Source organism: Melospiza georgiana, chromosome 1 (genome assembly GCF_028018845.1).
Source record: "Melospiza georgiana isolate bMelGeo1 chromosome 1, bMelGeo1.pri, whole genome shotgun sequence".
NCBI lineage: Eukaryota > Metazoa > Chordata > Aves > Passeriformes > Passerellidae > Melospiza > Melospiza georgiana.
Window position 1 is genome coordinate 137,041,978 of NC_080430.1, and position 121,896 is coordinate 137,163,873.

General features: G+C 39.2%; 6 protein-coding genes across 7 annotated transcripts; 3 read left to right on the top strand and 3 right to left on the bottom strand.

The window, feature by feature from the left end:
* Positions 1-24,606: 24,606 nt before the first annotated feature.
* LOC131087753 (carbonic anhydrase 13-like) lies at positions 24,607-44,074 on the bottom strand. Of its 2 annotated transcripts, XM_058031614.1 has the most exons (8): positions 43,985-44,074; positions 36,502-36,699; positions 34,760-34,795; positions 32,355-32,473; positions 28,996-29,091; positions 27,800-27,862; positions 26,801-26,956; positions 24,607-24,720 (listed from the first exon to the last, which is right to left on the bottom strand). In XM_058031614.1, the coding sequence occupies exons 1-8, from the start codon at positions 44,013-44,015 to the stop codon at positions 24,607-24,609; spliced, it is 813 nt and encodes a 270-aa protein (XP_057887597.1). In that variant the 5' UTR covers positions 44,016-44,074. The 2 variants fall into 2 exon arrangements, with proteins under 2 accessions (XP_057887597.1, XP_057887606.1); XM_058031623.1 differs by lacking the exon at positions 34,760-34,795.
* An 855-nt stretch (positions 44,075-44,929) lies between these two features.
* RBIS (ribosomal biogenesis factor) lies at positions 44,930-50,586 on the top strand. The gene is made up of 3 exons (XM_058040981.1): positions 44,930-45,078; positions 48,458-48,574; positions 50,422-50,586. Exons 1-3 carry the CDS (start codon positions 44,959-44,961, stop codon positions 50,488-50,490), a joined length of 306 nt encoding a protein of 101 aa, XP_057896964.1. The 5' UTR covers positions 44,930-44,958; the 3' UTR covers positions 50,491-50,586.
* Positions 50,547-65,028, bottom strand: E2F5 (E2F transcription factor 5). The gene is made up of 9 exons (XM_058040969.1): positions 64,903-65,028; positions 58,861-58,970; positions 58,052-58,215; positions 56,798-56,839; positions 54,923-54,987; positions 53,740-54,007; positions 52,818-53,018; positions 52,340-52,384; positions 50,547-51,278 (listed from the first exon to the last, which is right to left on the bottom strand). Exons 1-9 carry the CDS (start codon positions 65,026-65,028, stop codon positions 51,169-51,171), a joined length of 1,131 nt encoding a protein of 376 aa, XP_057896952.1. The 3' UTR covers positions 50,547-51,168.
* Positions 65,029-68,347: 3,319 nt separating this feature from the next.
* On the bottom strand, positions 68,348-87,223 carry LRRCC1 (leucine rich repeat and coiled-coil centrosomal protein 1). The gene is made up of 19 exons (XM_058040958.1): positions 87,079-87,223; positions 86,792-86,997; positions 86,374-86,439; positions 85,452-85,619; positions 83,415-83,584; positions 83,105-83,314; positions 82,089-82,288; positions 81,222-81,393; positions 80,747-80,895; positions 79,503-79,707; positions 77,059-77,198; positions 75,583-75,784; positions 74,296-74,481; positions 72,956-73,130; positions 72,110-72,273; positions 71,057-71,265; positions 70,740-70,877; positions 69,266-69,401; positions 68,348-68,658 (listed from the first exon to the last, which is right to left on the bottom strand). Exons 1-19 carry the CDS (start codon positions 87,153-87,155, stop codon positions 68,527-68,529), a joined length of 3,105 nt encoding a protein of 1,034 aa, XP_057896941.1. The 5' UTR covers positions 87,156-87,223; the 3' UTR covers positions 68,348-68,526.
* Positions 87,224-89,617: 2,394 nt separating this feature from the next.
* On the top strand, positions 89,618-95,834 carry SLC7A13 (solute carrier family 7 member 13). The gene is made up of 4 exons (XM_058040319.1): positions 89,618-90,341; positions 92,775-92,906; positions 94,482-94,846; positions 95,589-95,834. The coding sequence occupies exons 1-4, from the start codon at positions 89,618-89,620 to the stop codon at positions 95,832-95,834; spliced, it is 1,467 nt and encodes a 488-aa protein (XP_057896302.1).
* A 4,456-nt stretch (positions 95,835-100,290) lies between these two features.
* LOC131084703 (ATPase family AAA domain-containing protein 2-like) lies at positions 100,291-120,770 on the top strand. Its single transcript, XM_058026403.1, has 16 exons — positions 100,291-100,351; positions 104,066-104,164; positions 105,231-105,309; positions 106,075-106,243; positions 106,459-106,574; positions 108,094-108,268; positions 108,841-108,929; positions 109,241-109,400; positions 110,554-110,644; positions 111,085-111,390; positions 113,098-113,239; positions 114,601-114,784; positions 117,611-117,746; positions 117,982-118,100; positions 120,335-120,463; positions 120,666-120,770. Exons 1-16 carry the CDS (start codon positions 100,291-100,293, stop codon positions 120,768-120,770), a joined length of 2,160 nt encoding a protein of 719 aa, XP_057882386.1.
* Positions 120,771-121,896: the final 1,126 nt, after the last annotated feature.

Sequence of the window (121,896 nt, forward strand, 5' to 3'; positions counted from 1 at the left end):
TTGTCCCCATTTGGACCCCTGAGGGACACCACCTGTTTTTTACTGACATCAGGATATTGAATCCTTGACCATTGCCCTCTGGATGGTACCATAGTTCCACCAATTCCTCACTCAGCAAATAGCACACCCACCAAATCCATCTCTCTCCAACTGAGAGTCGGATGCTGTGGGGCACTGTCCCCAAGGCCTTACAGAAGTCCAGACAGGCGACATCCATGGCTCCCCCCTTGTCCCCTGGCGTAGCCAACTCCATCACAGAAGGCCACTATATCTGTCAGGTGAGACTTGCCCTTGGTGAAACCATGCTGGAGGTTGTGATTCACCTCTCTGTCCTCCATGCAGCAAAGCTGCCATGAAGGTCTGTTCCATTATACTCCCAGGTCGTAGGGCTGACAAGACAGTAGTTCCCAGGATCCTCTCCTTTATGCCCCTTAGGAAAATGGGTGTGATGTTTCCATTTTCCAGTCACTTAGGGCTTCATTTGACTGCCATGATTTTTCAAATGTCATGAAGAGTGGCTTGGCAGCTACATCAGCCAATTTCAATATCCCATAGACTACTGTATGTTCAGGTTCTTCAAGTGGTCACAAACCTGATCTCTAACCATGAGAAGGATTTTACTCCTCTAGTTCCTGTCTTGCAGTTTGGATACTTCTACAACTTGCACTATGCTTGTGGAGTTTAATGTGGAACAAAACAAGAGTGTAATAAAATCTTAGAATAGAAATCAGCTAAACTACCACTGTGATGCATAAATATGCTTATTTGCATAGGTACAAATCTGCATTTTACATTTGCAACAAAACTTTAATGCGTTGTTTGTGAAGGTGTGTTTCCAGCAGCTCAGTAACTCAAAGAGAAAAATAGAGTAGTACCAAACAGTTGAAACTGAAATGATGATTTTTTCCCCCCCGTTCCTTTGTTATTAAGAATTCTATTTGAGAAATTGTGAAAGAAGCACTGTATCCCTCACTGGCTCATAGATTTTATTCTTTGTGACTATCACCAATGTGGACAGTAAAATTAAAAGGTATGGCAAATTACAGGCAGAATAGTCAGCCAGTAATATAGACAAATAAGCTTTGAATTAGGTTTCAAGCAGTATTTGATAAAAAAAAGGTTCAACAATAATAAAAAGAACAATAACCTTTCCAGTAACCATATACTTTTTGGTTTTGTACTTCTGTTTTGATAGAAGAGTTAGTACTTTTTATACCAATTGTTTCAGAAGAAATTGTGAATTTTAATGCTTGATCACTGAGAAAAGAAAAAAAAATCCATCTCAAAAGTTCCTTTGCTCCTGTTTTTCACTGATGATGAATCTCTCAGGTGACGAGAAACAAAAAATATTCTTATCCACCAGATGCAATTTACAATGAAAACTGAGTTAAATACTCTGTAGTATTTTGACAAAACATTTCATATCACAAAAATGTTTTGGACAAAAAAATTACCTGATAAAAATTGTTATGCTAGAAGATGTTTTTGAACTGTTTCATTTTAACTATGTTTCAGGTCAAAAGTATTCAGGCTGAAGCTTATTGCTATTCCTTCACTGTGCTCAAGCCAACAGCAGAGGGCACAGCTCCCCACTGAAATTCTCCAAGCGGGAGATAGTGTAACTCTGCCTTATTCTGATTAAAATATATTCTATCAGGAACAACGTTTTGATTAAAACAATGCAGTTTCAATAGTCAGTGACACCTCTGAAAGAAGGCATTTCTCTTGCTATTTATTCAACAGTAAATTCTGTACAAAATAATGAGATTTAGTTAATGCCTAATGCAACTTCCAGAATAAATGCTATCACAAATCACTGAAGTATCATAGAATTATGGATTGGTTTGGAAAGAACTTTAAAGACCATCCAGTTCCAGCCCTTGGAACTGGATGGTCTTTAAAACATGAGCATGGGCAGGGAACCTTCCACTAGACCAGGTTGCTCAGGCCCACATCCAACACTTGATCTTGAACACTACCAGATATTCAAAACCTTTTTGGACAACCTGTTCCAGTGCCTCACCACCCTCACAGTACTTCCTAATACCTGATACAAACCTACCCTCTCTTAGTGAACAGCCACTCCCTTTGTCCTGTCACCACACATCCTTGTAAAAAAGAACTAAAATTTTTGGAACTACAAAAATTGAATACATTTGGTTACCTTAGACAATATCTGCTCCATGCATACAGTACCCCAGATACAGCTCGATTAGATTCTCAAACAATAGCAGTGACATATATATATATATATGTGTGTGTGTGTGTGTGTGTGTGTGTGTGTGTGTGTGTGTGTGTAGTTATGTATGTATGTACATACATACCTGGCAAAACTATGTTCAAACTCATCCGCAGTTCCAGCTGAAGTGTCCAAATCATGAACATGTGTCATTCAAGCAACAATTTTCAGCAAACTTCTGACACACAAATATGATTTTCAACTTCAGGTCCAAAATGGATTCTTTTAAATGTGACAAACAACCAAGAAGGACAAGCCTGCTTGGTGAAAACCCCTAATGTAGGGAAGGTAAAATATACCAACATAACAGTCTGTCTTTCTCTTTTGTAGGTTATATCTATAAATCTGTGAGTCTGTTGCCACTATATATGATGTTTTCATGTTAAGATACAAAGTTAAAAGGAAAATACAAAAACATAAAACTACCCTGTCATTTCTAATATTGTTTAATGTTTTGTCAGTACAATATACGGCAAAATATTTTTTTGTTATAATTTCCTGTCCACCTACAAATCTCTTCTGTTATCTAAACATACATATCAGTTGCAATTTATTATATTCCCTGAATTTGAGGTGCATGATGACAGCAATGAAGTTTTGTTGCTATTTGCTTGAAAATATGGACTAATATTCCTAGTACCCAGTTACAAGAAAAGATAATGAATACTTCAGTATTTGGACACAAGTTTATTCCTTGCTTCAGACTTTGGCTGTTCTTTTAATTGGGACAGGGAGTTACAGGCTGCAGTTCTATTGTCTTTATATATATTCATGTACTATATTTCACAGCTTGAAATATATGCTCAGTTAGCATTAAAAGCCTAAAACTATAGGCCATAGCAGATAAAATTCACCAGTTAAGAAGACACTTTCCCTGACACAGAGGCGCCAGGTTTGATCCTACACACAATAGCCAGCTGTGCACACACAAACTGAGCTGTATTCTGACATTAGCAAAGCCCAGTGCATGCAGCAGGTGTGGGGTAATATGAGACAACAGCTCTTCCATAACCATCAGGGCCCTATCTCACACCTTTATGCTGCAGACCAATGTTTACTATGACTTATTTTATTTTTAAGGTGATCCTTATCTCCTGCACCAGGATGGCCAGAGCTTCCTCAGATCAAGCAGTAACTGGTCTCTAGGAAGCACCCTCCTGTTTCACCCCAGAACTTTCATGACTTTGCAACTTTTCCCCACTGGTTACAATAGCTGTATGGGAAGATTGTCTAATACAATATTTAATTGTGACCAGACCATTGCAAATAACAGTATCTCGATTCTCTGTAAATGTTAAATAAAAAAGGTCACTACAAGAGCTAATGAAATATTTAGCAAGAACGTTTGCAGAGTTTTTTTCACAAATCAATACACTATTGAGATATGTAGTATCTGAAAATTAAAAAATGAAAAAATAATTTCAATGTAAATATGATAATATAATATAATTAATATAATATTTTTCAGAAGAGCTTTCTGGGTTTTTTCCTGACTAGCATCCTTAAAATAAGACTACTTTTCATTCATTTCTATACTATGTTCATTTTTAACTTCATGCTCTCAAATAACATCAGTAGGTGTTCTGCTGTGCATAAAATTAAACACATCTATAATGTTTTGCAGGTTCAGAGCTTTAGATATTAAAATTTTGCACACATTCACCCAGAAAGCCAGGGATCCACTTCTATTTATACTGTGAAGACTTTGCCAAGGCTATCACATTTCATTAATCCCAGTTTCCTGGAAGGGCGCTAACAATTTCCCTGCAGAGTGGGGTAGCCTAAAATGTGTAGACAATAATCAGTGGTTGATGGAATACAGGGTTGTGTTTGAAGAAGTGTATTACCATTCATTATCCTCGGCCTTTCTATGCCCTGTTCTGCTGGGACATTTTTTGTGGTTTCTGTCTCAGCAATTTAGTCCCATAAGTTCTAATGTATTGGAAAAAAACATGACAACATCTGGACTACAAGAACAGTGGAAGAATGCATAAGAGCCACAAAAATAAAGTGCTTTAAAGCATACTATTTTAACTTAAATATTTTTAAAAATTGCTTCCATCCTTATGGCAATTTACAAAAACCTCTTCTTTTGGAAAAAATATTTCAGTGCTCTTTGAGTTCAGGTATTTCCTCCTAGCGTGAAGTTGCTGTAGAAAAAGCCTTGAAATTAGTTTTGTCAGCTAGATAAGGGATCTGAAAGAGGTTGCCCAAATGGAAAGAACTGTGCAACAAGCTTTCAGCCACTCCTTCTAAGCTGCATTTCTTGGGACTTCTTTCTTTAAAGTCAAACCCAATTTCTTTGCCATCTGGAGAAAGTCTTATTGCACAACCACACTGTAATTTCAAGAATTTAAAAAATTGAGAAGTCTATTCAAAAAAACACAGGGCTCTTTTTCTTTGAATCCTGGCTCTTGGACTTTGCATGAGGTCAAGAGATCCTTCATAACATTAAACTTACTCCCTGAATTCATACAGAAGAAAAATGAAAAGGAATTGACAGACAGTTTTTTATTTAAAGTTCTAAAAATCAGCAGAATCAGAATTAATTTTCTTTAATTAAGAAATACTTGTAATTAAATATTTTAACAACAGTGATAGGATCATGGCTAAAAGCTGAAGTGCACTTAAGGATGTAGAAAGAGAAAACAGTAATGGCAGGAATCATAAGCCAGTTGTGTTGGGTTTCAAGAAGCAAAGCAGTTGTTGTGTCAGTCACACACAAGCTGCTGCATTAAACCAGAGTCTAGAATTACTTTATAGCCAGGCTGATGTGACAGTGAAAAGGTCACAGTTCTGAAATCTTGGCTCCTCTTCCCAGAGATCATTTTACCAACTGTCTGCCATCCTCACCTCGTACAGAAAGAATATTTTTCATAGTCATAAAATTGACATTGATTATCTGATCAAGCAAAAGAAACTGTGGTAATATTTCCAAATTATATTCCCATTGCACCTGTATAAAAAGATAATGTTTATATTTCCTTTGGTATTATTCCTAAAACTTCATTCTTTTCTTAGAAAAATCAAAATTACCTTGCCCCACTCTTCTGTATTCTTTGTCACTGAATTTCTTTATATTATATTGTCCATCTATCATGCTGTAATGCACCATCTGTTTCAGACAAACCATAAATACATTTTCAAATCTCTCTGGGTTAGTCCCATCTAACTAGTCACTTTCTTTTCCAGTAGTTCAGCTGATAGTTCTTGACTGCAGGCAGAAGGTCTTTGATAACTACATACAACTCCATATATAAAGTTATAGATAGATACATAACTATAGAACTTTGATAAGTCTATATAATCAGCTCACAGTAACAAACATAGTCTACAGACAACTGATGGCAGACAAGAAACTGAGGGGTCTCTCTCGCCCTGCCATGAGTGTGAACAATTGCAGATGATTTGGTGCTCTAGCTCTCTTAGAAGTGAAGGAACTTTTCTCCTCTATTATTATTAGGAGCAATGATAATTGAAATCAGATCTGGTCAAAAGTCAAAATTTCTGTTCTGCAAGATGCACATTCTGTTTCAAAATAGCTGATATCATTTTAGTAATCTGACTTGGATCAGAGACTAAGCAGTTGAAGCTGTCTTTCAGCTGACATTTGTGGTGTTAATTTTTCTTTGAACATTTTCTATTGTGATGAAACATAATTTCTGAACAACCCAAAAAAAAAGAACAGAAAAATGCAATCCACCTATGACTGAGAGGTACCTGAAAGTTGTCATATCCCTAATCATCACTGCAACAAGTTTTACAGGTTAGAACACAACTTGCACAATGGGGCCTGAAATTCCTGACGTCAGCTGCGGACATCTGCAAAGGCAGATATCAGTTGTTTCCCATTACTGAGAATAGCCTGTAAGAAAAACAGGAAAATGTCAACAGGTTCCAGTTTTGCAACTCAGGATGACAAGGCAAGTTTACATAATCTATGATAAATTTTATTTTATATAGAAATAATTACTCCATACACTCTGTTCAGATGTTTACAAATATGGATAATGCCACAACCACTTAACTACACTGCAGCACTTATCAAGCATAAGATCCCAAAAATGCAATCCTGCTTTTAAGTATGCATGAGGCAGAGTTTAGCCAGGAAAAATACCATATGTGTTAGTAGAACCTAGCTTTAAAACTGCCAGGTATCAATCCCCAAAAGATTGCATTGAAGATACCCAGCAGTATAAAAATGGCATGAGATAAGTTCCAAATCATCTGAAGCTGGTAGGACTTGGTAGGTTTTGGACCTTCTTTCTAATTAAGAGCATTGCTGGTTGTATTACTGTAGTATTCAATAATATATTGACCATTTTCTTGAACACCGATTGTTGTTTACCACCACTAAGAGCTACGGAGATTGACTATATTTTAGTGATTTTTCAAAATCATTATTCTAAAATCTTCTTATAAATTTTTTAAATCACTGGCATGGATTTTAAAAAAGGCTGAGCATCCACTGCTTTCTTTGTAGTCTTCATTTTTATATCATAATTATCCTTTGGGTTATTTAGTGTAAAGCTCTTTCGACAGTATATGAACAGTTAGAATGATTTGTATTTTAATTTGGCATCTAATGCACATCTGTTTTAATATTTGTACTGAATCAAAAAGTAAAGATATTCTGTAAATAAAGATAAGGAAACCACACAGTTTCCTTATTACAACCATATTACAACCTCTTATCATAGTTTCTCATGCCATTCTGGAGTCATGTGAAATCAATAAAGGCTGGTTAGAAAATGCTAATATCTTTACTGTTTGAGCAGACATATAAAAACCATTACTTAAGCTAGAAATTCAGAACAAATTCAAATCAGAAATCTTTTCTTAACAATTTTCATTGGCACCAGTAGTATTTTTTAAAAGAGGACAGCACCTTGCAAGGAGCAAAAAAGGCAAGTTTGAGCTGCAGTTATCAAGGCAACAATGGTAAAAGTAATCTTTAAAAGAAAACCAAAATTTTAATGATATATTTATTTATTTTAATTGTAACAATAATAAGTTACATGGATTATATATCAAGTATCTTTATTATGTATACAACTCCATGGGAAAGTGACATCGATTTAGTACTGGTACAGAATTAGAAGCAGAAAACTTCAATTACTTATTTTTCCTGGGGCCTGAGCACTCAGACATGTTATACTCTATTGTCAGTGGAGACCTTCAGTCTTCTACAGATACTAAAACTAAATATGTTAAAGAAAAGATCTTCTGTGCATCACTTGGAAACCTTCCAGATGCAAAGAGATCATCGGTGTTGGACTTTCATTCCACATGAAATTTAAGGATAAAGACAACCCCTCCAGTTTGTAAAAAGGGGACCTGAAAAGGGGGATACAAGATTTCTTTTTTCATTCTCTTTTTAAAAAATTTATATAGAAAGAATATTTACTTTTCAGGAGTATTTATATAGATTAGGAAATGCTTTCTAATTCTGTTATACTAGTTGGCAACAGCTTTTAAATGTCAGAGAAGATCCAAATTATGTTCTTTAAGACTAGGACATGTTGGCAACTGTTCTTGTGTCAATGGTAAAAGGTAATTTCCCAGTAGGAAACCTCCAGGATATTCACTGGTTTGGGGAGGGGAACATAGGAGGAGACTTTTTAAACATAGTTACTCAATTGTGCCTTTTTTTTTTTTTTTTTAATCTACAGCTGCTGGAGGTTTATACATATGCAAAAGTTACACTGTTAACCCATAAGAAAACACTCTGGACTAAGGGGTTTCTTTCCCTTTGGAGATTCTTATTACCTTGATAGCAACGGAGATTTCTTTCTGCAGATGTGTGATGTTGCAAATGCAAATCCAGGTACATATTTCTAAGCATCATGCACAATTACAGGTGCCTATCACTACAGTGGAGATCAATACACTTTTATGTGCTTGTAGGGAAGGAATTAATGGTAATAACCAATAAGCATTGTCAGTAACATCTGAGTACACCTGGGGCAGCTCATACTCTAAATTCAGAAAACATCAAATACCTATAAATGTTACCTCTGTGAAGAAACAGACCTTTAAACCACTGTCATACTCTCTGGAGTAGAAGATGTATTCACATATATTTCACCTGAATTTGGAAACTGTGTCAAGGAGACTTTCAGATTTACTCTGACTGATGCACTCATATACATACCCAGGATTAAAACCTTCAATGACTTTGTCTTAACTGCGTAAACTGTCAGGGTTTTTTTCTCTAGATACTTAAAAATGATCTCATGTAAAAAATGTGAATAGAGAGAAAACTCCTTGCACAGTATAAAAATCTTTGAAATCTGTAACTTGGCTGTCAGAAAGACTTTATTGATTGATAAAGTTTTTACCATACTTCATGCAAGGCTGACTGGAGGACCCCTTTCTGGTTCATAAATGTTGCAGCAGTTTCATTTCCATTCCAAACTAATGAGCAAGGCTCAGAGCACACAGTGAATGGAAGGAAATATGCCTCAGAGGCAATGAAATAAAAGACAAAGTCAAGTTTTTAAGGTCTGTTCACATATATCATCCATAGGGGGGAAAAAAAGCATTTTCAGATAGCTTTGGTAGTTATTTTATTTTCCAAAAGCAATACCATCCCTGCATGTGCAACGATGACCTTGCAAAAACAAATTGGGCTATGTTGACTGTGCTTATTAAGCTAAATTTAAATAATCTAATCCATATTTAAATAGTGAAATAGGGCTGTAAGGTACAGGTATAAAAGTAAATAACCTCTGGTAAACGTTTTAAAGGTCACTGTACAAGTACATTGAGCTTGATACTACATCATCTGCTTTTCAGAGAGCCTGACCACCCGATGCCCCACTATAACTGTAGCTGGAGCTCCTCAAAGCTACAAGCATGCTGATCACTGCAAGGTGGTTGGGTTTGTTGGTTTGGTCCTCCTGGCTTTTCAAGGAGAGCAAAAAAGAAGGCAACACAGAAGAAATTAATGAAGCAAAGAGGGGGGAAAAGTTATCTAGAAAGGGCTCCAGCAGCTGTTCCAGTACATTAAATGTATCTTCAGATAATGAAGCAAGGTCTGTTTTACAAAAATTTAAAACCATCTCTAAAATAACAGGTTTTGTTTTCCAGTGCTTTAAAGTCCTGCTAATAGTCATCAGCATACAGAAATTATTAATGCTCTTTCTATGTAATATTATCTTTGGCAGCTTTTTAGATTTTATGAACACTCCAACATGAGAAACTAAAGACATGGATTATACATTTTTTATCCAGGATTAGGAACACACAGCGAGAACCATCTCCCTTTTCTCTTGCCAGAGTGATCAAGTTATCTCACTTGATACAGCCAAGATAAGAAAGGGGTGTCCCCTTAGAATTGCTTTCAGTTGCAAAGAGATAGTGCACTTCAGCTGTGTATAAGCAGTGCATGATTAAGTGTTTAATAGTTTGTTTTGAATCAATAGTTTAAAGTATGTTAAAACAATAAAGATATTAAGTTGAAAATATAGCAATTCTGATTTAAAATTAAACGGAATTAGAAACAAAAAGGGATTGAAATCAGAATTTTAAGATTATGTCTATTACAGGGTAATTCCCATGTTCTGTTTCTATATTTTAGAATCTCCTTGTATTTTAAGAAGATTTTATATTTTCTCTTGTGATATTGCTGAAACATTATACAAGTAATCCAGGACTAGTCTATTGCCATTACTAAGAATTGCTAAGCATATTCATAGGTGAGATGGCATTTAAAGAAATTCTTATGCTTTCCAAACTGAAAGTTCATATTCCACAGGAAAAAAAGGGGGAAAAAAAAAAGCTCAAGATACAATAATACAATATACAACACTAGACTAAACATAATTCCTTTAAACTCTATGACATTCATGGACATACCATCAATATTTTGCAGTAAATGGGACTACTGTGGGTAAATATGACACCATGTGTAGCAAAGTGGTTACACTCCTCAAAATACTATTTATGTGATACATTTTTAAAGGCATGCACTGCAAACTGTTAGCAGCAGAGTTAGAAAAATGTCTGTCTTTTGTAAGCTGTGCTTGTCCACATCTCTGTGTACTTACCCCTAAATCGTCTTCAGGATTCCCTGCAGTTCTGCCTACCCAGGGCAAAGCCTGAGTGAGTCCTGACAATGCCAGGGCAATTCATCTGACCACCATAAATCTGCAAGCATTCACAAGCACATTCTCAGTTTCCTCAGACCCTAAGAGTGCAGAGTGGCTTTTCTATTTCTCACTGATTGTAGCATTCCTTTGTAATAGAACCAGCAAAATTGATCCTGTTAATTGGTTTTTAGCTTTATCTCATTCACTGGAAGGCAGACAAGAATTTGAATGCAGCTGAGGCTTTCAACAAGCTGGATAGCTTGGCAATTGTCACTGTTTTCATGGAGGCTGGTTACTGACATACTGAAAAAAAATATCTTTCTCTTCCCTTTCCTTATCAAAGCTGCAATGATGAGGACTGGAAAAAATACACCTTCGTGTTAAGCAGGTGGAGTTGATTGACTCTTATGCTGATACAGCAAATATTTCCACCTTTGCCCATGCTTCCAGATGGATGTTTTACCCAAATGCCCATTTGAACCACAGACCCCTCAAGAAGAGCTGTATTTTAAAACATGGATGCTAGTGAACTTGTGTTGTTTCATTTACTTTTGTAACAAGAAATGTTTACACCTTTCATGTTTGTTTTCCACCTTATTTACAACAATATGGACTTTCTCAGACAGACTCCACAAGAACAACATAAAGCATTAAGAAAGAAATTAGATTTCTAGTCAACCCCCCCACTATGTAATTGGTGTGGTTTTTGTTTGAAATTAAGTACCTGCCTTAAATGATGTCAGCAAACATCATGTGTTAGGGTTTTGCAGCATGTGTTGCTACAGACAGAGCTGCTTCTTTTACATTTGCATGCCTCTGACTATATGGCCATGGTGTAACATTTAGAGGTCTTCACACTTCCCCTATAAACTACAGAGAAATTTCAAATTCCTGTTCCAAACATATTCAAAAGCTGAATTGTTTTAAATAGAAAATAGCACCTCTGCTGCAATAAGCTTCATGCAGTGAGCCATACTCACAGGACCACCTTTTCAGCTAACCAGTGTATGTAGCCAGCAACTGGATCACCAATGCCTTGGCCAGAGACATGCTACCACAATGTAGTAGCACAGGTATAGCAGAACCTGTGAAATGAATGAAATTATGTTATATTTGGTTGACTTGTGTAGCATTGCTGTCCTGTGCCATTAGCTTATTAAGCATGATGAGAGAAGTCAATAATAATTCAATGTTATGCATTTGTAAAATACACAATGGAATCATACTGTGCCCTGTCTTTATGCTATTCCAAAACAGGCACTATTTTATGAATAATTTTTCATATGAAATAGATTTTGAGATATCAGAAATAATTTACACCTGGAAAAAAAGAAAAGGAGAGATCATTTAGTCTTATTCTCCAGGCTTGGAATTAAAGAAAAAAATTGTTAATTGAAAATGCAGAAGAGAGAGCACAAACTGCAGATAAACACATAGCAGCTGAAATGCAATAATTCAGCTTAGCCTTAGACCTCCACCTTGATGAAGGAATATTTCCCTTTTGTCAAAAAAATTGTATTTTCCTAATAATATCAATCTCTGATGCAGAATCATGAACAAAATGGGAGCTCATCTATGAACATGGGAATGAGGAACTCAGTATTCATAAATATTCTCCACTTCTATACTAATTAAAAGGCAGACAAGTAACATTCAGTCAGCTATTCCTGCAATACTCATCCTATTACCTTATTAAGCAAAGCTAGTAAAATACCTCTTTCTGTTTGTAAGAAAACATAATAAAAACAGTTATGAAGATACCCATAATTCTCTGATATTCTCTGATATAATAACTGATATCTTCTTTATGAGCAATCCTGAAACCACAGTGCTTTACTCTGCCTTGCAGCAGCATCATCCCTTTAACTGCCAAGAACCAAAGAATGATCATTTTCACGCCTCTCAGTTCTTCAGAAAAAAAGCTGATGGTGCTTGTGGGAGAAATGAGAACAGGACACAGGTATATAATTTTGCCTGGTTTCAAAGCAATTACCTTCCTAATGATGGCAAAAAAATTAAACTCCACAAAGAGACCACAAGTGGAACGCCATTGACAAATGGGAACAAATTTGTTAGGCAGAACAGCAGCTTTCTATACAGAACCGTTTAATTTATAACCCCTTTAAAAATGTCTCTAATTGGCTATCTCCTGTAATTTCTCAGATTTAGAGTGGACCTGAGCTGCAGAGCTGTGGGTTCAATCATTTGAAAACCTTTGCATGCGTGCACAGGGGTGACAGGAAGTAGGTAGCTGCACCTACTGGTTTGTCTCAAGTTAATTTCCAACATAAAGACTTCACCCTTCATCCTAAAGTGTAACTCCTTCAGAAATGACCTTTAATAAAATACAAGTGCAAACATTAGGTAGAAACAATTTTGAAAATCAAATAGACCTGATTATGACAAAGAAAATGAATAAGTGATTGACAGCCTAGGAAATAGTAAGGAAAAGGAAATGTCCTTAATTTGATCAATAAAAGGCAAGCTAATTTCACAAAATGTCCAGACTTTGACTCACAGAGTAGAATATTTATGAGAATAAATCTCTTATTTATAAGAGATAAAGTCTCTTATCTTTATAGCAAAGAAGGATGATAAAATACAAACGGGATTGCAGTTTAGCTATCACTATATTGACATCTAATGGGACTTACTGGCAATATAAAAGAGTAAAAGAGATGGAAAGGAAGACTACCCAGTGTAGTAATTTGAATGGGAGAGGAGAGGAGAGGAGAGGAGAGGAGAGGAGAGGAGAGGAGAGGAGAGGAGAGGAGAGGAGAGGAGAGGAGAGGAGAGGAGAGGAGAGGAGAGGAGAGGAGAGGAGAGGAGAGGAGAGGAGAGGAGAGGAGAGGAGAGGAGAGGAGAGGAGAGGAGAGGAGAGGAGAGGAGAGGAGAGGAGAGGAGAGGAGAGGAGAGGAGAGGAGAGGAGAGGAGAGGAGAGGAGAGGAGAGGAGAGGAGAGGAGAGGAGCTGGAAAAATACCACCAGGATTCCCAGTATACGACTCCCTGTGTTATAGTATATGCATTTTATCTTCCTTGCAGGCCTTATCGAAGTTTTTCTGCATTAGCAGAAAGCTCAGAAAAAAAGTTGGGTTGTTTTTTTTTTTTTTTGACTGTGTAAGTCATTAAGTCTTTTGTAATGCTCTGAGGTAACCAAGTAAAAACTGCAGCCTGAAATGAGCACTTCCCTTACCACCAATGTATTGCCACCTGATGATCCCCTTTCAGATATCCATTACCTTCACCCCCCATTTTTCTTTGGTGAGCTACTGCTCAAATTTGTCAAATCTGTAAAATCTAGAAGCTGGAATATCTTAGAATCATAGAATGGCCTGGGTTGGAAGGGATCTTAAAGATCATCTATTTCCAAACCCCCTGCCATGGCCAGGTACAATTTCCACTAGACCAGGTTGCTCAGAGCCCCATGCAACATGGCCTTGAACACTTCCCAGGATATCCATTATGTCTCTGATACCCATTGAGTTGGGTGATGTGTAACTTCTGCCTTATTTTCTCATACACATACACACACCAGGGTGGAAATCTAAGACTGAGCTGGGAAAAGTCCCAGACCAGACATAGCAGGGCAGGGGAGTAGCATATATCTGCCAAAACTTGGCCACACAGCCATGGTGACCCAGACCAGGCCCACAACACTGAATTCAGCCACAGCTGAGCCTGCAGGGCCCACCCTGTGGAGACCAGTGCTGACTTTGTCAGCACCAGGTGAGACAGTTTCCTAAGCACCATTTTTGACCCTTTGATCACAAAAGCCTCAGCTATTCACAGAAAACCTGGTGGCACAAGGACGTGCCTTTCTGAGGCCATAGATGTGATGTGTGGTGGTGATTTGGCCTTATTGCCACGAAGGAATCTTATTGCCACTGGAGTCTTTGGCAAACTGCTCATTAGCCTCAGCTGAACAGGATAAAGAAGCGAATGGGGCCAAAAGATTGCAAAAGTCTGGCATGACTAATGCAATTAAATATTAGGTGAATTTGGGACCTTCAGCATCCAGACCAATGCTATAATATGAATCGCTAATGGTTGGAACTGCTGGTATTAGAGGACTTTTCCAATGTAAATGATTCTGTGATTCTAATATGAAAGATCAAGACAAGCACTACCAATACTTTTAGAAGTGGCACCTCAGAGGATATCTTCTCCTGCCCTGCTGTAAGCTTGATCCTTCAGCTGGAGGGTGTTAACCAGGAGACAGCTGAGGCCTGGGGCAATCTGGTCATCTGGGCTGTCCCTTGAAACCAAACTGCTTCCTCAAGATAAGAAGATACTAACCCTTGGCACCCCTGCAATGTGACACCAGGAAATGTTTAGATTTACCCTTTAAAAATGTGTTAGGACAGATTTGGTAGTAGTGGCGCAAAACGCTGTCAGCAACTGACGTGATAGAACCACCCCTGTCTTATCAGGAGGTTCCCCATGAGGAAGAGCAAGGAGGGGACATCCACAGCCCTTTCTGTGCATGTCATCAGGCTTCCCTGCACTCCTCAGGGGAGGCCAGATCTGCACATCCCCTCTGTCCCTCACCAAACTGTGTGCTCTTGCATTGATCTGCACCATTGTGAAGTGTGGTCTAACAGCCTCTCAAGATCCTTTATTCTTAATTATCTTCATGGAATTATCCAGGTTGTTTCTGCTCCATATTTTGGAGTTATGGTCCCATGGATCCATTGTGTCTTCTGTCTGTAAAAATGCACGTATTTAAGAGAAATGCCTGGAAACAGCCACCATCAGCTATTCTGAGTGCTTTTAGCCCTTGAACAAGTCCTGCAGGGTTAACGTTAAGGCAGGATTTCCCAAGGCTGTCAGCCAACAATCTGGTGCTTTGCATTTCTTTTACGTATCCCACAACAAACTTTGTAGCATGAATTCTTTTGTTATTGGGTCAAGAGAGAGAAAGGTTCCAGGGATAGCCTCCAGACAGCTTTAGATAACTATTGCAAAGGAAAGCTCCACCAAGAACTACAGAATTGTTTCCTATTTCACTCACTGTGCCCTGCTTCACCTCCTAGGTTCCCCTAGCATGAACGTTGCTGTCCTATCCTGTGATCTTTTAGTTCTACTTCCAAGCATTTGCTGTAGAATATTTCTTTCCTCAACTGACATTTTAACTCATTTGAGAATATCTGATTGATGAGAGAGAGGTGGAGAACAGATACTTGGCTCAAGCAGTTGCATGACCAGACCTTTATGTACAGGAGATCAAGCTCTAGATATACTTCTGAAATCTCATTTCTGTGGTACTACAGCAAGTTGTGTCAGTTGTGAAAGGAACATAGCTGGAATTCAAATAAATTATTCAACAGTATTATAATTATAAAGGACTATATATTAAGACTTAATTGTATTAAAGGCTGTGACATATATTGTGCTCTTACTCCTGTTCTTCTATGTATCTGCAAACATACAGGGATATAGTTATTCCAGCGAGATGGTTAGACTAATAATAAGACTCAGCAGCTACTCCTGAGCTCTTGTTCTTAAAGGTTATGCCTTAAAAATCTCTAAACACCATGACAGAATTGATCCATAGGGCTGGAGCATCTGTTAATTCAGAGATCTTCTAGGTAGTCAGTACTTCAAGGAAATGAAAAGCTTCTTTTTAAATGGCTAAACAAGGAGTTAAGTATCCAGTTGAAAGTACTGACATAATGTGAATCCTGCAAAACTACAAAGAAAAGTGGTGAAAAGTTAGAAACAGAAATGGACTCCTGCACAAGACTCCCATCCTAGACATGGCTCAGTCCCCTGGAGCAGACCTACCATTAAAATACAGCTTTCTAAAAGCACCTTTCAGTGCTCTCTCTAAAACCAGTATGTGACTTGTCCTGGCATATAGTCAACTCCCTGTAAATATCCAGTTTTCCATGCTGCAAACCTTTGCCCAAAGAGAAAGAAGAAGGGACTCAATTTCTAATCCTTGGTCTCACCCTCATGCTCCTGGCTCAGAGCACAGGAACAGCTGATTCTAGTTTGACTGCATACCTCACAAAGACAGTGGGTAAACAGCATTCACATAAGTGCTGGCTTCTGTGACACAAAAGTCACAAAAATCTGGAATTTCTGATGAAAGTCAACATGAATGACTTCATGCTAGACAACAGTGAATGGGACAAGCATTAACTGCAAAATTTTGCAAATAGGGAAAGGCACAAGAAAACATACAACAGGTTCCAGAAGATGCATTTTGGCACCTGTAATGAAAGTTAGGATGAATGCCAGTGGCTAAATTCAGTAGAGAACTCCAGAAAGCAGACACCAGGCTGCCTCTCTCATTTATGAGACATCTAAATACCCCTGTTGTGCAGGAATGCCATGCACTGCTCACACAGCAGCCAGCTTGTGGAGACCCAAGTGCCCAGACAGACTGGGGACAAGGTGTCACACAGCCACTCCAGGGGGATTTGGAAAGAGGAGAGGTGGTGGTGAAGTCCTGGGTCACACTGCTGTACGTGGCACCCTAAGCACATGTCAGAAATGTTAGTTCCCAGAAATTTTAGTTATTTAGTGCCCATACTAACAGCTGGAGAATGAAGGATTTGGCCATGGTCAAGTGGAAGCTCCCCAGTGTGGTTTTGGCAAATGTCAGCTAGAGCTCTCTGCAAGAGAGCCTGAATTCACTAAACCAAGTGAGATGATGGTTTCTAATAGATTGTACGGAATAAAATGTGCAGAAAATTCAGCTGCACAAACTCAGGACATGTTAAGGCCCTTATTCCAGGACCAGAAATGAGTCCTGACTTGTTTTATTTACCCTGAGAGGCACAGATAATAAGTTCCCTGCAAGGCACAGCAGACATGCTTGATTCCACTCTGAAAAAGCAGGGAGTGTTGGTAGCTAGCACATTAATTCAAGAAGTAGGTGGCTCTTCCCTGCTCAGCCTGAGGCATCCCTGTTGCCTCTGCAAGAGCCTTGATGGGCAGCTTTTGAAACAGCTACACTGTTTATTAACAGGAACTGTTAAAACCTGTCTTTTTGTCAGTCAAGACACTGATGTAACTTGGTAGTACTTACATGGTGAGTGTGATTTCATGCCTTGCTGTGAACTCAAAAAAAGTGTCAGCAAACAAGAATATACAACTAATTATAGTTATTTTTAGCCATCTAGCATCTCTTTTGGTTAGTGCTTTTATTTTTTGCTTAAATAGCTTTTCCACAGCCAAATGAGAAAAGTAACACTTAGTGCCAGTGAGAAGCATTAGCTCATGTGTGTTCCATGCCTACCACAGTGCTAGGGAAAAGTGCCAGGTACTGGAAGTGAAGTACATCTTAGTACTCAAAGATGTGCAGGCTGAAGTTGTCCCAGGCTGGGATGGCTACTGATTCTAAAGGGCTTTAAGCCATAAAAGAAAATTAGTTCACTATAGACATTTAAATAACAGTATGTAAAGCACAACTAAACTGGAATATACACTCTTCCGGAAAACTAAATGGAGCTTTCTCTATTACAATAATAAGTTGTTCAGTCAGTCTTGTTTTCCTCCTGCATGAAATACTGGATGCAAGATGCAAGAGACCTTAGTTGAGTTGTTTTGTGTTTTTTTAAATCTCAACCCAGTTCAGCAGGAACTTAGTGGGAATGCCTCTACAGGCACCTCTGAACACAATGTTGGGATGCAATGCACCAGTCACTAGGGAAACCTAGTGCACAATCATGAGACTTCTGTATTATTTATGCAATATCACTCCTAAGCAGCATGTTTACCCAAGTGCTGTTCAGCTCTGATATCCTGGGTGTTCCCACTTGGCCATGGCTGCACTGCAGGGGCAGATTGCTGGATTACATCCTGATTGCCATGGCCCAGAGGAGGGGCCATGTAGGCTGTGTATACCCTCTGTATGCTGACACAAAGGAGGAAATCCAGAGCAGTATAAATGACAGATATGCAAATAAATTAAACAAAGAAATGCAGCCAAGGACACATTTGGCTTTCTGGGCTGTGGGTGCACATTCCCAGCTCACATCCAGCCTCTCATCCATCAGGACCCCTAAATCATTCTCGGCCAAGCCGCTCTTGATGTGTTCATCCCCAGCCTGTGTTGATACTAAAGATATCAACCTGCCCTGGTACAGGTGCAGCACCTTGCACTTGATCTTACTGAGCCTTGTGAGATTCCTATGGGCCCACTTCTTCAGCTTCTTCAGGTCCCTCTGAGTGGCATCCCATCCTACAGCTGTGTCAACTGCACCACCACTCAGCTTGGTGCCATTCACAAACTTACCGAGGGTGCACTTGATGCCACTGTGTCATTGCTGGAGACACTAAACAGTACTGGTCCCAGTATAGACACTCAGGGACACCACTTGTCACCGATGTCCGTCAGGACATTCAGCCATTGACCAATACCCTCTGCATGATATGTGAGCTATTTTTCATCCACTGAACAGTCCACCCATCCCATCAATCCCTCTCAAATTTAGAGTGAAGGGTGTTATGTGGGACTGTGTCAAAGGTACTACAGAAGTACAGATAGATGACATCCATGGCTCTTCCCTAGTTCACTGATGTAGTCACTTCAACCTAGATGCTGGGCATCTTAAATTGCCTCCCTGTCCTCCCTGTGCCTCAGAGGATCTCTTCCATGATCTTCCTAGAACAAAGGTGAGGCTGACAGGTCAGTAGTTCCCGGGGTGCTCCTTTCTACCCTTTTAAAAAATGGGTGCAGTCTTTCCTTTTTTCCAGACACCAGGGACTTCACCTGACTGATGTGACTTTTGAAATACCGAAAAGCTCTTTTAACACACATTTACATTCACATTTACAGTGTACTTGTGTGAACCAAGGAGCCTGCCTTGAGTCCTTACAGTGGCATTTAAATATCTCATAACTGAGAGAGACAGGTAGAGAAGCCCTTTGTGGAACCTCACGCAGAGAGTGAAGCAACAATGGTGCCATAGCTGAAATGAGCACCACCATTCATCTGACTCAGAAAACTGAAGCAGAATCTGGTTTAAATAACTGATCAGATTTTCCATATGAATCTTCACTGAACCTTTTTAAAAAACCCCACAACTGGTTAATGATGATTACCTACGTTCAGCTGTATTTACTGTATGTATGAATTTGTCCTTGCCCAGAGCTTGCAGCCAGAATTTAAGGCACTGGCATAGTCTGCCCTGCTGCCCATGATTTGCCCAATGGCTTTCCATGGGCTCAGGGATTTCCAGCTAAGCCAGAATGTGCCAGACCTACAGAGCCTGCTTGGTAGTGCTGATGTGGCCGTGCACCATCCAGGCTCCCTGCACACAAATGAGTTATTTTTTTTTTATTTTAATTCTTTGGGAAATTTCTGGCACGTGGCTTTAGGCATGTGTGAGACTATGTAACAGCAATTGCTTATGGGAAACAGGGGAGCATTTAAATGCATAGGTTCACCTAATAATGTTTGGGGTTTTTTTAATCTGAGTATCTTTTGTTATGCAATTTTTTTTTCACAATCTTGTTTCACTTTTAAGAAAGGAAGTAAATCACTATCAACAGCACATCCTTAATACATGAGTTATATTGCATACTCTTCTTTCACAGGCTGAGCCTTCAGGACAGCATGGGTCTCATTCAGGATGTGTGTTAGTGGGCAGGTGACCATTGCCTTATTCACAGTGACATCTATTGGCAAAAGCCATGTGCAAAGGGCTTCTTTTCCTATTAGAAGGCTTTTAGAGTACCTCTTTTATCTTTAGCATTTTTCTTTATCTTCTCCAAATCTCACCACTCAGTTTTTCCCAGTCAGTTCAGAATTTTAGATTACTTACTACAGCTTAGTCTGTTATCATTTTCTCTAACACAATATCCCTGTTCTCAATCAATCATTCATCTGTTTCTGACAGGGGAAGATTTTATATAATCAGCACCATTTGCCAGTTTATTAATGAAAACATAAACCATAAAAAAGTGGAAGCTTCAACAGACCAAAGGGAAAACATAAATCAAGAAAAAATTCTCAGAAAAACACCAAGAATGACTGGGTTAATTTTTTTCCTCAAAATCACCAAAGTGCTGCTAAAAAAGAAGAAATATTAAGGCCACATTTTTGTCTGTTGTTCATATAACTGTAGAAAGGAAAAGAATGGAAGCAGTGTTGACATTTAAACAGCTGATACTTCATTCAAAATATTTACAAACCAGAGACAGAAAAATAATTAAGTCAGATATTCACAAAACATATATTTTTTCTACCTGTTGCATGCAACCTCCATGATTTTCATCTGATGAATGAAACTGTCAGTAGTATCTACAAATTATTCAAATTTATCTACCCAAGTATGTGGGTGAAATTTGATAAAATAGAAACAGACACAGAAATCAACAGTGCAACATATCTCTGTTAACCAGAGGCCGAGAATCTTTGTTTTCACATGACAATCCAGTGTCTCCTGTCAGAGACATTCCCTCTCCTCAAATTCTGCTGCACAGGAGAAGAGACACAGATCACACATGCAAATGTTTCATCACAGTAAAAACTTGGGCTTGGCATAAATGATGGAGAGGTTGATAGAAACAGAAAAAAACCCATGAATTTAGAAACATTTTTGTTTCAGCATTTCAGTATTGTCTCCTGTCTCACAAAAACAGCAGACATACAGAGAAGGTCCCCTGTCACTGAGTCAGCTACTTCACAAATAAGATACACAGAAATAACAGTATCTAAGAGATTAAATCACAGAGCAAATCTCTGTATTTTGCATCTATAACTAGAAAGCAAGATCAGATTGGGTAGGAGAACAAAAAAATGTAACAGGTAACAGCTAGGTCAGAAGCTAGCTGCAGTCCATTTAGTCGCAGAGTGATAAGGGAAATTGTCACCATGGTTTTTTTAGACTAATTAATAGACAGTAAAAGAAAGAAGCTACATCTCTTGAGCAAGATTCCTCTGGTATTCATACTTTCATACTAAGCTTACAACCTAAAGGTGCTCCAAGTTTCTCAATTATTTGCAGCTTTTAACATCTGAAGATTTATCTCATAATCTGTCCCTTGCCTATTTAAAGCTACAAGAATCTAAATCCAGAATTTCCTTTCCATTAAGTTTATAGAAACTGTATAACATATCTATTTCATTGATGTTATTTTATTCATATGCCATATTCCACTTTTTTTTTCTTTTCTGTGATATTTATTATTTGATGACTTGGGTTTTTTTTCCTTCAAATTCATTCTTAGAATTCCTTTAGGTCACATTTCATGTCTGGAAGCAACTGAGAGACAAATCTCTAAACCAGCAGAGAAAACATAGGTACATAGCAAATGGGTGTATGGCATCAAAGAGAGGTCTGGTGTATCTTCAGCCCACTGTACTCCAGAAGGGAAGAGCGCTACTTCTCAGGTTTTTGTTTGACATAAAGAAAATTCCCAGCTGATGTTAAACATGTGCAACATTAAAAACATAATGAGAATGATGGCAAATGCTATTAGCATAGCAGAGCAGACTGCTTCCCTCCTGTGCCAAAACCAGCAGAGCTGACCCCAGGGCTCTGCTGTGGCTTATTTAATTCTGAGAATAAGTTTATGGGTGATCAACCTTCCAGCAGTCCACAATTCTTGACAGCTACTATTTCCAGCAAATACACTCTATGTTTTTTTTTTGGTCACTGAGCATTTCGTTCTTCTTAATATAAAGGCTCCAAGTGTGTCAGAGAGTTAAGAGTTGATCAAAGGGACATGTGGCTGCAGGGGTTTTGGGGGTGCTGACATATTTCAGCCTCAGTTGCTGTAGAGGACAATGTGGAGCTCATACTTGAGATAAGATTCTCTGGGAGCACACTGAGTAGTCTGCTTGAGGTTCGTTGTAGCTTGGGCACACAGGAAATTAGTGTCTGAGGTGCAACCAGGGGCTCAGAGCTGAGACTGTGTCCAAATTCTCACTTTACAGTTGTAGGGGATGGATAACCTGAGAAGCTGTTCCCAAAGGATTTCAGGTAACCTGAGAAGCTGTTCCCAAAGGATTTCAGGTAACTGAGCATTTCTACTCTTTTTCAGATGCCACCACTAACTTTCAGCTAGATCAATCTAACATGAACATGGCATCTCCACAAAAGGGGAATTACTTGAACGATGACTTCCTCTAAGACTTATTAGCATAACTATAAAAATCATCAATAGTTCAAAAATGCACTATCAGAAACTTGAAGAATGCATTACATGTCTTACCACTACCAAAAATATTTTATTTGGAACATAAAGACATACCTAATACTACACTACCCAAAGACAGGCTTCAAATGACGGGTGACAATTTTTTCCAAACCTAAAGCTGCAGCTGTTAATTATAAAAGTATAGACTTCTCTGTAAAACTTTAGGTTCTTCAATAGAAAATACAAGACACATTCATAAAATCCATATTTTATTTTGATAAAACCCTTATAAATATAAAAGAATTAATCAACTCCACTGTTTGCAATATGTAAGAAATATGTAAAACTTCTGTTTACAATATGAAGAAGTAGCCTTATTCCTTTCTCTTCTGAGACCAACAAATCCTTTGTATCCTTCCTGCAATTTGTAAACATTTTTTCCACATTCTGTAGCTACTCACATAACAGGGAAACATATGAGATCCAATCCTAAGTCTAAAAAAGAGAGTGAAAACATACAACACACGTTCACTTTTCTTTTTAGTGCTGCTAAATGCCTTTTTTTTCTTTCAAGTTTGTGTTCTTTTCTTCAGAAAATATTCCAAAGGCATTGGGAGCTATATTCTGGGGAGGAGAAAACAAAGAATTCCACATATCTTCAACTAAGATAAAATACCTATATCTCTATATCTAATTTATTGTTCTAAAACAGCATATAAAGTCAATCCCAATTGTGATTTCCCTCATGTTTGTTCATCTAAGATCAAATGACCCATTGAGGTAAAAGGCAGAGCATATAAAACCTATTTAAAAATTAATTAAAGGAGAGCAGTTATGGAAGATGAATTTATCAGAAGTACTACAGAGATTGGTGTTAGTTGCTGCCAGTAAAACTTCTAGCTGCCTCTTTCAGGTATCACTCACTGGATTTCACTATAGTTCTCACAGTTTGAGAGTAAATCTAATTCTATCCTAAGCTACATCCTATGGCATGTTCATTAATAAAAATATTTGGTGTAAAAAACCCAAATTATATTCAGATAAAAAAGGCCCCTGAGAGAAACACTGGCTCAAGTCAACTTATAGAGACAGAAATTTCAACATATAGCTACTGAGGGCTGAGCTTTTTATTAGATGTTGACTTGATTCCAATTTCTTTGGCTGTCTCTGACTATTCTCTTTGGTCTTGGAATGTAAGTGCAACCACTGAAGTTCACCAATGACAGCAGAACATCAGCCAGCACCTTGACACATTCTATACCTGGGCAGTAATGTGCTGCACAGTGAGATGAGAAGTAAGCAGCATGTGGGTCACACTGCAGCGTGCAATGGTCTGGAACAACAGCTACCCCTGTCTCTTGATTTTAAGGGGCAAAAGTGTGATGCTACATGGATATAGTGTAATAATCCCTTATGTTTCACCAAGTGCAACAAACTGGGTTTAGGCACAAACAGCTCCCTCTATACCCTTCCACCTTGCAGTTTTCAGGTTTCAGGACAATTTCATCTTGTGACATTGTGAAATTCAGGAATACCTAATCTACCTGACATAATCTTGCAATATACAAAATCTTTACTATTTGCTTTAAAAAACTATCAATCATTACATGATTACTGCTATGAAGCAACCAGAAAAACAGGATCATATAAATATCTGACTTACTTAAATGCTGCTAGTCATTACTACTTTTTGTAGGAACGTAAATATGGTATTGCAGAAGTCAGCAATGAAATTACATCATCCTTGAAACTTTTTTCCTTGAGAACTGCAATGTGAGGTTTATACAGAAGCTAAATGTTATATTAGAGACCAGAGGAATAATCCCAGAACATCCCAAATTGTCAATAATACCAAGGATCCTGTTCAGTAATTTGGTGGCAAAATTTGGGCAACTCCTTCACCATTTTTTCAGCAGTGACCTCTGTGTATGCAATGCTGATGGCTCAGTACTTCCAAGACAATGCACTCAAACCCAGTCAGACCTGTTAACATCAATGAACCTGTGACAATTCCAGACATACATGTGTGAGAAATGACTGCATGGAAACCACTGACAAAACAACACCCATTGGTTAAAAACAACTCACAAAAAGAAATTAAACATCACAAAGTATATTAACTATTAAAATGAATTTGGTCTTTGGTTTCAGAGGGAGCCTACTCTGGATTTACTCCTTCAATTCCTTCTGACTTCTCGTCCCCTCAGGGGCTGGGGAGGCCGGAAGTTTCTCAGCAAGCAGCAGGCGACCTCATCCTCAGCAGTGCTCAGGAGGCTGCGGAATTTGGCCAGCTGTAACCAAAAGACACATCAGGTTCAGCAGAAAACCCTCATGCAAATACTCATGAAAAAGCATGTAAATAATAAAGACACTTGTCACTTTTTTCCACCTGAAAGAACAGAACTGTATTTTATTAAGTCATGGGGGAATGGCAATTTCACCATTTCTATCCTTGTAAATGAAAAGGGGGATTACTACTGAGAAAATATCCCAAAATACATGAAACCGTGCATAAGGATTACTTGTTTCCTTTATTCACACTTTGTCTTCCACAACCTGATCTAAACCTGGGGGTGGTTATACCTTTTTAGCTGGATTTCATAGTTTGGAGATTCTGAAATGCTTTTTGCCAAAAGATAAGATTATGTTTCTTTATCATACAAACATTCTGTATATGTTTCCTTCTTCAAAGAGGATATTCACAATTAACCTGGAATTGCAGGTGTGGTGCTACAGAAAGCTTCTGCCACTAGCACTTACTCAAACCAAAAGAGACTCTAAATTCTTTCCTTGTGAAGAACTTATTCATAACTTCCAGGACAAGCACTTACTCATAACTCAGCATATGCTGTTCTCAGCAGAAACCCCATCAGAGCTCCACATCTAAACCTTGGGAAATCTGAGGATGATTTCTGACCTAAGTATAGAATTTTGTTTAATTCCTAATCTTTACAATAATTACTATTTCTATATATCACTTTACTTCCCTCCTAGGTTACCAATGGTAGGACAGTACCAAAACCATTCCATTATAATACAGCATTTAGTCGTAATGGCACATTGCATCATAATGACATTAAGAGCAAAAAATATCAATGCTACCTTGCTTCACCCCATTCTGAAGATAACATTTGTATTCAGGGTCCTCTAAGTTTTTAAATAGCTTAAAATCTATTTTAAATTTCTTTCAACCTAAAAAGTGCAACAAAAAGTCTGTAGTAAACTCTAAAGCCCTAAAGAAATCCAAACTTGAGGAATAAAATTAAATGGTAGAACAATATCAGTCAAGTGCTGACTGAACAATCACAGTGGTGGACATTAGTGGAAACACTTTAGCTGCATGCATGTTTATATTGACAAGAACATAGCAATTTCTACTTTAATACGTAAGATATAGCTAAAGTTTATGAAAAATTACTAATAAAGGATCACTATACTGGACACTTTCCCATACCATGTTCCTGAGGCTGTTACATGGCTGTTTGTATGCAGCATTTCACATTTTAGAATGTATTTATTACAGATTTGCCCAAATAGGAAGCTTTTAACCCGAGAAATGGCTTATCTTTGGAAAGTTGATACCTTAACACAAGTTTCCAATCCTAGATCCAAACAGTTGCCGCAAGCCTTACAAAACCACATTGAGGGGAGTAAGGAAGAGATATAGGTGAGAAAAATACACACATTGAGCAAATAAATTACTTCCAATCAGTTGTAAACAGAAATTTGAGGTTTCCCAACCAGCAACCTATTCAGGGAACTGTCTTAACACTTATAGCAAAGACTGAAGTCACCATTTCTGCTATGTGTTCTCTACTCAGAAATACCTTACACCTAAGAGGATCAGCCCGCTGGGTGTCACTGTTGCCAAGTTAAGATACAGCATGAGGCTTTTACAAGAATTGCAAATAGACCCTTTTTTGTGGAATCACAGCTTTCATAAAACCTCAACTTATCACAACAGTATTCCCCCTACATAAATTCATCAAGTTTTATGTATTTAGAATGGAAGAAGACATTTACTACTTGTCTGCCAGATAAAAATGCCAAAGACGAGGTTTGAGCTGGATATAAAAATAATTAAATCAACTGGAATTCCAGAATTTCTAAGCATCATCTGAACTCTTTTATTAGGTTCCATATGGATTATTTTTGTTTCTCAATTGTTAGTGTATGCAGATTCTTTTAAAAATTAATAATAAATAGCTGTTACAGCAAGAAAGGCAACCAGTCAGAATAAATTTGATAGAAAAATTTTGACTTTTGAAAATCTTGTAACATCTGCAGTGCCACCCATAATATTGGGTGGCATTTACAATTTCCATTCTTACAAAAGCAACACTTCTATAGCAGTGAAAAATCCAAAGATACCTGTTCAGAACAAACACTTATGGGCTCTCTCAGAACAATCCAGATGACACTCTCAAGAAGAGGTGGAACAGTGAGAGAGCCAAAGTAAGTCCAGTAGTCCAGGGACTTGGGAAGCAGACAGCTGGGATCAAAGTTTGTAAATAGTGCTTTTTTCCCCTAGAAAGAAATAAAAGAAAAATACCAGGGCAATATTATTTAAAGGCAAGAGGCCAGGGTAACTAACACCAAAGGAGGTAGAGCTTGTTCCGCTATCAGGTGGGCTGGCAGCATCTTGGGTGATGACAGGAGGTCCTCATCACCGCCCTTCTGATGAGGTCTTACCTCAGAGACAGCTTTGCTGTGACTTTCCTTGATGCCAGCAGGACACCATGAGAGGTGTCATGTTAGAAAAGGCTCCCCTAAGTTACAGATGACCATGAGATGGAAGTGGTGGGGAGAAGACAAAAGATGTTAGACTTTCAACATGGTCTCTGTGGGGCTGGCAGAGTAACCCCACAGGTTACTGCCACTAGCTTCCCTCCTCGCTCCTCCAAGGAATTACTTCTGTTTCCCCCTGTACTGGACACCAGACCACAGATGTCTGTCTGAACATCATGTTGGGAGTCTGGCTAATTTCTCTCGCACAAGCAGTGGGTTATTTCTCATCCTGTACCTCAGCAAAACAAGGAAGGAAGTATTTTCCTCATCTTTTTTATAGCTTTCCATAAAGTATGTTTTTCCCCTGTTACTATCTTCATAGCAACAGATATATCAGAGACTGGGTTCTGTGAGGAATTAGCTGTTTCCTCTGATCTTTTGCTGTGTAAAAACTATGTTTTGTCTACTTAGTTTCAACTTAAACAGAATGCACATAAATTGACTCAAATCAGGTATCAATCATTGGGGATAAGGAAACATGAAGGTACAGGGAGTAGCAGCCAGGTTTCAAAAAATAAAAAACCTGACCAACAAAAGCAACTACCAATATTAGCTAGTATTCTTTTAGAAGCACTTGCTCACCTTGATTCTGATGGTGTCCAAGCGGTCAGTAATCTTGTTCAGCTGAGGGTTGCATTCACCAATCTATTAACACCAAAGAAAAAAGAAACATTGGAGCTCCAGAGAAAAGCAATAAAAATTAATAAAAAAGCAAATGCATAATGAAACTGCTTTATATAACTGGAGTGACTGAAATATCTGATGCATCTTCTGAACAAGGCCGTGACTAGCTGCTGGTCCTTAGAAATAATACTGGTCATAAAAAAGATTCACTCCCTTGCTAATAGTATTCTGGCTACTCATAGTAATTACTTCAGCCACAAAAGAATTACAAACTTTTCACTACAGGGGTATAGAAATGATTTATCTTTCATGCTTTAATATGTGGGACATTAAAAGTTACAGACTGACATCAGAAATTTAAACTGCTTATAACATTGAAAACAATGTTCTTACGTGAGAACATTACAAACTGAATTTGTGTGCTGAGAAATCCAGTGACACTTCCTTTGAGTCATTGTAATGCAAACTGGAAAGACGGAATTACTGAACTGCTGAAGCAGTTCTTTGCAACTGTGGCACGGAATGGCTCTCTGACTGTGCCAGCACCAGTACTAGCTGTTCTCAGGAAGCTGTGTCAGCCACCAGAAACCACAGAATTTACCAAAGCCCTGTCCTTTGCCATAGATTGTGAGAATTCCCCATCTGCTTCTTCATACAGAATTCAGTGAAGCTGTTGCACAAATCTAATCTTAGAACAGGGAGAGAAGGCAAAAAAGGTATATAATAATTATTAGGAAATTCTCCAGTTTCTGGCTCTGCATTATTTAGTTATTATTATTTTCTAGAAGAAATGACCAGCTTAGAAACAAGCCATTAAAAAACCATTTAAATCAAGCTATCCCCCTAAATGAACATGTTAGTCAAGAACAGTTACTGGGATCCAAATGGAGGCAGCTGAATAAAGTTCCACATCTAATGTTGTTTGGGCTTGCAGACTAGGCAAACTGAAGAGTCTGACTGTCTTGAAAAATCTATTAAGCTGATATTTTTTATTCTTAAAGGCAGCACAGCTTTCTATATTGGCAGGTAAACACTACGAAGGAAATAAATATAAAACAAGTTTCTCTTTAGCGATGCTTACACAAACCATCACTGTTATCTCTTTGGGCTTACAACGCAGATTTATTATGAGGGCTGAAGCATTCTCTTCTTACCTTCAGAAATACAGCCATAACTGCTAGTCCATCTGACTGACAAGCTGCTTCAACAAAACTGGAATACTTCTCTGCATTCCAATGGACCACATGAAGCTGGAAAGCAAAAGACACAGACAGCATCAACACTCACTGAACTCAAGTAGTGGCAAATAAATATTACAACTTTACTGGGTTTGACACCCTATTTCACTCTTTTGTATGCAGAATCATTCAGTGTTCTAAATGCAGATAATTCAAGAAATCAGTAAATATGTAGTTCACACAAATGGCAAAAGCATTTCCAGTGGCTAAGATTATTAAAAATTTAGTAGCAATCGACATACCACAGTGCCTATCAAATTGCTGTTGGGTCCCCAGATTTTGAACTGAGAAGTTAAGACAAAAAAAAGCCAATGATTATATAACTGGAGGTTTAAAATCCATTTTTAGTACAGCTGATTTTAAAAAATCATTGGAATTCATGAGGATGTCATTATTATTTTACTCTTTTTCTTTAATCAAGCTTTCAGCAGCATTAATCATCCACATAAATAGCTAGAAAATAGGCAAATACACATAAAACTTGCACTGACCCCTTTTCCCTTGTTTAGCTTAAGGGAACACCGGCATTTCATTTTTGACACTTTTCAGATGTTATTTTCTATGACTACTAGTAGTGATGCCCTTACAAGCAGCTTGATTATCTCAGATTTGAGCATTTGCATTTCCAACACGCATTACTCTGGAAGTGTCCCATAATATTTGCCTAAGAAGCTTAAACACCACCCAGCCAGGAGGGAAGAGGAAAAGCTTGTGATGTCTATTTCCATGCTACTTAAGTTTAAAAATTAGGTTTCCTAATTCCTGACCACTCTTCATTACGAGAGCTCCTGTTTCCTAAGAAGTTCCAGGTTGTTCCAGCCTTGAGCAATGGTCTGGCTGCCAAACGGGTGAGAGCACACTCACACAGCACTTAGGTCTGACTATTTCACAAACATTAATTACTTTCACAAATCCTCAATGGACTAGTAAATCTTATTACACATAATTTTTAGTTAAAGCTGCTCAGAAGCATGGCATGAGATTGTCTTTTCTAAAATTGGTGACCATCTTTTCAGATTTTGAACTTCAAGAATGAGTAAAAGCAACTCATTGAATGACTTAAACTGGGACAAACCCATGAAAAAAAGGACTTCCTTTTGGAATACAGCACGTACAGGACAAGTAAAGTAAGAACAATTTAGGAAAACTGAAATCTGCTTTAAAAGATTTCCACATGAAGCAACATGGCTGCATGGCTGAAATATGGACCTGGAAGTATGAAGACTTTTATTCTAAATATCAATTCTTGCTTAACTTCTATAAGTTTCAATTTTCCATATCTATAAAATGGAACTCTTACTTGGTCTTACTTGACATCAATATTTTAAGCATTTGGGCTTTAAAGTGCTGAAACATTACTTGCAGCAAGTAAGGAATCCCACGGTCATTGATAATAATACATGTACAGCTATGATGACACCCATGCTGTCTCACAGCTTTAGAAATCCTTGAAGGAAAGTTGCTACGAATATTATACACTAAGCCAGGAGGAGAACATAGTCCACTAAACCTTTCTCAAGTGCATTAATATCCTGGAGTTCACAGTGTCTGCACTGCTCCCTATTATAAATTCACAGAACCTATGCTGAACAACTTTTAAGCAATTACATTTTTTCATACACAAAAAGGAAACAGATACTCTCAGTCAGAAATTACCTTTATTGTGGATTTGGGAAAAAAAAAAAAACACCATCAAAAACAACCCAACAAAGAGCAAAAAGGAAAATTCCCACAGCTACTAAAAGCCCACTCCCTCATAGCTTTGCCAAAAAAACCCCCAGAAGATAACCCACCAAAAACCAGAGCCCCTAAACAGAGTGTGAAACACTTCTGGGTACAGACACGTTCTCAATGGCTTGTGACTTCTCTAAGGAATATATCCTGTCTTACCACCGTGGTGTCACTGCAGCTTGTGAAGAGACCTTGATCAGCCCGTATGTTGTCACAGAGAATGGAGCCATGGGTGTCTTCTGCTTCCTGGAGGGCTTAAGGGGCAAACCTTGCAGTCTTCTTTACCTGTACATGAATTCTTTCTTCAATTCAGTCAATGCTTTTTCTTCAAACCTTGCATGTCTTCCTTACAAAGGTGAGCACTGAAAACATCTTCATGTCTCCTTCTGAGGTATTTTCTTTTGTGTGAACAATATTCAGAAGCCTTGGTTTTAATTCTGAGTTTCTTATCCCAAAGCCAAAGTGACATCTAGAGAGCTTCTTGTGGAGGGTTACCCAACCAACAGGTAACAGAAAGGCCTTTAGACTGGCTAGAAATTCAGAGATATTTTCTCCTTCCATTTGGTTTCTTAGATGGGAAACATGTATTTTCTCAGCTAGAAATTTGGGTTTGGTACTTAATGGTTTTAAAGCACCTCTATTAATTCTTTATATTCCATCTCACCTGGTTCCTGTGGAAAACATAAGCCTTTAAACACTGCAAATGTCACTTTTCCCCATTAGTGTTAGAAAATCGATCTTTTTTTCCTGACCAGTATCTCTTATAGCATTTCCCGTAAAATCTGATCACACCACAGTGCATACATTACATTTATTTCTTCTGTAGTATTATGCCTTTTATTTGGCCATTTATTTTTATACTTTTTACTTTTTAACCCCAGAAAACTCTGACACTGTCTGAATCACATGTTTTTAAAGATCTCAATCTCCTGAAAATATTCCATGGTACTTCCATTTGCAAAGGTCATACTGAGAACTTCCTCCTGCAGATTATTCAGATACAAAGGAGACAGAGCAGGAGTGAATGCTCTATGCCAGAGCAGATGGTGCACTTCTCCCTTTGGCACACCACCTCCACTGAAGCATAATCCCCACAGACAGCAGGAATCCCACAGATATTAAACCATGGTTCTCAAAGTCATAACCACCACATTGCTAAGACAAAATGCAACATTCCTACTTCTTGCATAAACTTTACAATACATAGGCCCCAAATCAAATAATTCTGTGGTTTGTCATTGAAGATGACTTTGAAAATATTCTCCAAGGAGGAAACAATGAAAGACAAAGTTTAAAATAACTCTTGAACATTAAGTCTTGCTCTTATCGAGCTCTTGTCTTCTGTACTCCTTTTTTAATCCTCTGCAAAGCTTTCAAAGAGGTTCTCCTTTGAGAAAGGACCAAACAAGCAACACTTCAGGAAGACCACTTTTCAATAAAATGAGGGGAAGATGAAAAGCAGGAAGAGGAAGGGCAACATTACTCTTGTAATGGAAAACTAGTCACAAGCTTAGAGGTACAGATGACTCCATGTAAAGCCTTACCTCTGCCGCATACTTCATCCCATCCACCGTGTGCTCAGAGCCAGCTTCATCATTGGACCCCCAGTGGAAGTGGATCTGGCGCAGCCTGTAGGTCCCGCTGAGTGGCCCCCCAGTCAGCACTAGAAATCCAAACAGAGGAAAAGGCTTCACTGAGAGAATGGAGTATCTATCCATATCCTCTAACCTCACACCAGACTTCAGTCTTCGGACACTCCTCTGCTCCTGCTCATAAGTTGTCTCAGACGGCTTTCCATTTCTTGGAAGTGCTACAGAAACCCTCACCTGTCGAGGATATGACTATGAAAATTGCATTTATGGGCAGATTAGTGGGTTATGGCCCACTAAAGGGTATGCTGTTATTGTCAAGGTTGTATATTTCTCTGAGAATGGGAAAATACTTCTATTTTTCAACACTCAAGAGTTTCCTTTCTTGATTATATTCAAAAGAATCACTAAGGAATTAAGCTCAAAATATAGGTTTTATGAATAAGGAGCATGATCACAAAAAATTAATGTCAACAGAATTTATTTTAATCTTTGAAATTTGGTGGAAAATAGGAGGAGCTTAAATTTTCAGGGCTCTTTCCTTCATTTGCAACTAGATCCACTCATATCAGATTGAAGTCTGAGGAAAAGGAGTTTATATTAACATAAATAAAATTAAGCCAATGCTACATGTGCATTACACAACTGCAATATTACTGACAATTAGCCAGGGCTGGAAAGCATATCCTATGAGGAGCAGCTATGTACTTTGGGTTTTTCTAGTTTTGAGAAAAGAAGGCTGAGGGGTGTCCTCACTGCTCTCTGCTTCTGTGGAGGGCAAGCAGAGAGGGAGCTGCAGGTCTCTTGTCTCAAGTATCCAGTGACAGGACTCATGGGTAAGGCTCAAAGCTGTTCCAGGGAAGATTTAAACTGGATGCTAGGAAGCATTTCTTTACCATGATGATGGTCAAACACTGGAACAAGCTTCTTAGTAAGGCTGTCAAAGCCCCAGGCTTATCAGAGTTTAAGAGGCATTTGGACAATACCCTTAACAACATCCTTTAACTTTTGGTTAGCCCTGAACTGCTCAGGCAGTTGGACAACATGATCATTGCAGGCCCCTTCCAACTGAAAGAATTCTCTTCTCTTCTCTTCTCTTCTCTTCTCTTCTCTTCTCTTCTCTTCTCTTCTCTTCTCTTCTCTTCTCTTCTCTTCTCTTCTCTTCTCTTCTCTTCTCTTCTCTTCTCTTCTCTTCTCTTCTCTTCTCGCCTCGCCTCGCCTCGCCTCGCCTCTCCTCTCCTCTCCTCTCCTCTCCTCTCCTCTCCTCTCCTCTCCTCTCCTCTCCTCTCCTCTCCTCTCCTCTCCTCTCCTCTCCTCTCCTCTCCTCTCCTCTCCTCTCCTCTCCTCTCCTCTCCTCTCCTCTCCTCTCCTCTCCTCTCCTCTCCTCTCCTCTCCTCTCCTCTCCTCTCCTCTCCTCTCCTCTCCTCTATTATTTCTATTTCTATTCTGTTCTGTTCTAATTCTATTCAAACTAACATGCATATGGGTGGGTTTTTCATTATTTTGCTTTTGCAAGCACTCACAATTTTCTTGTCAGACTTAGAATCAAAATATCTCCTCACAGAGCCTGGAATGTGAATTACAGTACCCAGAGAGATTCCTTATTCACAGCAAAACAAATCACTCCACTCGCCCAGCTCTGTATGTCCTCTGACTGTTTGGGATTCAGTCTGGAATAGTTTACTGGCTCATTACAGAAATTTTAAGGGGAAATGAGGGGAGATTTAACCAGATTTTTTTTTAAATTAAGAGCAGAAGGGATGACAATAGCAATTTTTTCTCTTCTAGGTTTAGTGCAAAACCTACACTTTCTTAGGAACAAAATCAACCAAATAAAGATAAAAGAAGAATTTTTAAGTTGCCTATTTGCTAACACAAGTAGCTTGGATAATGAAAAAGAACTGGGACTGTTTGTTCTGGGGAAAAATATTTAACTTCCTTAAAGCTTTAACTCAAAAAACATGCGTTTACACAGCGTATAAACTTAGCAAACAGAGGAGATGGGGCAGTGGCAGTTTAAAATTCTTTCTTTTAAGGACTGTAAACTTAGATGCAAATGATCCTAGAAAAGTGTAAAGATCAGTGTTCTAACTGGCTGAGGAAAAACTATTATGTAGAAATGCACCAGCATGAAATATTTATGCTGAAAACTGTGGAAAATGGCCTGTTGATCTATTTGTGCCGCATCACACAGCGATGGTAAAACCATTTAATTTCAACAGTAATTAAGGAAGAGGGTACTCAGAAGTTTTTAAGGCAAATATCAGTATCTTAAATTTTTAAAAATATTGGAAGAAGATCGATAGAGCAATTTCAAAGAATGGAGCTAATGTGGTACCAAACAGCATAAACAGACTTACACAAACAGTTACAGACTTCAAAGCCCAGTTCCAGTGTTGACCAAAGTGAGGAAATTGTTCGTATGGGAGTCAGTTAATAATGCATTAGAAGATGCTAATGTATTTAGTACCAATTAATTTGATTTTGTTTTCATGAAACCAACACATGGCAGGAGTTCTTACTTCACAGAGGTGCCCCAGAAGCCAAATTTGGGCCCTAGAAAATTCAGTATTTTTTGAGCAATGACCTGAAAGAAAACAAAAACAATACTGATAAAGTTTGTCAGTGACAAATACTAGGGGAATTACTCAATTTATGTTTGTGGACTGAAGAATCTGGTCCATGCATAGAAGACATGGAGTCTAGTGAAGGAGACTGGGTATTCCATCTGTTAATTATCTGATCAACATCTGTCAGTGCTTTGACACAATATGAACTACATCCATGGAGATACGACCTGGGGAAAGCAGCGAGAGGAGGATCGCATTACCATTGCTTTGGTACCAGGAGAAGCCTAGAGAAACATTGCTCAGGCCCTGTCACTTCATGAAAGGAGTTAAGAGAGTGGAAGAGGTTCTTGGTGTATTCACATTCATTAACTTTTTTTTCTTTTAAACTGTGAGGGTAATTAACAATTAGAACAACTTACCAAAGGCTGTGGTAGGTTCAGCATCGCTGGAAAATTTGAAATCAAGATTGTGTATTTTTCTAAGAGATGTGCTTTAGTTCACCAGCATCTACTAGGCTTGAAGCAGAGATTAATTCTGGGAAGTTCCGCAGCACCTGACACAAGGTCAGACTGATCATTGATGGTCAGCTGGTGGCTTTCAGGCAACATCCAATGTTGACAGAAAGTTTAAACCTAAGACTGTTCAGGAAACAAAAACATGATGCTGTCTTCATCTATGTCTCTCCCTCTTGCCACTATGAGCTAATAAGTCCTCAGGACTAAGGGGTCATCAAAAAATTAGTCTCTCTCTGGCTTTGATGCTTATGAAAGCACTATGGCCTTGAATCCTCAGCTAAGCCTCACACAGCCACAAAATTATTTTATTGCTTGAAGATTCTGCACGCCTACAGCTTGAAGAGGTGCATGCTACCTTGCCCAAAATCCAAGAGAAGGTTTCAAAGATGAAGGCAGTAACATTACAAAGACTATAATACATCAGAGAACTTCTAAATAAGAATTATTGTTTGCAAAAAGGGAAGCTACATACTCCTGGAAAAGACTTGGGCAATAATACTTTTCAGAGAAGAAAAGGGATTACTTGGGATCTATTTCACTTGTTCTGTATTTGCTCTTATTGTCATAAGAAGGCCGAGTATAGGTGATAAAAAGGGGAAAAACATATAACCAAACCTGCAGCTAAATTCACATAAGAGAGTGATTCGGTTGGAATGAACCTGTAATGAGACACAAAGGATTCATCTGCAGTGAGAAAGAGAGAGCAGCATTTGAAAATGTACACAACACTGTTCAAACCGGGAGCTGGCACTATCCAGCTGGTGCAGGTGGATCAAACCATTCCTGTAAGTAGGGAATCCCAACACTTGCTGAGAAACACAACCTCAAACTTGTGTCCAAATATGTTCCCACTCTGCATCATGCTGAAAGGCAGGGAAAAAGGAATCTCTCATCCAGAGGAGCAAAGCCTTACTGTTTATTAGGAGTTCACACCCAGCAGTGAGACGTGTCCAGGCTGTAGGCATTCTATTTAGGAACTGGTGGAGAAAGTTACAGCGCAAGAGTAAAGGAACAAACCTGATTTGTTGACGGTGTCATCAAACTCCACACTGGTGGAGTGCCCGTTGTTAAGGATGATTTTAGCAGAAGCTGGATCATAACTGGGATTTAGAGGACGGAGGGAGGGATCATACTTGGTTTCCTCAGTTTTGATGTCAATGGGTGACTGACGGTCTCCATTAGCGACAGGAAAAACCTCCTTCCAGTGGGCAGGCCCTGCAATGCATTGGAGGAGAAGTCTAAATTGCTGACAGCAACCTCATTGTTATGAAAGAAAACTCTACTTGAATTGTCCTCATCTGCATCTTTTAAATTCAAAAAGGATGCATCAGGAAAACACAGATAAAACATTCAGCTACTTTTGCTGCATCATGTTGCGATAGCTGTTCTCCAGACCCCTCCATGTACCTTGCATGCACCTTTAAACAAGGCCACAGTATGTAGACAATTATTCCCAGGTAAGACTCAGCTATGGACAAGACACAACAAATGCTCACTCAAATCGGGCATCCTGTATCCATGGACACTATGTCCCAATAAATTTTTGACATGCCATTTTTGCCAAATATCAAGTCTCATTGTGTCTTTAAGGATTGCCTCTTTTCTAGGCAGAAATTTTTATGCCTTATTCATTTACTGCAAAAGACCTGAGAACACATCTTGCACCGATCACTCTGAATGAGATGGAGAGATGTCAAAAAATGCTGAGTGGTTCCTGGAGCCTGATGGCAGTGACTGGAACCTAAACACACTGCTGCACCTCTGATCATCTCCTCCCAGCCCACCAACTGTGCACACCAGCTGTCACAAAGAAGAGAGACTGCCACCCTCTAATCATGAAGTGTCCATGCACACAGGCACACACACACACACACTAGTTTAGCACTGCCAAAATCAAATAACAGGAACACTCAGGAAAGTGGTGCCTGCATGAGGTTTGTATTTCTACTGCCTTCAGCTGATGAGAGTAGATCTTCCAGACACAGAGCCATTGACCCAACTTAGGTAGAAATTATAGGACTAAAGAAACTGTTAATCAATACCAGTCATCTCAACCTTCCTCTCTCCAAGCAGGCTAAGCCAACTTTTCAGCCAAACCTGAAAAGTTAATAAATCAATAATATGGATATGAGAAAATAGCAAATAACATCCTAAAACAGTAAGAAAATCTTCACTGATAAGATGTGTGAGTTATCTGTTGTTACCTACTAAGCATCAGAGAGTTCCCAATGATTCACAATTAGAGTATATGTGCCATTGTTTAATTATATTTGGATAAGAGGGTAAAGAAAAATATGAACAGCCTGGGGAATATATTCTATAAAGACAGAAAATAAGGTTTAGGATGGAAAGGAGGGGACAGCAAGGGGAAAGAAGAAAGGAAAAAGAGAAAGGTGAAAGTCTGCAGGGCAAACGATCTTTCAGTATTAAGAAGAACACAGAACTTGTTTTTCCCCCAGGCTTATAATGGGTAAAAAGCATAATAAATCAATTGAGAGACTGGATATATGAAATACTTAATATGAGCATCAGAACCTGGTCAAATAAAATCTGTATCACTGGAAATCCTCATAACTAACTCCCTATACTGAAGATAACCGACCTCAGTGCAAAAATTGGGTTTGGGTCTTTCTGCATGGCTTAGCACTTAAATAAAAATGATGACAAAAAAGGACAAAAACGTACGATGCAGTGGTTAATAGCCTAACATCAAAAGCTGTTAGGCATTTTTCTTTCCTTGACTTCAGTAGAAGTGAAACTCACAGGTGCTAAAAGCACCCATGCACCCCGGCAGTAAATCAAGGAGGAAGCGCCCACAGCGCCGGGGGCTGCAGCTCGCACAGCACCTGGGCAGAGAATGATTCTCCTCTGAGCAGCACTGAAAAACAGAAGGGGGAAAAACTTTTAAAGAATAGCCTAAGACTTAAACCTCAGAACAAAGACAAAGGCCTTCAGTCCTGATTTTAAAAAAAGTACTTTTTTAAATTACTTCATTAACTAAACTCAATAAAGAAATAGATTCTAAGGCAGAAGATAAAAATCCTACTGGTTTGAAACATAACACTGTTTAAACTTAATTCCTCTCAGTTCACAAATGGTCATCAAAGCTATTCAATATTCTAACTACTTACAGTTTAGAATATAATTTTAATTGTGTTTTGATCCTAATACCCTGTAGTTAGGGATGCAACACAAAATTTTATTTGAAGAAGCCCTACTCCATAATTTATACCTCACTACCATGATTTGGAACTCCTAGAAAAAGTTTATTGCCACTTAATTTTAATAATTCTAACAATCCTTAACTGAGAAAAGCCAAAAATATATTTATGTGCTTAACTACTTTAACTCCTATTGCTCTGTCTCAGAAATAACTGTAGTTACTTTAATTAAATTATATGGATGACTTGTATTCAGAAATAATACAAAGTTGCCAAAAAGAGGACCCAAGGCTGTGATTCTGTCACTGCCTAATTATTTAACAGTAATACAATATTCGGTTCTAAAATGACATTATTGTTGGTTTGGCACTTGTTCTTGGCTCAGATGACCAAAATACTGGTTTGCTATAGTGATTAAACATCTACCAGTAACCAAACTACCAGACATCTGACCTTTCAAAACATACAGGAAGGTATCAAGAAACTTCAGCCCATTTTATACCACTAGGTTATATGAACAAGTATTACTTTCTATGTAATCTATTAGCAATCTAGTACAATTACCATGCTTTTGTCCCTCTAGGAAAACTGTGACTCAATTCATTTCTACAGATCCCAGCCCAATGCAAACTTTGTGTATGACTGTTGTAAAAAAAAAGCCATTACTGTTGAAAGAGATACTCAAATACATGTCTATAATCAGATTTAAGCCAGCGGGATCTCCAGGGTGAAAATTTTTTCTGAATTAGATGCCTCCATATTAAAATAATGTACACTTCAGTTTTCTAAATATGCACTTTCAGGGAGTATAACTCATTAATTCACTTCCTTTCATTTTTTCCTTTACTGAATGAAAGTGATTAATATACCAATTTTTGAACTTATGAAATCCTCTCCTGCTGTTGGGAAAATGTTCTCTTGCTAGAGGCAATTTTCTAGTAGCTCTTAACAATCAAAGCTATTGTGACTGAGATTTATGACTAAAAACTGAACCATCTGCTCTGAAGATTTCATGCCTTTATTTTACACACCATTACCACAGGCAATGAATTGTCTGGCACTTTTAGGTCAGACTATTGCTGCACATACCACTCACCAGCATTGCACACGGCCAATTCATGAAACAGGTCTCACAGTGAAGGCAGTTAGGAATTTGGCAGGAAACAGAACTCACTACAGCACCTCACAGTGCTGCGTTTTTATCCAGCTAAAGCTAAATATTAAAAATTTCATCAACAGGACAACTTGAGACAAGCCTAGTGAACACACCACAGGATACAGCTGAATTCTAATGAGCCTCTATATGTGCATAAATGGAGCATGTACAGGTGAAAAGGGGTTTGGGTTTGTTTTTTTTTCACAGTTTATTATATATAGAGAATTCATTATTTTAGAACGGTCTGGCCTTGACAGGATCATATCCTCATTTTGTCGCAGACATATTTTATGAAAAATCCTTTTGCCAGGATCTTTTCTCCTGAGAAACTGAGAAGCTTCAGCTTCTCCAGGTTTTGCTGCTTTGGAATGTGATCTGGAGAGTTCTTTACCCAGCATGTAAAATTGTTACTTGATGACCAATGACAGCCACCTGTGTTGAGGCTGTGAGCAGTCCCAAGATTTTATTATCATTCCATTCCCTTTTCCTTGCTAGCCTTCTGATGAAATTCTTTCTTCTATTCTTTTAGTAGTGTTAATATATCATTTTTAATATATATCATATAATATATATAATAAAATTTTAAATCAGCCTTCTGAAACATGGAGTCTAGATTGTCTCTTCCCTCTTTCCCACCACATCATTTATTTCTAAAGAGAATCCATTGCCCAGTTTGTCAATCACAGAGTGTTTAAATTTATAAACTTAGGTTTGCAAGTAATACAATTGCATATTAGGTTACAGGAAGATGAGCTCAAACAAAAGCAATTGAAAATTCATTATGGGTAAAATTAAGCACCTTTTAAAAAGCAGATATTGAAATGACGTAATTATTCTCAGAAAAAAAAAAAGTATAAGGAGTTATGGCTCAACTGAATTATCTTAAAGGTCATTTGCAATCTAAATGATTCTATGAATTAATATCCCTTTTATTTATAAAATGCCTCAGCATTACTGTAGTAACTAGATCAAGAGAAATTTTTGCTGTAACAGACAATACATGCAAATAATTACCATATATTTCATTAAATGAATAGTAAACTGAAGTCAATTGTTTTCCCACTGTGGTCCCTTTCAACTTTACTCATTCTTTGATTTGCCTTTTAACTAAACATGTAAACAAAAAAGGACTCAAGGGGCAAGAATATTCCCATCCTGATAGGAACCTTGAGCAACAGTGAAAAGCATGCATGATACCACACTGAAGCCAGTCTTCAAGATTTCAGTATTATGCCTCTACGTATAAGCAACATCAAAACCGTGAGATAAGAAAAGTGGCAAGAAAGCAAAGGCCAAGGTTTTCACAGAAATAAAATAATGCCTTCATTTATTTCAGAAATAGGTGCATCAAAGTAACCAAAGTAATCAAAGTAAAGAGAACTTCTGCATTAGGGGTGTGTGACAAGATACTGGTAGCACGGAGGCTGCAGGTGTGGCTCCTGTGAGAGGCTGCTGAAGCTTTCCCCGTGTCCAATAGGGCCAGTGCCAGCTGCTCCAGGATGGACCCGCTGCTGGACAAGGCTGGGCCCGTCAGGGACAGCGCCAGCACCCCTGGGTGACAGATTTAAGAAGGGGAAAAAGTTACTGTGCAACAGCACCTGAAAGAGAGGAGTGAGAATATGGGAGAGAAACAGCTCTGCAGACACCATGAGGAGGGGGAGGACGTGGTCCCAGAGCCAGAGCAGATTCCCTGCACCATAGTGAAGACCAGGGTAAGGCAGCTGTGCCCTGTATGGAGGTGCACAGTGAAGCAGAGATCCACCTGCAGCCCATGGAGGGTCACAACTGGAGAGGGTGGATGTGTCTTGAAGGAAGTTTTGACCTCATGGACAGCCTACACTGGAACAGGCTCCTGGCAGGAGCCCATTGGAAGCCCAGGCTGGAGCAGGTTTGCTGGCAGGACTTGAGGTCCCCAGGGGAATCCACACTGGAGCAGTTTGTGAAAAACTACAGCCTGTGGGAAGCCCTCACACTGGAGAAATTCACGGAAGGCTGTTTCCATGGGTGGGACCCTATGCTGGAGCAGGGGCAGAGTGTGAATAGTCCTGCTGCTGAAGAAAAAGGAGAGGCAGAGACAAGACGTGATGAACTGACCACAGCTGGTGCAGGAGAGGACACAGAGAAATCCTATGGAGTGAAGGAGTGAAGTTGGGCCGAGGATAAAGGGAGGGTTGGAGGGAAGGTGTTTTATTTTCTCATTGTCTTGCTCTGATTTGATAAGCAACAAATAAAACTAATTTCCCCAAGTCAAGTCTGTTTTGCTTATGAAAGTAACTGGAGAGTTACTTAACCTCTGAGCATTTCAGTCTATTTTCTCTGCCCTGTCCGGCTGAGGAGTGATACAGTGGCTTTGGCAGGCACCTGGTGTCCAGTCAGTGTCAATACCTAAATCTTTTAATTCTTTACCTAACAGTGAGCCCATGTCCTTAAACATAGATATTTCATATATGCAGACATGTATGTTTTAATATTTGCCCGTTTACTTTATGCACATAATGATTTATGTTGTGACTGTAGTGAGTAGCAATTGTGGAACTCAGAGTGAACACAGATGTCTTTTCAACTCTTCAGGCAGTCAACCACACTATATAACTGCACCACATTTAATTTATTTTGCTTTGTTTCTGTCTGAATTGCAAAAAGTAATCTTAGTTTCAGAGCAACTATTTTCAGGGCCACGAAGGCAAACAAAATTTTCAAGAATCAGAGAAATTTCCGTCACTTGCCACTCAATCAAACAATAATAACAAGAAAAATCAGTAAAATAAATGCAGTAGAAGAGAAAAAGCTAAGAAATAAAACTGATGCTAGGGAAGAGCACTGAAGTGTTCGATATCCATGCCTCCCTCCTCTAATGTCCTGTGAAAGGTGTGGTGAAGGGCATGGACTGATGAGGAACTATCCACCCCACAGCTGCTCTGGGGCTCTAAGAAAGGAGTGAAAGGCAAACTCCCCCTCAAATATGTTACCAGGCAGGCAGCAAAAAGAGTTTTATAGGAGAGACAGGGCCCCAAGCACGGTCCAGGGCCACCCCAGTAGAAATTCTGGTCGCTTCCCGTCTCTGTAAGTTGAGAATAGCAAACAAGAAGAGACAGGATAAGGGAGGGAAAGTGGACTTCTTATCTGGGCAGTGCAGGTGAAGCTCAAAGCATAGAAACATATGGAGAAAAAAAACTGAAAAACAAGACCCATTTACGTCTTCAGGGGAGGGGTAAGGTAGACTGCACAACAGCAGATAACACACCCAATCATTGCAACATCCCTGTGATCCACCACCACTACCCAGTTTTTCAGGAAAAGTACATCCATCCAGAAAAGATGGAACATGAGGGCCAGGAAGGAAAGGTAGTACTTTCTACGCACAAACAGTATTCCAAAGTCTAAGTAATATGCACAAAGTCTAAGAATACGCACAAAGCATATTCTTATAGGCATTAGTATATGCAAATATATAGCTGTCTCACTTTCCTGTCACAGCATTTTATTTCTTTGTGTACGGACAATATAAGATATTCCACATATTTTATCAGAGTTGAGCCTACAATTTACAAAAACACTTTTATTTCTACTTGCATGACTTGTGAGACCGTCTGCACACTGGAGCAGCGTTTGCATGACTGAAGATGCAAAACAGAGCCAAGTCTTTAAGCCTGCAGATGAGCCCATCTTGGGACTTCAAAGACTGACAAGATGAAGGAAACCACTGAACAACTAAAGTCCAAAAGCATCTCCTCTTAGGTGCATAGTTATATATTTAAATAACTCAGTCAAGTAACTAGGATTTCCCACCGTGTAGTAGAAGCAGAACAGAGCTGGAATCAGAAAAGCACGGCTGGAACAGCAGTTCCGATCAGTGCAGCTGTCAGCCACGTACTCGATCTGTGCACGCAACTTTTCCGCTGAAGGAGCGAACGAAATCCCAAGCGGGAACGCCACAGACCGGACCCGGAGCCAAGCCCGGCCCGGCTCTGCAGGCAATGCCGCACGCATGGACACCTCTCAGCCGCCTGCCTTGCAGAAAGCCGAGACAAAAATCGGCTCGCTCTCACGCTGCAGAGCATTTCAGCTCACCCAGCTCTCCCGAGGGCGCTGGGCTGCCGAGCCCGGCGGCGGCAAGCGCTGCCCGCCGGGCCCCGCTGCCCGCCCCGACGGCCCCGGCTCGGCCCCGGCCGCTGTTCCCTACCGTTGTGCTCGTCGTATCCCCAGTGCAGCATGGCTCTGCTCTCCTGCCGGCACGGCACGGGACAGGACAGGACGGGCTGGGATGGGACGGGATGGGGCGGGAGAGGCGGCTGCGCCCGATTTGAAGGCGACGGGGCGGCGACGCCCCGATCCTCGGGCGCTGATAACGAGACCTGCAGCGCTCCGGCCTCCTGGCCTGTCGGTGCCTGTTGTCGCCTCAAGCCCTTCGACACCCAGGCTCTCCCCAGGCTCCCCCCAGCACCGTCGGGGTGGCCCGGGGGACGCAGTGCCATCTCTCAAGAGCCCGCTCTAACAGAGGGAAGGTGGCTCCACCAGCCCCCGTCCCGCCAGAGCACGAGTTGTGCGGCAGTGCCCATTACTGGGGTCACCCCCGCCACTCCCGAAAGTAAAGCCAGTCCGCACCGCTACATCCCCTCCCGATTTTCTCCCAGAGGTGTAAACCAAATTCCCTTTGGAATAGGTCGCAGGAAGATTTCACGTTTTCCGAAGTGGGGCTGTGGGCCGTGAAGGCAGAAGGGTGTCCCACTACGCACTGGGAATTTATCCAAGCGCCGCGTGTGCCGGGAGCTGCCCGCGGGCAGGTGCTTGAGGCAACGCGGAGCTTTGGACTCAGCGCATGGGCTACGGGCGCGCGCCAAGGAGCTCTCAGCTTTCCCATGCTGCAAAAGCTGGGTGCGAAGGCGCGGGAGAGACAAGCAGGGCCGGGGCGAGGCTGACTCCGGGACCAGACAGGGACAGGGACAGGGACAGGGACAGGGACAGGGACAGGGACAGGGACAGGGACAGGGACAGGGACAGGGACAGCGCCACTCCCGCTCCCCGGTGCGGCTGCACAGCGCCCTCCCGAGGCGGCGCACGCCCCCTGCCGGCCCCGCGCGGCGCTGTGGGCCTTTGGTGGCTCCCTGCGTCACAGCCGCCTGTGACGTCACCCGCCCGCGCGCCGCTGCCGCCGCCATGGGCAAGAGCCGCGGCGGGGCCGCCAAGGCCGGCAGTGTGTTCCGCATCGCCCGCAGCGGCGTGCTCAAGGCCAAGGCCAAGGGCAAGGCGCGACCCGTCACCTCCGGGCTGAAGCAGGTGAGTGCTGCGGCAGCCCCACCACGGGGAGGGCCCCTGCCCTGCTGCGGCGCCGCGGGAGGCCTCGGCCCGGCGGGGATTCCTCCCCTTCGACCTCGGTGCGCGGCGCAGCAAGCGCTCGGAAGTGAATAAATCGAGCTGTTTTAGGGGCAGTGTGCGTCCGGGCACAAAACGGCAAAGTGCACGATTATCACCCGAAAATTAGGTTTGTATGTGGATGTCATCTGGAAAAAGAGGATCACAGGAAGTTCATTTGACTAATCCGCAGGCATATGCCGCAGGAGGCATCGGGCTGTGCTTGAGGGTGCCGTCTGGGAAGAGTCTGACAGTGTCGCGCCTTGTCCTCGGGAATGCGATGCCCAAGGGCGCATCCGCAGTTCAGCGAGTTCGCCTTCACCGGACTGCATTCACAGCGTCGCTGAGGGTGTAATTCAGGGTAGAGTTTAACAAAATGCCTTGATCCGAACCACTGGCCATAGTTAGTACTACTAACAAGGGGAAGTCCTGCTCCTTTCCATCACGTTCCTTGTCCCAGGACGGGATCCCTGTGCCAGGCTCTGGGCTACATTCCCACAGCTCTCCTTGATGCTGGCTCAGGAACTCTACGCCCACTAGGTGACTCAACTCGCTAAATCAGCAGTAAAAGGCATTAAAAATACATTTTGCATTTTTATGTGCTGGGTTGGTGAGCTGAACAAAGTTAATTTTGAATGAATGAATGCAGAGAGAAGCATTTTGGTGGGGAAGAACCAGAAAGGATGGAGCCTTTTCTGATCCAGTAGCTGTTTATTTGCCTCAACTGTCAAGTAAAACTGTCAGTGAGATGCAGTGAACATAGCTAGGAGTGTGCATTGCTGGATGTTTTGCTCTTAATTCCTCTCTGCCCCTTTTTTGCCCCTTATATGGCTGTGGTGCTCTGTAGATGCTTCTGTACACCAGTTTAACATATTAAAGCAATAGAAGAACAAAGAAGCAAAAATAATGTTGTTATTTTGGTGTCTGTAGAAGAGCACAGCCCAGAAGAGAGTGGGTCTGGAGTAGGGAGCAGTGCAGGGGAATAGGGATGGGGGTGATCTAAGCAAGAGTTTTCCTGTTGTGAGCAGTGAGTCATTATATGTTTTCTTCTCAAAGCCTGCCTCCAGCCTGAGGTGTGTGTTCTGCAAGAGTTCACCTGTCCCTCTAAAAAAGCATCTGGTAGTAGAAATAGTAAAAGCAGATAGTGGCTTGTTTTCTCCATTTGATGCAGTTGCAGTCTGCTAGGGAAACACAAGTAAATGGCTTTTTAAAAAAAGGCCGTTTCAGATTTTCTCCTGCAAGCTCCACTTGACAAATTAATCTGGCGGACACACAGGAACAAACTTTACAAAAAACAATTTCATGTTGCTGGCGTCACATCTTCTCTTAGTCTAGACTGTTCTGTATAATAAAGGGAGAAACAGGTTTAAAATCATATTCATGAAATGTCTGAGTTTCATAGTCTTGAAAAGCTTATTAGGAGTAAAATTTTATTCTCTGTGTTTGAAGCTGTGTTCTTTAATGCATTAAGCCTTTGGGCTTAATGTGATTTACTTATCGTTAAGCAGTATAAGAAGATGCTCAGAAAAAAAGGTTGCTAAAATGAATTTACTCATTAATAGCTATAAGCTCATTGTAACTGTTCAGACAACTTTTGATGTAGGTACCATGCTAGCTATAGAGCCTCTTTCTGTGAACAAGTCCTGCCCGACTGCTTGAGGATATCACCATTAAAACTGACTGGAACCTTCTAAAACCCCTGTGAAGCTGGAAGATGGTGACAAGCCCTGACTGAACACGTGGTCTTTGTACATCATATTACCAACAGTCCATCCACTCTGATCAGAGCTGGGAGCTGGGGCTGTATTTCTCCAGTCACTGTCCCAGTGAAAGTGTTCATCTGAGCAGGCCTGTTCTATCAGCCTCATTGCCCACTGCTTCTTATTTCTGGTTTTTGTGGTCAGTGAGAATGGAATTGTTACTGTATAGGTGCTCTGAAATTATGGAGGCTTTGAAAGTAAAATGAATATGTGTAACCATTCACAGTTTGCTCCTGCCTGTTTAAATTGCTCGGAGATCAACTATGGGGATGCCCATTGAACAGCAGTAGGTATGCTGAGATTTGGGGTTGCAATAGGTTATTACCTGGCTGTGATCCTGTTCCAAACTTTGGAAGCAACAGGTGCTAGGGCTCAGATCAGCTGAATCTTCCTTTGCTGCAGTAGTGAGAGTTTATGCCCTCTTGCATCCACCCTGCTCTTCTACCACAGACAGCTGTCCCCAGAGTGCAACACATGTCCATATTCTAGCACTTCCTCTTTGAAAGTAAAATCTTTTATGAAATAACTTATAAAGGCAAACTTGGGCTAAAAGAGAGGCTGAGGTGCCCAGAGATACACATTCCACTCTGCTACAGCTGCAGAGTTTCCTTCAATGCTGTGGCAGACATTGTTGGCCAGACCTACAGTATGAACAGTTAGGATGCAAGGTGTGATGATGAAGGTAAGCTACTGGAAGAAATTCAGCATACTAAAATAATTTACAAATTGTATTTGGTTTGAGGGGCTACAGGCTTGGCTTCTCTAAAAAGCTGCCAGAAGCTTCCCTTATGTCTGAAAGGGCCAATGCCAGCTGGCTTCAGGATGGACATGCTGCTGGCCAAGGCAGAGCCCATCAGGTACTGGCAGTGCCTCTGGGTTGATGTAGTTCAGAAGCGTACCACCAGCAGCAGTCAGAATAGGGGAGTGAGAATTTTTTAAAGAAACAGCCCTGCAAACACCAAGGTCAGTGAAGAAGGAGTGGGAAGAGGTGCTCCAGGTGTCTGAGCTGAGATTCCTCTGCAGCATTTGTTTGACAACAAATTAAATTCATTTTCCCCAAGTTCAGTTGAGTCTGTTCTGCCTGTGATGGCAACTGGTGAGTGATCTTTCTCTGCCCTTATCTCTACCCATGAGCCTTTCATTTTATTTCCTGTCCCCTGCCCAGCTGGAGAAGGCAGCGATGGAGTGGCTTTGGTGGGCACCTGGCATCCAGCCAGGGTCAGTTCACCAAAGAGAGGAAGGAAGGAACCCTTCCTGGGACTTCATTCCAGCTAAGAGGAGCTGAGGCTGGTGTAGCAGTGTAGACTTTTGTTTTCTTTGTGTTTTCCTTCTGGATCACTATGGGCTCCCATTCCCGTAGAGCAAGTTTAACTCTTAATTTTGAATTTATTAGTACACAGCTAGATGACCTAATGAAGTAACAGGTAAAACACACCAAAAAGCCTGTAACACTGGCTGCATAATAATTGCACAAAAATGGGGCTGTTTCACATCAGTGGAATTTTTGCTAAAAATACTAACATATGTATTTTTTTCTCTCCCAGATAAACATTAAAAATGCGGAAAAAGTTAGCACAATAAATAAAGCATTTGCTGAAGTTCAGAAAGAAATCCGGCAGCTATCAAAAGGTACCACAGCAGAACCTCAGAACATTCAGCAGGTAATTTCCCTTTGTAAAAATCTGAACAGAATGAAAAGAATGTGTGTTTAAAGCATTATAATGTGTCTCTTAGGCTGCAGGCAATAGCTCAGTTGGTCAGTGTGGTGCTGTTACAGGGCTTGCAAGGGTTCCTCAGGGGTGAAGAGATAGACGAGAATCTTGACTTCATGATCAGAAGGCTGGATTTATTAATTTATGATATATAATACATTAAAACTATACTAAAAGGAATAGAGAGGAAAGTTCAGAAGCTTGCTGTCTAAGAATAAAATAGGAATGAATCAACAACAGAGCTCTCTCTGATCTGTCCCAGAGAGCGCTTGGCCCCTGATTGGCCCTTAATTGTAAACATGGCACATGGGCCAATCACAGGTGCACCTGTTGCATTCCACAGCAGCAGATAACCATTGTTTACATTCTCTTTCTGGGGCCTCAGCTTCCCAGAAGAGGGAAAAATCCTAAAAAAAGGATTTTCCACAAAGGATGTCTGTGACAGTGCTGGTAATACCAAGGTGCTGAGTTCAACCCTTTTAATGGCCATTTACTTAAGAGTTGGACTTGATGATCCTTGTGGGTCCCTTCCACTTCAGAATATTCTGTGAATTCATGCAGTTGATTTAAAGCTAGAATCTCAGTTTGATGAATTTCATTTGTGTGGCAATGCTGAAACCTAGTTAGCATGTTCAAATTCTACAAAACTACTAAAGTAGAGCGAGAAGAGGGTGGCAGCCATGCTGAAGCACACTTCAAAAGCATATTTTAAAATTACATTCTAGCTGATTTCTTACTGTTTTTTTTAGTCCCAACTCCATCCCTTGATTTGAAACTTGTATCTCTACATGAATACACACAAGGAGGACTAACCTGGCTGTTCCCTACCTGAAGCTCCTGACAGTGCTTTGAAACAAACAGTTCTGCCTCTCTTTGTTCCTGATTCCTAAGCCTTGTATTACCTCATCAGAAGGACCAACACCTGAAGCAGCAATTTCTGTAGTAGAGGTTTTGCCTGCAGCACCTGGGGTTCAAGACAGCATTTCTCTTGCCTTTCTCTAGTTTTTTTTTTTTTTTAATGCAGGCCTACCTGCAGTCTTGCACAAGAATTAATTCATAAAAGTTTAATGCCTGACAAGTTCCTCCATGTAAACTCCTTCTGCTGACTGATGCTCTAGGCACAGTTTCAGGGAGAGAAAGCAGTCCTTCAGGATGAGATGCAGATGAATCCATCCTGCTGTTGGGGGAAGCTGGAGTTTGGAGAAGTGGACATGAGTTGTCAGTATGCCTGAGGTGATCAAGTTTCTGTACAGCTGGGAGCAACTAAACAAGTGTCAAATACCTTAAGGAGAGGCTGAGGGAAAAATGAAACATAAGTGACAGTGCTGTCAGCACAGGATGAAGCCAAGCCAGGATTTCAAGGCCGTTGGAGCCAGTGGTCCTGTCCCTGCTGGCTTGTTATTTATTCCTCCAAGAATTCAGACTGTACTACTGCTCCTGTGCTAGTAGGGCTCTACACCACTCAGGCTGTTACAGTACTTTCTCCAAAGTTGCAGAAGTGTTGTTGAGAGCAGTTGTGTTCTAAAAGCTGAGCCTGTCTCAGTTGGGCTGTGTGTGTTACTGGTACAACGCTCCCAAAGCACAAAGCATTTTCTGCTTACATATCAACTTCAGTGTATCCTGCAATCCCCCCAAGTTATTGAAGTATAACTGCAAAATTAGCTGAAATTAAATATATAAAAGTCTAATCTTCTGGCCAATGGATATTTATTTAGTCTGGTTTGGTTTTTTTTTTTTCCAAGCAGAATAAAAAGAAGTTGTTTTCTGCTTTAAACTGAAACTCTTTTTTTTTCCAGGTTTCCACAAATCTGGAAGAGGAACCAGCAAACGTGGATGCTGCCACAAACCTGTTATCTCAATTGTAATGCAAAATGGACAATGAAGGGGTTGCAAGAAATGAAAGACCACAAATACTGATGGCTTTGTTTGCACAATTTTATTAAAAAAATCTTGTTAATATACAAGTATTGGCACACTTCAATACAAACTACAAACAGACCTTTCCTATCATCTAGGAAAGTGGAATGTCAGAAGTCAGTGTGAGAAACTTAAAGTGCTAAAACAGAAGGCACTTCACAAAATTGGTTCACTGAAACAGTTTAGCATAACTCAAGTTGATAACCCTTCACTTTTCAACTTGGCAGTGAAAGCTTCAAAATTGTTTGAAAAGTTAAAAAACAGAAAGCTTCTTGGCAGTAAAGCTTCAAAGAAAATGCTGTTAACTGTGAGCAAGAAGACTAATCATTTTTTAAAAAATGATCAAAAAGTTATGAAGTATTTTCACTTTTCTTACTAAAGAAAGCTCCAAACAGTTGGCTTAGACAGAAACACACTCAGGTGAAAAAGTGCCAGAATTTTTGATAAGAGCCCTTTTTTAATGTTCTTGAATTTGTTTTGTGAAGTAGTTAAAGGAAGCAAAAGGAAATATACTCCCAGAGTCAGTGAACTAAGAAGTTATACATTCATTATTCAAATACTTAGGTTATGAAGAAGTCTAGATTGTTACAGTTAGAGGTAGATAAGTAGTCTGGTTGACATAATATCTAATAATTTAGTATCTGCACATCAAAGAGATCACAGACTCCTTCATTATCATCCAGGTTAAAGTTGTAGTCATCTCCGGGAGTAGGAGAGAGTCGTAAGAGAGGAAAAACTGTAAAGCAGGAACAGTTTAGTTTAAATTAAAACACTTGGAAAATCAGCCCTATCACATTTCAGTACGTTTGTCATAAGGGTTAGTCTTAATAATTAAAATAATCTTGATAATCTGACAAGCTCACTGAGATACATACCATGAAAACCTGTACTGCATTCAAACTAAGGCAGTAAGTGATCTATCTGCCATTTTTGGCTTGGTATTTTAGGTCAGTTTGCTGAAGTGGAGTGATAGCTGTGGAATATGGGTTTAATTTCTTCTGCAACAGAGTTCCTGAGGAGCTTTTGAAAACTTTAACCATCAAGCCATAATTTATATTTCTTTATCTACATCCTTGCTCTAGTAGCACAGCCTCTTTCCATGTTAACCACATACTGGCACGTTCACAGAATCCCATCTTGCCCCTTGGATCTTACAACCACATCTCTTTCTGGACGAGCCCAGAAGTGGTCTGCTTGAGGGGCAGATATTATTACAGGCCTTAAAGAATACAGGGCAAAAGGAGCAAAAGCAAGTTGAGTTCACCTCTTTGCCTGCCACATCAGTGAGAGTGGCAGAGAGGTAGGAGCACATGAATTCTGTAGTAGCTGTGGTTCAGTGCTGCACTCATGGCCAAAGACGTGCAAGAACAGAAATGGGTGACACTTGTTCCGTTAGTGTACCACAGATGCACATGTATCAGTCTGCATCCAGAACTATATTCTGAAATACTTATTCAAAGCACAAAGCTTTAGGCAGAATAGAATTAAACCAGATTTATATTTTAAGGCAGCACACTAGTCATCAGCTTGTTCTTTCTTTTTCCCTAAATTAAGTACTGGTGGGTTATTCATGCAAGTAAGTGCTTTTGGATTAAGGTTTTCCTGTTTTGTCTGTTAAATAAAACTTGCAGGGAATAGAAAGGGCAGCAAAGACAAGAGTGACAGAGGAGGCAATGTGGGAAAGAAGTAGTTTCATACTGACTCTTGGCATCAGATTTAACAGATGCCTTCTAAGTGCTGTTCACACAAAAATCAGGCTGCTACTTGTGATTATTAGAAAAGATGCTAAATACTTACCATCAGAAGACATGAGTTCATCAATAATATCTCCACTGATATTTCCTGTGAAAGACAGGAGCACATGCTTTATGTATGTGGGGTTTTTCACTATGTGTTTATAGCAGTCAAAACATTCTTTGCATTAAAACACTGAATTGACAAGTACACTATGGCTTGTGCAGTGTAGGAGCTGCAGAAAAAGTATGCCATGTACATGTAAAATATACTTATCTTTGTCTCCCTCAGTTTTTCCCCCCAATACATTTTTCTGACTTAACTCTTTAAAACTCAAGAACTATATATATCATGGTGTACCATGAGGCTTATCTGGTGGCAAAGAAACTCAATTGTTCAAAATTAGTATGCTCCCCAGTTGCTTCATTAGAAGATAAACAGAGACCTGGTTTTTTCCTCTGTGTAACTCACTGGTAATTTGGTCACAAAGAAGGGCTCAGGGAACCAGGGAAATCTTTAAACAGGAACTACTGCTTCCTACCTGCAGGCTCCTCCATCTTTGCAATGTCAAATGAGTTTGGCTTGAGAATGCAGTTGACATCCAGAGGCAGCAAGTTCTGGTAGTCACTGGAGCTGGCTGAGGCTTGGGCACTGTCTCCAGACAGGCTGGGATAGAGCTCTGGCTCCGGAAGGCTGGAATAAGGGGCGGCAGGGGCTGTGCTGTCCTGCTGGGCGCTGCCATCTACACGGACAGGAAGGCATGTTAAAGTCTGTTACAGTGAAACAGAACGCAGCACCTGCCCCCAGCTTTGTCTTTTGAGGGAGAATATGGCCAATGTCTCAGATCAGGTGAGAGGAGTCTTCCCCTTCTACAGTCACAGTCACAATTCAATTAATTGTCAATTAATTGAAGGTCAATTAAAGGTCAGTGAAGGTAATCAGGACCCCTCAGGAATGCAGTTGTAATACAGCATTTTCTTAAATCTTTTCCTATTACCTATTAATTTACTATTACTGTGAAAAAAGTACCTGATATTCAGGCAGCCTCTTACTGTGGCTATGTGGAAGAAGGTAAGCGACCTTGTGGTACAATAGCTGGAACTGGTGCCTGCATTATCAATCTCATTAAAAGGTACGCGTTCAAATCATATCCTCCTCCGTCAAGAGGTTTGCAATTTTGCTTCATAATGCATTCTGGAGAAGCACCTCAGAATAATTAACAGGATTACATCCAAAACCTGTTCAGTGTAAGATGGTAAGATGTGAGGGAAGCATCTCTTTCATCAGACAGAAGAGGTGTCTGTAACCTCCTGAGAGCTGTTAAAAAGGCCCTGGAGTAGTTTTTTAATGGACAGCTGCTATAATTCTTGATCTTTGTCTACCACCTTTCTTAACACTTTCTTTTTTCCCTCCAGCTGCCTTCCTCCCCCACCCACCAGAGACAGGAAAACCCGGGGATCCACCTGATGGTGTGTCCGCAGCTGCTGCTGGTGGTAACTCCTGCCCTTGGTTCAGCTCACGTTGTTCTGGGGGATTTGGAGGAGCTGCAGCTGGTTTAAGTGGAGTCACTGGAGCTGCAGGCTGAGATGGGGGCTGTGCAAGGTCATCAGGTGGAGGAACTGGAAACACCGTGGGCTCGGAGGAGCTTGATTCTTTGTTTATAAGCAGCACATGGATAGGTCCTGAACTACTTTTAAGATTGATCTGGTATTTATTCTGTCCATTCTGTCCCTGTAAAAATGGTGTATTATGAAAGTTAGTGTTCTTTGAGAACTTGGAACTCTACAAAGTGATGAAGATTAAGATCAGCTGTTTTAGTCCTCAACAAAATGAAAAAAACCCAAAATCCAACATCACAGCTGCTAACGTGCAGAGAACCTTACCATTGCCTGAACTGATTCAGCAGAGATGGACAAAGACAGTACCACTGATCAGCTTCATGGCTCTAGCCTTGAATGCTTTTACTGATATTAAGACTGTGCTTAGCCTCGCTAAAAATAGCTTGTGAAACTTCTCAAGTGAATTTCAGCCTTCTATAAGCACAGTGGCTATCACGCTTCCTACCATGCTCTCTCCCAGCTATGTAAACACTATTTAAAATCAAGCACTGCAACAACAACAAAAAAAGTTAAAGATGGACAGAAGTAAATAATTTGGCCTCCTACTTTAATCTTGCCAATTTAATCCTTTTGGCTAAAGTGAGATTGCAGTCTGTTTCTCTATCCAGTCTAGTACCATGAGACTAAATCTAAATTATATTAAAACTAAATCAAAAAGGCGTTTTCCATAAAGAGATCCATTTTAACAATATAACAGAGAAATTTGACACATAAAAGTCACTGAGTTCTCAAGAGAATTCATAACAACTATGCATTATTTTGAAAGCTGCAACATTTTAAAAGCAAGAGAGAAGAAGAAACACACTTGTGTATTTTGGTTTTAATAGAAGGCAGGGTTACCATTAGTCTATCTAAGTGTACAAAACTCACTTTTCTCTGTCTGGCCTCCCTCTTCTCAACTTAAACAATGCTACTCCTTTCTCCCCTCTTCTTGGACATGGATAGAGATAAATCCTCTGCTCTGAAACAACTGTTCTTTGCCACTATTGCTCTAGAACACTTAGGTAAACGAGAAACCAGTACATACCATTTCAGGTCTAGGTACTTCTAATTGTGTACCACAAGGTGCTTGAATTGCTAGAAGTGTATCTCCTGGTTAAACAGCAATTTTAAAGAAAGTGTTAAGTGTATTTTTCTTAAGTCTTGTATAGTATCCACTCAAATGAGATCTGGAAATTGTGTAAGGTCACTTAAAGTACTGTGTTATTTAGCATATGTAAACTTGTGGTAGGACATGTGCAGCCCCTCTAAGATCCAAGTACATTGCATAGTATAAATCAGGGAATTCCAACACTAAGATCATAGTTGCAAAAACCTTTTCTCACAACAGTACAAGATTTACCATATTCTTTACCCATTTGTCTTCTAGTTGTACATATAACAAAAGGTGAAAATATTTAACTAGCTCCTTTTTTCACAGAACCAAAGAATCATTTAGGTTGGAAAAGACCTCCAAGATCATTGAGTCCAACCTTTGACTGATCACCACCTTGTCAACTAGACCACAGCACTAAGTGTCATGTCCAGTTGTTCCTTGAATACCTCCATGGATAGCAACTCCACCACCTTCCTGGGTAGCCTGATTCAATGCTTAACCAGTGTTTCTTGAAAAAATTTTTCCTGATGTCCAACCTGAACCTCCCTGGTGCAACTTGAGGCCATATGCTCTTGTCCTATCACTGGTTGCCTGGGAGAAGAGACTGACCCCCACCTGGCTACAGCCTCCTTTCAGGTACTTGTAGAGAGTGATAAGGTCTCCCTTGAACCTCCTTTTCACCAGGGTAAACAACCCCAGCTCCCTCAGCCACTCCTCATACAACTTCAGCTAAACCAGCCCTCTGGCCTAGCTCAGTTTATGACTTTGATGACTGGTGGTACCACAGAGATTTAACAAAAGGAAGAAGAGGGGTTAATGTTCATCTTCAGTGCCAGTACTTCCAAATATCTAAGCTCATGGCTTCCACAGCACATACAACTGGGATCCAACAGCTGTCTGTCACACTCACCTGTGGCTTACTATGCACATGAAAATGTGTTGGTTAAAATTAGGGGACCACACGGACATGCACAGCACTGGCACAATAATGCAGGTTACTTGCTTACCTGCACATGATTTCCTCTTTGTTCATAACTAATTTGGAGTAACAGTTTTCTTTCTCTGCTTCCTAAGAAACACTTAGGTGAAGTACTATGTGAGCATTGTGCCAACTGCCTCCATGTCTTGTAATGACTAACACCTTTCCAGTAACAGGCCATTTTTGTTAAATTCTGCAGTAGTTTTCTAATCTTGCGTTTTTATTTTAAAAAAGTCTTCCTTGTGGCAAAGAAAAGACAGTTTTGAGCCTAGCTGGAGGCTGAACAACAATCTTCCCTTGGGTGCCCCAGGATCAGGAGATGATGTCAAGGGAAGTAACCTCTGCTAGCACTTCCCAGCAATTTCTTCCAACCACCTGTACAGGAATCCTTTAGATTTAGTAGCAATGCCCCATCATTGACCTTCTGCTGGCTTATTTATACTACACCATCACAAGCTCTGTCTGGTCACAGTTGCTACCAGAAAATGATGCAAAATTTAGATCTTCCTGGTTCTTCTGGAGGATTGGACCAACAAGTCCTGTCTCTGGTTCCATTAATGGCCCATAGCAAGCTGCTGAAAAGTATGAATACCAAAAAAGAAACCAAAAACCAGGACTCCAGCTGAGCTTCCATTCTATTCAATCTATGACTACAATTAGAAAATGCCAGAACTTGGTAGCCATGAACATTATGAGACCTCAACCTAGTAATGATCACTACTGAGTATTTCTTAATTCAAAATACTTGCAGGAACAAAGCAAGTTAGTTAGCAAGTTATTTTTTAAGAAATCGCTCACTTTAGAAATACAGTCTAGCAGCAACTTACCATTGAAGCAGTTGCAGATGTCTTCATGGGTGACATATGAAAATGTAATTTATGTCAAGGAACATTTTTCTTAAAACAATATAAAACTAGTATTTGCTGCCCTTCAGAAGTTTGTCCAACCTAAGCCTAAACTATAGCATTATTAAAGGTTAGAGGATAATTGTTAGAGGTGTAATCAAGGCATTATTTTTGACTTTCAGAATGGCTCATTACAAATAACAAGAGTTCTGTGTTTTAAAGAAAATACCTGTGTCAGCAAATAAAATACAGAAAGAAAAATAGTTGTGTAGCTTGAACAAGATTTTTCTAAAAAAGAAGAACATGTAAAACCTTGTTTTGAAGAATACCATTTACCTGGCTATTTTGACAACACAGAATTCAGGTATATATCAGCATTTCCCAGAATCACACAAAAATACTGCTAGAGGGAACTTCAGAGTTCATCTACCATCCTCTGCCTCAGGGTAGGATCAATCCATTGTTCAGACATTCCAGACAGATGTTTGTCTTTCCTCTTCAGCAAAACCTCCAGTGACAGATATTCCACCACCTCCCTGGCAGATCAATTCCAGTGTCAGCTCTACCAGAAGTTTTTCCTCACCTTTAACTTCAGTCTCCTTTGCTACAAAATCCATTTTACAGAAACAGTTTCTGAACAGAAACTCCAGTAATTTTTAAGTACTTATCAGCAGTATTATAGATAGGAAGGGCACTTTACTGCTGCCATTCTCAGGTGTCTGTTTTGCAAGACAGCTAGACACATGCGTACAAGCAATGCAGCTGCAACTCTCTGCTATTTACATACAGCATGTTTTTTTTTCAGTTTGAAACCCAACAAGCTTCAGGACTTTGTTAACTCCATTTATCTTTGGGTGATAGCTTAATCTTTTCAAAAGAATGAAGCAGCAAAAAAGATTAATGTAAAGCACTGGTAACAAAATATAAATTTAAGTTCTGGAAAGCAGTATCACTAATTTCAAGTAAGACACTAGGATTATGCTATTGACTTAATAGTTACTGCTGTATATATATATATATATATATATGCGCTAACTTATTTTCATGTTACCAATCACAGTCATGGAAGTTAAAAAGTCACATAAATAAGATTTATATCTTCTTTTGTTGAAGAAAAACCTGAAAAAATCTTGCCTTACCTTGCTAAATGCGTTACATTATGCTTTATCCATTACCTACACTTTAACTGTTGCTTTCATTCTAGATCCAAAATGCACACAATTAATTTAAAAGGATATTGGTGGTTTGTAGAATCATCCATGACGTTCTTGATACTTTGCTGAAGCCACAATTTCTGCTGATCCAATTCTTTTTCTTTTAGCTCTAAATCTTCAATTTCAGCTTCCAGATACCTCAGCCTGTCTATGACCTCTTTTGTATTGCAGCCAGCACCTACTCCTCTTAAAAAGGTACAAGGGTTCATGAAACCACAGGTAAAAATCTAATGCAAACATCCAATGATAATTTCTTAAGACTATTTTCAACATTTGGAAAATCTACTAATATTAAATATGAAGGAAATGAACATTTAACCTCCCAGTAGTTTTTTGACAGGAAAATGAAAATTCTTTAATTCAGATCAAATTTAGAATTTTCTTCTACAAAAACTTATCTTCTTTTGGAACTGTTTTGCAGGCCCTAGCTCCTTCCCCTAGAATCCTTATCTTGAGCTTTTACCTTCAGGACCTAAGAGAAAACAGGCATGGACTGTGGTAGGGCAGGTAGGCAGAGACAGTGTGTCTTGATAGCTCTCCCAAATTCCTTCAGGGAGAATTTTTCAACTACAAGTGCTAGTTATAAAGTAGCACTACAAGATTTCTGAAAGATTCCCTTCTGTGGGCTTTAAATTTTGTTTTATATATCACAGAAACAAGTTAAAGGGAAAACAAATACAGTTAATTTGCAAATTTATTGTACTTCTACAACATCACATTGCTCATTGATTAGCAGTGTTAATTTTATGGTGTCATATCTAGTCAGAAGAAGTAGAGTTAATTTTTGTTGCTCTTAAGTATGTGAAAATTTGCAGAACTGACATAACTTACTTCCACTGAATGCTGTTTTTTGACTTCTTCTCAATGAGATCAATCCCCTCCAGAACGTTGGTGATATCATAGATCCTTCTCTTCTGCCTCACAGCAAGCGTATCGGCAGCCTGTTGAGAGAACAAGTATCAGCAACTTGCATGCTGAGGGAAAGCCACTCCCTTGGAAAAATGCCATCTAATGTAATTTCAAAAGGAGAAGGCTCCATTCTACAAGAGCCCAACACCAACAATGAGTTCTGAAGTTCAGCACCTGCAGGCAGTGCTACAAAGCACAGGCAGCAGTCCCCTGGCTGAAGGCCAACAGGCTATCCCCTAACAGAGAAAGGAGCTCACAGGGGTGCAAAGACCATGGTCTGTATCTGGAACATATTCAACTGCATGGAGGAGCCTGCCATGCTCTTTCTGGAGGGCAGGAAAAGGTATGGAAGGCAGGCAGCAACACCTTGCAGTGGGGCAAGCCTCTGAAGCTTGAAGGACATAATAAGTTTATCATTCCTTCCACTGACATTCAAGGTATTAGAGCCTTTGTTTGGATTCAGTGGTGCTAGGATACGAAACAGGGCTGTAGTTTCACAAGGTGGCTGCAGGAGAGCTGCAGTATTTAAGGCCAGCATTGTCCCTGCACAAATGCCCCCTGCAGGGCACAAGGGCTCACCTGATGCCACACCGAGCACCAGCAGCCTGGTACAGCTGCCAGGGATGCTGCTGCTGCCACACAGCCAGCTGTGCAGTGCCTCTGAGGGCTGCCACACCTCGCCCCTCTGAGCAAAGCAGCATCAGGCAGAGGCAACCACTTCATGCTTTACTTCCTTCTCTCCTTTTGTGCAACTGATGCAAGGAGTTAAGATAAAATAAGCAAGTGAGCTACTCATGCCTTCCACAGCTGTAGTTACTTGGGACACTTAAATACAAACACTACATAGGATTGCATATATTAAACAAATAGAAGAAAAATAAAGAGAAGAGTAGGCAGACTTCTGAATTTGAACTAATGCAAAACCGCAAATAATTTCTGCTACAGGAACATAATGATTTATTTCAGTTCGTCCCAACAATCTGTAAATGTACGCTTTTTGTAAGTGTATGTGAAAGGTACAGCTTGAGACAGCCATAACCTGGAAGGAAAACGAAATTTCTTGGCTTAATAGTACAATTACCTTTTGCAACTGAAATAAAGTTGAAAGGATAAAAAGAAAGAACAAGGATTATCAAAAATACTCTTATAGCCATGAAGTTATTATAAACACTGCCATTCCTCCTTGACTGTAATGTACCCACTAAACACTGTTTCCACTGGCACCATTAGCAGCATTTATCTTTTGTATGGTCTTCTGTGTAAGTCTTTTAAAACATTTTCTTAACTAACAAAAGATGCATGCAAACACATATTGCAGTTTAGTTCCCTCCAAGGAAGCAGGCTCTTTGATCACTTGTTTCAGTAGGTATGCACCTGCTATTTCTGCTGCATATGTACACCCTGCTTCCAAGTGCATATGTACACTCTCAGCACCCCATACATCTCACAGCCTTCAGTTATTCTAGAGGCTGTTTACATTATTCGGTGCAAGGAATGGACAGCACACACAGATGCTATTCAACTTCCTGCTTTTTTCCCACTGCTCCACATATTTACCTAGAACTTAGTATATTACTCATGGCTTGAACAATAAAGAAACTGCTCTGGAGATAGATTTCATTACCTCTTGAAATTTTCCCAAAGGCCTGTCTACAAAATATAAATGCTTTACTAATCTTAATGTATTTTCAAACTGTACTGGTAGCAAAAGATACCAAAGTACAAATCTGGAGCTATGAAACCAAAGCTTAAGATATTAAAAAAGAAAGAAAGAAAAAAGAAGTTATTTCTTCTGAGTGTCCAATTTCAAATTTCAAATGTTTCAAAGTTGAAGTAATTGTTCCACTCTAAATGCTACTGCATTTTGTATGCCCAAAGCACAGCTCCCATGCATGAACACCAGCAGCAGATTCACGACGACCAGCTCCAGATCCCCAGGACAGGGGCTCATGTCATAGGAAAATGAACAGCACAGTTACATAGGTATTTGACTTGACTATCCCTGTATACAATTCAATCACTTCTATGAAATTCAACTACTTACAACAAGAGTTCCAACACAAGCTGGGGCCAGTTCCCAAGCTGAGAAATGTAATCCAGACATTCACTAGCTTTCTGGTACAGACCTTGTAATCTAATTATCTTTTAAAAATTTCACAGATATTTTAAAAAGCAATTGAGAAGTTCCTCCTTGACATCCTAGCAGTTATCAGTGTGATACCATCTGCCAGGTACATGGATCTGAAATTAAGTTCAGTCTTCCACAGAAACAATTCAGTAATAATTTAAATAATTAAAAGACCTTTATGACACAAATCTGCTGTCAAAAAACACTGTTAAAACTCATATCTTCTTAGCCTGTGTCAAGAAAGGGACATCTGCAACAATGGCCCTGCTAACATGGGTGGACATAGCTTCCACATCCAGAGCTCTTTTATAAAATTCTTCTAATGTTAAGCTGCTGAAGTCTATCCTTATTGCTCTAATATCTCCTCATACTTTCATTAAATATGCATTCAAGACAAGCACTCATGAGTGCATAGACAGGTTCAGAGCTGGAATAAAGTATCTAAGCACAGAGCTATGGTTCTGCATACATCCAATCGTGCAGCTCCTGGAATACAGAAAACACACTGTACAGCACAGGTTCAGCTGCAGGCAGGCACACATACCCAGAAATAAGCAAGAAAGGCTAGGAAAATTGAGGGCTTGTAGCCCCCCCACCAAGTCGTTTGCTCCCTGGGAGCTGACAAAAGGCAGCAGAAATCATCAGCTGTCAATGTGCTTCATTAGCCCTAGAGAGAGGAGGAACTCAGAGCACCAGGCAGAGTCCTTACTGAGAACCCTAACACAGCACAAGGGCCAGCACTGCCTGCCTGCTCTCTCCATGTGTCTGTCAAAGGAAAGAGGGCCTGCATCTTCTGAACTCTGCCTGTACCACAGGACAACATTTTCTCCCTAAGAGGGCTGTCAACAGTTTGTGAAGAGTTTTAAACTGAATGGTGCTCTTGCCAAATTGCATGTAGAAGTACTGAATGTCATTGCAACATAAAGACTAAGGGAATGTAAAATCTAATAGACAGACTCCTTCTGTGGAGTACAGCAAGTGTAAGGCAGTTATTTGCTCCTGACCAGCACACTTCTAAAACAAGTAGCTTTTAGTTTTATCTCATGATCAGAAACACTATTTAACCATCATCAGAGCAGGGATGGTATGACAGAAACGAAGCCCACTTAAGAAATTAGGGCACAAGTATTGTATAGTATGAACACCATCCATTCAGGTAGCTTATCCCTTATTCACTCATCTTGCTCTTCTTCTCTCTTCCCTGCAATTCATGGGTTGCTGCAGATAGAAATCTAGTTTTCTTTCCCTTCTATGTCACCCCGTAGCGTTTTACACTTAATTCCATAACTAAATCTCTTTATGTAGGGCTATTCCATGTCAAGTATATCATTATTTTAGAACCGCTGTTGGATTTTCAAGTAAATACAAAATTCAAATTTCAAGTGAAGAAAATTCTCATTTCCACTCCCACAATTTCTCAGATGCTACCAGTGTCCAGCACTAAAACATTTTCACAGCTTCCTCTTACACCCTGCTAAACTATAATTATAGAGGTATTAAAAATCACTAGAAAATGTCCTATAGAACAGATTTTCCTTCTCAGTTGCTAAATCACAAAGCTGGAAATCCACCTGTTTTCAAATTTTATTTTCTTTCTAGTGATGGTTTTGCTACAGAAATACCAATCAGCAGCACAACATCAGACAGTCAATACCAGCCAGCAGGGACACACTTAAAGGCGGTCACTGCATGAATAATTTCTTGGAATGCTCTGTTCCATTTCAAGGCTGTCCTGTTCTTCAGCTTCCTGAGCACACTGGCCTAACACAAACACACAAACTGGTCTTCATTTTTGCTGAGATATATGGCTTATTTAGGAGAAGAGCAGTTTCAGAAATATAAGTTCTGACTCACTGCTTATGAAAGTACCAACAGTTAATGCACAACAAATTGTAATATTTAATTCAGAAACCAGTCTCCAATAGGTCCTGAGCAGAAATGCCTGATGGGCTGCAATGCCCACTTAACTCTTCTGTGGCTATCAACCCTTTCATTCCCTGTGAGCAGGTACCTTTCTCACTACAGAGAACAAGAAGCATTGCTGCATCCCACTACACAGTCCAACTTTATTGTTCAAGTCAATTCTCTCTGGCACTTAAAGCCAAGCTTTTGGGCCTGACGTCTTTCAAACCGAAGTTCTGCTTCTCACATTGACCTGGAATATCTCTCAGGACTTGACAGACACTAAAGGAAGCTGCACAACAATCCCAAAGATCTAGACATCTTCATTCTGTTTTGCTAGATACAGACACAACTAATATTAAGGAGTTCATCAACCTGTCCAGAGCACAGCATAACTAAATGAAGAATATGAAACCTATCAGTGTCCTTCCCTGTACACCCTGAAGTTTCATTAGCCAGAGTAACATCATCAAAGTACAACTGCTCTGAACAGGGATGCGCAAAAAAAGCTCTGAGAACACCATTCACCTCCTGGAGCCTATGCAGAGTAATCAAAAAAATAGGTCAGTTTTCCAGAAAGGACTTCAAGCAGAGCACCAAGCCAGCCTCTTGCTGCACTTTGCTGAACACCTGAGCTGTTCACTGACGACCTTAACCACTTATGCTAACACCTTTGCTTCAATGCACTGCACACCCGACAGCCCAGAGGGCCCGAGCTCCAGGGAACTGGCAGGACACAGCGGCGAGGATCCCTCCTGCAACACTGGGCCCCACCAAGGTGGGCTGGTCCCAGGGCATCACTGGAGAGGCTCCAGACATTGCACCCCAAGGCATGCCTTGAAGGGCAGTAGGCTGGCTGCAGAGCTGGGTGACAATCATTTGTCACTCCTATGCCAATTCAGCGTCTTTCATTCACACATAATAGAAAGCATCAGGCAGCTATGGTCTGTTTTTTAACATGGTTTTCTCTTGCTTAAAGGAGGGGGGTGGGGCAGAAACAGGTTTGAACAGCAGCCCATACACTGAGTCAGTGCAGACAGCAACACAGGGCAGTCAAAGAAATCACAGTATTGTTAGGGCAGGAAGGGACCTCTGGAAATCATTTAGTCCAACCCCCACCCAGGCAGGGTCTCCCGGAGCAGGTGCACAGGAACTCATCCAGGTGGGTTCTCAATGTCTCCAGAGAGGGAGACTCCACGACCTCCCTGGGCAGCTTGTTCCAGTGCTCTGCCACCCTTAACATAGAGAAGTTCTTCCTCATGTTGAGGCGAAACTTCTGTGCTTTAGTTAATGGTCATTGCTCCTCGTCCTGTCACTGGGCACTATGAAAGAATCTGGCACCATCCTCTTGGCATGCACCAATAGGATATATATATATATATATATATATATATATATATATATATATATATATATATATATATATATATATATATATGTATATATATATGCACTAATGAGACCTGTTCTCAGTGTTTTCTTTTCAGACAAAACGGGCCCAGCTCCCGCAGTCTCTTCTCATAAGAGATGCTCCAGACCCCACATCACCTTTGCAGCCCTCCGCTGGACCCTCTGCAGTTGCTCCGTGTCTTTTTTCTACTGAAGAGCCCAAAACAGGGCATAGTAAATAAGACCGCTCTCAGCAAGTTAAACTTAACACACGGTGCCCCTTACACCCCTTTATAAAAAGCCGGAACGCGTGTTTTAGCAGACCGCGGCGGCTGTCAGCCATCACCGGGCACTCGCAGCCCGTCAGCGGCCGGGGGAGGCCCCACCACGCCGGGCGGGCGGTAGGGGGAGAAGGAAGGGAGGAAGGAAGGAGGGAGCGGGCGGCCCTGCCCGGCCCCAGCGCTGCGCCGCCCCGGCTGCAGCGCGGCGGGCCCTGTGCCCGGCCGGGCCCGGCGGTGCCGCCGGCCGCCCCCCCGCCCTCGCACCGCTTTGAGGTCCAGCACGCCGTCCTTGGCCTCCTGCAGCAGCGACACGAACTTGGTGGTGAGCAGCCCCAGGCTCTTCTCGTGGCGGCTGCTGCCGCCGCCCGCCGCCTCGGCCGCCGCGGCCATGCCGCCGGCGGGGCCACGTGTCGCGACCGCCGCAACGGCCCGAGCGGGAGCGCGGCCCCCGGCCCAGCGCGGCGGCGGGAGGGGCGGCCCGCAGGAAGTGACGGCGCCGCCGTTGCCTGGACACCGGCGCGGTCCGGCCGCGGGGCTGCGGCTGCGGACGGGCCCGGCCCCCTCCGGCCGTAGCGGGGTGGGCGGCCCCGCGGCCTGCGAGAGGGACTGCAGCCCTTGGCTGGCTCGGGCTGCTCCCGGCTCTCGCTCAGGGCCCCCGGACGGGTAGCGCAGGCCTGGAGTCGGCCAGATACTTACCGCGAGTCTGCCTATCCCCCCCTCGATAGCTCCTTGTCCCTCATTTCACCGTTTGCATTTGATATAAAAACACTTAGATTAATTGCAGACGCTGTTCTTCACACCTCCCAGACCAGGTACAGGACACGCTGATGATCTGGCCAGGGGAACAGGGAATTTTGGATGCTTACCTAGCCCCTTCCACCTCTTTCCCTCAGTTAGTGTCGAATAAAAGAAGATTTAAAGTCTGTACTGTGTGAGAACTTGGGGGATGTACAAGAAGAGCAGACCCGCAGCTACCATCACACACGGCAGTGGGGCACGGTACCCTGGGTGTGCCACGGCACGCATGAGCTGCACAGGCAATCCCATGTTCAGGGCAACGTGCGTGGTAACACACTCTGCACCTGGAACCACAGCCCTGCTGGTCTCAAGTAACCAAGGATTTCTTGATTCCATACTCACATTGATTGAAACAGATCATTCTCTAGTCGAGAAATGCAAACAGAGTCTAGTAATGGAATTCATTTTAAATTGTCACGATTAATGCATAAGAGCATGCTTTGCATCTGACAAGATCAGTGTTCACATTTTGTTTATATTTTTATTGAATTAAATTTATTTATTGATTTTATTAAGTTATCTCTTTCAGTTATGCTGGGTAGAAATTGTGATTAGGTAAATTCAGTGCAGCCTTCACCTGCACTGTATCTTTATTATTTTACCATTTTGAAGGTAAAAATCATTTCAACACTTATTAAAAAGCTCTAAGGAAGCCATGTAAGCATAAAGAGGGAAACAATGCCAAAGATGGAGTCATCTGCAAGGAAAACAAATGTTCCAAGTACTACTAACAAATGCATGTTCCCAAGTACTGTAATATGAAATTCCAGAGCCAAGAGCAAGGAATAGAAAGAATTCATGTTAAAACTATTAACAACTCCCTATGATGAAATCAGAAAGTTTAAGAACAACAATTTTGGAGTTAAAACTCAGAAGAGATGTTAAGAAATTGAATCAGGGCAAGAATAAGTTCTTTTAACTTCCTGGTGCATTCCAGGTATTCAATTACTTCACCCAAAGTGCTTGGTCAAATAATAAGCAAAGAAAAAGAAGTTCCCCAGGAAACACTTGATCAACAGGCCAGAAAAGCACTCTGAAGTGGTGCATGATTTCTGCACCAATGATAACCATGAAAGTACTATTGAACAGCTTTCCAGGTGAGCATTTCCCTCACATATTGTGGATGGAGTATATAGAGCACAACAGTAAGACATAATTCTTCTGTTTTTAGAAAACTTATAGTTAGGATTTGTTCTTACACTCTGCTAACCATTACCAGTACTTCTTAATTTTCACATATTATAAACCAATGGCACAGATTCCAAGCTCGCTTAACAGCTCTCTTCTACCTTACCTGAGAATACCACAGTGCAGACACCCCATTATTGCTGATGGCTCACTCCTGGTGTTTTCATGGGTGAGGTGTGGGAACTCCATGCAGGGAGTCAGAGCTGAAGCAGGTGTCTGCTTTCTGTCCCTCCCACAAATTTGGAAGTTTACCCTTTTCTAAGATGCTGCAATCTCTAGCCAAGTCCCAGCCCTACACACCTCCCCCCATGCAAAGCAGAGTGGGGGGTGTTTTCCCAGGCTCTTGCAGGCACCTCATTCTGTTGTCAGGCTGCCATTTTTAAAATTTTGCTTTGCTACTGCTACTTCCATTTTTAAATCAGAGTTTGTTCCCGGATTTCAATGTTGTGCTTTGTTAAAGACTAGTCACTGATCATCAGGACGTTGTTTTCACTACCATGGCTTCTGCTTTTAACTTGTGGCCATGTTTTCAAGGCCTTTGTCGTCCCTTAAGCTGCACCTCATAACAAGCAGCTGGTATCAAGCTCTGGTTCACACAGCAAGCTTTCATTAACAAATTAATAACAAACCCAGCAGGCCTAACACAGTTACCCAAAGGCCAGGGCTTTTTACTAGCACTAAATAAAGTACTTTTAAAGGGCTGCTGTGCACCGACATGCACCATCAGTTGCACTGTGCCAATGTGCGTATGCGCTGAAGCTTGGGTTCTAAACGACTGATGGCAAAGTCAGCTTAGAGGCTGCTACGGTCACTGGAGCAACAGGACTCTGCTGCAGCTACAGCGAGGTGCAAGGGGAGAGGAAATAGCTCCACCTGCTGTACCGGCGTGTTCCCGTCATTTTACTGCTCACGGCTCCCTTCACTTCAGCAGCATCAAAGTGCTTGAGGATGGGGTTGTTCAGTAGCAGTTTAGGATCTTCTGGGAACAAGCAAATGAAGTAAACACCTGAGTACTGCAGAGATGGTAAAAACTCCACCATGAAATAAGTCTAACAATATATTAACATAACCCTTATTTTTTGCTTCCTTAAGAAGCTCTTAGGTTATTATGTCCTCTATTTCAAAAGCCTGGTAGGGAGCCTATTGCTGTGGAGAAAACCAAACTACACTTCCAGAAAAGCCACTCTAAAGTGCAGGAGTTGCACATTCTTCAGCAGTGGCAAATTAAAGACATTTTCAGGTACAAGAAAGATGGAGTCTATTTACAAGGGCGTGTTGTGACTGGACAAGGGAGAATGGTTTTAAACTGAAAGACAGCAGGTTGAGATTACCAGATACGAAAAAAATCCTTACTGTGTGGGTGGTGAAGCACTGGAACAGGTTGTCCAAAAAGGCTGTGAATGCCCCATCTCTGGAAGTATTCAAGGCCAGGAAGGATGGGGCTCTGAGCAATTTGGTCTAGTGGAAGGTATCTCTACCCATGACAGGGATGTTGGAACTGGATGATCTTTAAGGTCCCTTTCAAAACAAGCCCGTCTGTGATTCAGTATTCTTGGTTCTCCTATTACAAGAATCAACCTCACTGAAGCAAAGCTGCAAGCTTTTGGCTTAGAACTTTCCAAGTTTGTTTTCTCTTATTAAATGCTAATTCCTAATTTCATATGATGCTTTTCATCTATATGTGTTTTGACCCATTTTGAAAGCAGTTAAAAATAAACAAAGGTTAGAAATAACTATTTATTATGAAAATAATGTAAAAACACTTGTTTGCTCCCTGAACTATTAAACATACAACAAAGACTTAATTCTCTAGAAAACAAGGACAAATGCATTGTAGTGGATGAAACTGCTTGTGTTATTGTTGGGGAATATGAAACAGTAACATACATTTTAATATAAATATTAATAATCCTCAAAGTCTTGTTGAATATCATTCAGTGCACTTGTAAGTCGTCGTATTTTATTTTCCATGGCTTTTTTATTGTTTGCCATTTCTTGCAGAAGCTCCCGCATTTCTTCTTCAACAGAATAGACCTGAAAGAGCACACAGAGATGAAGCAGAATTCTTGCTTTTCTTAATACACCTAAACCCATATAATCTTGGCAATTTTTAACACTGATAAGCAATGCAAGAGTTACATGCTTATGTTTGAATATGCAATGCATTACTCTTGATACTGGATTCAAAAGCAGAATTTTTCTTCAAAAAAATTATTAATCTGCTAGGAGGTAGCAAGTACTGTATCAATACAGAAAACTTATTCAGGAAAAAAAGCACCAGCTGTCATGCTAAGGAAGAATGGAGTAGATGACAGAAACAGTTACAGTTAAGGTTGGCACAGGTCAGTTAAATGGATTATCTGGCATAGTCAACACTACTCTTGCCTGTATGGATAAGGAAATATTTAGCTATTGATTCATAATAGCTGCATAGCATGGAGCTTTACTCTGCTTGAATGTAAAACATTACAAAGGCACAAGTCTAGAGATTTTCTTGCTGTGCAAAGATTGAGTACTAAACCAGGACTGTTTCCATCCAGTCAGCCTGACAGATTCAAACAGGAGACTTCCAAGCACCACTCTTGTAGCAGCTGTAGAATAAAAATGCAAATACAATAAAAATGTATAAATTGAGTGTTACTTTTTCATTTGCTGCTTCAATTTGTTTTTCCTTTTCATTTTCCAGGTGCAAGAGTTCTTCCTGATGTGCTGCCAAAACTGACTCAAGTTTTTTTCTGAAGGCATTATCCATTTTATGAAGCTTTTCCACAGCAATCCTAAAAAAATTATTGAAAAAGAAATCACTGTCCTGCAAACAACTGAAGTATTTTGCTCTGTACAGTTCTGCCTTTGATAAGGTTTTAATAACATAAGCATGAATACAATTACATACTGGCATCAGAAGTGTCCTGTTTGTTCAAGTACAATTTCTAGCTTTATGCACTCTGGCATTCTCTAAGGAGAGACACTTAATCACTAGCAAAGGATATGAAGATTGGGGTTGCTACTGTCAACATGGACAAGAACTCCACGTATTTTCAAATATCTCCTTCTGCTTTTGGTTCCCAAGAAGTGAATGAACTGTGTGATCCTGTGAACAGCCTGTGAGCCTGTGTCTCACAGAAATAGAAAAGTGTCTCCTTCACCACAAAGAAGCATTTCTTTAACTGCAAGCAAATTCTGCTCATAAGGGATAATTCTTAAATATGCAGGAACAAAATGCAAGGCAATTTTATACAATTAATTTACAAGAAAATTCTGAAACAAACCAGAATTATTTAGAACAAAAATGTCATTTTCACTATTGATCTTCTGCAAGTTTCAAACCCCAATACTACTGACTGTTTGAGGTGGTTTGTTTTGTTTGGCTTTTTTGTTATTGTTGTTTGTTGTTGATTTGTTGTGGTTCTGGTTTTTTTTAAATTTTTATGCATTCTTATTAACTAGCTGGTATTTTTTCAAGAATAGTTGGGAGGAAGGAAGAAAAACATGAGAAGGGGGCCAAAGAATAAAGTGAAAATCATCAGTTTAGTAAACTTCTCCATCATTCCAGAAGCCTATGAAATAATTTTTCAGATTATGAGTACTAGTTTCTGTATCATCTTATATTTAACTATTAATTAATTGAAGAAATTGACAGTAAGAGGAACAAGAAAATAAATTTTTAATCTTGCTATTTGTATGGGAAAAGAATGATGGGTAATTTAGAAACACTCTGTCACAGACTGAAACAGTGATTAACAGACACCAACTTGGGCAGGAGTGTTGATCTGCTGGAGGGCAGGAAGGCTCTACAGAAGGGATCAGGGCAGCTTGGATTGATGGGACAAGGCCAATTGTATGAGGTCATTTTCAAAGAAAATGGAAATAATGATGTTCAGATGCCAAATGCTCTAACTGAATGCCAATTCCATAGAGTTGCTCTAACTGAATGCCAATTCCATTCCACCTCTACAGCAAGAATTCCTTCTAGGCCCAGTTTGTAACTGGGCTCACCAGGTAGTTAAAAAGGTATTACATATTGTTTCACCCCATAATCAAGCACTTCTGCACAGTTATTAATAGTGCAACTCTACAGTAACTGAGTAGTCACAAAATAAATCATTAGTGTTTACCTTTGAGTTTGAAGACTTTTATTTCTCTCTTCAATCAGCTTCTTCTCTTTGAAATCAAAGTTCTCCTTCATTTGTTTAACCTGCATCTCCAGCTGGCTTAACAGCTCTCCTTTACCTTGCCACCTCTTTTTCAGTGCACTGAAAATAAAATGCACATACTTACAATGAATGTAAATACCACTTGTTAGGAAGGCAGAAGAGTTTCACATGCTTCCATTTTTCCTCATTTCTGTGGGTTTTAATAGCAAGCAAGAATAACTTCAGAGCAGTGTTGCATACAATGATCCCAAAGAATTATTGTGATATTTATGTATTACCTGTGTGCATTCTTAATGTCATCAAGTTCTACTTCTTTTTCTTCTAGCAGTTGCTTTAATTCCTCTTTTCTTTCATTTTGCCTTTCTAATTTTTTCATTAGGTTTTCACATTCAGCAGCTTTCTCATCCAACTGTATTTGAAGCAATTTCTGAGCTTCCCGATTTTCTTCATGGTGTTTTTTGATTTGTTTATCTTTTTCTTGTAAGCCCTTTAGAAGACAAATATTTTAGAACACACAAAATTCCTTAACTTTATTGTTACCCCTTAAGAGTATGTGTTTAGTCTATGATGGAATAAAGCAAAGAACATAAAAGTTTAGTCTTCTGAATCTATGAAGAACACTTAGTAAAGTGATAGTCAGTTACTTCATCTTCATCTGAAAGAAGTCTGAATTTTAAAAAAAGTCATCAAAACATAAATCTGAAGTTGAAAGCAAGATAAGAAAAAAGTTATTTTGAACTCTTATTCTACATAAGAGTTGAATAAACAACTTATATGTAATCTACTGAGCTCACAATCTGTGTAACAATTACTAATGCATCTAACTTTGGCATAACATGCTACAAAACTTTGATTATTAAGCTAAAGTTTTAAGTCTCTAAATGAGACAAATGGAATTATTGGGACAAAACATATTACTTCTGCTGCCAAAATACTATTTTAGAAGAACTAACTAAATAAAAAATATTTATGTTGTAAAATAAATGTGAAGCAAACTTTTAAAAATTATTTTTCCTTTTCTTTTAAACACTCAGAATTATGCTATCCTAGTTTCACCCCTTGCAAAATCATTATCAAGAATACACTGAAGCAAAGAGAAGAAAGTGTACATAAATATGGTTCAATGAGAGATTGAAAGTAATATCACTGTGCATCTATTTAATAAAAAGCACCTTCTGCTCTCAGTGAAATGAATTGCCACTGACAGCCTGATTGTCATTTGTGAGTCAGAAAACTCTAACTGCAGACCCAGCTTTTATCAAAGGGTTTATCATAGCTAAAATTAAGACTTGCAGTGAAAGTTAAGCACACAAATTGTCAGATTTACTTACTTCTTTTAGTCTCCTAATTGTTTCTGTCTGATCATCCACTATTTTGTTTTTAATTTTTATGGTATCACTGTCCTGTTCCTTTTGCTTTTTTAATGTGTCAATCTCATTTGTTAAAACTTCAATTTTTGCCTCCAGTCTCCCCCGATCTTGTGCAAGATGAGCTCCTGGACAAAACAGGATATTGATGTCAAGATGTGGAATGTTGGGAGATTGGGCTGGGGGAGGCAAAGGTAAGAACCTTACAAACCAAAGGTTTGACTGTTTTTCCCACTGGAAACACTGTAGGGATTTACTCTGTAGGTAGGTAACACTTAAGAGGAAATGTAGAACTGAAGGTCTGTGTTTTATCCTTTATGAAAACTTCTCTAAAAATAGTTGACAATAATTATTACAGAACCCTAAAGACCACAAGGTGGTGCTGAATCACAGGAATAGGGAAAAATAAAAAATGCCCAAACATTTTTTCTCCTAGCATTTAACACTGTTTTAAGAGATATACTGAAATTTCCATATTAGATTTCCCTGCTAGACAAGAAGCATTACATAACATTATTTACAGATCCTTGTTTTTCTAGTTTCATGTTTAAAAGTTCTTTGTACAACTTCATGGCATTTTCACATTTTCAGGAAACAGATAAACTGTATTCACAGCTGACTCCCACAAGTGCCGTTACAGATCCTGTGTCAGCCCATGTGCCACAGAACATTTATTGTTGCACATCATCTTTACAATTGGGTAAGATCAGGAAGGCATCCAAGGACCTTGTCATGATTAAAACTCTATTGGAGTGTTTATCTGAAAAACCTTTTTTTTCTCCTGCAAAAGAAAATAAAACACTATTTTACCCTGTTCTGCCAACTCCTGCCCCCATATTTTTCTTTCCATTTTTAATCCATCAATCACAGATTCCTGGGCTGTCAGCTGGGAAACAAGTTTAACATTTTCCTTTTTTAGAAGTTCAACTTGAACAGCCTTTTGTTTGTCCTCCTCAATCACAGTTTCAAGTTCTCCAGTTCGACACTGTACAAACAAACATTGGGAAAAGACAGTAAGATCATTTAAAACAATATGCAAAACTTCAAATCAATACTAAGGGATTAGGAAAGTAATCCTTATACACACCAAATTAAGTTAATTGAGAAATATTCTGCTTGCATTCAGGGCTCTATCGGCACCTCATTCCAGTAGTGAAACACAAATGTTTTCTTCAAACAGACATACTTCAGTCCCAGAAAACTGTAAAGCTGACTTCTAAATACCCACTCTAAAGTATTAATGTCATAATAAAAAGCAGTTTAGAATTATAACTGCATAAGTCAAGAAAAGCAAAGTAAAGTAAAGTAAAGATATTAAACACTGAATCAGAAGAAGACAGAAGCTGCGACATACTTTCATTTCCAAAGATAAATATGTATCTTCAATTAGCCCAGCCACATGCTGTTTTACAGATTACAGCTATTTAATATAGGTATTTTTCAATTTTATTCTTAAAAGCATCACTGACTGGCAGAATCATATTCTGTACAACAACAAAATGTTTGGGCATCCTAGCAACAACAACATGTAGAGGGGAGATTAGAAGCAGCTGTGTAGGGGTTGTATTCCACCCAAGTTTTAGCACTAAGCTAGACTGGATCACACAACCATTCAAAAGTTATGTCCTTTAAATTTAAAAAAAAATATTTATAGATAATAGTGCTAGAATATGTTATCACAAAACAACTGTGCCCACAGGATTTAAGATTAAAATCTGACAGTAGATAACAAATAATGCTAATATTATACAACTAGGAGATACTAAGCTGCTAATAACTACATTGCATTATTTGTTCAATTACAGTTTTACTTCATATGAGTGACCAGTGCAGAAGCATGTTCCATTTCTTTGAATTTATAAGGGCTATTAATGTAGCCCAACTGATATGTAAAAACTTCTACTGCTCAAAGGGCAAGGAGTTCACTTTCCAAAACATGAGTGAGTTGACATTGTTCTATATGGGGAGCAGTGTTTGTGAGAAACAGAAGTGCAAGATGCAAGAATAAAGGTTGGTGTGCACTACTGCATTTAAGTACAATAGGAAACCTGTGTGTTTTAGTTAATCAAGCTTGTATGGAATCATTAACTTTTACAGATGAAACATCACAAAAAATAATCTGGGTAATTGAAATGTTTTGAAACAAATACCTTTAGGTTTGCTGTAGCTTCTTCATTTGATTTTGTTAATTCTGCAATTTTTGCTTTCTGTTCTTCCACTAAATTTGTCAGGTCTTGGATCAGACTTGCCATGTCTTTTTCCCTTTGTTCCAACTCAAACAGGGCTTGTTTGTGTTCGACTAAATCAGCAGAAGCTTTTTCAAACCCCTGTTTTACCTAAAATTTTAGAAGACAAGACTTGAAAAATGCTACTATTTGGGAAAAAAAAGGTGCATATATAAACATAACTGACACTCGAATTTCAAGTGAAGACACAGAAATTCATATAGGAATTTAGTGATAGACTCTATAGGAAATTAGTGATAGACTGGAACCAGTTTTCTCCTGGTTTATTTGTGAACCTACAACTTGAAAAACTGGTTCTGCCCAGCTGCGTACTTGTAAAAAGACCCCAAACCCAACAAACATAACAAAAAACTCCAAACAAACAAAAAAAAAAACCCAACACACAGAAAAAAAAATATGGGTGGATGGGAAGCAGAGCAGAAAAACCATACTTGGGAGCTAAAAACAATGCCTTGATTTAATCTCATTGTTAAAACTGACATTAAAATCACAAAAGAAGGACAAAGTTAATTCAAGACTTTTCTTTCTTGCAACAGAAAGTTTTGAAGGGTAAAACTCCTGTCTTTTCCCAATTTCCCATCTATTTAAATCAAAGAAAACCAAGTTTAAGGTGAAGAATTTAATATTTTATTTAACATATGAAAAAATGTAAATACTAGCCACAGAAATAAATTCCTTGAGGAATTTAGCAAGCAAGTTTTGAATTTGAGTTTCAAAATATATATCCAAAATTCAATTTTGAAAATTTACACAATAAGGAACTATATTACTAAATACACTTGTATATATATATTTAATGATAACCTTATCAAAACACAAACCAATAAAGAGTTTTACTGTAATTGAATATATTCTAATTGAAGGTCAACATATTTTAAAAGAAATTAGTAACATCAGACAGAAGGGGTTCTTAAAATTTCTTTTGATTAAGTGATTAAGTTCCTCATATGAACAAAAATGTTGGGGTTTTTGAATGCTGACTTGGCATTTGCTCTCATTGTTCTAATCACTGATATTTCAAATCTTTCTACCAGTATTCTTGCATGAATCCTTGGAGCAAGGATCACAGGAATAAACAACCAACCCAACAAAACACCAAAAAACCACACCCAGAATATCCACCCAAACCCAACACATTTAAGAGAACTACAACCCCACCTAGTGTGAGATAAAATGTTCTCTTAGTCTTACCTCTTTAAACCTTTTTGTTTCCATAGTTAAAGCTAAACGAAATTCATCTTCTAACTCTCTGTACTTTTGGTTTGACATGTTAATTTTCTCCTGCAATTCTCTAACACACTGTTCATGCCTCTGCTCCTCTTTAGCCATTTCTTTTGACAAAGCATCTTGAAATTCAGGTCCATTCAAAGCAACTCGGGTTCCAAGTTCTTTCCTGAAATTACCAAGCATACACTTGAGATATGAACTGCAGGATCTCACAATGCTGTTTTAATTCATTTCCTTGGTCTTACTGAACAAGGATAATGAATTACATAATAAATAAATACATAATAAAGGCTGTCATCTCACAGACAGCCTTCAGTCTTCTCTGACAATGGCCCTAGCATGAGGAAAATTCTGTTGACTACTGTTAAAAAGACTCAAAGGAATATCCTTACTTTTTAATTCAAACATTTGTAGAAATTATTCAATTGTGCTTTTGCTGGGATTTAGCACTTGTATGCTTTGCTGTTAACAAACAGCATGTCTGGAACTGACATTGGAATAAAGGAAAGCCCTGTACAGCCAGATGCCCTACTCTGCAGTCAGTCATTCCTTTCACCTCAACAACTGCTGCTATTCACTCAGACCCAAAACCTGCAAAGCAGCAGCAACAGGGACCTAAAAGGACAATGTTGAAAAAAATGTACCCTGTACTTCAATGCTACTCTGTTCATCTACTTTAAAGCAAAAGAAAAAAATCCACTGTCCTTCACATTATATCTTTTGGAGTTTTATGAGGTAATTATTTAAAGCTCTCAAAATAAAGCTGTAAGATTCTTCCTATCTAAACCTGCCATTTTTGTGGTGACAGTACATTTTCCCTTGTACAATTTAGCAAATTTAACTAGCTTATTTTATTAATAACCTCCCTTATATAATACTATACCTCATGGTATTCTTGATATAGTTTTTACACACATCTGATTGTATTAGCTGAACACCACAGAACTTAGCCTCAAGTATTCTCCAAAAAAGGGAAATTTTCAAAGAGGAAAACAGCAAGGCAAGTAACTCACATGCCACCCAACAAGCAAGGCTCTGCAGAGGCTGCAGAATACTTTGTGTTATTGTAGCATATGCAGCTCTTCAGTCAGTAATTCAAATATGATTTTATTTTTATCTGATTATTCCTGGATTACAGATCAAGTATTTAAAATAAAGAATTTGGCCATATTGTAAGAGAAAAACCTTTCACATGAAAGGCTGGGAGTTGCCTAGATGAACTTATGAGTCAGGAATCTACAAGACATTCCTAAATGAGCAAGAAAATGTGTAGGAAGACATCTACGTTTTCACAATGACCATCTCTCCCACTTATCAAAAAACCCAAAACAAACCAAGCCCAAACAGAAACGCATCCATACTTTAGAACACATTCAAAAAACCATGCTGGCAACACAAACATCTCTACTAACTTGTGCAAAGAAAATAATGACCCCATACCTTTGCTCTTGCTCTCTTAATACAAGAAGCTCATGGAGTTGTTTTACCTTCTCCTTCTGTTGTCGGACAGATATTCGAAGTAACTGTACTTCTCTTTCATTTGCTGATGCTTTAAGCTCTGCTTCTTGCAACTGTTTCATCTATGTCAAAAAGACAAGAGCAAGATTTTCTTAAAACTGTAATCTAATTGTCATGATTTTTACTAGAACACAAAGGAACAGGTGCCTTCTAAGAGTTTTTGCTTGGGTGTTTTTGTTTGATTTTGTTTTGTTTTTTCTTAATATATTGTAACACTTGAAGAAATCTAAGATAAGATGTTTAAAATAAAGTCTTAACTTCCTACAACTCAAACAGCAACCTTGATAAAGAACCAATGGCATTTACTTAATTTGTAAAGAACTTCAAGGTGTCCTGCAGACGTGGAAGAAGAAGGGCATTGGCAGAACAATTTCTGCAATTGGAAACTCTTTTATTGTAGTACTTGTATTAGTTTCAAACAAAACATTTTTAGATGTATTCAACATTAACTTCATTTTAACACTCCACTTTTGTCAAAAATCTCCATCTTTCTGATTTGTACAGTTTAGAGCTGCTGAACAGAGCTGCTTTCTAATCAGCAAATGGCATACTCCACTTTTCCATTCGATGCAAGCTTTTATGAGTAATCCTATTTTATAGACTTAAGCCTTTTAAATACGAAACTCTTTTCTGATTCAACATGAAGAAAAAAGATATGAAAAAAAGTTATAAAAAAGGTTTTGATTACTCATTAAATGGTAATTCAAAATCAGGACAATTCAGAAGGCTAAGTTTTTATATTCTACATGTTAAGCCTTTTCATTAATAATTTAATGAGTAACTTTTAGACACATCACACTGTATTCCTTTGTTTTGTGGAAGAAGTGAAGGAATTCTCTCCTAAACTGAAGCACTTAAAAATGACAAGCAAGAACACATTTTGACAAAAATGTCAAGGAAGTACAAGGGAATAGGGTACACATTTAGATGCAAAATAAACTTACTCATCTTGAATCTCTTCAAGAAGTCATCTAGTAATGCTGACTGAAGGCCTTAAATAGTGGTGGCTACATGGAGTAACCATAATTTACCTCTGAAAGTAATTGCTGGGATATACAATGAGAAAGCTCTCTGGAATATTCTAGAATTTCTTAATCTTGGAATTGATAGAATAGGCCAAAGGTATATTAAATCTGAACATTCAAAAAGAGGATTTAGTTTTGAGAGCATCATGATTATTCTTTGAAACATAATTATTAAGGAGTATTTGCTACAGGATCTTAAGGACAGGAAAAAAAGATCTTCCCTTAATAAAAACAATGTTACTACCACCAAAAGAGATGACTTATTTCTATAAACTCATCAAAAGAAAAATAAAAAGCCTCATACATCAATGAGGTGTTTTCATTCTTATGGGATAGAAAAAATCACACACACACTAAATTTAGTACATTTTAAACTGACAGGCAGACACCTGATCTAAACTGAAGGTCACTTCTAGATTCCATTATAGCTCCAGGGTGTCTACAGCTAAGGAAGAAATGGAAGAGCCACTCAAGTCCCCACCAGGAGCCTAAAGTAGAGGGTGCTTGGATGGGTTTGTCAGGACACTCCCTGATTTTCATTCCTTTCAGGGAACCTCAACCTAAATCAACACTTCCTAGAGCACCACACTATCAGTTCAAAGACTTTTCAGGATGGATGTGTTAAGATTCATTTTCTCTAAATTAAGTGCCATAGGAATGGATTAACATAGGAATATAAACAAACAAAAGGAGTATTGGAGGACACTGAAAATTCAACAATTAATTTCCCACAAAGAAATAGTGGCAGTATCTGGTCCAGCATCTTGATCTTATATATTTGTATACTTAACAAAGAGCCTCTGACTACAAAAGCATCATTATCTTCTCCAGCTGTAAAAATAAAAAAAAAAAAAATCCCAAACAAACAAACAAACACAAAACATCACACAAACTAACCAGAATCTTTCATGTTTTCAGCAATTACTGTTTTGCTCTGGTTGCAATTAAAAACATCTAATTCTTTAGGCCAGTGAAACAAACAGAACCACCATATTTCCATCCCAGTAGTAAGATATCTGTTGATTTTAGCAACTTTAAAAACTTGTCTTTATCACTCTGTTTTCAGAAAATGTCAACTCTTAGTGTTGAGTACATAGGACTTGTTCTCCTTTATCTTAAGGCCACCATAAAATTTATATTTAACATTTATATTTATAAAATACATCAATTGACAGTTAAAATGGATACCTGTTACTAACTACTACTATGCAGAAAAAAAAGCCCCAGGTTTTATTTTGGAAAACTCAGACTCAATGTTGGTAAAATCTAGTACTTCTTTGTATTCAGGACTATGGTAGCCACCCTGTTGCCATTGCATAATTCACTCATGAAAATATTTACCTCTGCTGCTCGCTGCTGCAACCTCTGTGTCTCCATCTTGGATAGTGTTTCTTCTAAAGCTTGCATGGCCCTCTGATATTCTGCTTCTTTATTTCTTGCCTGATTTAGCTCATTAGTAAGCCTTTCAGTTTCACCTTTCAACTGTTGGACATCTTCTTGCAGTCTTGCTTTGGCATCTCTCTCTTTCAATATCAATTCCTTTAACCTGAGAATAAATGCAGTGAAGTTGTATTATAAATGTTTCACTTGTAAGTTTCATGCCAAATACATTGAGAAAAAGGCATTCGTAGCTGTTGTAGCTACACATCTTGTTTTTTACTGTGTTTTACTATTTATATCACTGTCATATAAAACTGTTTAAAGAGATAAAACTATTAATAGAGTCATGTGTAGCATTACTATATGGAGATTCATTTTCAAAAACCTGAGAGGGAGACAACCTCATAGATGTATCTTTTAGGAAATTACATTCCAGTATTACATTTCTTTACAGGAACATAATAAGCCTCTTAGAGAAGATGGTATAAATGTAGACAGGTATAAAATAAAGGTAGGAAGTGAACGTAAAACAAAAAGGGAAAAAAGGGAAATATTCACAGTCAGTTATGGATGGTAACTCAGGAAGCACATGATTTAGTTCTTCCTAAAAGAAAATGAGGCTTTGATAAATACAATACAGTGAAGAAAAAGCCAAGTGGAGCAGACATCTCCAAGAATAAGGAGATCTTTGGAAAAGAAAGGCTGCCACTCAGAACACACAAGGATGACGACATCTTCCTCTCTGACGATGTGCTAGGCCTGCCCTGCACAATACATTGCCTATGGGCTAACTCTAGGCCTGCCAGAAACATGTTTGTTCTGATGTGCTGTGCAGAAAAAAGCAAAGAATGCTCTAGATGTATGTGGAAAGGGAGACTGGGACACAGAAGGCAGAAGTATGATATGGGACAGCTACCAGAGCTTGAACTGAAGGTATAGTTGTGATACAGGTTGCTTGCAAAGTAATGGCTAGAAACAGAGGAAAGTGGCATACTGATACTGTTCTGTGACAAGAACAGGAAGAAAGGTGCAGAAGAGAATTTCACTAGGTAATACTCAGAGAAATTTTAGCACTACTTCTTGATGCCTTATTTTCCAGTATATTGTTTAAAGCTGTCCTTGTTTCTTAAGCCTACAAAATGAATTATTGGAAACTAAAAAAACCCACCATAACTAACTCTTAGACTATAGCATTATTTCCCTACCTGTCTCTAGTGAATAAAGCCATACTCTGAATATTCTTTTCTTCTTTTGCATGCTTCTGTAGCTCACTGACATGCTCTAATAATTTCTTCTCTGCTTGCTCTGCTTTCCACCTCTTTTCTTTCTCTTGATCCAGTTCTTGAATCAGTGCCTTAGCAAGAATGTGACAAGCATCAACTTACTAGGAAACATTCAAACATAGCCAAAAATGATAACCAATATTTATAATTGTAGAAAAAGACTTTTTTTGTCTTTCTGGAATTCATGGATGACAGAAGAAAGTGCAAGTGACCAGGCCAAAAACTCCCATAAAAGTGAAATAAAACACATCTCCCAAGCTGGCACTACAAGAACTCCACTATTTTTGATAATATCTACATGCAATTATTTTTGTAACCTACAGTTTTAGTTTGACCAGGAGACATATGTTTGGCTTCAGATGAAGATATATTTAACTGGAAATTATGCAAAACCTACTCGGTATGTTGATTCCTCTATGTGATTTGAATTACATTCTTCTACTTTTTCCATATTGCTCTGTCTTCCAGTTAGTATTTCAGCTTTTCTTCCCACTACTTTAAAATGAGAGTCATTCTCACTGGAGCATGAACACTTTGAGGAACTTTTCTTCTCTTCCCTATATGTAGACCTTAAAGAGTAACAGTGGATTCAGACACTTTTAAATGAAAAAAAATTACAGTTTAGTGCAGCAGTTAAATACTAAAGAGTTCAAAACCATTTAGAAAATAATTTGCAATCAGACCACAGAAACAGCTAAATTCAAATATTCAGCTCTAAAAAGATACTTAGAACTAGCAGATGCTGCCTAAAGCCATCTCATGACCACACAGTCACAAAATAACTTTAGAAGAGTAGAGTAGCTGTAGAGCTGCAGTGGCTGACTGAACAATTTGTATTGTCTTCTATTCATCACTTCTGATATTTACTGTACAAATAAAACTAATCACTATGGCATCCTCAGCTTCATCAAAAATATATATTCTTGACTACTGTTCTGACATCATGAATCTTTTAATTACTCAGTTCCATCTGTGGAGAATTCTTTTGCCACCACAATTTAAAATAAAGACATAAACATAAGCTGTTAGGATTTCGAAAGTGTTTAGGAATCTTCAGTTCAATTTCCTTCTCACCTGAAGAAAGTAACAGCTCATGTGGAGAAACAACTGAATGAAGCCTCAGTAGCTACTCATTTTCAGGGTACTATTAATTGACTTAATTTACTCAACCTACCACTTTCAGTGAAATGTTTCAATTTTCAGTGTTCATGCTGACAATATTCAGTTTCATTAATTTGGCTTTATATAGTAAACACTGAGATACCTGCCAGTATTTTTTTTCTTTAGATGACTTGCATGACCTTTTGTAGATAAGGCAGTTTTACGGTAAGTGGGGATCTTGCTTCCTTTCATGACCTTTCTGTTCTCTTTTCCACTTTCATTGTCACTCTCAGAAGTTGGATCTGTGTCTCTCTTAGCTTTGAGAGCATTTGGAGCAGCTTCCTGTCTTGAACTATCAGATACCTAAGAAGAGATCAAAGTTTTAGATACAAATTTTACAATTTTTGATTGGCTAACACTTATTCAGGTGCAATTTTTAAAAAAGTTCATACAAAATAATTTTGACAAAAACTGAACAATTGCTTCCAGTCCTTTACTTTTACAATCCCTTCCCTCCTTGCTGAAATATTTTATTGTTTTAAAGCTAAAGTAAACCCAGGATGCTTGAGAACATATAGTTGTTTCCATTTGAAATACCTGAAGTTTGGTAAAATCCTTAGGCAGTTGGGGAAAAATGTGAAACAAACACAGCACTTAAAACTAAAAAAGCCTTGCAAATACCAATACCAAGCAAACCTGACAAACTTATGTTGTCTATGTTAACAACAGAAACTAATACATGAGAAGCATATCAGACCAAGTTGACCTATTGGTGAAATTAATTTTCACCAACTGTATAATCCAGGCACTTTGGTGCACTTCATGTTTTACTCTGGTTCAGCTAGTACATGGATGGTTTCAGGATTAAAAAAAAAAAAACATAAAAATAATTTTCTAATACAACATGATCGGATAGCTCTGCTAGTCCCATACACTATGGTTTTTATTCTGTTTGGAATGATTTAGGATTCATGATACAAAATGCAATCTTCAATTTTAAAGACTCATTTTTATTTTATTCTCAGCTTCTCAAAATGATTAAGAACACATTAGCACAGTCAGCCCATAATACCAGTAGAAATGCTCTAGTCTGGTTCAGCAAATTTTTCATTATCAGAAAGGCACACCTTATCTTACAAACAAAACTTGCTGTGCAATCACAGAAATAAAAAAAATCACCTTTTGCAGTATCTGTAAAATCTGATCTTCTATTTTTTTAATCCTCATTTCACTGTATATTTTATCAAGCTGGGTCTTCTCAGGTTCAGAAGATGAGAGAAGCTCTGTGGAGGAGCTGGTGGCACCTTGCACTGGTACCCTTGAACGCTGCCGAAACTGAGCCAGCGCCTGGTCAATGTGTGGTGTCGCCAGCAGTAAGGGAACATTGCTCTATCAGGAGATAGGACAACTCTTGTAGCATTAATATGCTGCATGCAACATAAAAATAGAATGTGTCAATTTTAAAACTAGTACACACAAACTATGGCACCTGATCTCGGGTGGAAGGGCACCCAAATGAAACCAAAGAGCCCAAAATGTCTTCTAAACACTGCAAATCCGAATGGTTCTCTTCTGCCAGGTCCACTGGTTCACCAGAAGTATTTCTTCCATCCAGAACTGTTAGCTGGGGCAAGGACTGAAGAACAGTTTCTCTATAACCTTGAGAAAAAGACCACATTTAAATTGAAATCAACCTTCCAAGAAGACACCTGGTGTATTTTAGGTACCTCATAATCTTAAATGATTCACTGCATTTTTGAGGTAATAAAAAAGTGGTGAGTTATCTACAATTGTCTCACCTTTCCCCTCCCAAGGTTTTCAACAGACAACATTACAAATTAAATCAACTGGGAAGCTGCCTGCCTAGTCCTGATCTACACAGGGATTTCCCAGCCACCATCAGCACACTGCAATTGCACAGACAACCTTTCAACATCAGTCTACTGCACCCAAACGGTTGTACCAAGGGAAGGGTAGATGAATGTAATAGAGAAACAAGTTCTGAAAGGGCTTAAACAACTTCATCCTTTGTCAGTGAATGAAGTAAAGTGTTATGAAACCGTAAAGCACCAAAGTTAGCACTTTTAATTGATTAGAATTTGGGCTGCTGAACACTACAGTTTTGAAAGTGTCACCGAAGACATAGATATGAAGAGGTACGTAAACACTTGCAGAAGAAAACTAGTGGCATTTTCTAAGTTAATCAGATAACTTTAGTAGTCCTGTTACTGTTTCTGTAGTGTCTCAATGTATTTGTAAAACATGATGAGTGCATTTAAAAACATTACTTAAAACCTTATTTGGCTTTCCTCAGTAACACCCGGTGTTTCTTTTTAACTGTACATACATTACACCTGTATCAGTTGTATGCTCATATGATTGCTATTTTGTATGGCTGTAATTCCTACTGTCCCACTCTTTCAAATTACATTTGAACTCTTGCAAAAGCACCAATCCTCCACTTCCACCTTCCTGTAAGAGACTTTCCTCTCTTACACACAAAGAAAATAAAAAAACCTACACCAATATAAAATGCTACAATTTAACTTGTTTGAACTTAGACATTTTAATGAACCATAACATTTTAATGGCCTGAAAAACCTACCCCCAAAGCAGAAGCTCAAATGCAACTGAAAGTGATGCATCCACATGCATTCTCTAACTTGCCTCCAAGCTGCCTAGTGAAACACCTGACACCTAATTGGATGACAATGCTAATTACTGCAGAGTATCCAGAGTTTGTCACTGCTAACCAAAGCAGGGGGAAAAGAAGGAAAAGCTAACTGGTACTTATCTTTCTCTTGCAGTCTCTAGCAGTAGCAGACTACCTATTTCCTGTGTCTGCCCTCTGCTTAAAAGTTCAGTATCTCTACATACATTCTTTGAGTTCTCCACCTTTCCAGCTTATAATATTAATATTATGTTCTTTCACGAGACCACATGGCTCAGACCCCCATCCAACCTGTCCTTGAACACTTCCAGGGATGGGGTATCCACAGCTACTCTGGGCAACCTGCTCCAGTGCCTCACTACCCTTCACAGTAAAGAATTTTTCCCTAATATTAATCTAAACATACTCCAGTTTGAAGCCATTCCTCCTTGTCCTGTCACTACATGCCCTTGGAAAGAGTCTCTCTCCTTGCTTCTTACAGACTCCTCTCAGGTACTGCAAAGACACAATTAGGTCACCCTGAAACCTTCTCTGCACCAGGCTGAACAATCCCAGTTCTCTCAGCCTCTCCTCACAGGAGAGGTGCTCCATCCCTCTAATCATGCTGGTGGCCCTCCTCTGGGCTCACAGGTGAAAATGTTGAGCCTTATCAAAGCATACAATTTACAATTTTGAGAATATGCTGTCAGGAAAAGGATTTTTTAAAATGGATAATGAATTCATTTTGACAGAATTTAGATTTCTGCAGGCTGGCCAGTTTATGAATGAATTTGCAAGCTTCAGAAAACAGCTCACAGCTTAAAGGAAATCATGAGCTAATGAGCACAAATTATCTACATAAGACCAGATCCATACCTGCTATGTGACAAACTGGATTGGCTTTTCCATTTCTTTCCAGCGTGAGGTTTGTCAGACAGCGCAGCCCCTTCGTGCACTGCAGTAAGTGATTGATATTGCTTACACAGTTGCTGTGAAGGTCAATGTGGCTAATCTTATGTCTGGTTCCATGAAGGGATCGAAATCCTGGAAATTTCAGGAAAAAAAACCCAAACAACCACAAAGTCATGTTTTCTGCTACAGTCCTAGACCATGAGGTTTAGAACAAATGGCATCTTGTTGAAAAATATTCAGTAAGTAATATATCATAACTAGAAATGAGAGAACTACACTTGCTCCATATTCCTTCTCTACACGTTAATTACCTATGCTACTCTACCACAGAGTACAACACTTAAGCTACTTATGTGAGCTAACTTTAAAGAAACAGATTAATCTCTGACTGTTAAAAAGCATGTAAAAATAAACCTTTTCCTTCAAGTTTCATTTTATAACACAAGCTCAATAACAAAATTGATACCAATGTTCTTTTGATTTTCCATTACAAGTTCTCATGATTTTGTAGCATGAAATCGTAAGAACAACTGACCACTTCAACAGAGATATATGAGAACTTCCATATCATATGGAAAATTGCATTTTTGTTCTATAAAAATGAAAGATATGAATATTTTGGAACTAAGTCTGAAATGTTTACTGTACTACTTCCTGGACAAGCTTGGCCTCACCAAACATAGAAGAATAAATTCCAGTTCAGAGTAACCTTTGGTGTTAAAAACTTTAAAGCTGAGAAGAGCAGCAATTGCCACCTGTATTAGTATTATTCAGTGAACAGGCACTTGAAGTGCTAGAAACTTCTCAAAATACACTTGGTCAAGTGTTTCAAAATTAAAGTGAGACAAATGCTTTGTATTGCACAGCACATGGCAACATCACTTACCAGACAGATCATGTATGCGATTATATGACAAGTTCAGCATAGTTAAATTAAAGAGTTTTTCCAGTCCTAAAAAAAAATGTGGGGAAAAGTAGAAACAGGAAGATTTTCAGAAAAATGCATTTTTTTCATCAAATTCAAAACTTGCAAAGCGAACCTTTAAAGATCATAACTACAAGTTATGACATTAATCTATAATCATATTATAAAAAACAGGTTTTAATTCTAAGTTAAGGCATTTTGCTATGATAAGGCTTATAAAGACTACACATACTCATCTTAAAATTCACTTTATAAAATGGCTAGCATACTAACTCAGTATAACCTTAATTATAAGCTAACATTCCAGAAGTAAACCTTAATGCGACTCTTAGAAAAACCTTCGTAACTTGCTAAATGGACAGAAATGAACACTGCAGACCCTCCACTTTGGTTAGCAGGTTGCAGGACAAGCTCAGGGTGCGCAGCTCAGCCAGGGAACCGAGCCCCTCGATGCGGCGGATCTGGTTTGATGACAGATCCAAGTGCCGCAGATTCCGGAGGTGGTCGAGCCCTTGGATCCTGGCGATGAGGTTACAGTGGGCGTTGAGCGTGTGCAGGTCCGAGCTCAGGGACACATCCCTCAGGCTGCGGAGAGAGGAGCCCACGGTCAGCCGGCAGCTCGGCCCTGCGCCGCGGCCTCCCCTCTCCCGGCCCCTCCGCACTCGCCTCTTAACGCCCTTATCCATGAGGCTGAGCTCGCCGGGGATCCCTGCCATGCCGCCGGGCCCCCGCGCTGACTGCATCTCGCTTCACTGCTCCCTCGTCTCCCACGGCAGCACTGCCCGCCTCAGGCCGGGACAAAACGCCTCACGGCCCCGCCTCACGGCCCCGCCGCCGCCGCGTCCGCTCCCGCCGCGGGCAGGCGCGGCCGCGGGGAGGGAGCGCTGCCGGAGCAGCGGGGTAGCGGGGGACGGGCTCCGTGCTTCCACTGCGCTCCCGGCCGCTCTCCTGCTGCTCCCTGCCGCTCTCCTGCCGCTTCCTGCCATCGGCCCAGGAAGGGGCCGGGTTTAGAGACTGGACTGCTTTGCGTTCTTTTCGAGGGGTCACGGAGGGGGCGTTGGTGTTTTTCAGCGCTTAAGAGTGTCACAGAATCACAGAACATCCTGAGATGGCAGAAACGCACAGGGATCATCGGCGGCCGTCGCCAGGAGTCACTCTGTGTGCCTGAGAGCACTGTGCAACTCTCAGGAACTGGGCCTGGAACTGTGGGGAGCCTGTCCCGTGCCCAGCCACAAAGGGATAATGTCAGAGAGGTTTTTGAGATTAGGCAGCTTTGTCAGGAATAAAAAAAAAAAAAAAATCCTTATTAAGATGCTGTTTGGGAGATTCTGTGAATGCTTTCCTTGTACTAGAAATCAAACTCTAGGATGATCAGTGAAAAAAGTTGCATCTGTACTTTAGGATTCCATTGAGCGTAACATTGATTTGTTCTAAGATAGTGATCCAAATCCAGCTGTACATGGCAGAATAAGAGAGTTGGAAGATTGCTGGATATCACACAATATGTGTGCATTCACAGAGAAGGAGACTCAGAAAATAAAAAAAGAAATTACTTATTTCAGCCATGTAAAACAAATGCTATGCTGAATTTCCCAATCATGAATGCTAGATTATTAATATTTTAATTATGAATTTTAATCATGCATGGTAAATGCATACCTAAATACATACTACCATTTAGGAAATTAATAAATGCAGTTTAAAATGTATGCAAGTTTTAGTAAGTAGAGGTGTGCTTCTTGCAGTACTACAGTTTTTGTGGTCTGTAAGATGAAAGTATTTGGAGAGTGCTGCAGGGATTTGGAGAAAATGGAAGAATTTTCTTATAGTTAGAGGCTGCTCTGGGGCTGTAGATTCTGTCACTGACCACGCTGCAGAGCTTCTTTGTGGTGAAGGAAACTCACTTCAGGTCATTGAAACAATTAAAAGAGCAGTCCATGCACATGCCTATTTTAGCCATAGGTTTCTTACATGATGGCATATTATATAAACTAATTTTCAGATGAATTTATTTTGTATTTGAGTGGAAATCCTGCTGTTCAAGACTGGTGTGAACCACTCTGTCTTTCAAGTTGGCCCCTGTGAAAGCATGAGTTTTGTTCACTGCACTGCTGAGCTTTGACCTGCAGGAGAAAACTGGTTCTGCCACTTTACTGACAAAAAGTAAGAACTTTGCAGTTACGAGTTTGGGCACTTACACAGCCCTTAGGGTTCATGCTGAGCTTCTTTTCAGTTAGTTTTCTTCTTTCTGCCCATTTTTCTCTGCATCTTAAAAAAAAAATTACATTTTTGGTACAAAAGTAATTTGTTTGTGGCATCTCCACATCTGATTGAAGAGAAGCTCCTAACACAACATATGCAACAGATAAGTATGTAGAAAAATCAGCAGTCACACCTTAAAAGACACATGCCACACTAGTGGGAACTTCCAATCTTCTTCTTTCTGTTCCACAGGTCCCATGCAGAAATGAAAATTATGATACAGCTTCTTTCCTTCCCTCACATCAATGTCTGAAGACTAAAGCCATCTTAGGACATGTTTGAGTACTAGTCTATCCTTGTGTGCTCAGAAAAAAACTGGGAATAAAACTGGTAATTTTCTTTCTAGGGCAATGTTTAATGAGTGAAGTATAAACAAGCTCCAATATACCCAGTGACTGATGAGATTTTGGCAAAGCATACTGGTGATTATTGGTTATCACTGTCCCTTTTCTGAGTAGATGGTGGAAAAAAAGAGGCAGGCTGTTCATTTAACATCCATGTCACTGTCAATAATATATAGAAGGTTGATTTCTTTCCTCATGTTGCCATATCCTTCCTCTTTTCCTAAGGTTGATGTAGAAGTCACATTTACTCACCTCTGTGGTTGTCTCTGAAGATGTACATTAAACAAAATGAAATCTGTTGATGAAAATCATCTGAGAAATGAGCATTTGCCATGCATTAATTTTAATGTTGTTTTCTTTAAAAATACCTGCAGGCCTTATAATTTCTGAAGTACATATTAAACCAACATGTACATGATTTGCCAGTGTTTCTTGAAGTATTTGGTTAATTATCTTCACACAGGAGACATCAAACCCAAGGTATGCTTTCTTTTCTGAATGATTAAGCCAAGCTTCCCATAACATTTCACTAGCAAGCAGGGCTATGACAGACTGCTGACAACAAAGTGAAATCTGCTGTGAAAAAAAACCACAAAAAAATGGGAAAAGAAGAAAACAATGACCCCAAAGATGTTCAAAGAAAAGGAAAAGCCAAGATTCAACTCAAAAGAAATATAGGTTATTTTGATGGGGTAAGTTTTATTGTAGGATCAATTGTTGGAGCTGGGATCTTTGTGTCTCCCACAGGGGTGTTAAAACATTCCTTACTCAATGTTGGCGTTGCACTAACGATCTGGACCGCATCTGGGCTGGTTTCTCTGATGGGTGCCCTCTGCTATGCGGAGCTGGGAACCGCTCTGCCCTTCTCCGGAGGAGAGTACAGCCACATTAAAAGAGGCCTTGGATCCCTACCCGCCTTCGTGTTTATCTGGACAGCAACGTTCACCAAGCCAGCATCAAATGCTGCTCGAGCCTTGCTGTTTGCTGAATATGCCACACAGCCATTCTATGGCATTTGTCCTGCACCAGATGTGCTGAAGAAGTGCTTGGCCTTGGCCGTTCTCTGGTCCCTGGGGATTTTAAATGGCCTCAGCGTCAAAATGTCTGCGTGGGTGCAGACAGTTTTCACTCTGCTGAAGATGATGGCCTTGTCTGTGATTGCTGTTGGTGGCATAGTTCTCCTCGTTACCAGGCAAAAGGAGAGTCTGGCCAGGTTTGAGGACATGTTCAGCTCAGAGATCCCCAACGCCTCACAGATTGCCGAAGCCTTCTTCCAGGGGCTGTACGCGTACGGCGGCTGGTGGTCCCTCAACTACATGGCAGGTATTCTGCTCCTCTTCTTTAGATTTAGTTCTGCAGTTCTCATTCTTGTGTTCCTTAGCTTGTTTTGGGAGAACTTGTCTCTGCTTCAAGACCACAGGGTCCTTCTCATTTTACGTAAGTGTTTGTTTGGGCTGGTAGAAGAGGCGTTGTTCCTCTCCAGGAAAAATTCCTGCTTTTTGTGCAGAATGAAGCTGACATTTTCAAGAAAGTACAAGAGAAATCATAATAGTTAATTTTTTTTTCATACATTAAATATTTGCATTTTGTCTTTCTCAGTGTCCATGTAGTGTATTTTTAGGAAAGTATCTAGTTATCCATGCCAAACTATGTGTGCATAGGTAATTTCTGTTTAAATATCTGTGCCTTATCTGTGGTTATGCAGCTGGTTTGAACATGGTCAAATTAATTTTGAGTTTTGTTAGAATGTAGTAATTTTATGGGATATATTTTCCTGGGAAATATTGAAGTCCAGTAGAGGGTAAAGAGAGGTCTGTGCAAGGTGGCATAGATTTTTTCATAGAATTTGTACTCCATTTTAAAATTCAAAAGGTTTTTGAATATCTGTTTACTTGCCTATTCTGTATCTGCTGACATATGGCAGTAATAAACTTTTTCATTAAAGCTACAGAGGTGATGTTCATTATGTTAGGTATTCACATCACAAGTTAAATAAATAGAGTTTTATAGTATCATCAGATTAATGGAATTATATTGTAAGCAAGCGGATATTGCTGTTATATCTTTAACCATTTGTGTCCATTGACCTCTGTCATGTAAAACATTAAATAAATGGAATGTGTTAAATGCATACCACAAAGTTCAGTGGTGAGGATAGTGTGAAAATTTGGTTAATGTTTAAAAACCTGACTGTTGTCTTTATAATCCAGGTACTCCAGCTTTAAAAATAGGCTGCAGTTTAAAAAAATGTATATAAATCAGTAAAGTGTGGTTTTGAAACCTTAGGTATTCCTTAAGGACAAGTACTTGGCTTTGTAAGCCTGAGAAAATGCAAGACTTCTGGTAAAATACAGATTTATTCTGATCAGTTAGCAGTACTAATAAATGCCATACATTGGGCAGCACAGCTGTTTAGATAGATGTAACATATGCAATTTTTTCAAACTGACCTGAGTTTCCTATGCTTCAACAATACCTTCATTTCTGTGAGCTTCAGCTGATGCATCAGGTGTCAGCTGGCTGGCAAGACTGCAATAAACAACAAAACAAATGGCAAGATAAATGTAAATTGGATATTTTGGTGATTATTCTCTTCTGAGCTCAAAATTACTAAGTGTATTTTTTATATCTGAAATAAATCCCAAATTTTCTGATAGTATCTGAATTTCACTATTCAGATGGTCCTTCAGTCTTGTCTCCATGCACTACAGCCAGCACAGGGATCATGGCTCAAGGCTGATGTCCTGAGCAGAAGATAGAAATCAAATGTAAAGCAGGAAGCAGATTTCTGTCTCCTAAAAAGAGTTTAAGTAAGCTGCACATTTCACTTTTCACTTCTTCCCTCTTATCAGTTATTTGCTGGTAATACTCAGGAAATTGTCAGTAAATGCTGAGGGAAGTGGGAAGTGGTGAGGGAACAGGAGGAAGGAGTGAAAGAAATTTAAACAAACCTTTCTGATTGAGATGAGGGTGATTGAGATTAAGCTTCTGGAAACCAGCTCCATCTTTTGCTGGGACTGTGACATGCCCAAGAATGTGTGCCTGTGTCTGAGTTATATACCTGCAAAATTCAGCTTTTTTCTTGTTTGGTAAGAGTAGTTCTAAGCTATCAGGCTTAGCACTAAACAGTTTTCCTCCACCATCTTTTCCCTGGAAAAGATGATAATAATCAAAATCCATCTGGGAATGGCCCCCTTTTAAAGCCACTGCATTATTGCTCTTATGTCTATACCTTTGGTTTTTTCTGTTACTTCTGATATAAAAGCAAAGAGAAAGGTTTTGAGTAGAAATATGCAAATATGCTCACTAAGTTTAAGATCAGGATTCATGAGGTGACATGAGAATAAATAATGTGACTTAAGAGTCTCATGTTTAAGCTAGTGATTTTCAGGTAAGGCTACTTGAAAATTTTCTACCAAATCACTTTTCTAATGTAAGTCAAAGATGTGATTAATCAAATCAAAGGGAAATTATCACTCATTTTTATCATTTTGTGAATCAATCGGTTCTTCATCCAGCCCTCCTTCCAAAATAGTTAAAAATAGCTAAGTAAAACAATATTGTTTAAGAATCTTTGATATTAACCTGTTTGAGAACCACTGTAGGACTTCACAAGCAGAGAATTTAGCAGCCATGATTAGGGATTGGGGCAGGAGTTTGGCATCAGTTTGTCAAACTGCACAGCTTCACCACTGAAAAACACTTGCAGAAGCTACACTGCTTGCTTCATTTGTTGTTTTAAATTGTATTTTTCAGAGGAGATGAAACGTCCCAGCAGAAATATCCCCTTAACTGTGATGACTGCTGTTCCTGCAGTAATTGTTTTTTATCTACTAGTGAACATCTCATATCTGACTGTCCTCACACCTAAGGAAATTGTCTCCTCAGGTATGTATTTAATATTTTTTTAATTAAAAAGAACTGGCCCATTGACAAATCCATCTGATGTCAATGCCCTGGGTTACTTCTGCTCACCTAACTTCCCAGTCCAGAAATTTGGGTTCATTTTCCTTTAACAGAGAATTCTTTAATTTTAATGTATGACACAAATTGGATGAATGCAGGCAGATTGTTGAAATTGTTGGCTTTGTCCTACACTGTCTAAAAAGAAATCAGAAGTGTATTAAAACCTGGAAAATAAGGTGAAAGTCAGGTCCCAAGTATAGAGATGATCTTTGTTTTCCTTTGTTTTATAAAGAGATAGTTTTAATCCTATCTCTTCCTTCTTTCTCTGTCTCATTGAGTCTCAGACTAAAGCCATCACTCTTTAGGAGGTGGACAAGTCTAACACGTTCAAGAGTACAGAAAAGACTATGGACATAAAAATGTAGCCATTTTGGGTGTGTATTATTCATGATAAATACTGTGACTTCTCAGAAGAGTCTATACAAAATCCAGTGTGTATAAACCCTTTCTCAGATCCTGTATCAATAAACTGGCCATGTAAGGCTCCAAAGGGAACTATATTTCTCCTTGACTGTCCAAGCAGCACATTTTAAATTCCACGGTAATGACACTGAGCTGTCAGACCTTGCCTACAGGCCTGACAAAAACCATACCTCATTTGAATGGATCAATCTTTTTTTTTCCTATTATAAAAGCTCACTAATATAAATGAGAACAGTGTACCAGTCACTCAGTAACCTCATATTGTCGCTCAGCCACTGTCAGGCTGTCTGCTGGGAGACTTGGATCATTTGTATGTTACAATGAAGGAGGCAGCAAATACCAGACTGTCCATGAACTACAGCTGCCAGCTGGCATGACCAGCTTCATGCATACCAGGGGAACTGTGTTTACCTATGCCAGCTCAGAAGATAACCTTAAAATTATAGCCTACTTCCTACAGTGCACAGGACACTGCAAGACCCATGTTCCTCATGGCGTTTGATTATAGACCCACTAAATATTGTTCTCACTACAATATCAGCTGTAGCTAATCTCCAAGCAATATTGAATATCTCTTGTTTAGAAACAATCTTTCACATTTCCCAGTTCCACCCAAAGCAAAATCTCATTAATAGCACATTTGTTGACTCATCTCTGACTGTAGATGTGCTCTTGTTGGCAGTTTCCTGTAACAGCAGATTGTGTCAGCACCATGGTTATGTCAGGGATCAAGGAGTTAATTTTCTTTCCTTGCCCAGGTGTCTGTGCTTGTGATGAAGGATGTGAGATGTGACTCACTCCTGCTGGGCAGTCCATGACTGTGGTATTGGCCCCAGCAGGTTTCCCTGGCTTGCTCTGGCAGGCAGCACTCGTTGCTGTCATCCTCCCAGGAAATGTTTAGTTCCTGAATGAAATACCTTTAGGATTGGATTAGTGTTTGACTACTGCAATGAAAAAGCAGTCATTGCTGGTAAATAATAAGTGCTTCTTGTATTTTAAGTTTTTTTCCTGTTGAGTCTGTCACTTATTCAGAAGACGGTCTTTGTACTACACAAATTCTTTGCTTTCTTGCAGTTGCCGTGGCAGTCACCTGGGCTGATCGAGTGATCCCCTCTGTTGCCTGGATCATTCCTCTCTCTGTTGCTGTCTCAATATTTGGTGCCCTCAACTGCAGCATGTTCACACTCGGTCGATTAAGCTATGCTGGAAGTCAGTCAGGACATTTACCTCTTTTAATATCCATGCTTAATGTCCACTCCTGTACACCAGCACCAGCCATGATTTTTTCAACCACCATTGCATCCATTTTTATCATCCCCTCTGACCTTATTATGCTAACAAATTACTTTGGATTTTCTGCCTGGCTTATGACTGGATTGACTTGTGCAAGCCTGATTGTACTTCGATACCGGGAACCTCATCTACACCGACCATACAAAGTAAATGGATCTAAATTAAAAATATTTTTATATATTATTTTTTGAGTCCTGGGTAGCATGCAAAAGTTATAGAAGAAGTGCAAATCTAAAGCGGATAGTCACAAAATTACAAATAATAATCTCAATGCCTCATTTAAGCCTCATTTGAAAATTTTGCTTCACTGTAAAAAGAAGAGAAACAAACAGATGGTCTCTGCCCCAGAGAAGGTGAATACATGAGATGGTTCTTTGCAGAATGGGGGAGATGTGCAAACAATGTGGAACCATACCAGTGTGGAGCAATAACAAGAACAGTTTAGGACCCATTGCCCTTTAGTTCATTAAACTTCGATCTGCTCTCATCTTCCTTGACATAATCACAGGCATTAAAGATAGGTTGAATTTCTTCTTACTCCAGCAGTCAGAAAGTTTGGGTTAGAAGTGCATGTTCATTGTGAAGGCTTCCAGGCACCCAGCCCTGAGTGTCTTATGGGAACCCACATTATCATATGTGATAAAAATGGATTCCCAATACTGCCTGTCTCTCCCCCTTGACAAAAGAAGGAGCCTAAACAAATATTTTTAAAAAGATTCCTCTCTTATAGGCAATTTGAGTCAGATGACTCTTGTCCTGGGTGAATTTATAGCAGCATGAGAGGTGGTACTGTACTGTGACAAACACATTGTTACTCTAATGAATGAGGCAAAAAGTCAAGTTGGTTCGTTTATTTCCTAACCCACTTTTTTTTCCTTTCTCTTACAGGTGTTTTTACCAGTTCCATTTATGATGGTGGCAATGTCTTTCTTCCTAGTTCTAGCTCCCATGGTCTGGTCTCCAAACATGCAATATGTTTATGCTTTCCTGTTCATGCTTGGAAGTCTCATTATTTATCTGCCCTTTATACATTTTAAATTGCATTTTCCATTTCTTGATAAAATTACTTGCCACCTACAGCTCCTGTTAGAAGTCTGTCCTGCTGATGGACCTGCTGAGGGCAAATGTGAATAATGGCAGATATTTAATCTCAGTACAACTAAGAGCCAACAGAGGATTTTGTTTAACTGAGGCTATAAACAGGACAATTTAGATGTTGGTGTGATACGTAGGTGTGCGTGCATGCATATACATTTATAGATGTATACACATATATTGCAAACATGCACATACATGTATGTATGGGCACAGAATCACAGAATGAACTAGGTTGGAAAAGACCTTTGACACCATCAAGTCCAACCTATGACCAAACACTTCATCAAAGAAATCATGGCATTAGTATAAGTTAATATGTATATGTTTGTATAAATACATAAATATATATGTATACTATTTTAATATGTCCAAAGGATCTCTCTTAAACTTGCAAAATCTGTAAAATGCTCTCTGCTGCTCCTGAAAACACAGTTAAAAGTTGCTTAGAGTCTTGCAAAAATGGAAATAAGACTCAATCACACAAACACAAATAATTATCAGTATTATCATACAATAAGTGAATAAATACATAATAGCATAATTATAAAAATACACTCACACTTTGAACTAAATTGTCTGGATTATTCTTAGTTTGCAGTAGCTCATTGATTAGAACTTTTGGTTTTAAAGACTTTATATTTTCTTCATCTGCTACTTTTTTTGGCATTAATTTATTTTTAATAAAAGACTTTGAAGACTATCATAAAGTTGACTGATCATTTTAAATAGCAAGAAAATTTGACATGGTGCATCTTAGCTATTTTAGAACAACACAAAAATTCAAGGTGAAATCTTACAATGCATCAAGACAATAAAAATTATTTATCCTTTTCATCACAGAAATAAAAGCCAAAGATATGTAGATTCCTTTATTAAATCATTTACATCTTAGCATCAATATTACTTTATTCCTTGTTTTAGTTTTGGTGTTATTGAGAAGTAAAAGCTTTTTTCAGCCCCCTTCCCTCCATTTAAATTTTGTTTATGAAAACAAGACAACTGAATTCTTTTTTCTTCTTATAATTGGGCCATATAGAGTTCATGGAATATTTAATCTTAAAAATAAATTAAAAGTACACACAAACCATCATTTGGAGGGGATTATTAATATATGCTGCCATTTTTATAATTACAATAGAATTACAAATATAAAGTGATTTTCCAAATCTGGCAATGAAAGATCAGCAACACAACCAGCAGATGGCCCCAGCTGATCACTCTCCACCGTGATCTCTCTGGTCTGATGGGTGTTGTATTGGTGAAACTGTCTTACAGGGCACTGTATTATAACACAGTGGAATGAAAAAATCTTGCTACAATACTCGATTCACTAAAGTGTAACAATTTTGGAAATAACAATGACAAATAAAGAATTCTTCATAGCTACCCAAAGTCTAGGGTGGCCATCAATAAAACCAGGAATCAACTGAAGGTTTAAGAGGATTTGACTTTGCACTGGAATGAGCCCCCAAATTAAAACAAATATATGTAGCAAGCGGCTTTTCTCAAGGTGATAATGGACACAGAATGAAAATTTGAAGAAAAAATTATACCTTTTAACAAGCTCTATGAAGAGAAGTTCATACAAATGAGGACTGCAATGTATACTGTGAATGTATACTGTGAACTGGAGACTGGATCCTGCTGAATGCAAGAAAGGAATCAATGTTTAATTTCACTTAATAGTGCTATTGGAAAAACATTTCTCTTGCTGTTTAAATTCAAAACATTATGAGACTCATCAACATTGTAGAGGAGTTATATTTTAAAAACTGAATTGTAAATGGAAGAAATTATTGTACTGTGACTAAAGCATCCATCAGTGATTTGTAAATACAGTTGTGGCAATGCCACAGATTTTCAAATGAACTTTCAAGTAATTTATTTAAATCTATATTTTAATATGTAAAAGAAAAGTGGAAGTTTTAAGGAAAAAAAGTTTATGTAACAATAATAATATATTGTACACCAAATGATTAGAAAAAGCAAGCATCGGGGGAAATTACTCACTTGGGTGTGTTATTTCCATGTTATTTCTTATCTTCTTAAATAGATAGTTTGTCAACTATCTATTTAATTCCCTAATGAGTTGGGTACCCACTGATAACATATGTCAGGGTATGTTTGTGTAATTGGAGCATGTATTTGTTAATGATACAAACTTCAAATATAAAGGTTTAGCCGTTCCAGTCAATCAGGGAACTCAAAAGTCCCAATGAAATTTAATATTAAATAAATTGCTTTTATGTATCTTTCTGGAATATGAAGTAGATAGTTTTTTTTAAAACAAAAATCTACGAAATGGCACATAAATGTACAAGATGAGAAGATTTAGAATAGATCAGAATTAAAAATGTCCATGCAAGTTTAAGCCCCTCTGCAAAGGCATCTTTCAATGGCCTTGCATTATTAGATCATAAACTGTTCTTTCTATATACCCTTACCTCATTTATTGGAATGAATGGATGGTGCCAAATAATTCACTATCATATTCTCCCCATTTCAGCATGTGATCTTGCATTTTGTTTATCACTCTATGCTCAAATGCTGCTCTTGACAGACATTGTTGATATCTTACAGACTTTTTTATGGTGTTCCTCATGTCAGCACCTAGGCCCTTCACAAACAACCACTAATTTCTCTGGACTGTTATGAGCTGTGTCAGTGGAATCATCTTTGCTTGCTGAAAGTAAGTTAAGCTGATGTGTAGGTTGCACAAGAAATCAGTTTTGTGATGTTCCCTGAGATCCTTCAATTCACATCAAATACCTGGATGGAGAACCATTTATGGAGATTCAAGTCCAAGTATGGATTTTTATCTTAGGAGCAGGGCAAAGAGCCAGGGAATTGGTGAATATACACTATTCAGACACTATATACAGATTTCCATTTCCTTTCATTCCAGTTTTTAGATGGAAACAAAGGAGGCATGACCAAAATTGCTCACTAACTTTGGATTCTTAAGACAGGGTACCTTGGAGCTGATTTTTCATAGTAAGTTCAGAATGCCTTTAGTCCCCTGGAACTAAGTTCCAAGAATACTATAAAAAGGAAAATAGGACAAATTATAACAGTTACTTTGGTTTAGATGAATAGCTGGTATCCTTTAGCTCAACTTCTGACTTAACTGTGAGTAGCTGCAATTCTTTTAAGACTTACAGTCTACTAACTGTTAAATTACAACTATGAGATTTTTTAAATTCCACAAATTAAGCATGAGGATTTAAAGTTTGGTATAGAAAATGGGGAATACAGAATTAATTTCAATTTTCAAAAATTGTGATCTAAATTATTCCAGTATGGCCATGGATTTTTATAGAGAAAGATTAATGTGTATTCTGGGCAATACTTAATTCCTAAAGTGCTACATCATTCATTACATCAAATTCCTCCTCTTCTACAGTAAATGAGGGATTGGCCACCTCACATTTAGCATCTTCTTCAACACAAATGTTGACTTATTCCCAGATCCCAGAGAGACAGGATTTTCTGAAAAAGAATGCTCATATTAAATGACCCCTGTTGGAAAGGGACTCACACACCTGAGCTGAATTAGCATCATAAAAGCAATCCCAGATATGGTATTGCCCATCCCCCGAATTTGAGTCACTGATGTTCTCTTAATGCAGATTTTCTTTTGTCTGAGTGTTTCAGAATGCTAAATCACAAAGGGGCAAATACACTATTAAATGTATAAAGATTTCTTATTGTTGCTGGCTCATTCCACATCTCCAAGCAGTAAGCATAAAGGAATAGAATTCAAATTTATAACTCATGTTAGCTACTCTGGTCAAGAGCAAATCAATATTTTAACATTATAGCTTGTTTCAGTTGGTCTCAGCTGCTTTCCTACTTGAATATATCCCAGAAAATGCTATATGGAAGTTGACTTTTATTACTAGACTATATCAGACATTTATTCACATTTTTAATTGTTTTTGTCTTTGACTTCATAATTCTTTTATGCTTATGCATGCTTGCATATTTCAGAACTTCAGCCTTACAACAATTAAATAATTTTTTTATCAATATTGTACTGACTGGTCCATTTTGACATTTAATCTCCCTATATGTTTTTCTAGATTTCTAACACAATATTTGTATGTATGTTTGCACTGCCGTTTTTTTTTTTTTTGATCCTTTATCTTCTTAAAAAGACAATGTAAAATACAAAATTACTATCAATATTATTAAAAAATTACTTGCAATTATACATCATGCTTATTCCACATGTGCTGACTGCGTTACAAAAAAAAAAATCGCCCTGAGGCAAACCCCAGAAATTGTACAAAGAAAGAAAAACCACGGCAATTAATTGTTTTACTTTCCTTTTCATAGTTAATGTTAATTGTGATTCCAATAAAAAGATGGAATCAGAGCTAACACTGAACAGCTGTACATGATGTTTTGTGCTTTGATGTGGTGATATTTGGTTGGAACTTCTAGGTTAATAGTGAAGGATGTATGAAGAGCTGCCTGTAGCTGTTAGGCCATGAGTTGTTCCGACCTCCCAACTTCTGTTCTTGTGTTTGCTACATGCACTGTGGATATTGGTAAGGTTCCCTATATCTCAGTTTCCACATATGCCAAACCAGAAACAACTGTGTTTTAACAACCAACAGGTCAAAGAGCATTCACTTGTGGTGTTCTCCTCTGTATCACAGAAGTTATTCCTGTCATTGTCTTCTATGATATTATTTCAAGTGATGGGGGATCCTGGGCATTCCCATTCTTACTGGCTTGATTTGGAGGGATAAGAGCTGTATCTGCTTCAGGAACTATTTTTACTTTGGAACAGGAAATGAAACATTTTAAATGAGCAGGTTTGAATAAGCTGTATCCTACAGGTTTAGAGGCACTGTTGAAGAGCTGGACTGTTACGGTCGATTTTCAGTAACTCTTGCTACACGGGAAATTTCAGGATTGCATTGCAAAGGAAGGGTAACATGCTAATATTTAAACAGAATAAAAGAAACTAACCAGGAAATTATAGACTTGACAGTGTCACATAATTCCTTGGAAAAAGTAATGGAACAGATAACATGAAACTGAATTAATAATGAATTAAAAGCGAGTAGCAGAATTAATGCCAGTTCATTTGTATTTATGGAAAAAATTCCTACGAAACCAGTATCACAATATACTTTCTATAGTATGGGTTGGGATAAAAGCTGAAGAAAAGGTGATTTTGAGGTCCACCAAAGCTGCAGACTTGACAAAGTAGTTGCACCACTACAAATCAATGTTTTGTTTGGCAGATTTAAAAGCGACTAGGGTTTTTCATCATCTTGCAAAGCTACTTAAATTAGCCCTATTAGCAAGGCTTTGCGCATAATATTGGCTAGGGATATTCCCTGTCTTTTGACAACAGAAAAAGGTATTGTTCCTGGCGGGAAGGGATAACTGTGTTTGGGCTGAGAGTTTCCAAGGTGCCACCACATGTACCACATGTGTGTCTTTAGTGTGAGGGTGTTGAGGCACTGGAGCAGGCTGCCCTCAGAAGCTGTGAATGCCCTGTTGTAGGCCAGCTTGGATGGGCCACTTGGTCTAGTGAAAGGGGTCCCTGCTCATGACAGAGGGGTTGAAATCAAAGGATCTTTAAAGGTTCTCACCAACCCAAACCTTTCCAAGGTTCTCTAATTGCCAAGTTCTAGGCTGCAAGTGGGACTTTCCACAGTGGAGTGGCAGCAGGACTGGGTGTGGCCAGGGCTGGAACTTTGGCGAGGGGCTGTTGCTCAGCAACCTCGCAGCCCTTCCGTAAACATTCCGCTGCAGTTGGCACATAGGGTCCCTCTCTTTCACTCTGCCTGCATGGGTATGTCCTGTCATTATTGTTAAAGTGTTAGTTTAGATAAAGTGTTGGCCTTTGTACTTTGCAGCCAAGCTCTTCTGAACCTGAGGTTTTTTTGGCAACAGGTTCTTGAGGTTGTTTAAGACTTGAGAGTATGTTCAGAAGGATATATTTAGCATGTGTTTCATGTGTAAAGAATTTGAGCACAGCTAAGTTTTAATTGGCTGCTGGTGTCCTCATTTTGGGATTGCCTGTTGCAGAGAGATCACACCTGAGCCTCTGTTATGTGTAGGCTGGTTCTTGTGCTCCAAAACAGTGACTTTATGTTGTGACTGAGTAGATTTAACTTTTACTCTAAATCAGTTTTCTTGCATCAGAAGCATCTTGATGTTTAATTAATTTTTCTTTCATGCTTAAAACTAATTTTGCAATGCTAGATCGAGTTAAGACATGGTGGAAAGTTGGATACAAAATGAAGCAGTACTAGTGTTTCTGTCTGTGTGTCTGTATCTTAATTCCCTTTGTGAAGCCCACACTGACATGGTTTTCAGAAAGGCTTGCAAAGTGTAACAGCAATGAGATGTTTTTTCCACCATATACAATCATAGAAAATCAGTGTAAGACCTTAATTCCAGTTACAAGAAGAATAATCAATCTCAAGAGTTGAAGTCGATGGTCCTCGTCACTTCCTTCCAGCACACTCTGTGAGTCTACTGTCTGAGGAAGGCTGTGAAATAAAAATGACTTAATGCCGTCATGCAGACCAACCTAACTGTGATGACAAACTTCCATAATTTCTTTGTTATCTTAATATGATCTTCAGAATTCACTTTTAAATTGCTAAGTTAGATTTTTTTAATTGTGCTCAGCAAGAGGGGAAAGTAGACCTGAAAATGGCACATGTTTGCAAATACTTAACCACTTGTTCTTAAATCTTTCTGTAAAAAAATGAACTTTTGGACCTAATTTTATGTAGTGATGAAGAACTTGGCTGGAGGTCAAAGACTTGCTTTGTGCATGCTGTATTGAAACATCATATGATTATGTGTGCTGGTTTCAATGAAGTTTTTTGTACCCGGCTATCTTTGTTCTTACATATCAGTTCTGTATCATAGTACTTCAGAAGCAGTCTTGCAAAAAAGTGGATGACAGGGAAAAGATTTGTAGGCTATTTCATGTAGAGGAGTTATTTAGTTGTATTTTTAATTTAGCTCAATAAACCTCTTCCAAAGCGCAGTTTAATCTAGAAAACTATTTATTTTTGCTCTCCAGTTATAGTTTAATACCTTACAGTCATGGCACATCTCTACGCTCTAAGGGTGAAGGAATATCTTCTTCAGAAGAAACTCAAAAATAGCAGTGAAATGCTGCAAACATGCCATAAACTATGCTTTCTGAATTGCCTTATGACTTTTGAATGGACTCTGCTTATGAATAACTGTTTTAGGGCTTGAGATTTCACTTCAAATCCTACTAAAAACTCATGAGTACTGTATCTGTGTTTGGTTTTGTGCCGGCCTTGCCTCTGAGCTCAAGTAGTCCTCTGCTGTGAGAGGAACTCATGTTAAAATTATATTCAGCAGCCAAATTCCCTCTTAGTTTTCCTCTATTACAGGTGCTTTGTTTTTTGAACATCTTCATAGCCTGCTTTGATAGGTCTTTTTTTGTTTAGATGTGAATTCCTTTATGTTTTCTTTGGTTTGTTTGTTTGTTTCTTTGTTTGTTTTTTAATGAAATCAGATTTTTCCACAGTACTTTGTTTATCATCTCCAAAATACCAGGATGATTTTTTTTTTGCCTGCTAGGAATTGCTTTGTCCTAGATTCTGCTACACTCTTGGATTATTTACCTGGGATTAATTGTTGCACAATTTTTTGCATCTGGTGAAGTGTTTAGCTATCACATGTACTAAACCCTATTTTAGAGCAGAAATACTTGTTGTTAATCCTGGGTACCAGAGAGATGCTCCCATTCTCTCCTCGTGTGCCTAATTCAATCTTTTGTGTATACAGAGTGCCTTGAAAATGTTACTATATGAATACCAAATATGCCCACAGTTTTTTTGCATAATTCTGACTGATCTTTCTTGTTTCTCTGTATTAGGAAAGCCTCAATATGGAAAGAACTAACAATGAAAATCCTGATGATCCAGGTAGCATTGTAGGCTATTTCTGCTTTAAATTTTCTTGACTACACGCTAGCCAAAAGCCTCGTCTTTAACAATTGAGATGGGCTGAACTACTTGTTGTTTTTCATCTATTAAAGAATTTATGTTGCTATTGCCATTACAAACTCTAGGGCTGTACAGTAGTGAGCTTAGAACAGGTATTCAGAGGAAAAAGAAAATCCACTTGTTTTTCTGAAATGCTTACAAGATAAAAAGTTGTGGACAGGTGGGAATGTGTCATATAGTGTGTTTAGAATACATCACATTTGCAACAGTACTTACACAACTTACCGTTGTGTTGATGTGCAGTGGTTTCACCAGAAGGAAGTGAAGGAAGACAAGGTGATGGCCTGCGCCGCTCCTTCCGGCAGAGGAAAGCTGTTGAGCGCTACGAATCTCCCTTGGAAAGTAGGTGTGCTGGGCTGCCTTGGCTGGACACCTGTGCTCCCCAACCTGCTCTATCACCCTCTCTTCTCAGCTGAACTGGGGAGAGAAAATAAGATGGAAGGCAATCTGTAGGTTAAAGCAGTTCACCAAAGCAAAAAAATAAGGTTGTGCACAAACAAAGAAAAAAAAGAGGTTTTGTTTTCTACTTCCCGTCAGCAAGCGACGTCTGGCCACTTCCCAGGAAGCAGGGCTTCAGCACGTGGTAGTGATTGCTCCAGAACGCAAACATTTTAAAAAACAAATACTCCTCCTTCCTCCTAATTTTCTTAACTTTTATAGCTAAGCTTACGTCATACGGTATGGAAAATCCCTTTGGTTAATTTGGGTCAACTATCCCAGCTGTGTCCCCCTCCCAGGGTCTTGCCAGCCTACTGCTTGGGAGTGGAATGCTGGGGAGACAGCCCTGATGCAGTGCCAGTGCTGCTCAGCAGTAGCCAAAACACCGGTGTGTTCAACACATTTCCAGCTACCAAGGCACAGCACAGCACTGTGAGAGCTGCTGGGGGGAAAATTAACTCTATCCCAGCCAGACCCAATACAGTATGTTGTACAATACTATATATTATAGTTTCTCTTGAGAGCTAATTTCTTGTATGAAAGTGAGGGGTTGTTGATTTAGGTTTCCTTTTTATTTCTAAATGAAAATACATGCACACAACTTCTCTATATTTCTTACTTCATTCTGCCAGTAAATTTTATTGAATGCATGTATCCTGTGTGGATTCTGTTTTTTTTCTTGCAATTTGGCATCTTTATTGTTGCTTTTCAATTTAAAAAATTACCTATCCACGCTTAAAAAAATAAAAAAGAGATTTAATAGTCTTACTCTTGTGGTTTTCAATGTTTCTTAAAAATCAGGTGTGTCTTTTTATTTCTATTGTGCACTGATTAAACCACCCAACATCCCCTCCTTGAAACTTTCCCTGAATTTAGAGATGGATAATACATGTCCCATTTTCTGCCTTTGACTATCCTGGTTTCTCTGAAACTTGTTTGTAACAAATTCTAAGTTTTTTGCTTTTACCAGATCTAAGAAAACGTAACGTAAGCTCGTCCAACTATACTCCACCTGTCAAAGAGAGAGATTCAAGCAAAAAACCTAAAAGGTTGGTGTATGGTTTATGATAGTTCTCCTTTATAAGACTGCTGTTGATATGTGTTGTGCTGTTCATATGACTGAATAATACTTTCAAGGTTTTTTGGACTGGTGATAATTAGAGATTAATATAATTGCAGATTACTACTGTAGTAGTCTGAGGGTATAAGGAAAACATACGCTGCAGGGGAGGACATCCTTTTTACTAGTCCTTAGATTTTATTTGAAAATGCTGTATTTTTTGGTCACTAATGAGGTGGTGATGGGAGTTGTGGCTAAGATTGTGTAACTGAAATTTCATTTTTCTGGAATGGAAGCCATAATATCTCTCTGAAAATCTTAGACTTGAAGAGTGCACAAATTAAGATTTAAGACTTAATCTTGAAGGGTACAATTTATTAAAACTGAGGACAACTTACAAGGAGAGCCTGTATGGAAGTTTAAATGGATTTTTTATTCAATCACTCAAGAGAGTTCACATTTCTTTATAAAACTATCTTTAAACAAGAAAAATGCCTAATGAAATTCTAAATTATAAGTTGCAATACTCATATTTGTAGGTGCTAAGAGTTGTTAAAATAATTAGCTCAGTTTAAAGTTGTTTATTTAGTCATGGCCATTAAACATAAAACTGTTGGAATGAATAACTATTTAGGAAGTTTATGCTCATTTACAAGGTCTTTTGGATTTACTTGGTATCATTAGAAAATCAAAAATTATCTAACTGCATCATAAATTAGGAAGCACTTTTTTCTTTTTCCTTAATTCAAATTAGGTCTCCTTCAGCCAACTCTCAGAAAGATGAGCTCCGAATAAAGGGACCTCTGAATGATCACATAAAAACAGAAGCAACTCGGAAAGGCAACTTCAATGAAGTTCACAAGGATCACTTGAAAATTGGAGCAAGCCTGGCTGGTGTGGAGCAAATGCAAATCGATGGTTCAGTAAGTATTTTTACCTCATGGTGTCAGTGGGACATTTGCAGTATTTATGGAAGCTTCCAGTAATGGGCTCTCTGCAGCTCCTTTGACTTACAGTTTTCTCTAAAGCAATTTCAAATTGCCACTAACATTTTCTTTGTGCTGACATCTAATCTGTGATGGAACCTTACAGCTATTGCAGCTTTCTTTAACATGCGTTCTGTTGACTTCATCTTTAGGCACAATTTCATGGTGTGGGTGGTCTCTCTGACCACATTTCAGCTTTAAAAGAGATGGTCATTTTGCCGTTGCTTTATCCTGACGTCTTTGAGATATTGAAATTTAAGCCTCCAAGGTAAGAGACACCATTTAAAACTGTAAGTTCTTAACTCAGTTATTTTCAGGAGAATATCCAGCTGGGGTATCAACATGTTTCTATGCTTCAAAGTTTTCAGCAGTGTTTACGATTCTTTTAGGCACTAATAAAAAGTAATTTAAAAGAAAGGATAGAACATAGCATATATGTATGTTCAGAGATTTACTGTGTCAAAACTAGTCTTTAAAAGGTGGAGTTGGAGATTTATTTTTTTTTAGAGTCTGGCATGCAAGTGGACTTGATCAGTTTGTGAGTAGGAGGGCAATATCTGCTGCTGGTTGACTGTACTTTGTTTTGTGGAAGCCCAGTTTTGTCTTACACCAACTCTTTTTTTTTTCCCTCAAGTATTTCAGGTATTAGTTTTACAATCGATGGGACTTGCAGCCAGAACTTTGCAGTGTTTTTTATGTTTGAGCTAAAATAACAGTCTGTGCCTGTTGTCATCTTATTGCAAAGCTCCCACACCTTCTCAGTGATTTCTCATGGACCGGTCCTCATAACACTTAGTCCTTTTTCTTCACAGCATAGCCAACAAACTGCAGCTCCCCTTACAGCACAACCAACAAACTCCAACATCTCCTCACCCAGCTAAGCCACTCTTTTGTAGCACTCACTTCTTATGGGACACAGCTGTGGTCTATTAAGGGCAGGCCTGTTCCTAATCTTTGGTGATTAGTACAGCTGCAACTCCTCAGGTGTGAGACTACCTCCTGCACTATTTTCTTACATTGTATCCCTCCACATGTCCCCTTCTTACCCAGCTAAGCCAGTTCTGTGTTTATGAAATGAAATTATTGGAGATTCATTGGCTTTATGTATCTTTGCTCATGGTATATTGAAATAGGACTTTAAATTATTTGCTTCCAGTGAATTTAAAAGTATTACAAACAAAAGAAAATCTGTGTTTTGCTTCTTTATTCATTGAAATACTTTTTGAAGCAGCAGTGCATTGACTCTTCTAGTTGATGGAAATACAGAAATGCAGAATACCTTCCCATTTTTAGACTACTTCCTCTTCCTTAATCACCAGCAAAGGCAGACCAAGTCCAGTAACTCAAAGCTTTTTAAGGGGGAATGAAATGCTTTGCTCTCAAATCTCGACTTTTATGAAAACAAGAATGAATATGCAGTTTATCTCTGAAAAAATGAACTGATGATTCCTAAGATAGCTCAGTCTCAGATTCTGCATTGGAAATTTGCTCTTGTTTTGCTTCACTCTACTGCAACCATCTCTGTTGGTTTGTCAGAACTGGGATGCTACTATCTTTTTGTACATCTGCATTACTCTCTGTATTAATTTTGTTTCCTTTGTCTTGCAGAATTGTGTAGGAACACTTTTGACTTTTCTCACACTTCAGCTGTTACTAAAATATCCATGAAGTGTTCAGCCTAGGAGTGCAGAGTTGTGTATTTTAGGGATGGGGGTTGAAATAAATACTTTGCCATTACATTTTTTCTTATGTGAATTTTTAAAAAAATTCTTTCTTTTAAATTGTAGAGGCTGTTTATTCTATGGTCCACCAGGTACTGGAAAGACCCTGGTTGCTCGTGCACTTGCTAATGAATGTAGCAGAGGTGACAGGAAAGTGACCTTTTTTATGAGAAGTGCTGCCGACTGCATGAGTAAATGGGTAGGAGAATCTGAACGACAGCTGCGTTTAGTGTTTGAGCAGGTAGGGTTGAAATATGCCATGTGTTCTGTTGGAATTGTAGCTAACATTTTGTGGTCAAGAACTCACTCTTTTTCATGTTTTGTAATCTTCCACTGAAATGGGATTACCAGTGTTCCCTTTCTCAGTGGAGTCTCTTGAGATGTATTGAAAAGATTACTAAAGCAAACAAGAAAATCACCACCACCCTGAAAAACCCTTCACCATGTACACAACTCAGTCATAAAAATGGTCTCAAGAAGCAAGAGATGGTAGCTTTACGTGACAGGGAAACAGATGCACATGTTCATTTAAATTAGTAATGGGAAGTCACTTCCAGAAACTTTGAGCCCTGTCCTCATGGTTGCCAAATAGCAGTAAAAAAATCTGGTATGATTTTTTTTCCTGTCACCCAGTCTCAGTGGGTTGACAGGCTACTGTTTTCTGTTGACAAGCTGCTGTTTCACATTAGGCTAATTAATAGAGATCCCTGATTTAAAAAATCTAGTTCCAGTGCCTTTCCAACCATAATGTCTTTCTTCTCTTTCAAGTAGTCATGTTTTCCTGATGTCCGTGTTCCTGTGTTTTATTTGTAGGCCTACCAGATGCGACCTTCAATTATTTTCTTTGATGAGATCGATGCTCTTGCTCCTGTACGGTCCAGCAAGCAAGATCAGGTTCACAGGTAGGACATGTTTGATCTTTGTGAAAAGACCACAACCTGTTTATCTTGATGTGACACCTTCATTTTACCTGAAAACTAGTAATTCAGTGCTAATGAATTTCAGATGATTTTTAAACAATAAATGGAAACAATTCACTAAGCTTGATATCAGTTCAAGGTCTGTGTTACCTTACCCGTATTTTGCTGTACTAAAATAATTCTTTCACTGATCAGTGTCTTGTCAATAGAAACCTGTCGTTTTTGAATGATCACTATGTGGGACTCAAGAAAATTTACTAAATCAGTGAATGAAAATTATGTTTTTCTGTTAGCTCTGTTGTGGGGACACTTCTGACACTCATGGATGGCTTAGCCAGCAGAGGAGAGGTTGTGGTGATAGGAGCGACCAATAGACTGGATTCCATAGATCCTGCCTTACGAAGACCTGGGCGCTTTGAACGAGAATTCCGCTTCAACTTGCCAAACAAAGAGGTCAGAACTTCAAATCAGTCTTATGTGACAAAGTCCATCTTTGTACCAACCCCCTGTAACAAGGCAGCATCGTGGAGGAGTGCAAGTCTCCATCTGTAGTGTACAGCTTGGACACAAGAGGGATATCTGGAGACTTTCCACTGTACTGTGAAGGGCAAACCTGGTACTGAATATATATAGGAGTAAGATGATGTCAACAAGTAATTACTTCTCTCTTGGACAAAGATATGAAGTACACTGCACAGGTGCAGCACTTTGAGTTCAGTGGCAATAGCTAAGCAATGAAGAAATTTGTTTTATAGCAACAAAAATATTGAGATGGGAATGTTTGGGGGAGAGATGGTGTACAAAATTGTAACCCCGCTTTTGTGTTTTTTCTCTGACTATCACTGGTATTTCTTGGCAATTTTTGGAGCAAAGGTAAAAGGCTAGTTGTATTGAAGGCTAGCAAAAGTGCATGAAACACTGCATTTAGCACAAACCTTTGTATACAGTATCTCTGTGCTTTCAGGAGCAAGAGACAAGGTGCCATGAAACAGATCTAATACACAATTCCCTGCTGTGGAAGAATTCTAGAAGTGTGCCATAATTAATCTGTGAACCAGAAGATACTTCACTGAAAGTCTTGCTCGGATCAGAGATGATAATGGGCCATGTTTGACATTTTCTGGATGAGTGACAGTAGTCTGAGTCATAGTTTTTGTTCTTGGTAGCAACTGTACCAATTTTAAATAGGACTGTTTTCTTTGAATCAAGTGGCAGAAAAGCAAATTTGATGAACTACTGAAACCTCACTGTGAAATTTTGCTAAATTTGAGAGAATTTTCTTCGATGCAAAATGTCCATTTACAGATGAGGCTTTTACTACAGTTTGTTCTTCAAAATCATTAGGTCTCATGCTTATAAAACTCACTTTTTATGGAAGATGCACCTGCCTTTTTTCTCCTACAAGAGTTTGATGTAAGAATTTAAGAATGATTAAATTTCCTGCTTGAAGAAGCAGCGAATGTATTAATAACTGATGTTTAAAATACTTAGAAGTTTAGCAGACAAAAGTATTTGTAATATTGTGAGAGGTTTGGGGGTTTTGTGTTGTGGTTGTTTTCTTAAGAGAAAACTTAAGGCAAACTAAATGCAACTATTTTGTTTCTAGGCAAGATTAGAAATTTTCAAAATTCACACACGAGACTGGACCCTGAAGCCGTCAGACAACATACTTGAAGACCTGGCTGAGAAATGTGTTGGTGAGTTTGAAAGCAGTGTGGGTGCTTTTCCCCTGGCCAGCGTTCAACCGCTCTGCCCCCAGCCTGTATCACTGCATGGGGCTGTGACAGAGATGCAGGAGCTGGCACCTGGCTTTGCTGAACCTCATGCTCATTGATCCAGCCTGTCCAGATCCCCCTGCAGAGCCTTCCTGCTCTCCAGCAGATCAACACTCCCACCCAGCGTAGTGTTGTCCACAATCTTACTGAGAGTGTACTCAATCCCCTCATCCACATCACTGATAAAGATATTTAAAAGGACTGGACTCGGTACTGAGCCTTGGAGAACACCACTAGTGAACCCTCCCAACTGGATGTAGCATCATTCATCAACACTCCTGGCCAGGCCATCCAGGCAGTGTTTAACCTATATAACACAAATATATGTTGATGTAACATTTGGTTCTTGTTTTGTTTGTCAGGATTCTGTGGTGCTGATATTAAAGCCTTGTGTGTTGAAGCTGGGCTCTGTGCTTTGCGCCGCCGCTATCCACAGATACATGAAAGTGACAAAAGACTGAAGATAGATGCCAGATCGATTAAAGTAACAGCAAAGGATTTTGCCACGGCCATGCAGAAGATTGTTCCAGCATCACAGAGAGCTGGGGCTTCACCTGGGAGAGCACTACCATCTATTTCAAAGCCTCTGTTAGAAAACACCCTGGAAAGAATTTTACAAGCCTTGCAGAGACCATTTCCCCATGCAAAGCTTGCACTGAAGACTCAAGGTATTACAATAACATCTAATTGTTATACTTTGCATGTGCAGAGTGGGAGCTGTGTTTCAGTGGAGAGCTCTGAGTTCTCTACTGGAGTCCCCTATTACTGACAGTAGCTCACATCCCATTGTAATCTCAGAGATGGATCTAAGGTTTCACATATGAGGCACTTCTTTCCAAATTGTAGCATCATAGAATGATTTGCATTGGAGGGACCTTAAAGGTAATCTAGTTCCAACCCCCCTGCCTTGGACAAGGACACCTTCCACTAGACCAGGTTGCTCAGAGCTCCATCCAGCCTGGCTTTGAACACTTCCAAGAACTAGGCATCTATGACTTCTCTGGCAACCTGTTTCAATGCCTCACCACTCTCAGAGTAAAGAATTTTTTGCGATTATCCAATCTTAACTAACTCTCTTTTAGTCTGAATCCATTTCCCCTTGTCCTCCCACCACATGCTCTTGTAAGGAGTCCTTATCTTTCCTGTAGGTTCTCTTCAGGTACTGAAAATTCAAAAGTAGGTCAACCTGAAGCTTTGTCTTTTCCAGGTTAAACAAACCAAATTTTCCCCGTCTTTCCTCATAGGAAAGGTCTCCATCGCTCTCATCATCTTGGTGGCCCTTCTGTGGACTTGCTCCAATAGGTCAATGTCCTTTCTTTGCTGGGACCCCAGAGCTGATGCAGCCCTCAGGTGGGGTCTCACCAGAGCAGAGGGCAGAATCCCCTCCCTTGGCCTCCTGCCCATACTGCTTTGGATGGAGGCAAGGACACAATTGCCTTTCTGGGATGCAAGAGCACATTTCTGGGTCATGTCCAGCCTCTCAGCCACCAGCAGCCCTAAGTCATTCTTGGCAGGACTGCTCTTGATCTATTCATCCCCAGCTTGTGTTGATACTGGCAATTGCCCTGACTCAGATGCAGTACCTTGAACTTGGACCTGTTGAACCTCATGAGATTCCCATTGTTGCAGTTCTTGAGCTTGTCCAGGTCCCTCTGGATGGCATCCCATCCTTCAGGTGTGTCACTCAGCCTAGTGTCATCTGCAGATTTACTGAGGTTACACTCAATTCCCTTATCTATGTCATTAATGAAGATATTAAATAACACTAGTCCCAGTAGGCGCCCCTGAGGGACACCACTTGTCATTGATGTCAACTGGAACTCTGAGCAATTGATTACTACCTTCTGGATGTGACCATCCAACCACTTTCTTATCCGTTTAATAGTCCACTTATCACTTATCCATCTGCCTCCAATTTAAAGAGAAGGACACTGTGGGGAATGATGAAAATGAAAACTTTACAGAAGTCCAGATAAATGACATATGTAACCCTTTCTTTGTCCACTGATATAATCAATAGTTATTATAAATATAGTAAATAAATGCTTAAATGAGGGGAAAAGGGTTTTTCTGATACCTAACAACTACAGAAATTGTTCCTGATCATCTTCATTCTAAGGAAAAAACTTCCCAAGTGTTTGTCAATAGAGAGATAATACCTGATGCAAATCATAGGACATGGACAGCTTTGCATAAGTTTGTGCAATGCCCTTAGATCTGTGGTAGGATGTACCCTTCAGATAATAGCATTCAAATAACAAAATGCAAGAGAAATGTTTTCCAGCACTGGTTTCAAAGGTGTATTAAAGCAAGAGCGAAATATGAACTATTCAGTAAAGATAACAAATTTCTCTTGTGTTTAAATACTATTTTAGGGAGTTATGGGATTGACAGTGATGATGATGACTCACCATCAGTCTCTGAAAAGAAGCCTGAGAGCAAAAAGGCAGAATTCCGCACTTTGAGCCGGTACACGTTTGTCCTCTTTATGGTGACATTTTTGAGATGGCTGCATCTGTAAAATGTTATGTAAATATTTGAGGGCTGCTAGATGAAGGAGTTAAATGTGTGTGGAGGGATGATCAATATTTGCAAGAATTCAACCATGAAGATCCAGCTGGGTACTAGATCTAACTGTTCTGACTGTAGTGCCCTAACTTGTAAAACGGATCAGCCCAGCCTTCTTTTACTGAGTCAAACTGGTTCACATACCATTAAAGCAAGCTGGTTTAATCCATAGTATTTCTTCAAAGACCCAAAAAATGCTCATTCTGTCCTTTTAGCTTAAAAAACCTCCATGGATTTATGTAGCCATCTTTTACCTTCCAAGATGGTTGAACCAGTAGCAAATTATGTATCAGAAACAAAATCAAGAAGTAGTTTGTTAAATCACTGGGAGAAAAATTTAAATGATGCCTCCATTTTTTACCTTTACCCTACTGATTTTTTGTGAACTTTTGACATTTTAATTGTCGAAGTTGTGTAGTCCAATAGCTTTAAAAATAGATTATTGTCAGGTATTTTTCTCCCTTCCTATCGCTGTGCTGCCCAGGAAATATGACTTGCTGAGGTTGGTTAGGTTTCTAGTGTCTTTTACTTCAGCAAGTAAAGGTACAATAGTAATGTGGTGGGAAAATGCACAAACCTCTTCACAAGTGTATTTCATGCAAGTAAAGCAAGATGACTAGGAAATTAATGTCCAAGACAAAGATGAAACAACTAGAATGACTGAATAAAATGAATATAAATCTTACACATATTTAGTGTAGTGCTGTAATTTAAGCAATCAAGTCATGTTCTTCTTCAGATACATATAATGTATTTCACTATCCACATTCGTTTTTTTCCTAGAAATGTGGTTTTGCCCCTTTCTTCCCACCATCTCCAGGAACTGTGGCCAAATTTTAGCTAAATTTGACAGGTGTAGAGATCTCACTTAAAGTCAAGACAAGCTGTGTATGGACAGTAAAGACACACAGAAAATGGCTGTGTATGGACAGTAAAGAGACTCAGACTGGTTTGAGCTGTAAGAATTGTTATTTTGCCCTGTTATCAGGTTACTGACCAGCTGTTTTGTGTGTGTTTGTCTGGACATTCCCCCTGTGGGATTTAAGAACTGTTACTTAACCCAGCCAAAGGAATAATAGACATGCTGGGAACTGACAGGATGTTTTAGCAGAGGAGTGATACCAGTTTTTGAGAAAATAGACTTTGATAAATAGACTGGTCTTCTTGATCACAGAATCACAGAGCAGCTTATTATTTAGTGGAACATGGAACATATTTACCAAAAAAAAAAAAAAAAAGGGAAAAGTATTTAACATCTCTGTGCATCTTCATCACACTTTTTAAAACTTGTTTTCTTCTTACTGTTGTAGAAATCCTTCTTACCAGCCGACATCTTTCAGGCCACGGTTCTTACTAGTTGAAGAGCCAGGATGTGGGCAGGCTTTTGATTTGGCACCTGCCATATTACATGCCCTGGAAAAGTTTCCAGCTTATACACTAGATCTACCCACCTTGTTTGTTAGCACCACATCACAGGAAGAAACATGTTCACAGGTATCTTTTTTTGCTGCTCTTGTTGTTCTCATAGGATTCTTGAACTGTATATAAACTAGTAACATAAGCACAAATCACTGTTAATGGAGTTGGCCTGATTTGAATTTGCTGTTATGTGTTTACTTTTGTCTGAAAATTCACTTTTCTTGTAGATGGAATGATACTGAATAAGGAGATTTTTACATAGCCATGTTTCATTTCTATTTGAAATGAAAGAGGGAGGATGTTGCTAGCAGCTTGGGAAGGTGAGAGGTGCTGCTAATAAGCCCCTCTTTGTGGCAAGTGATCCTGCTTGTCTTGATGGGATCCAGAAAGTTGGTTTTGTTACCTCTTAGGTCTCTCTGTTCCCAGTAGCTGGCTCTGCATCAGCCTGATGGTGTCATGCACTTTTTGTAACCTTTTTTTTATTGTATTTGTAAGGCAGCCAAAGTTTTTGTGAAAAGAAGTTTTTTTGAATATACATATGCAGTCTGTACTACTGCAGTGAAATGCAATGAAAGCATTCCAATTAATGGAATGCTTAAATGTGCAAACTGATGTGTGTCCCTTAACTAGAAAAAAATATAAGCAGATTACTGCTGTTTTGATTTTTTTACTTTTAGGCAGGAAATCAATTTAATTACTTGGCATTGCTGTATTAAAATATGTTTATCTTTGTTAGCAGCATTTTAGAGCTGTACAAGTCAGGACAGACTCATCATGTGACTGGATACTCGTTTGCCATACAGGAGGAGCAATTCTCTTTTTTTTGTGTCATGGTTGCACCTATGTAAATACCCTGACTGCTGCATGGATATATCGCACATTTGTGACAGGGACTCCCTACATATTCTTACTCCGAAATTATGCATGGAGAAATTGCCATGTGAAAGGACTGTTGCACTTCCCTCATGAAGTAGATTTGTGTCCTCTTCAGTGATTGAAGTGCCGTTTGTAGGCAGTGGTTTGTGGTCTTTCAAAGCACATCATCTGGTCTGGTGGATGCTTTGATAATGAGGGGAATGAGAGGCTCTGAGCGATTTAACTCTTCAGGCAGGCTAAGGACTAGTGACCTCTTATAAAATGTTTTTGAAATTATGATTTGTGACCAGTCTTATTTTACTGTGCTAGCCCTCATCTTTTCACATAGGTCTTTGTTCAGGCTGTGCTCCAGTCTAACATGGGTACGGGCAAATGAACTGAAATGGAAATGGTGCAGGCACAGTTATGTAGTGATTTCTCCAGGCTAATACATCTTGCTGAAGGATTAGTCTTGATTTTTCAGGCACATCATCACATCATCTGAGTTTTGAGGCTCTTTAGGAGTTACCTTACCCCTAAGTAGTTTTGAAATCTGATTCAGTTCTGTTTCTGTCTGCATAGCAATGTCTATGTTTGACTCAAAAGTGAAAATGTTACCTTATTGTTAAGGAATTGTTCATTCATTGGTTTGTCTTGATGTCTTAGCTTTATGCACTCCTATTTCACAAGATAGTCTGACTGATACGTAGTTACTTAGTGGCCTGTTCTACATGATGCAATTTTCTTATCCAAGCTTTCATTTTACTAGTTGATAAGAGAAGCTCAAAGGACAGCACCAAGTATCATTTATATCCCACAAATCTCTTTGTGGTGGGAGGCTGTTGGACCTACACTGAAAGCTGGTTTTACAGGATTGCTGAATAACATTCCATACTTTGCTCCAGTTTTGCTCCTTGCAACATCTGATGTGCCACATGAAGATCTCCCTGAGGAGGTATTTCTGCCAATACTTTTCTTTCTTTGTTACTCAGTTTCTTGCTAATTTACAACTTCTTGAAATGCTGGAGTACTCTGCTGCTCTTAAGCCAATTTATGCTGTTATTACTCAGGCACCAGAACCTCTTAAAATTTTCTTAGAATAAAAAATGCTGAAAGCATTTGTCTAAAGTGTTTTCTGAGTGAAGAGATTGACTTTGACCCAAAATTTTTTCCCTTCTCACACACTTGTGCTTACTAGACAGACATATAGATACACTTCAGACAGCCAGTTCAGTAGCTTTGAGATGGTTTGGTATGTACTTAGTGAAGAATACACAGTGCTTGAAAGATAGCTTGGAAGAAGATTGTTTTTCTGAAAACATTTTTACTGAAAAAGTGCTGTGGTCACACTGTTAGTGATAGAATGTAATTTCTAATTTAAATTATTTCACAAAAAATCAATTTCTTCATTTGGGTGGAAACTTGGCAAATTAAAAAGCTAAAGACAAACTTCTGTTTAAGCAACTTGGAAAACAATTTTTAGTTGTATTTCTTAATGAAATTAATTAAGAACACATGCTGTGTTTTCTAGAATCTGAGTGTGTTCATTAAAGGAAGGTGTTTAAAATATTAATATGTTGCTCTGATTGTTTTGTATAAGTAGCAAAGTTTTTATAAAATTATTAAGTACCTTCTAAAATAAAATAAATAAAAAAAACAAGAATCCCACATTACCAAAAGTTGTCACTTGTCTGCCAATCCCTGCCTCTTCCCTCTATAACTGTCATAAATATTCAAGCTGAAGGACATCAAGCTGGGTAAATGTACAATAAGCAGTATTTGGGGAGGTAAATGTCACCCCTTTCTGATTGGTTTATCATACTTCTTCTCATGGATCTTAAACTTGAGAAGGTTGATTGGAGAAGGTATTTTAGTCTGCAGTGCTATGGGAATCCAGCCTTTTAAGGCCAAGAAGTTGACTTTTAAAGCTTGTTTTATCTAGATGAGTATTCAGTGTAATTTAGAAATACACTCATCTGTTTGGAATAGAAAACAAAAAGTCTTTGTGGCCTTATATCTGAAATCTCTTTTCTTCTCATGGTCTAGATAAAAACATTGTTTAATACTAATCGTGAAGAAGTTTTCAATATCCCGCGGCCTACCTGTGCTGAAAGGAGAGGGTTTTATGAGAACTTGATTATGAAGCAAGCTGCTGAACCCCCTGCATCAAGAAACAATGCAGGTAAGGATTTTCTACCTATACAACTTTGTTGCTGTAAGTTAACAGCTAATACAGTATTTGCTTTGGTGATAATTCTCTATCAATCATTTTTCATGTACTTGCATTTGAGCACCATGAATTGACTAAAATTTTTCTCTGTTATTGCAGAGAGGTACCCTATTTCAGGTACAGGATACTTAGCTGATACTCTCTTCCACATTAAGAGAAATCCTGACTTAAATTTACATTATTCCAGATTCACAGGTACACCCTTCTGCAAGATGTTCTCAGGTGGATGGGCAACCACAAGTATTGGACAAGAAAGCAATCAAAATTCTAAAACGAGGAGTGTTTGTAGATTACTCTGAGCTCAGAGTAAGTCTAACTTCAATTTTGTTAATACTGAAGTAGGACATTTTCTTTATGGTTGTGAACTAAGTCAGTTGTTAACCAATGCCAGTTCAAACAATTTACAAGGGGGATATATAGCTTGTGAAATAATTCAGCCTGTGAGGGACTATGACAGTTGTTTCTGCAGCTGGTGTAAACTGCTGCTCTTGCTGTATTTTAGAAGATGGGGTTCTCGTCCTAATTTTTAATGTAAAAGGGCTTGTTAGATTTTAATATAGCCCAATGACAACCTTTTATTACTGTTAGTTATTAATGCAGTTTTTATGATGGATTCTGGTAAGGTTGTTTTGTTTTTCTGTTTGCATGTTTTCATGTATTTGGAACCAGAAAAGGACCTTGATTTTTAGCAGTTGTGGCTTTAAACCTGAAATTAGCCAGTTGACCTAAAGCACATCCTGGATAAAATACTAATACCCACTTTTGCAGAATTCTTTCAAAATCCAGTGTTAGAATTTTATGTTCTTACAGTTACAGAGTTATAAGGTTTTTATAATCCCCTATAGGAGAGGAGTTGTTATCCTAGGCTATAGCTGGGGAAAGGGTCAAAAGTGGGCCTAGCTGCTGGGGGTAAAAGAGGTTCCTTTGCTTGAACTGGAGAGGGTATAAAAGAAGGACCTGACTTTCAGGGAATATTGGTTGGGCAAAAATTGGGGAAGTTGCTGGCTGAACTCCTGGAGTTTGGTCAAAGCAGAGGAGGCCAGTGTTTATCTGTCTGAGAAAGGGAGTGTTGTTTGGATGTTTCCTCTGTATGGGGATAATATGACCAGAGTGGGGGCTTATCCAAACAATTTCTGTCACATTTTTAAGCTGTGACATAGTTTGTAGAAGTGAAACTAGCATTCTAAGGCTGGTGTCCTAAGGAAGCAAATTTTAGGGGATTTTGTTGTTCACATCTGCCTGCATATGGAGAGAAACCACATAGGTTTTTCTAGAGTGAGAGTGCTAATAGCATGTGCTCCAAAGTTATTTCCAGCTGGAGAAAGGGTAAGATATTTCAGCTTATATATATTTTCAGCTGTGAGGAGAAAGCTACAGTCATGAAACATGTCTGTTTAGAAGACTTATTTCCTTAACATGAGTGTCACTGGAACTTGACACTTGTACCAGAGAACCTCATTGGAACTTTCCCGAAGTCATTAAGCTGCATGAACCTCCAAAATATATCCGCTTGGTTTTGTATGGGATAGGATATTTTTTTATTATTTGTTTGGGTTTGTTAAGTTGGTTTGATTAGTGGCAGTTTCTGTTTGTTTATTTGCTTGGTAATAGGCATACAACTTGATGAACAAATAGCAAAGCATGCACTCACCTGTGTGGCAGCAATTAGAGGTCATTTCACTGGAGATGTTGGCCATGCACTGCTGTCATGTCCTACATGTTGTGCTTGCAGCAGCTGAAAGCTGTGTGGGTTTTGTGCCTCCTAGCTGCATGTTGGATAGAAGAAAGTTCAGGGAAATACTCAAATGTTGTCCTAGCTAATCTGAAAAGGGCTGAGTTAATGGCAAGCAGCTGTGAGGCAGTAATATTTTCATTTGATGCAGCTGCTTTCTTAAGCTATATCTTCACAACCTCACACACCACAGAGTTACTGGACAGCAGTGGTGCCTCTGGCTTGGTAGTCTTGCATTTCCACAGATTATCACATTCACATCTCCACAACAGAAGGAGCTGTATGCCAGATTGGCAATTTGCTACAGGCGGTCATTCTGCTAGTTCATCCACTTCTGAGTTGAAAGATAGGAGCTAGCTGGTGTTTGGCACAGTAACATCCAGCTAATGGGTAGGGGTGAGCACCTAAGGAGCTGCTATTTCCAGCTGGCAAAGCTGTACGTGGAAGATCTGTAACTTGTCTTCCAAAGACATATTTTCCAGGGCCCTGTATTGCATTTCTAAAGAAATACAACCGTGGCTTCTCAGTTGCAGCTACTCTGTAACAAAGTGGATTGTGTCATTCCCCTCTGTTCTGGAGGCAGTTGATTGGCAGTTAGGATCATTGATGTCATAGATTGATGAGTAAGAAAATATTGTCTGAACTTTCAACCTTCCTTTTGTCTGAAGTGTGAGAAATTGTTTTCTCCAGTTAAATCTTGTGAGATATTTAATCACCTCTCCAAAGTGCCACTTTTATTTCACAAGATACGAAAGTAGGACATACCTTGTCCGATTCTGAATTGTAGTTTCCACTTTTTTGTCTTCAGAAATTGTTGGATGCTGTCGTCACAGCAACTGAGAATGTCAGTATATCGAGCATGGCAAAACTATATTCTGTTCTTAGCATGTGCATTTATCAACAGCGGGAAAATCCAGACAAAACCAAATTAGTGGAGGTAATTGTTTTTGTCTTATAGCACTTTCTGTCACATAGTATTATGTATATGTATGTTATGCATATGTATGTGCTCACAATTATTTATCACTCTTTACTGCTTAGTTGCCTGTGTTACAAGACTTTCATTTCTGGATAGAAGACATCGATTCATATTGCAAACCCATTATTGACTTTTGCATAATTGTTGGTAATTTTGGTAGAAAAAGGCAATGGGTTCACCTATACAGGCCTCTCAAACCAGTTTATCTGTCACTAGTCTTTCTGAAGAACTTTTCCAGCTCTATAAAGAAGATGGGAGGCTGTGAAAGGAGAGCACTTTTCTCAGTCTGCCACTTCCTATTTCTTCCCTTGCAGGCAGGCGCATAGGGTAACACTTGGATAGCACTCATTCCATTCTTGAAAAGAAATTAAATATGAAACATTAAAAGAATTTCAGTATTTTCTGTAGGCTCAATAGACTTCCTTTTTAACTTGGCATGGCTCAAGCATCTTTAATATGATATGTGGGGAACTTTCTGCCTACAATGCTTTGATGCTACTGAGTCCAACTCTCTAATCTCCTCCACTGAGAGAGTATTTCCTAGTTGTGGAGCTCAGCAGAAATCTTCCACAGGCATCCATGGTCCCAGGCAGGCATTCTCAGTATTAAGTTGTTTTAGATAGATTGAGTATTCAGTCTTTAAGATCCTTGAATCCATTTGTCTTTCAGATGTTTATGCATGAAATTACGTAAAATTATTTATGCTTCTAAGTCTGCCTCAAGGAAAAAAAAGAGGAAGCCTCTTCTCTTTAGTCAAGGAGACCATTCCTGGAAAATGTGCCCTTCTCTCATCTAGCAAGATAATGTGTTTTAGTATGAGGAAGGATTTGTTTATGTTATACCAGGGCTTGTGGGCTCTTGTGACTGGACTTGACTTTTTTGTTCATTTTCTGTGTCTACTTTTAGCTTTACTTCCAGCTTTCAGTAGTGGCTCTTCAGGAACTGTATTCTTTTTTATTGTAGAAAGCACCTTGATAGAGATCCATTGTTCCTTGAGATAGATCCCTGCAGTTTCTCTGGCCTACTCTCTGCTTTGGGTGCCTAAGGACTTGTTTGAAGCTAGTGGGGCTAGAAAGGAATTGTGATGGTGGTAGCACATATATTGGCTAAATATCACTAACACATATGTACAGATTCTTGATTCTTTTGATGAAGAAGTTATCAGGGTTCTCAGGCTTGTATTTGCACTGACTTCTAATTTGTCTTTTTTTTTTTTTCTGTTATTAGGAAATGAAGAAAGAAATTGCAGCCCTGAGTTGGCTGTGATACTTGGCGTCAGTGTACTTGACACACTGTAATATATGGCTCCCAAATAGATAAGTTATATTTAGCATGTCTCACTAATTGTAACAGCTATAGGAAAAAAGATGAGAAGAAAGAAGCTAAGTATG

Coding starts and splice junctions, on each gene's coding strand:
- LOC131087753 (XM_058031614.1), bottom strand. CDS start 44,015: ATGCTGCACTGGGGATACGACGAGCACAACG. Junction 34,796..36,501: donor TGACACCGTCAACAAATCAG/GTTTGTTCCTTT, acceptor CACTTTGGTCAA/CACTGGAACTGGGCTTTGAA. Junction 26,957..27,799: donor TGGACACCATCAGAATCAAG/GTGAGCAAGTGC, acceptor ATTTCTTTCTAG/GGGAAAAAAGCACTATTTAC.
- RBIS (XM_058040981.1), top strand. CDS start 44,959: ATGGGCAAGAGCCGCGGCGGGGCCGCCAAGGCCGGCAGTGTGTTCCGC. Junction 45,079..48,457: donor TCACCTCCGGGCTGAAGCAG/GTGAGTGCTGCG, acceptor TTTCTCTCCCAG/ATAAACATTAAAAATGCGGA. Junction 48,575..50,421: donor AACCTCAGAACATTCAGCAG/GTAATTTCCCTT, acceptor TTTTTTTTCCAG/GTTTCCACAAATCTGGAAGA.
- E2F5 (XM_058040969.1), bottom strand. CDS start 65,028: ATGGCCGCGGCGGCCGAGGCGGCGGGCGGCGGCAGCAGCCGCCACGAG. Junction 53,019..53,739: donor AGCTGCGGACACACCATCAG/GTGGATCCCCGG, acceptor CTGTCCGTGTAG/ATGGCAGCGCCCAGCAGGAC. Junction 51,279..52,339: donor TGAACTCATGTCTTCTGATG/GTAAGTATTTAG, acceptor CCTGCTTTACAG/TTTTTCCTCTCTTACGACTC.
- LRRCC1 (XM_058040958.1), bottom strand. CDS start 87,155: ATGCAGTCAGCGCGGGGGCCCGGCGGCATGGCAGGGATCCCCGGCGAG. Junction 82,289..83,104: donor TTTTACAGATACTGCAAAAG/GTGATTTTTTTT, acceptor ATCTCTTCTTAG/GTATCTGATAGTTCAAGACA. Junction 77,199..79,502: donor TGCAGCAGCGAGCAGCAGAG/GTAAATATTTTC, acceptor TTTTTGACATAG/ATGAAACAGTTGCAAGAAGC.
- SLC7A13 (XM_058040319.1), top strand. CDS start 89,618: ATGGGAAAAGAAGAAAACAATGACCCCAAAGATGTTCAAAGAAAAGGA. Junction 92,907..94,481: donor TAAGGAAATTGTCTCCTCAG/GTATGTATTTAA, acceptor GCTTTCTTGCAG/TTGCCGTGGCAGTCACCTGG. Junction 94,847..95,588: donor ATCTACACCGACCATACAAA/GTAAATGGATCT, acceptor TTTCTCTTACAG/GTGTTTTTACCAGTTCCATT.
- LOC131084703 (XM_058026403.1), top strand. CDS start 100,291: ATGAGTTGTTCCGACCTCCCAACTTCTGTTCTTGTGTTTGCTACATGC. Junction 100,352..104,065: donor TACATGCACTGTGGATATTG/GTAAGGTTCCCT, acceptor GTTGATGTGCAG/TGGTTTCACCAGAAGGAAGT. Junction 120,464..120,665: donor ACAAAACCAAATTAGTGGAG/GTAATTGTTTTT, acceptor TAATTTTGGTAG/AAAAAGGCAATGGGTTCACC.